General features: G+C 43.1%; 1 protein-coding gene across 1 annotated transcript; it reads left to right on the top strand.

The window, feature by feature from the left end:
- Window positions 1-24,170: 24,170 nt before the first annotated feature.
- On the top strand, window positions 24,171-128,589 carry EPHA4 (EPH receptor A4). Its single transcript, XM_014879547.2, has 18 exons — window positions 24,171-24,301; window positions 25,215-25,282; window positions 29,613-30,276; window positions 65,085-65,240; window positions 80,383-80,721; window positions 101,338-101,462; window positions 102,624-102,783; window positions 103,787-103,898; window positions 108,964-109,022; window positions 109,786-109,899; window positions 110,080-110,265; window positions 114,120-114,181; window positions 114,721-114,930; window positions 117,426-117,575; window positions 119,965-120,158; window positions 122,703-122,858; window positions 123,135-124,009; window positions 126,228-128,589. Exons 1-17 carry the CDS (start codon window positions 24,211-24,213, stop codon window positions 123,247-123,249), a joined length of 2,961 nt encoding a protein of 986 aa, XP_014735033.1. The 5' UTR covers window positions 24,171-24,210; the 3' UTR covers window positions 123,250-124,009; window positions 126,228-128,589.
- Window positions 128,590-144,179: the final 15,590 nt, after the last annotated feature.

The raw sequence follows: 144,179 nt of genomic DNA, 5'->3' as shown, positions 1-144,179 counted from the left end.
CACTAAGAGGGGAAAGCCAAAAAATATTTCAGCAGTTAGCAGATGAAACCTGTACCCTACCAATCTGGTTATCATTCCAGGAGCACACAGTACAAATATCCAAAAGTTTTTGACATATCTTGGCTCCATCACTTCTTTCCTGGCTGAAATATTCTGTACAGTTTAATCCCAGCTCTTGTCCCAGCCTCCCTCCCTCTGTTCCCTGGGACTCTGTGCCACTCCTGGTGCCCGAAGCCACCTTCTGCAGGTACATTCCTGCAGCCACACAGCAATCCAAATGTAGAGGTGTGGGGAAGGCAGGAAGGAAGAGTGACTGGGCTAGGTGCTGGAAGAGCCTAGGGAGGTGCTGGTGCTTATTGGGATGTGCTGGAGAGGGACTTGGGGGATGTGGGGATCTGCAGAGGGTGGATGAGATGGGCACAGGGTGTAGGACAGCGTTACCTGCTGCTGGGGGACTTGTGGTGTTTGGTCTGCTGGGGTGCAGGTGACACACTGGGAGAGGCCATCAGAGAGGCCAGCAACAGCCCCCCAGTTAATCAAGGGGTTTGGGAAGCTGAGGCTCAGCTCCCAGCCGTGTCCCAGGCTACCTGGGGGAGCTTGAGCAGGTAACCTGATTCCACTGTACCTCGGTATGCTGTCTGTAAAATACAGAAAGTAGAGCAAATGTGCTTTCCACTGCCCGAGGGGCTTTGTGGGGATGAAGGCTTTGGGGTGCAGGGATGTGAGGGGCAGGACAGCCTGGGGAGTGAGGAAGAGGGGCTGCCTTTGGCAGGGGGCTGTCCAGTGCCGGGGCTGTGGCTGCTCAGCCAGACACGGGGCCGTCTGACCTGTCTCTATTGAGCCTGCAGCTCATTGTGGTGAAGCTTTCTCCTCTGCCTACCATAAAAAAAAGATGTAAATTGGAAGGGTACAGCACTTCTCATAAAAACTCTGTGCATTTATATTTAAACACTGAAGTCACACCACTCCCTATTGAAAAGCCCTCGGCTCCATTGTTGCACATGACTAGCGCAGAAAGAGGCCATTATACTCAGCAAAAATGTATTTTCCTTGCTCATTTTCCTGGAAACAAAACCTCCTGAGCTCTGGTGGCACAAGCCTCACCAAATGGTATTGATAAAGAAGGAGAAATTGCACATGGCACCGAATCACTGGCTCCGTCTGAGAGGGAAGGGAAAAAGCCCCGAAATATGGCAGCAGATGCCTGTGAGATTGCCTTTGTGGCAAAGCAGAACAGTTTACCAATAAAGCTCTCTCTGGCTGTTATAGTTGTGTTCAATAGCAATGACAGCTGTCAAGGAGCTCAGGGACTTGCTGGGATGCCTTCAACATTTTAATCACTCCAGCAAAGGCATGGAAAAACTGTTTGTGTTTGGAGCATTGTTATTGTCATATGATGTTTAAAAAGAATTGGTGATTATTATTTACCTGGAAATGAGAGGGAGCTTTTAATTGTTGCAATACAACTCTTGTTTCTGTAAACAGAAAGGACAAGTCCTCTCTCATTTTAATTTTGAGCAGTTAATTGGGGAAATACATGGCCCCTTTCAGTACCACACTCTCAGTCTTCACAAGATGAACTATTTTTCCCTGTGAAGCTCAACTGACAGATTTTAATATTCCATTAACTTTACAGTTTTACTATAACATCGCATCTTGAGACACTGGGGCACTTTGATTCAAACTGCAGGAAATTAATTTTTTCTCTTTTATTATACCACCAGTAACTACCTTAAAAAAAAGAAACTTTAAAACTCCTGGTGACATGAGTATAATATGTAAAAATGACAGGAAGAATTATGAATTTTATTTCCATAAGAGAAGGGAAAAAAGGGGGGGGGGGGGGCTGTAATTATAGTGCTGAACCATTGTATTCAATCTGAAATTAAGATACTTTTCTAATACATGAAATTCACATAGTCAAGAAATGATCATGATGGAAATCTTTGCAGTTGACAGGTATTAACAGTTGTTAACCCCTTTCCTTGCAGCCAAAATGTTTTGACTGAATAACTCTGCAAAAGAGAAAGAAAAATCACAAAATTGGGTGTTGGGGGGGGCTGAACTTTTTAATCTTGTCTAAAATGACCACAACTCTTCCTGGGAAAGAAAAATAATATAGTTGCTTGGCTTGAATTTTAACTCCCATCTGAATGAGAGTTCAGTTTCTTGGTAATATTCTATTAGGACAAGAGTCTGAAAATATGTTGAAACACTTGGTAGTTATGTCAGTGTCTTAGCTTTTGTTTTATAGGCAAATATAGAATATATATATGAATATAAAATATTGTTTCAACTATATTAAGCAGGAATATATATTTTAATATATGAGTATTTATATATTCCTTGAACACAGGCAAAAAATGGTTAAAAGTTAAAATACCTTCAACTGGAATAGTGCATTGTTCTTCACATCAAAAAAGTAACAATGAAAATTAAAATTAAAACGTGTTTTATGCAATTTCCCCAGATGGTAGAAATGCTATGAAGTCAAGAGACTTCCTGGCAGTTTTCCACACTGCTGGTCACACTCGGATCTCTGTCCCCTCCATTCCCTGCCCCAAGCTGGGAATTCCTGGCTGCAGGCAGGGATGCAGTGGGATGCTGCTCCCAGAGCTGGGCTCACTGCATCCCTGCTCCCCCGGTGCTGCTGCCCGCAGGAGCTGTTCTCACTGCAGCCTGATCACCCTGTCCAAGCCCTCCCTCCAGCCAGGGCTGTTGGAATGCCAAAGGCAGATTAAAGAAGGTTTTAGGCTCAGCACCCCAGGCTGAAGGAGGGACCCTGCCCTGCTCAGCCTGGGGGTCAGGGGCACCCCCAAACTGGGCACCTGCCTGGGTGCCTCTGTTACACCAAAGCAGTAAAGCAGCAGGGTCTGCAGGAAGGCGAGGGAAGCTTGTGTGGAGCTGGGGGATGTTTTGGCATCAGGAGAGGAGATGTGGGACAGAGGCTGGATGGAGAACAGGGAGCAGGATCGAGGGGAGAGGAAAAGGCAGTGGTGTTAGGACAGCACTTCACTGGGGTGATGCACAGCTTCCAGAGCAAAGGAGAGCAAATACCTGCTGGGAACAGCACCCTGCTTTGGGGCAGGGTCTCAGTAGAGAACTCTTGATTTGTCTTCTTTATTTTTAACAATGCAGTGATTAAAATGACACAAGATGTTTGGATTTAAGGAAACCAGTCTGGCAAGCTACGGATGAGAAAATGAAAGTTTCTGAAATGCAGTAGTGTAACCCGTATTACTGGGATCATGGAAGAACACATATGGGAGGATTTAAAACGTCTTGGTTCTGTTTGCTTTTTAATTTCAGCTCAAATGGGGATTTCCAGGCTCTCATGCCATAGAATTATTTTTAAATGGGATTACACACATGAAGGTTTATTTCCATTTACCTTCAATTTACACAGAAAGGACTTTCCCAAGGAGTATTGTGTTGGGTTGCACAAGGCTGGGATGTCTGCACATCATCAAAGACAGCAAGTGACATGATTGCTGCACAATTTGTGGCTCAGGTTGAGAAGGCACTTCAGTTGCAGGGGGAGGGATCCTGCCAGCAGAGATGTTTGGTTGCAAAGTATTCACTGGTTCTGCTTTAAAATCAGAGTAGCTTGGGGAAACGCTCATCCACAGTAAGGAAGTGAGATTTCTGCTATGTTTTTGGAAAGCAGGAGAAAATATGAGCATAGCTTCTGAGGAGATTCCAAAGAAACACTTGCTCTGTCTTGCTGGAATTAAGGCAAATAGAGACTAAATAATTTGCAGGTTCTGTCTACTCTTTTTCAAAATAGTAATATCCTAATAATACTGTGTTCTCTTAGCTCTATTGTAATGAAAAGTTTGTTCACCGTCTTAATTGCTTAATGAATTCTTGTTTACACATAATTAAAAGAACTGAAGAACATGTTTTGCTCGTACTTTCTGTGACACTTAGTCCATTGGATTAGGGATGACCTGGGAGTTACAGCTTCTGTCTGCTATTTTCACACAGCTTTTAGCAACCAATCCCTGCACCTTTATATCCATGGGTGAAGGATTAGTCATGTGGACAGGAACCAGTGCAAAGTAAGCAATGTGACACTAATATTCCCTGCTGAGATAATAACTCCACTTTCACAACAGGATGAGTGGAGAGGTAATTGAGATCTCAGAGAAATTAGTTACACACACATTGCAGGCAGTGACTCTGGCACTAATATGTTACCATACCATGGTAGCTTTAGCATCACTTCCACATGTTTCATAGGAAGACAAAGAGGGATTTACGAGCTTCTCAGTGCTACAACATAGTATGAACATACTGGCTGCTTGAGAATTCCACTGAGATCTGACAGATAAACTTGGGCATTTAGAAACAATTGGCCCAATGAAGTCTTTTGCCCCTAATCTGCATGCTTTCTATTGTTTGAGAAATTCTAGTGTGAAAGTGTTGATTAATCTATATAAATTCTCAGATAGAAACTGTCATACACCCTTAACGAGCCTGGTAGCTTTCTGTGATGACTCTGTGTTTATTACTGATATGAAATATTGTCTCTGTGGCAATAAAGGACAGCAGAGGATTCTTCCATGGCTGTGTCACAACACAGATCTGCTGTCAGCTCTCTCCTGTTTCAGCCAAGCCAGCACAGTGGAGGGGAATGATAAATGCAACTGTTTCACAGTGAAGAAGTGGGTTTAAGTTTTGGCTGAATTTGGGGTTTGAGACAGTTGTTTTAAGTAGCTCTGACCTGTCCATGCGTTTTCTTTCATAATTGGAGGTCCAGCTACTCTTTCAGCTTAACCCCCATGAAATGCTGCAGTAAATTCAGGTCATCTTACTGTGGCAATTCTGAGCCCTGGAAATGTTACTCCTCTGTTCAGCTTTGATAACTAGTGAAGAACCAGCTTTCGTGAAAGTGTATTGCATTTTTACTCTCAACCATAAGTCCAGAGCCTGTTGACCTTAAATGCTAGAGCTGTCACATGCTTGTGTGACCACGAAGGAGCTCCTTGCTCAGCACCAGAGGCACCACTGTGCAGGATGGTAGCAGGACAGCTATGCTTTCACTTTTTTAGTATCAACAGTACAACACCTGAAAAGATACAACTATTTATTGCTTCCTTTGATTTATTTGTAAATGCCTGTTGTGAGGGAAGTCTGCTGCCAGGCTGCTTTGGAGCTTCCAGCCCTGGCACAGCTGCAGAGCCTGGCCAGGGCATGGGGGCAGTGGGACAGTGTGTCCCTGCTCCACGTGGGGCTCCTGCCAGCCTGTCCCCTGCTATGCTGTCCCCTGCCACTTGCCTGTTGCCATGGAGAGCAAATTTGGTCCTGCACACTCAAGGGTCCCGTGTGGCTCTTCTCTGCCAGGGTAATCTGCTGTCACTGTGGTCATCACAATAACTGAGCTTTTTCTTTTTATTTTTTTTTCTTTTAATACACTTTTCTCTGTACCTCATCTCGTTTTCAGCTGCCTAGATACACTCTTGGTGTCAGCAGCATGATGTGATACTGCTCATTTAAACTGGGAGACAAAACCCTGATGTGCTCTGCTCACAAAATTGCTGGGTACTCCTGTATATTCTGCAAGGTTACTTAGGATACATACGGCACTGTTTCACCTTTTGTCTTTAAAGTGATGTAGGATGAATATCTTTCAAATGGAAAGACAGGCGACTGGAAAAAAAGGGGGAAAAACAAGTAACAAGATCAAAGACATAAATAGAACAAAATATGCACAAGAGATCTCATCTGAGATCAAAGATGTGAACGTAATTACCATGAATAAGACGTGCAGAGCTCACCAGAACAGAATGGTTTGTGTGCCTGGAGAATTCTGCAGAATAAACCGTTCTGTGGGAAATTGAGCGCTCCACAGAGTGACGGGAGGACATTTATTCTGCACTGGAGGGGGAATTGCAGCAAACCCACCATTACAGCAGGGCTGCTCACTGCTGCCTGACCCTGCACAGGGCTGCGGCTACCCAAGTAGCTCAAAAGAAATCTCTGAACATTTTATGTTAAAAGATTCTGATCTGGGGCAAAAATAAACCCCAAACCCCAGCTCTTTAACCCTGGGAGGTGTGTTGTTCTTAGGCAGACATTTTTTCAAGGGCAAATGTAGTGATTGTGTTACGAGTGCAGTTGGAAGAAAAACAATTGCTTCTGTTAAGCTTAACGCATAGAGGAATTGTGCAGAGCATAAATCATTTCTTTTCACTAACCCTGTTTGGTCAGGGATTGTGATTGTATTTTTGATTTTTATGGCTGTTACGTACACGTGTCCACAGGCCCTAACAGAAAATCTTTAGAAATGCAATAAATAAGAGAAATCTAGGAGAGAGTGTAAGAAAAGTTACAGTGACTGAGTTGAAATTGCAAACTGCTGATTCTTCTTTATGAGCTATATGCTAATCATCGATGCAAGAATATTTTTTGATTTTTAGTGAAGTTACTAAATAAATGCCACTAAAAATAGAAAAGGAAAAATAAATCTTTCTTCTTTTTCTGATAATGCAGATCTGGACACTGTTCACTCTTTCCTATGTTTCCAGATAAGATGTGCCTTTGCCATGAATATCTCAAAACTGATGAGAGCATGGAAACTCACAAAGTTTTAGGAGGGAATTTTGGTTTACTACCTCTCTCTTTCTGTTGTCATGAAACAGAAATTCAGACACAGGTCTACATATCAGGCTTATTTTCACTGGGGAGAGAGGCCAAAAAGGAAATCCTGTGTGCTGAGCCTACTGTCAAGACTTATTTTCATGGAAACATTACTAGAACTGTGTTTAACATGTAGATGATTTCAACAGTAACCCAGCTCATCTTTGTGCAGAGATACCTCCTGTAGGGAACTTGAAAAGCATATGCAGTCTCTAGAAATGAGTATTTCCACTCCAGTCTTCTGACTGCTTTGTTTTTGGGAAGAGCCCATTGCTGTCCATAGGTTCTGCTGGCTGTGACTTTGAGTCAAAAAGTGGAATTGCAGCCATTTTCTGTGTCAGATCTCATGTGGATCTGTGGACTGTACAACCTCTGATGGAGACCCTACTTTTCCATGGCAATTATTCCTGTCTCCATTGCAAAATCCCTATCAGCAGTCATGGTGTGGCACTGTGCCAGCTAATGCCTTCAAAGGGTCATTTCTGCACAAGGCACATTTCCTCCTCCCATGCAAAAATGTGGGTTATTCTGCTATGGGTACATTTTGCAGGTAGTGTAGAATTTTTATGGCCTAACAATAAATGTAAAACTGTATCGTTTTCATCGGGCAAAAATTAGTTTCCTTAGTAAAAAATGTACGGCTTCTCCTATTTTCTTTGGAAGAACAGACCCAATTCTGCCCTCAGTCATATCCTAAAGTTCTTTATGAAATAGAGGGATACCGACTAGAGGTGTAGAGATTGAATTGAGAGAGCGTTCTGTCCTTTTGCAGGGGATGTTACTTCACAAAAAGAGGCTCTTTCTGTCTTTAGGACAAAATTATGAATGATGTATTACCTTAAGATCATCAGTTACTGTCGTGTTGGAGACTGAGGGAAGTTTATTTTGTGATGCTCATGACTGTTTCTGTTCTCCTGCAAGCTTTTGCTTTGGCTTTGCTTTGACTTGCTTTGCTTGACTCAGTTCTCTCAGGAATCTGTAAACTTACTCATACTGTGATTTTTAATTTTTTTTTTCTCGGAGGTGTTTCTGGAATTCATATGCTTTCAAAATAACAAGTATGCCCATGGTTGCAGGAAGCCTGTAGTATATGACTCTGCTTGAGAAAGGGGTTGGATAAAATATAAAATGACCTCCACAGGTCCCTGCCAATCTCTGCCAGGCTGTGTCTCTCTATTTGTAGCTCCTCAGTCTTCTCATTTGGATTCAGGTGACAGAGCAATAGAAACCTCTGTCCTGTTTTATTCTTATTATAAGTGTTATCCATTCTACAGAACGGGCTCCCCACAGCAATGGTGCTCACAAAATCTGTAACTGTTTTAGTCTAGTATGTTTAGTTATTTTCTTTAGATAATACTATGGATTTTGGTTCAACTTAGTGCTTAAATGCCAAGGGCAAGCACACAAATAATCTTGAGGAGGACAAGAGAAATGCTTTTATACTCAATACTTAAGCTTAAGTGCTTGACTGCATAAAATTCATCCTCCTGATTTTCAGTTAAAAGTACTGAGAGAAGCACAGTTTGTGCAGCAGAGAGATGGGTGCCTGTGAATCTCTACCTTTTACACAGCCTTTGAAATTCTGATTTCTGATGCTTAACTCTGCATTGATGCAGAGTTATCTCTCAAAACAAAATTTACTGCTTAGCAATGAAGTAAAGTAGATTTTGGACAAACACCATCTTGCCCAATGACCAAATAGTGGTTTGTTTGTTTGTTTGTTTGGGTTTTTTGTTTGTTTGGGTTTTTTTGTTGTTGGTTTAGTTTTGTTTTAGACTGAGCTGTCTAACCTATTTTCTGGGCCAATATCGACTGAAGAGAAGCTCTCCTTCCCATGCAAGTATTCAGTCAGTTCAAATATTTTATTCTTACTTGATAACTGCTGCAGCTCATGGCAACTGTGAGCAGCCATCAGGGGATCACAAGGCAGCTTAAAGGCAGTATGGCAAAAGAAAGCCATAGATATGCTCTCAACTTTCCAAATATATATCCCTTTTAATTTTTTTTAATCATTACGTGCAGGTTATATTGAATATATCTAAATTGTAAGATTAAGATTACTGCCTCAAAGCAGTAAAAGCATGTTATGGGACACTGTGGGCTTGGGAACCAGGACTGGGACCACTCACCATTGTCAGGGTATATGAGCTCATCTGCCCTCTTTCAAAAACACATTCACTGTCTTTTCTTGCATCTAAAAAGTTCTACACATCCACAGCATTTAAGTAAATAAAATCAGAGCTGGGTTTCAGAACAGGATCAATACAGGTCAGGCCTTTGTTTCATGGGTGGCAGTGCTGTCTCTGCAGCAATGGGACCTCCTGTTTGAACTGGCAGTGTCAAAATATTTTGATCTGCCCTCTCCCTAAAATTAAACCCTTCCTTGCAGTTCCAGCAGTGAAAACAGTTCTACAGAGGGTTTAAGGTAATGCAAAACTTAGTTTAAATGGGAATCAGACCTGGAGTGTGTGTATCAAGGACTATTTGAATTACATTCAGCACTGTTTATGGGTTCTCAGGAATTGCAGAGCCTGTTAAAAATGAAATAAAGCTTATGGAAAGGGGTCTGTGTTTTCTACTCTGCTGAAAAAGAAATACAGAGGAAAATATATTTGTGCCTGTTCAAAGGCTGCCCAAGGACAGCTTTCATTCTTTGTGACCCAGTTGCATTAAATTCTTTCACAGGAACTCCTCAGATACTTATTTAAAAAAAAAAAAAAAAAAAAAAAAAGAAAGGAAAACACAGATCAGTGCTTCTGATCTTGACTCTGAGGACATATCCAGGCTTGGAGCCATTGACAGATATCTTGCATCCCTTGTTACCTCTACAAAAATTAAACAAAGCAAGAGATGAGCAGCACTGGATGAGAAATTAACTCTGGCCATGAAACTATTAAATGCCATAGTTTAAGATAATTTTGTTTTTAAGAAAAGTGTAATCAGTTGTAACTTTGGCAGCACAAGCTGACTTATTGCTCTTACCCTCTTTCTTTGGTATTTTTTCCCCCCTTTTGGCAAAATGTGAGTCTTTTGAGTATTTTGTCTGGTATTACCAGACCTCCCCAGTCCAGCTGAAAGTTTTTGCTGGCTTTTGACAGAAGGTAGGAAATTCTGCATTGGACATACAGTGGCAGTGGTGTTTGTCAGACAGGAGCCCAATCCCTTCTGAAACTGATGGGCTTCAGTGTGCCCTGTGCCTTGAATCCTGTAGATGTATGCAGGAGCTGATCCCTCTAAGATATTGTTGATAAATGAAGTGCTTTATAGAGACTTGGTTACATCCTAACTAAGGCCCAAATTAGTCTGTGCTTTGAGGGACAAAAAGTAAAGCTCTTTCTGCTACTTCTTGGCATTGTATCAGACTAATGGTGTTCGGTGCTATTTGAGGAACATGAAGCTGGAAGGATTTCTTGGGAGTTGTGGTATATCCCTTTCTGTGTGCCAGGACTTCCAGAAGTGAGAGTACACAGAGCTCCAGAGAGCACTGGACAGCAGTACTGCATGTACACAGTGACAGAAAAAGCCTTCTGTGGAAACCTGAAGTTCTTTTGGATATCTTCTTGTCAGCAATTGAAGTAGTTGCAAATATTTTTTTTGGTGGTATTGCTTCCTAACAAAGGAGAAAATACAAATTAATAAAGTCTGTTGTAATTGCTTGCTGTGATTTGAAGAAGGTATTTGTTATTCACGATACTAATTCCCCTGACACTGTGCCCTATTAGATTTGCCAAAATTAAAAAGACTTTTAAAAATTCAATGTTTTCTTGATACACTGGATTATTGTGTTTTTCTGTCATATGAATATTGAGTCATTGATATTTTATGTGTCACACAGAACGCTTGAGATATCAGAGAAAACTAATGATTTGCATAAGCATCCCAGAGGCATTTTTGGCTTCCCGGCATGCAGAAGCTTTAGCCTGTTGTCTTCACACAGAGTCTGCTGTAATGCTGCATGCCAGAGATGATAATTCACTTTGTGAAACATGATCAGAAGAACCTTTATGGAGGTGTGACAGATGCAGCTGTAGCCATCACTTGAAGCACTTTTCCATAACCTTAAAAATGTGTCTCCTTCTGATTTTCTTTCTTGATGACTTTTTTAGGTATTGTCAAGTTGCAGCTGTCATGGGCAATGAAATTCCTAAGAGAGCAAGGAAATAAAAAGGTTAAAGTGCCCACAGCCACAGTTTCAGGACTTAATTGGACACTAGCTACTCAACTCTGAGCATTCCCCCAAAGAATGGTGGAGTTCTTGCAGGCTTCAAACAATGGAGATGCGTGGGTTGATGCCATCTGCAGCCTAGGGCTGGTGGAACAAAAAGATGTTTGAAGAAGAGGGAAATTCTCAGAGATATGGTAGAATGGGAATGATCTGAAAGTAATCAATCATTAGGGTGACATAAATCACAGCACACAAGAGCCCAGAGCCAGGAGATGTCAAACACCGCCCGCAGCGCATCAGTCCCTCTGGCATCATCACTTTTGTGTGCTGTGCCACTGCTCTTTTGTGGGCCATCAATTTTGTGGGGCGATGAAGGCCGGGAATGCCGGGCTGGCCCTCTCTGGCTAGCTCAGCTCTATGGTTGCGCGCCCTAACGCGCGCTTGGGGCGCATTCATGCCGTGACCCCGGCGAACAATCGACCCTGAGCCGGGTCCAAACCCGCCAGATGTTGCTTGATCTCATAATTACGTTAGTCCTGTTGCTCCAGTGCAGCAGCATCAAAACAATACCAGCCAGTCTGGGGCACAAAGAGAGGCTGCAGCTCTCATGTGGTCATCTGGTCCACGCTTGACATTTTTGCCTAAAGCTCTCAGACGTTAAACTTAATTTCTCTTCCTTGATTATAAGCAAAATGATCTGTGTACAGTATTAAAAAAACATTTATCAGCTGGAAAACAGCAGAAGGCATGGCATAAACTCATATAAATGTTAATGAAAGGCAGACAAAATTGAGCAATAGTATTGTATTCTTTAGGCATTTGTACACTTTTATTTAAGAGACTTTAGGAGAGGAGGTCAGAACAGGATTGAAGGATAAGCACAAAAAATATTGTTTCGAAATTTACACCAACTCTTCTTATTGTTTAAAACACTGATCTGGAGGTTCTGTTAAATGGAACAAGCATAATCGTCCTTTAACTTATTTTGATATTGATCATCAGATCAATGTAAATCATAAATCCGTTTATTTCAATAGAAAGGCTCCATCTTTCTACTGTTGCCCATAAAAACTCATGAATTTTTGGCTGCCTCTCTCCTTCCAAGAAACTGTACCAAGTGGTGAAACACAGACGTGGTGGTTGTCTAATGAGGTCTGTTCCTCTGAGTTAGGGTGATGCTATTGGGATGGTCTACAGAGCAGTCTGAGCACGAGGCTCCAGGCCCCAGTACAAAAATACTTGAATGCATAGGACTCAAATTATCCTCTCTTTTGTCATATTGATCTTTAGTTTGCTAATGTAGAACTGAAATACAGCAAGGGTGTTTTCATCCTAATTTTGTCAGCCCTCAGCTCAACAGCTCACTAATGGGCACATTGCCCTTTTCCTTCCTTTCCTCCTGCTTTCCTCCAGGACCTGTGCTTGAGTTGGTCAGCACTGGTGCTGTACATGAGAGCAGTAGGGCTCTGCACAGCCCCCTGTAATTTCCTGCTTTTTCAAATGAATGTGGTGAGTTCTCATCAGCAGCAACTGTTAAATTACAGCATTTTCCTTCCCTCTCAGTTGTGAGCTACAACACATATCTCAGACTAGGCACAAGGAAAATTGTAGCAGAGGACAGAAACTATCAGCTAAAAAGGTTTTCTGAACAATGCAAATTGGCCTCAGTGTGCCCCACTAATAATCTCCATCTTGCAGTATTTTCATTTCAACTAAGAATAAAAAGTCATACCACATATAAGAGAAATTTTATTTCCTGTACTACTACAGTTTTTTAGCATAATGGCCCATGTATATCAGTGGGCAAATATTACATCCTAAAGTTTCAAATAATTGCCATCTTTACATTTCATATCTGATCTTTAATAAATGTTATTTTACACAGTGCAATTAGACTTCAGGATGTAAAACTCAGAGTAATCTAGAATCTTTTTGCAGAGCTGGGTATTTTCAGGGTGCATTGACATCTAGATTCTGATCTAACTAATGGCACAAATCTGAAGCAATTTCCTAGAAATCAGTACAATTACATCAGCACAATCCCTATAAAACTAGGATGAGAGTCAGACCTTTATTTCTTTTCCAGCCTGCTCCAGAGATATAGTATTTTCCATTTAGTCAACTGAAGAGAACTGTAAAGGTATAGAAAGAAATGATAGAACTAAATTTTACTATTTAACATATGGGAAAGTTGGTTATTATTTTACCATAAGCTTACGCAGGAAAAAGATCATGCTGCAGTAAAATGGAAAAAATTCACCTCAGGTGTTGTGTCATGAAATCCAAGGAAGTGACATCAAAGATTAAACCTGGCCCATTTACTTTTAAGCTGTTTTGTTTAAGTATCAGATTTTACGTCTGGAGATTTTCTCTACTCTGTGAATTTTATTCCTTTTTGTAAGCATAAAACTGAATAAGGCTCAAGAAGAATTTATTTTGTTGCCTCAGTACCAACATAAGACGCTCATGTTAGCCCCTGAAATTCTTTTGACAGTTTTGGGTGTCGGGTATGGAGCAGCTGCACACTGGGGTCAGCGTGCACAGCAAATGTGGTGCAGGATGGTTTTAGCCAAGCAGGAGACAGTTGTTTGCCTATGGGGAACGCTGGCTCTCCTACTGCCAGAGCAGCCTTTTTGTTCCAATCTCCCTGGTCACATTGGGACAGTAATTTTGTGTGGGATAACGTTGTCTCTTGGTCATGGCTGTGTCTGGAAAGGAGAAGTGGGAGTGCCAGTGCTGTCTGGGCAGGCAGGGGTGCCATGGTGTCTCCTCACACCCCGTGAAGCCACAGCTCTGCTGCCTTCCTGGGCTGAGAATTGTTTTCTTTGATTCATCTCACTAATTTAGGAGAGTGACAGAAGATGCTTGGGAAACTACGGGAAAACTTCCAAACTCTTGTGGGAGAGGACCCAAAATGCCTTGTTTTGGTTAATGGGAGCCGAAGGGGAGAGCACATCAGGGGTGGGTGAGGTGGGACAGGGGGCAGCTGGCTCTGGGCTGGCCATTGCCTGCAGGCAGCAAGGTGCCCTGCAAGTCCTTGGTACTGGAGCTCTCCTTTGGGACTCTGCACGGGCCAGTCCTCACCCCTGTCCTGGTGCTCTCTGGAGCATCTACCTGGACTTTCAGGAGCTGGAGAAATTCAGAGGAGTGTGGAAAGTTTGGGACAAGTAAGATGTGAATCTGCCATGCTAAATTTTGTTCCCAGTCCAAAACTGAAAACTTTTTTTTTGTGGGAAGAAGTTAACTGGAACTGATGAAGTTTCTTTTCATGGATTATTTAAGCAGTACAAGATGTTGTTAATGCTGAGTTTCTTCCATGTTATTTGGGAAAGTATGTCTGATTATGTAAATTAAAAGTTGCTGCTTAAAAATATTTTGCTTGAGAGATTGCAAAGGCAACACAGTAAATGAATTAAGATCAGAGAGTCTTGCTCAAGTGAGAAGATTGCATAAGTAACCGCATGTGTTATTGAAAAATACATACTGTTTACAACGTATTCTTGCAAGATCCTTAAATATTTCACTTTGAGGTTTGCTTGATATAAAATATTGCATTTGTTCAAGCTGTCTCACAGGCTGGGACCTAAGCTGATTTGCAGCTACATGCGGATTAAAGCCACTATGCTGTCCCCTTGCAATTTTGGATTTAATTTGGTTAGTTTCCGTCTTTTTAAGAGAAACAAGAGAGTTTTCAAACCAACAGGCATTGACTGCTTACCTAATTAAAAATGTATCCATCTGCTGGTGGCTGACTTGTTATTCAAAGCATGCAGATCTAAGTAGGTTGATTTATTTATGAAGACCTTATGACACTGAGAGATATGCACTCAAAAACATGCAAAAATAAATGTGGCTGCAGATGGGTAGACACACAGAGATCTTTATGGGGTTTCTAAATAACAGATAGAGAGAATTTGGAAAATGTGCTTTAAAGGGAAGATCCTTTTATGTTGCTTTCACGTGTTTAACATTTAGAGCTCAAATAACAGAGCAGCCAGAGAACATGTTGTGAGATAACTCCAGTCTAAATATCCTATAGTGCCTTTTAAGTTGCCACAATTTTTTTCTGAAAGCTTAGTGTGAGTGATAGACTCTGGAGCAGATGCATTTTAAGCGATGTTTTATTTAGAGAACACTTTAAAGGGAATTTTAATTAAAGGAGACAAAAATCATTAGCACTCACAAACACCATGCATTGGAATCAGGCTAAATGCTGTCTTCTTATATTTGATTTTATTGGTATATTGGTAAATGTCTCTCAAATTAAGTTTCTATGCCCAAGCTTTGGAAACTTCAGGTTCCAATGGACTCATTCTCAATGCTATAAATATTGTTGCAATCCTTAGGTAAGGTTCATTCATGAGTTTATGAGCTGCAGGAAATTCCCAGTGTGATGAAGCCATTGGGTGTTTCCACTTGGGGTGTGGAGCTGCTGGCGTCACACCTCACATCATTGCTGGTGCAATTCCACTGCTGTGGGACTCGTGACACTGGCACAGAGGGAGGGATGTCCCAGCTCGCTCAGAGCTCTCTCCAGAGGCTCAGTGTCTAGGTGGTCTGCATCTGCCACCTGAGAGGTTTGAGGAGAATGGAGAACCCCGTGTCTGGGACAGCTCTGGAGTAGCTTTATGGCCTCTGGTTCTGTTTACAGCACAGTTTCTAGCCAGTCCTTTTGGTTTTTGCCTTCCATCCCCGTGCTTGGCAGCATGTTTATTCAGGTTTTGCCCATTTGCATGCTTGTTTGTGTTCATTGTTAAAAGAAAAATATCAAAAATACACTGAAAATATTTCTTTACAGACCACCTTGTCATGCTGGTATCCTCTTAAATTGAAACTGTCTTGCACTAGTTGATAAAGTTGTTTTCAGAAGAAATGTATTTCTTACCAAATCATGCGTTGACAATTGTGCTCAGCTTCACAAAAAGATAATTCTCTAATCCCAAGGTCAGTTTAAGCTGATTCCCCAGTACATACACTTTCAGATTCCCTTGGAATGCTTTTTGTTTCCATGTCAAGACAAACATGTGGGTTTTCTAGTGCCAACAAAATATAGAAATATGGTTTGTATGTAGATTAGCTAAGGAGGATATTAGACCGAGTTGCCTTTTGGTAGGAATCCATCCTGGCATTTCTTTGGAAAAACTTGAGAGCTGTTTGGATAATCCTTATACTAACAGATGTCACCACTGGGAATCTGTTTTACTTTTGCAGTTCTTTGTTTGAGTATCTTGCTGGCATTTTTTGATATTTTGGAATGGGGCGTGGATGTGTGTGAAACTCAAATATATCTGTATTTTCTTTTACTTGATTTCTCCCAAAGATATATTTTGATGAAAGCTTCAGATAGCAATCAAGGGAAGAAAACCTATAAATTTTGCTATGGGTGTTCCTTTTGTATAGAAGGGAGAGGACAAAAAAATGACCAAGAATCCTTTCCTTTTGTTTCCAACACACTGCAAAATAACTGTTTGCTGTTTTCCTGGTCCCGTGCAAGCTCTGGAAATGGGGGACAAGGGATCACAATGGGTCAAGGCAAATAGTTAGTCACACTCTCTCTTAGAATTGAACCCATTGTTTAAGCAAGGCAAGCAAGTTTTCCACTACTAATTTTGGTCTGCACTGGAAACTGTGGCCAGTGTGGTTGTGTGAATAAGGATTAGTAATGGTGAGTGGGCACGGGAGGTAGCTGAAGGGGTGGCATTTTTGTGCCTGTAAAAGCTGCAGTGGCTCCACATTTCTGCCCAAACTTAATATTTTTGCTATTTTCCTCAGAAAACTGTAGCACTACTTCATTGGGAAAAAAAATATCACTGGAAATGTCAACTGCATACATGTTAGGGAAGTCTTACAATCGACTGTCTCAGTAAAACAACACCAGTGAGTAATTTCTAATGGAAATTTGGCCTTAAGGTAGAACTCGGGGAGATGTGTCGCTTCCCTTTATTGTTGTTACCAATCTGTGTACAAGAAAATACGTTCAGGGTTTGGGTCTGACTTCCATTAAAGGAGTGAGATGGTTATTGCTGAAGGGAAACTCAGAGGGAAAGGGGACACACAAAGAGTGTTTGCAGCTGGAGAAAAATTGTTTGTGTTGCCTTTGGTGTAAGAAATGGGAGGAACTAATTTACATGTCAGAAATTTAAAAATTCTTAAAATGAGGTTCATGACGTGAAATGTGTAATGCAGGTGTAGGACCTGTGAACATCTTTTGTTCTAATGCAACAGTGATGTTCAGCTCCTTGAGAGTGGATTTGAGGTCTGGTTGTGCTAAAAGCTGTACAAGAATATCTCAGTGCATGACAAGACCCAGCAGATGGGTATAAATAAAAAGAGAACAAGGAAATACTCTGGCAGCATTGCCCAGCACAACAAACAACATTATTCTCGGAACTCTTCCAATATCAGTGACAGCACTGAGGAAAATTATGGCTGCCACTTTTCTAATATAAAAGTGAGGGATTTCTGTTTTCCATTGTCCTTGCAGTTTTTCATCTCTGTGCCTACTGTTTTGCTTACATGAAGTTAATCCATAATTTGCAGTATTCTGCTATAAAATTAGTGCAAATAGTGAACTAGAGCACATACATGTACATATACTCACTTCTTCCAGTTAGTGGCTCCCTAAAATAGGACAAGTGGTTTCTTAGCTAATAAACAACCATTCTTTGGGATCTACAGGTAATCTGAAATCAGAACAGAGAAACACAGGCAATGCTTCAGATCCTGAGTAAACTCACCATTACTTAAAGGCTGGCCAGCCTCTGGACCACAAGTTCCACACTTCCTTACAGATGCTACCACAAGGAACTGCACATCTCCATATTCTTGGCAACAATGGCACAACAGGCACTAGATGCCTACAGATCTCTCTGACTTTATATTTATTTAGCATCACTGTTTTAATGTGGGCAATCACATACATGCAGCTTCAAAAGTGTTGCTGCCAGTGGCTGTTTCAGGAGATCTTCAGGAGAGCAGAATCCTTCTGTCAAAAAAGTCACAAAATTATTCTTTCTCCTGTGCTGTGAATGTATCAGTCATGCCTGCATGCACAGAAAAATATTGTACAAATACTTTCCACTTTTTGGAACAAAAAGCAATGTTTTTTTATTTAATTGTAAAGAAGGACAAAGAGTCTGTCCTAGTATTAAAAATAGCACATATTAAAAGAGAAGGAGGGGTTGGTAATTTTTTTACTTTACACAGTTTTCTCCTATATGGTTGCTAATATTTTGTTCATAATAATGGGTGGACGATCTCAGATAGGATGGTTTAATCTGAGTTAATTAGGATTTACACTCTATTAGAAGTGCCAGAAAGCTTCAGTGCTCTGTAGGGAACCTGTCTCTGGTGCAGTTTGATTGGTACCATCGTTGCATAAATAATCTCTGAAAAGATTGCTGTCACTGAACACAGAATAAAAATGAATTAGAGCTCTGACACTCCATTCTTTTGACAGTTTTACAAAAAAGACAATTCAAAGATTTTTGCACAAAAATTATCTTTATTTATACTGAACTTTTACTGGTGCAATTAAAGTGATGCTTTATTATTTTTAATAATACCTGCAGTAAATTATGACAGGAAATTCCAGTATGAAAAAAAATCTGGGAAACACTTTGTTTTAATTTATATTCATTTTTAGATTTATTCTGTTTTCACATGGAGGGCCCAATTCTGCCTACATATTACTCTGTTAGTAAAATTTGGCTTTACTTTAGAACAGGCCAGAATCTGGTTCAGAATCTTAAACCACGACCCTATTCTTGACAGAGAAAATCCAAGTCTGACTGACTGATTGTTTTTCCCGGCGCAGAAAAACGGGTGGGTGTTTTCAAGGAAGCCTGGATGCAGTTTGTGGTTTCAGCTGTACCTTCCCAAGGCAGCTGAGGCTCCCGTGGAGCTGCTGCAGGCAGATTCCCTGTGCTTTGTGGCAGAGCTCCCTGGCTGACGTGTGTTCCATTACTGATGGCTCACCCTGCCTGCCAGGAGCCCTTTGGAGGAGCTGCCCGTGCCCACCTCTGGCTGGTGGCCCTGGCCACCTGTGGCTGGTGGCCCTGGCCCTGCCTGAGCTCTCTCACCAGTGGCACCACTCCTGTGCCAGGCCCACATCTGCATCCACCAACTTCTGATTTCTGGGAGCTGACGCCACTCCCAAATGATCCCGATCCTGTCCTGACAGCTGCTGAGGACAGGCAGCGCAGAGCCAGAGATATTCGAAAGCAGTTTGTAATAATTAAGGTGTCTGTTAACCTGCACAGCTTTAAATAACCTTTCAGTGAATCGTGGGCAGGCACATTCCTCTCCAGGTTGCCAAGCATCCGTGCACTGCAAACAACCTGCAGCCTTATACAGTTATTTGCTCTGCTTTATTGGTCACACTTTCACAGGAAAAACCTGCAGGTCTCTGCTTGCCCCCGGCCTTGCTGAGGGTGAGAGCTGTGGTGAGCTAAGCCAACACCTCTGCTGCAGAAGTGGGAGCTTGTACTGGTCACATTTGATGGGCTTATTCAGTGAAAAGCAGTAATACCTGTTCTGGCATTTTGGTGCATTTATTTCTCCCCTTCATCCCTACTGATTTTACCTTTTCCCAGTGGCCTTTTATGTTTATTTATTTTAGGAAACATAATCTGCATTGTAAAGACTCCTGGATTTGTAAATAGCTTTGCTGATAGGATTTCCTTTCATGGACCTGGTAATGGCATATTATAAATTTTAGACTAACCATGAGATTTGAGTTGTGTTGCCAGGACCGGTGCAATAAAAGATACTACTTCAATTGTCATTAAAATCCTGTTACATTTCACTTACGCTTCTCTCGTTTCCCTTAGCACTGCTGGTTAGAAAAGGCAAAACAATCTATGCATCTGTCTGTCTGCATATTGTCAAGTCACGCCGTGTGCCTACTCTGAATAAAGACACTGTCACAGGTCCTGTAATCAGCATCAAGGCAGTAATGAATAGGAAAATCTTGTGATGATGATCATGATTAACAAAAGGAAATGTAAATAATCTACAGTGCCTAAAGCTCACTTTTTTTTTGCAGAGTGGATTTGCAAGTGAGCTATAAACCTGATCCTTTTCTTATTGAGGTCAGCAGCAAAACTCCTGCTAATCCCAGCTGAAACAAAATCATTCTGCCAGCTTGATGTTTATAGAAATGCATATTGCCTTCATGGAGATGTTCTCCCGCTACGGCTTTTTGTATTATAGCCTGCAACTTCATCTAAAGCAAACACGACCTGAGGAATGAAATCTTACTCATATCGAATAAAAAGCTGTTATTCTGAAATAGCTAGCAATAAATTTTGTCAAGTAATCTACTGGCAAACGTTTAATACTCACAGATCCAAAAGAATCAGTATATCCAGGGAGGCAAAGGCTGGGCACATCTGAGCACTTGTACAGGGAAGGAGCCGGCAGTGACTCTCTGGTGCCAAGCCTGATAAAGGTGCACCTTTGGGGCATTATTTCCTTTGACAATGAGACTCAGTGTGAGAGTCTTACACTTCCTGGGGTTATTTGACACTCTTTTGCAAATAGCTAAGTAGTGTGGAAGTTGTGTGGGAGTGGAGTAAATAGGTTCAAATTTTTGTAGGAAAAGGCTTTTCAGAGGAAACGGGTGAGTTTTTCCTGCAGGCTGTGGAATTGCATACTAAAGGAAGAGCTTGTGCTTCCTCCCCCCTTCTTTCTTATTTTTTTTTTTCTTTTTTTTTTTCTTTCTCCTTTCCCCCTTCTAAATGTAGTGCTGGGCCTCAGGAGACCCATGAACACACAGAGCTTCCTACTGAGGTTGTCACTTGACTGACAGCAAAAAGCTTCTGGGGAGATGGACGAGCCTGAGTAGGTGGACATAGAAAAATGGAGAATGCAAAGATAAAGTAAAAATAGAACCAAATGTTCATCCAAAATCACAGCCCTTTCAGGAGCCTAATGTAATGTATAAACGTTGTGATTGGAAAAAACATAAAGCAACTCTGCATGGATAAGCATACATGTATGTGAGACATTTAATAGCCATTCAGTGTTCTGTTAGAAATTATGTTAACCACAGAGATACATCCAAGACAACGCCCTTGTGTCAATGCCCAATTATTTATACACTAATATATTCCCTCAGTCCTTTAAAATATGAGAAGGACAAATTATGAGGGAGTGGGAAATACAACAATATTTCAGTCCTTACATTTCAAGATGATTTACAGTTTCTCAGAGGCTCTATGTTTGTGTGTTCATGTGCCTGTTTGTCTGTTCCACTCAAGTCCTGATCTCTAAATAATTCGGCTGGGGTTGACCTCTCTGAAGTAAATAGGATCAAACATTTAACACACTGTCATAATTATTACATTGTCTGCTGCAAGTGAATACAGTTTCACTGAGGAACTGAGACAAATACCAGAGACACTGGCTGTGCTTTATTGAGCTGCATTAAATTGACCGTTTAAATGGTGTAAACTTGATGATGGTGCAAACATGATTAGTTCCCATCAAAGCCAAATCACTCCTGATAGTGAGTTACAATAACATAAGTTGTCAGGCCGGCAGCTGCGCAAGCTGCTCAGGTAATAGGAATTTAAGACAAATGTAACAGACCCAATGGCAGTAACAAAATTTTAAGGAATAAATTTTGATGTCAGATACTTTGTTGAAGGGTGGAGTTACTGGCTGAAGCCGAGAACAGGATTTAGTCCAAGTATCAATGACATCTGTTAAAACCAAGCTGGGCTTTTACGATTCGTTGAAATGACACAAAGTAAGGAAATTGTGATGATTTTGGCAAGAGTTCTTAAAAAAACCCCACATACTGGAGCCAAAATATAGTAGATTTGGTAGGACTGCAAACATTTTATTTTATGACATTTGCAGGCCTTTTTTTACATTGTCTGTGTTTATTTTATATGACTTTTCTTAACAAATTAAAATTGCATTAAATTACAGAAAAAAATTTAAAGTTTCAAAGCATTTTATATATTTTTAATGACGACTGACTCTTCTGGCATTGCCACAAAAATAACTTTAATTAAAAAAAGAAGACGTTTTGATGCTTCACTCTTCCCATAAAGTTTATCCTGACTAGTAGTAGATCTGTCAGAGGCATCAAAGATGTGAAAAGAAGAACATTCAGATAGTTTTAATTGAGGACTGCCTATATTTCTGTGTAAATAATAAAAAAGGCACTAAACCTTTTCTTCCTTCTCATTAGGCCAAAAATTCTTGTAGATAATTAAAGTCAGGAAGTACAAGTTTTAACAGTTGCATTGACTGTGCTACACTGTTTTCTAACGCCCATTATCCAAGCAGCCGCTTAAAAGATTTATTTTCTACGGAAAGAGAAGAACACACCAGCGATCTTTGCAGGGTTATCTTTAAGCTTCTGCCAGTGGGAGCTCCAAAAGAAATGTTCAAGGCTAAGGAAAACAATCTGAGTCTCAGAAATAGGAACCTCATTGTAAATACTGTGTTAACAAAGCTTCTTAGCAGCGGTTTTAAGTGCCAAAAAACGCATCCTCCCTAGACCTTGACCTGAAATGAAACCAGATGAAAGATACGCTATGTTTTAAGAAAAAAGTGTCAGTAAGGGTGTGTTTGTGAGTATTGTGTTTCACAGATATTTGAATTTGGGGGAAAATAGAATGATTTAAAGAGAAAGCAGCAGATTCTGAGCAGGCGTGCTTTCCGATGCACAGAATGGTTAGTCAAACTTTAAGTCGCTTTCAAAGTGTTTTTTTAGCTAATCGAGCCTGCAAAGGGCTTCTGTGCGGAAGCTACAGCTAACTCTGGCAAGGATTCGTTCTATCCCAGACGGAGGAAAGATCCTCGGAGAGTCTGGGTGCGATTCTCCAGCGCGGGGCGCAGGGACGCAGCCGGGGGAAGGAGCTGTGTCCCGCACGGAGCGACGGGAGTGCCGGAGGGCGCTGCGGGAGCCAGGGCGCTGCCCGCAGGGAGAAGGGAGGATGTCATCCCTCCGAATCTGCGGGAAACTGAGGCACCCGCAGCCAAGAGCGCGGGTGGGAGCGCGGGGGGAGTCGAAGAGGGAGGCGCTGCGGGCACCGCCGGTTCTGGAGCTTCCCGAGGCTCAGGCAGCGGTACCGACAGCGGCGGAGGGACGGAGCATCGCGGGGCGGGCGGCGGCCGTGCTGCTCGGTTTGCCCCTGTCCCGCAGCGCTGTCCCGGACCGACAGACAGACAGGTCCGGGGACAGCTCTGTGAGTATGGATTGTTCAAGGGCGGTGCTCAGCCCACTGAGCTGCCTGACCCACACGAGGCTTAGCGGGCTTCTAAAAACTACGATTTTTTTTTGCCAAGGCGCGTTTAGAGAGTATTTTTTAAGAAGTCAGACGTTCGGAGCGTTCAAAGCAAAGCGGGGCTGTGGCTGCACAGCGCAGGTTCCCGGGGACAGCCGAAGGACATCAGCCAACACAGGTGTCCCCGGGCACGGCTCGGCTGGACGCGTGCTGTGTACGGCTGCGGACGAGGGGGAAGCGCACGAGCTTGAGCGTCCCGATGGATCTTAGCGTTCAGAGGGAATCGCTCCGAACCCGGCTTTCCCACCAGCCCGCCCCGCCCAGCCGCTGCCCCGGTGCATAAAGCGTGAACGACTGGCACCTTCGCGATGAGCGCCGGGGCCGCTCCTCCGCCGCTCACACGGGCTCAGAGCGGCCGCCGCACTGGCCGTTCCCGAACATCTCTGCCCGTCCCTGCATATCTCTGTCCGTCTCTGAACATCCCTGTCCGTCCCTGCATATCCCCGTCCGTGCCTGTTCATCCCTGCCCGTCCCTGCCCATCCCTATCCATCCTTGCACATCCCTGTCCATCCCTGCCCGTCCCGGTCCGGCCCTGGGAGCCGCAGCCGCGGGAGCCGCTGCTCCCGGCAGGTGGCGCTGTTGCTCAACGGTGGCGCCGGGCCGGGCGGGGCAGCGGCAGCTCCGGGACGCTCCCGGGACGCTCCCGGGACGCTGGGCCGCCGCGGGCTCGGCGCGGGGCACGTCCGTGTGCGCGCCACGGCCGCGGCTCCCCCGCCAGTCTGTCTCTCCTAACTTTGTCTTTTCGCCTTTTCCATCATCTTTCGGAGTTCGGACACTGATAAAGTCGCAGACCCCGCGGACCGGCCGCGGCCGCTCGCTGTAGCCGCCCGCTGGGGCAGCGCTCGCCGCACGGCCCCGCCGGAGCGCCCCGGAGAGCCCGGCCCGGCCCGGCCCGGCCCGGCTCGGCTCGGCTCCCCGCGCTGCGAGCCCGCGGGGGGCGGGGCGGGGCGGGGCGCGCGGCGCGGAGCGGGCGGCGATTGGCTGAGGCGCCTGACGGACGGGCTGGCCCCGCCCCCTTGGCAATGTCTAGCGCGCGCCGCGCGCCCCATGTAGGCAGTTATTCCGCTGGGATAGCGCGGCCGGAGCGCGGCGGCGGCATGGCCGGGGTCCCGATCTGCGCCCTCCTCCCGCTCCTCGTCGGCGTCTGCGGCGCCGTCACCGGCTCACGGGTCTATCCCGCCAACGAAGGTGAGGCTTGCCGGTGGCCGGGCTGCGCGTTCTCCCGGAGGGGTGCCGGGGCAAAGTTCGGTATCCCCGGAGCTGGCAGCGGTGCTGTCCCGTCCCCTCTCCGCCACGGCGCTCCGCTCGCCGCCGGTCCGGCGCTTGCCCCGCGCTGTCCCGGCCGGTCGCTGCCCGTCCGGTAGCTGCGGACCTGCCCGAGCGGCGCTGCCGGGGCCGCCCGCGGTGCCGGCACAGGTGTCGCGGGGCGGAGCGGTCGCCGCCTGCCCCGCGCGTCCCCCGCACCGCCGCTGCCCCGGCCGGGCCGCCCGGGTGCAGCGCTCCCGCGAGCGGCGCCGGGGCGGCCCCGGAACGGAGGGCGGCTCATCGAACCGGTTCTCCCGGGAGCGCTCGGCGGCTCCGCGCCGTTCCCCGGGGCCCCGGTTCATCCCGTTCTGCGGGACCATCCGGCGGCGGCTCCGCGGGGGAAGCCCGCGGCTGTCCCGCGGTGTGGGCGTAGGGCGCCGGTCGCCTCGGGAGGCCCTGGCTGATCTCTCGGTGCCCAGCCGTGCTCCCGGGCTCTCGGAAAGTATCGACTTTGGGCCCATGACCGACATGCGGGCGCGCTGTCCCCGGCGGCAGGAGGTGCGGTGCCGAGCGCTCGGAGCGGCGCTCCGCTGGCTGTCGCAGGTGTGCCGCGACTCCGCCGCTCCCTGCGCGCCCCTGAGCGGCTCCGCTGCGCCGGGAAACGAGCGTGGGATTCCTCAGAGAGAGTTTCGGAGTGTTTTTAAGATATTGGCGCGGTCGGAAATAACATTTCATTTCAAGTGGAAGGTGGATGCGATCGTGCTCCGCACATATGGAAACGTTCAGGTAAACCGTTTATTTAATATTGCCTTTTGGCAGCTGGAATTTAATCTCTTTTATTTGTACCTTTCTGCAGTTACCTTGCTGGATTCCAGATCAGTTCAGGGAGAACTGGGGTGGATAGCAAGTCCCCTGGAAGGAGGGGTAAGTTTTAAATCGCTATCTGATCAAAAGGGTAAAGGGGGTGATTAGTAACTTTCAGAGAGTCCTAATGGCTCGATTATTGTTGATTGTGGTGAGGAGGTCAGATTTCTTCCCCGGCTTACCAAGTGAATTACTCTTTGTTGGAGAAACTCTATACTCCCTTTGGATAGTTCTGTCATGGAATAAGTGGAAACCAAAAGGGCAGAAAAGAGGTTTCAGAATTAAGAGATTGGTTGAGGCATGGGCTTAGATGCCTATTTAAAACTGAAATACCAACAAGAAATGTGATCTGCCGACTGAATTGGCATTCTTGACTGCTATTATTTTATCTGTGGGCTGTCTTGGCTGGGAGATGTTCAGGGCAATTGCCGTTCTATTTCTGGATGAAAGAGTAGGGATCAATATACACGATAGACCTTTTGTTGTGATGGGACAGTTGTCCTGTTTCAGGATGTAAACATCGTGTGTTTTAGTTTCTGAACAGATAAACTGGAGCACCCAGTGTTTGACTGTGATTCCTTGGAGTTTGTTTTTATGTACTTTTACAATTATCTTATTGAACAGAAGGCTGCTTGAATGCACTGCCCAGTGGTGGTGTGATGATGTTAAGAGGTTCACTGTGGGCTTAGAGTTCCTTTGATTAGACAGCTGCACACAAGGTAGCTTTATTTTTTGGTTTAGCTTTATACGATTGGATGCTCCTTGCTGCTCCTTCATCTGTGCCCCGACCTGCAGGGTGTCCTCTCTGGGAAACTCCTTCGAATGTTGGACTCTGGAGTTGCTGGATCTGGAGGAGACCATACTTCATGGGACTTTCTTTTAATAAGCAATTAGAAAAGCTTTTTCTTTCTTCATATGAACAATTTAAACAAAAAATGCCAGCAATGCACACTAAACCTGCATGTAAAAAAAAAAATCCCAAATCCTTTTAATATTAAACGAGTATAAGCAGCTTCAACTCCTTAAGCAGAAGTAAATAAGTCAAAGTGTTTGAAAAAGGAAAGTGCTCAAAGATCAGGACAACATAGCACTGGATTCTTCAGAAAACCTACAAATTTACTTTTTTTGTGTGTGCGTTCCCACTCGTAATTAGAAGAAGCAGAGCTAAGGAAACAGCAGTGAGCGGAAGGAATCCGGGGCTGCGTTGGCTGGTGATGCATTATGCATAAGCTCTGAATAACCATAACATGGGAGAATGGGGGATTGTTTTGCTCCCCCATTGTTGTTCTGGGTGAACTTGACTACAGTCCTGGCTTGTGCTCCGCCTGAGCACACTGTGCTGTCCCCGAAACTCGGTTTTTCAGAGAGTGAGGATGTGATTGGCAGGCCTCTGGCAGCGCCCACGGTGCACATTCAGTGCTGATTGCAGGCAATTGCCCTCATCTTTTGACAGCGTGGAAAGGTACAGCTCTATCTCGGTGAGAGTCGGGGCTGCCTGGTTAATCCTGCACCCTGGAAATGCTGGTTAATGAGACGGGGTCTTTCGGACGGCTCTCCAAGGGATATCTACACTGTGCATTAAAACAGAACCTAAAATACAAGTTTTAATAAGTCAGCAGTGGAATCAATGATCAGAGGACAGCTGTATATTATTAATGGCTGTTGGATTCCCCCTTTCTCCACATGTTTTTTTCTGAAAGCGCCATGCAAGCTTGAGAAGGAGAAATGTGTGCTCTTATTGTGGACGTGACTCGTTTCACTAAACCTACATCCGTGTGTTCTATTTTTAAGCCTGTAGTGAAAAATTTAAGAGTACATGGTCTGTTTCTGAGCTACAGTGCTTGGAAAGCACTTACTTTGCTTCATATGCTGCAGATTTATTTCAAGCAGCAGAAACAAACTCCTTTATCTTCCTGGGAAGAATTTGTCCTTGTTTTTCTGTAACTGTGTGTACTTTATTGTCTGTTAAAAAAAGGTATTTTTCTACATCTGAACCGCACTGTTCCTGCGGTGTGAGGGTTATGTGGATAAGAAAGGCTGGAGATAAAGTCATTTAGCAGTGACTAGCTATATAGTAGCCCCGGAGGAATTAATGAGTTGCATTATAAATGTAATTAATGATTTACTCTTGTATTTCACAGTTGAAAAGCAGGTTTTGTGCTCAGAATGTTTTAATCGGCATCATTAAACTGTGGGAAGAGCTCAATTATAAAACTTAATTTCAGCTTGAAAGCAAAAAGTTACAGCTTTGACCACATACTTAGAATTGCAAGTCGTTTACAGTGGCTGGACGTTTTGGGCTGTAGATGTTTTCAGCTCTGTCAGAAAGATTCACTTGGGTTTGTTCTGTATTTGTGCGTTAATGAAATAAGCCCGGCTCTGTACATTTGTGTGTTGGTCAGCAGATGGGTGTGTTGAGAACATGATCCAAAAACTCGCTGAATTCAATTGCTGTGTGTCTGTTGACCTCAGTGGTCTCTCTATTGAATCCTGTAGCAGCATCCTCCATTGTGTAAATGCACTAAAGGAAATCCCATCAACAAGTATTATTTCCCTCTGCTTCTTCCTTTCTCTTGTACCACACACAATATTGGTAGCATAGGCAATCTGAAGATAAGCAGAATGGAAAGTGATGGATCATAAAGACAATATTGTAACAGTGCACTAGCTCTGTGGTGCTCTAAATTAAACAAGTCTGTCTTCTTACTAGCAACATGTTACACTTTACATTGATAGATGACTTTTTAAGATTTATTTCTTCCTTTTCTCTGGAAAGGAGTGACATGCTGAGTATTGATTTCCCCCCTTCTTCATTTTAATTTGCAGTTATCTCTAGGCAGCAAATAAAATATTATTCTTTCTGCTCCTAGTGACTCATGGTGCTAACTGCTGTCATTCTATAAACGGATTCAGCTAAGCTGGAAGCTCTATAAGTAAAAATCACTTGCATAAGAGCAATCCTTTGGAGAAGAATGCAGGATATTATACAAGAAGCCCCTTCATCTTAAGAAGGCTTCTGTTTATCAAAGCTATGGCTTCAGTAGTTCTGAAAAGCACTTCTGAGAAGTCTCTTTAAAGTTATTACTGTTTTCTAAGGATAATTTTATATGCTTCATTGTATTGCCTGCAAACCTAGTCAGCATATCATTATCTAATATTTTTATTGGGAAGGATAAATTGAATAATATAAATGGAAGTGCTATGGTTTTGCTGTCTTGCTTTTTTTTTGCTGAAATTATTCTTTTTCCTAATGCCCCTACTTTCCCCTCTCTCCCTTCCAGTAGAGCACTGTGATAAAATTTCTTCTCTATGATAATACTTGCACCATCTTTTTTCAGAACTGTTGAATATGTGTGCTTTCCTTTTCTGAGTTAATTATGCTGAACACCTGCATCTTGTCCTTCCTTACCGACCTTGGATTACACACGTTATTGTTGTTTCATAATCATGTTGCCTGGTTGGCACTTCTGAAGATGCCTGAACTTGATTTGAGGGGTGTAACAATTTTGAAGAATGCTGCTATCCTGATCTTTCAGCTCTTTCCCTCACTGCTAACCTTTCTGGGATTTTGATAATATGAATTTGGCAGTTCCCTGACTTTTCCTTCAGAAAAAAAAGATGTGTAGTATTTCTTCTTTTTTTTGCCTTCCCACTCGTAAGAAGCTTTGTTTGGATAATGAATTTATAGTGGTGATGCTAGTAGACAGAAGATATTGTCTCTTTACCTGTTTTTCATTCTCTTAAGAGCTACCCAAGTCAAGGACCCAGTTCTCTGTAGACAGCTATTTCTGCCCAGCTCCAAAGTAGAATTTACTGAGTCTGTCTGGGATATTGGTAGCCAGGAAAGTAGTTGGCAGCTAGAGAAATAATAAGAGATGGCTTAGGAGTTTTTAAAGTAAGTGGTAGTGATGCCTGAAATGTGGATGTCACTCTCTCTGTGTGACTAAGCCATCCCGTGTCACCTGTTGGATATTCCCAGGTGCAAGGCAGGGTCCATGAGATCTGCTGCAGAGAAAACACTGCAGAGCAGGTCAGTGCTGCTCTGTGAGTCTGTGAAGTTTTGTGTGTAGCCCTGCTCTAGGCAATGTTCTGTGGATTGAACTGTACTGCAAGTGAACCTAGTCAGTCAAGGGAGCGTTCTTGGATCGGTTCAGAGGGCCCTTAAAAAGCATGCTCGCTCCTCGAGGCATGAGGGACTTGGAATTTTTCTCCTGAACAGATGCTTCCTTTAATGTCCAAGTAGTTGAAGTCCTGGCTATGGCTTGGTCTGCTGGGTTGTTTTTTGCTCTGTTTGTTTCCCTGTAATGGAACAAGTGCTTATTGTTTGTTGTGAAGCTCTGTTGTTCCTTTTAATCCTGATGTATATTTCTCCCTGTTCTCCTCCCTGCAGTGGGAGGAAGTGAGCATCATGGACGAGAAGAACACTCCTATCCGCACCTACCAAGTCTGCAACGTGATGGAGCCCAGTCAGAATAATTGGTTACGAACTGACTGGATTCCCCGTGAGGGGGCTCAGAGGGTTTACATTGAAATCAAGTTCACGCTAAGAGACTGCAACAGCCTGCCTGGTGTCATGGGAACTTGCAAAGAGACTTTCAACCTTTATTACTACGAATCAAACAACGATAAAGAGCGTTTTATTCGCGAGAGCCAGTTTGCCAAGATCGACACCATTGCTGCCGATGAGAGCTTCACACAGGTGGACATTGGTGACAGGATCATGAAGCTGAATACAGAGATCCGGGATGTGGGCCCACTCAGCAAGAAGGGGTTTTATTTGGCTTTCCAGGACGTCGGTGCCTGCATTGCTTTGGTCTCGGTCCGTGTGTTCTACAAGAAGTGCCCGCTGACGGTTCGGAACCTGGCGCAGTTTCCAGACACCATCACTGGGGCTGACACCTCCTCTCTGGTGGAGGTTCGTGGCTCCTGTGTCAACAACTCCGAAGAGAAGGATGTGCCAAAAATGTACTGTGGGGCAGATGGCGAGTGGCTGGTGCCCATTGGCAACTGCCTGTGCAACGCTGGCTACGAGGAGCGCAATGGAGAATGCCAAGGTAGGAAGAGCCATATTGTACTGTTCATTAGGGCTTAGTGGAATGCATAATTGAATCCTAGACGAGAGCAAATGGACTAAAGCCAGTGATTAGCAGCCCTGTGGGATGTGGTGGGACAGAGGGGTTTAATGAAGAAGTCCAACAGCTCCAGGTGGCAAGGCTAAGAATTATATAATGCAAAACAAATGATACTGCTGTAATAGGCAGAAGGTGAAACACATTTTCTAGCAGACGCCTAAATTTGATTTGGCTTGTGATAGTCACCAAAATGTGGATGACTGCAGAGCAGTGCAGTTGAGCTATTGTTTGAAGAGAGAAATCTTCCAAGGGAACTTTGTTAAACACAGGAAATTCTGGCAAAGTTGACTTTGGATAATGCAGTAGGTTAAGAACCAGTCTGGGAGGCAGGACAGGAATCTTAGCTGGATTACTTTCCTACTTTAGGAAGTGGAAATCTTTAGTGTTTTACTTGTTGCAAATTTCTAGCACTAAATACCCTTTGATATTTGACACTGCTGCCTTTGTTAAATATTTTCATTTCTGAGAGAGTCTCTATTGTCAGTTAAATAATAGAGGTGCTAGGATACTCTTAGAAATGCTAAAAGTCTCCACCCCACCCTCCCACACACACACCATTCTGTGTGCTGCAGAATTAGGGATTAAAGTTTGTATAAAAGACAGATTTCGCCTAAAAGAAAGAGCCTCAATACCTATATTATCTTTGCCTCCCTTTTCTGGATAAAGAAGCTGTAGAAGGTTAGGGAAGGAGAGAAGAGTTTATAAATAAAATATCTTTAGCCTCTGCTTTGAAAGTCTTGCTCATGTAAGCATAAATTAAGATCAAACTTAAATGGAATCTTGCACAGGTCAGTGAACTTAATATTGCTGGGTGCTGAATTGAAGGTGTTCAGCTCCTTCAGGGATTTGGAACCATGTTTATAGAAAAGCTTCTTTGGAGTCGGTTGCCTCATCTACTTGGTGTGTTTTTATCATCTTGAGACTGAGAACAAGTTGGCAAAGCAAGTAACTGGCTGCTTTTGTGGTGGACTCCTAAGAGAATGGTGTCTTTTGAATGTCTTACTTGATTTCTTTTAAATGGTAATTTACAGTCAATATGAAGTTCATCATTATGCATAGAAATTAAATTTTGGTAGGAAAGAACTGCTTTGTGTGAACTTCAGCCTTAATTTCCTGAGCTTTTGCTCCATGACAGAAGCCTGATGTGGCATAGTGGCAACAAAATTTCCATGGGATGAAATTAGAAAGGACTGAAAGATGAGCTGCACAATGACAGGGCATCCTGTCTGGGGTAAAAGACTCTGGGTTTTTTGTTGGTTTTTTCCATCCTGTGAGATGCAAACTTGAAAGCCTGTTTGCCACAAAGTGTGTGAGCCTGTGGCTGTGGTACTGCCTGGGTGCTGCCGGGGGAGCCATTGGTGGCTGGGAAGATGCTGTTACACTCCTACAGCTCAATAACTTCAGAGCAAAGCTTCCTGACCCCTTACCAGCCTGGGCTGTGAGAGGAGGAAGTGAAGTGGGGAGGCATTTATTGGTTTATTGCACAGAGATGATTCCACCTTCTCCTAAAGGCCTGTTATGTCAGCACTGCATCACTCTGATTGACACAGATCATCCATTTCTCAGTGTCAGTGGCCCAGGTGTGGTGAGCTAATTGTCCAACAAATCCTGTGCTGTTCAGGGGAAATCTCTTGAGGTTTTGCTGATGGGCAGTGGTTATAGGGGCATGCTTTTTAAGCTTATTTTTGTAGTGTTGGACTAGACCTTGGGGATGATTGTCAGCTTACCTAAAGGCTCTCAGCTGCATCTGGGGACGTTTGGGCTCAGGAAACCTAATTTTCTGTTTCCCAATTAAAAGGAAGATCAGGTGATGCCATATTGACAAAGGTGTTAGGAATGTTCTGTCTCTTGGGCTCTCCACAATGAAGTTGGCCTGTGCTAGTCATTTTCAGAGCATTCGAGCCAGCGTGTAATTGAAAGTGCTAAACCCATTTCATCAGCTGTTACTTGTGGTTTCCTCTTCTCACATTTGCCATTCTCCAGCCAGAACAGTTAACTGGAAAGCTCCTCCTGATGAATTCATGAAGCTCACCAGAACTGTGCAGCTTCTCTCTGGTTTCCAGTGAGGCTGTTAAAGCAGTTTGGCCTTTGACACTACTGAATGAGGTTTCCTCTTTTCTTTCCACTCTTAACTTAATCGTTTAGCTAATGTTCTGCTCTGACAGGTTTTTGGAAGGGAGGAGGAGGATGAAGTGAGGAGGATTCCTGTGGTTTTGATACAGAGGACTGGGGGCAGGGGAAGAGACTTTGAGTTTGGGAAAGGCTGTGAAAGGGCTCTGGTGTGGGATGGGAGCTGGTGAGCAGGTTCCACCTCAATTGTTTTTCAATAGGTTGACTGTGGCAGGACAAATACAACGAAAGGTCAGAGGTTGTCCATTTCCTCATCCATCTTCCCCTGTGATCCTAGGGTCAGACTTAGGATTGATTAAGATCTTCAATGTTTAACAAAAGCTCAGTGGGCAGGAATAGTTAGAGCCAGTGGACTGGGGCATTGCACTTGTTGGGAGATCTCCAGTCTGTGTTGGAGCTCCTTGTCCTCTCCTGGGACCTGTTCCGTGTCACACAGTGCTGGGACAGACCAGCTGGCCCTGGGCTTGTCCTGAAAGCTGCTTCAAGTTCACTCACCCTCCCAATTCTTAAATAATGTTTTCCTTGAGATTCTTTTGCCTAATTTCTGATATGTGTGTGGGAAGCGTAATGGAAAGCCTTTTCACATCTAAAGTTCTTGTAGTAGGAGTTAATGACTTTCTGACCTCAAATGGGATTTTTTAAAAATTGTGTTGGTGGTATGGAGGTGTTTGAATATGATGGCAAAAAACTTTCTCTGCCTGCTGCTTTTTTTCAGTTGACTTTATTGATGACGATTGTCTTACTGAGCATACATGTGTGTGTATATATGCAAAAACCTGGGACAGGAAGGAAAAGGATCTAAGCACTTAATCCATATTTATTTGGGAAGCTTCACAGGTGTCATGGCAGTGGTTCTGCAAAATTGGTCCTAATAAGTAGAAATTTTAGGTGAGCTCTGATTCTTTGTGTGCACATGAACTTGTAGCTGTGAATTAGATGCCAAAAAAATTCCGATTTGCTATTTCTGCTACTGTTGGTTTTCCCTCAAATCTTCTGTGTTAGTGGCTGTCCATTTAGGAGAATACCAATGTGGAATATTGTTGAGGGAAGATGACTATCCCAAATAGTGGCACATCTCAAGGCTGAGGCAATTAGTGCTTTAGGGCAAAGCTGAGACAGAGTAATTTTAAACTTCACTTGTACTCATCATTGTTATGTAAATTGCTTTGTTACACATTAATAAAATGTGGTTTGGATTTAGTTATTATTTCCTTATGATAAAACACATATCTTTCTAACTCAAAGGAGGAGGGGGAAAACAAGCAGGAAGGCAGAAAAGACGGATTAAAGAAGCAATAGACTGTAGCCATCTGTGATGATTTTGATGCTGTGAAATTACAAATCTCAATTTTAGACCTGCCATTTAGTATAAATATGTGAGACAGTTGAGATTTTTACTGTGATATTGTAAAGGTTATGAGAGCCAACAGCTTTGTCTTCATCTACACTTGCTTTTTCTGAGTTGTGAATTGGCCAATTGGCAGAAAATCCAGTGTCATTTAAAATATGGCTCAGTCCTGGTTTCATATCACTGCTGTTTTTAGAATTTTCCTTCGAACTTTGATAAGAGCATCCCTAAGAAGTAATAATTTGAATGATAAGATTCTTTTTATCTTTGAGGCTTTGAAGAGTGGCTGTGATCATTGAAGGCAGCAGTTCAGTTTACATCACAAGTGTACAGTCTAATTATATGTTTTTCTGTGATAAGGTTCTTGGATGGTGGGTTTTTTAAGGGTGGGGAAGTAAAATAATTTGTGTGTACTTTCCCATTTTAGTCATAGATAACTTCTTTGTCAAAATAGCACTGATGTACAGTCTGTCTGCACAAAAGGGTGATCAGAAGGGTGACTAAGACTGTGCAGATTTGAGCTTTCAGAAGGATTTTTTTTCAGGTTGATTATTTTTGGCAGGGGAAAAAATGCACAGACTCAACATGTTACGTTTTAAAAGGAGCTGAGAAGACTACAGGAAGCTCCAGGCGGGGCCTGGGAGCGATACTGAAACACAGTCTGTCTGAACCAAATTTAGTTGGTTCTCTTCTCTGCTGATTTGGTTATGTTATGTTCTCATGTAGCTCAATAGATCTTCCGAGGGTTACTCCCTCTGTGATTTTCTTGTACCACCTGGTGCATTTCAAAATCTGCATTTAAATGTCATTGCAGGAGCTCTATTGCTTTTCTCCTGCCTGGCCTCCTCAGAAGTCAAGTTACAGTTGTCAAACAATTGTCCCTCCATGTATTGCTTGGAGATAGGCTGTGATTGCTTCATTTTGAATTTCTGACAAGACTTCTGCTAGTACACAGGGGGGCAATATCTGGTCCTTATTCTGTGTGTTACTGGTGAAAAGCACAGTCCTCAGAATCAAAGCCAGATGAGCTTTGTGGTGGTAATGAATTTCATGGTAGGTCTGGGTACTCTTTTATGGGACTTCCAGCCCATCTTCGGGGTTGTGTTTTCTTTTAGGATAGAAAAAAAAGGCAACCCAAAACTTTCTAGACAACTCATCCAGTGTGTGATGCGTTCAGTGTTTAGATCTTGGCTGGGTAAGGGTTATTATCTGTCTAATAATATGCTCCACTGAGCTTGGTCTTTATTGTGCTTGTGAGTAGTGATTAAAGAAATGCCCAGCAGTACTCTAAGGTCTTTTGAGACTGCATCAAAAAGCCCCCCAAACTTGTGAGATAAATATCTTATCTCGTTTTGTCCCATTATGGGACATCCTTTTCACATGTTGCAGGGAGCAGGTGAGGTCACACAGTTTTGTGAATCAGAGACAATTAACACTCCCATGACTAAACGGCCATTTTATGAATATTCAGAGCCTCCTTCACCTCCCTGGGAAGCAAACATGTTGGTTCCCTTCTCCTTCCTCCTGCTGGAGACTAGGGAAGCTCTCCCTGTGAATGGGGATTGGCAGCTGTCGGCAGCTTTGCCTTTTGCATGCAGCAAATTCCTCATTTACATCATTTGTATACACCCTCATGCAAAGTAGCACACCCATTTCCCCATTTCACAAAGGAGATAAGAGCTTCCTTTGGAAACGCCAGGCAAAATCTTCTGTTTATGCAGAGCTCAAAAGATTTGGATTTAATGCAAATGAATTCTGTTTTGATTTTTTTTTTTTTCTCTTTGTTTGAGAGACAGTGTAGTATTTGTCAGCGTTCTCCTCATGTCTTGACCATGGCTGGTTGTCCCCATCTCTTGCCCCATGTGCTGCTCCCTCCCAGCTGGTGTGTGGGACAGGGCTGTGCCTGTCATGCCTTGGGTGTCGTGTCCAGATGTTCACCAGAGATGACCCAGCTCTTCTGCAGCTGCAGCCCCAGCTGGGGTGATGGGGTTCAGGAGCTGGGATCCCCTCTGGGCTGTCAGCGTGCACTTAGGGCACCAAAAGCAGCATCGCGTTTTGACATTTGCTGTGCTTTGTGCCGAGTACCTGCTCAGGCCTGGGCGAGTGCTCTTCCCTTTGCTGTCTGGGCTGGCCTTGGCCCTTGGTTGTAGTGTGGTGAAAAGGGGCTCCCAGAGCTCGGGTAAGTAAACATGCAGAAATGCTCTGCTGTCTTTATTTATTGAATGAAAATAATCTGTGAGAAAAGTTCTGCTTTCTTAAGCCTCATGATTATACAAGAACCCATATTTTATTTTATTTTTGGTTTTAGTGGCTTTCTTTTCTTTTTAACTTTTCTTTATTTCAACTTTATTTAAAATTGCCTTTGGCTTGAAATAAAGCTGAGGCTCATTAAATGCTCCCAAAACACAGGCTTGTTCAGAATGGGTTTGTTGAAAGGTTTATTGATATAAGTTAGAACACATGGTGCATGAATGTACTGTATTTCTTTAAAGGACTGGTTTTCATTTTGTGTCTTTATAAATCAGTGGTATGAAATTGGGACCCCGATCGTGTTGGGGCTACATCCTATAAGAAACTAGAAGGAAAAACATGGTTGTGGGGGGTTTTCGTTTTTGTTGGATGTCCAATTAGTGTTTAACTTGAAGGTAATTTCACAGGGGTAGTAAACTGCGCAGTGTGAAACCTGGTGGCATAATTAAATGGAGGAAAGGCTCTTTAAAACAACAAAGGAACGTGCAAAAACTTTGCTTTTGTCCTAACAGTCACCCAGAAGGGGAGGTCATGCTGTTCAAAGTACAATATGGATGGGCTATTAAGGTTTGGAGGGGGGAAAAAAGAAAAAAAAAACACCAAGAAACTGTACAGTTGGTATTTGCTTTGGCTCATTTAGTCATGGATGCCTAGAAAAACCCCATTTGCTGGTCTGCTTTTTATATTTCCCTTAGATGAGGGAGTTTAAATCTCACCAACGTTGAGTTAATCTGTACAAACCCACTGAAAGAGGTGTGCTGGCAGACAGGTTTTATATTCACTGGGGCTTGGTGCTGCCCAGCTCAGGCTGTGCAGAGGCAGCAGTTTCAGCAGCCTGGGCAAAGGCAGGGTCCTGGGCAGGAGGAGGAGGAGGAGGAAGGATGCTCAGCAGCCAGGGGACGGAGGGATGAAGCCTGGTAACTTTCCCAGAGGCACACAGGATGTCTGTGACCGAGATAGGACCAGAGGGAAGGCTGAATGTAGCTGCAGATAGCTTCTGCCCCTCCTCACTTGTCAAAAGTTTTTGCTCACCTTTTCCTAATGAGGGACCCATCTTACACATCCTTAAAACATCATCTGAGCTAAGGTAATCAATACCTATTGCTTCTGCTTGTATATGTGAAAGCTTTGTGCAGCCACACTACAAAGCTGCAGTACAGTGTCTTAATTACCCAGATAATCCTGTTTGCTTGTATTTTTAAACTATGGAGCGCTGGGTAATTATTCAATTCTTAATAGAAGGCAAATGGCAATGTAAACAATAATTAGGATGTTAGACTAATGTGCTTCAAAGCAAATTGGATTTTTTTTCCTACCGTTCAGCATGAAGTCCCATAAAGCTGACAATTTAGTGGCAAGGAAGCGAGTTCCATTTTGCTTGTGTTTTCGGATGTTATCTCCTCATGCCTTGTTTCTGTGAATGAGTTTGCTGTGATGCTGCTGCAGAGCAAAGGTCGGGGCTGACAGTCGGTTCTGCCGTCCCCCGTACCCAGGGGCTGGGGGTCAGAGCATCCCAAATTCCCTCCCTTGCCAGGCGTGTGAGCGCCCAGGGGAGGCTGGAGCCGGCCTCAGTGAGCCAGGGTCCGGAGGAGAGGGATCAGCCAGCCCGAGCTTGGTGACTTAAACTCATTTCCTGCATTTGGAAATAAAGATATATTGCAAGGGAAATTCAAGTTTTTGGCTCTTTGCAAACAGGGTAACGCGCTGTGGGTCAGAACTGCAGCTCGTTATCTCCTCTTGGTTTTCACAGTTCATATCAGGTTTTCCTAGGAGCATGATGCGAGCTACAAACACTGATACAAAATACTGAATAGATTTCTGTTCTGCCTGCGAAACTTGTGTAATGTAACACATTTCAGTACTTGCTCAGGCCGTTAATTAAACCCTGCCATTTTATCCGTTCCTCTCATTGTATTTAGCCCGTGATTGAAAGGCCAGTGTTGGTAGCAAAGGCGTCAGTCAATAACGCTGCTGCTTCCCGAAATTCTTTAATAATGTCTCTGTCACACCAAGGGTTTTGTCTGCCCTTTGCTGTGTGTTCCCAGCAGCCTGAAGGGATTGAACAATTGCCTTTATTTTCCCCATTATCAATGCTAAGAAAGGCCAAAATGTTCTCCAGTGTTGATGCTGAATTACAGAAATTGAATTTCAGAAATTTAATTTTAAATACATTTTATTCTTCTCCTAAGAAGTGCGTGTGTGGGGGAATCAATGGAACACTTCCAGAGGTTATGGCTGAATATTTTTGATACAAGTACAGGCTATCTTTATAGTAAACTGTGCACTTAGAGGGTGTGGATTTTCTTATTTTAAACCCCAGAAGGTTTTTGCCAGGCCACATTTTAATAACCCTAATTAACAAGTCTGTCTTTCCATACATCAAACATCTCTGTCTGGGGAGCTGAAGAATACCTGCGAGTGCTACTGTGAACTTGAATTCATTTGTTTTCAGTTTAAGTTTTTCTGCTGCTGAAAAAGACATCGCTGCTTTGAAAACAGTTTCCTTTTGAAGTGTCCAGCCTGGCAATGACTGAAGCAGCAAATTAGCATGTTAAAAGCAGTGGATCAATACCTTCTCTTCTCCTGATCTCTGCTGGGGCTGGGTCTTGGCAGCCCTTGCTCGGGGTGGGGCCGGCTGCACCCCAGCATTTCGGGGGAGCCGTCAATAGTGGGGTGGCTAGTGTCAAGCTGAGACTGCTTGATCTGCTGCCCAGGCTCTTTCAAGGATGGCCATTTGAAAATGGATTCGAGGGGATTGATAGCTTCGGGAAGATCAGACAGCTTGTGTAATTATAAACAGGATTAGAAGGAAAGTGGAGGGAGAAGTAGGAGATCAGTTGCAGGGCACAAGTTGGCTGAACTCCTTCTCTGATGCTTGAGTTTTGTTGTACTTAGCTGCTGCGTGTAGAAGATTTCTTTGGGCTTTTTGAAGAGACAAGTAAACACAAATTAAAAAGAGGGTGTGTGGGCAGTCCCTACTGTTTCACAGAAATGCTTGGGGGCAGTGTAGCAGGAGATGCTTAGATCCAGCTGTGTTTGCTGACAAACTGCAGAAGGTGGTTCTGCCTTCCCCGTGGGAGCCCAGCCCGTGTGCCTGCACACCTGCAGGGGCACTCTGCAGCAGCTGCTGTGGGATGGATGCTCTCTGCCGTGCTTTGCCAGACTCCTGCCCACTGATACCAGCTCCCTGCCTGGGCCTCGGGCAGAGCCCACATCTGTTCCCTGAGGAGGGACAGCCCCTGCCTTGGCAGTGCAGGGAGCACCAGAGGTTCCTCCTGTCCTCCACTGTTAAAACGATGAACAGATTATTGCAGTAATCAAAATGGCTTTGGAGCTCTTCTGAAATGGAGACTGTTTCTTGAGAGGCTTCCTGTGGTCTCACTCACCAGAGATACCAGAAGATAGCAGAGTTCTGTTGCTGTTTCTTTTCAGTGGCTTCAGTATTGGCATCTTGCACATCTGCCAGCCTTCCCTTAATCTCTGAAGTATCCTAACACAGTTATTAGCTTGACACATTTTGTCCACTCATAATTAGTTCTTGGATTTCCTAATTTATTTTTGTGGTGATCAGTAGTGTCCAGGGTAGAGCTAATAAGACAGCTGAAATCAGGACCAGGTCCCTGTGCACACTCCACCTGCTCATTAATCAAGGACTCTGCAGTTAATGAGTGTAATTTCCAGGTAATATTTAATCTTAGAGTAGCAATAGTTACACTTAATGTGAAAGAACTTTTTTTGTGGTTTGTTACTGAAGTCATTCCCATGGCACGTTAGAAACCTCTGCTACTCCCAGGTGCAGCTCTGTCAGGCTGGCCCGAATTTGGACTGCTTCCAAAAATACATACAAGGTGAAAATGCTGGATCCAGTTATTTAGGCTGGACATGACATTTCGGTGGGTGCTGAGTGCAGCACACATTCCAATAGATGTGGCTGATAATGTACAGTTTTGTGATGCTTTGAGGTTCAAAGGCCTCTCTGTGTGGGGAAGAAAGTTGAAAGCAATCAGCTGAAGGGTTGAAGTCAGTGTATATAACTGAAGGTGCATTACTAATTACCTGCAAGACTGTTTCCATCCTTTTTGTCTGAATCTACCCCTGTGCAGATCCTTTATCCATTTAGTTGATTCACCTTAAAGTTCTCAGTGGCTCTTTGAAGACATGCTCTCAGTGCCCAGTTTTAATGTGCCCAGAATTAATGCACTTGGTAACCTTGAATTCAACACACCCAATAGCTTGGGAAAGTGAGCTCAAAGGGTTGTGGGCACTGTGAAAGCACCCATTTGTAGCTTTTGGATTCTTTAATTTGGGAAAGAAAGGAGAACCGAATCCACCTACAGTCCCATCAGCAGAAGGGAAAGGAGCCAAGGAGCGTGGCTGGCCAGCTGCAGCAAGGGGCAGGAGCCCTTGTCCCCGGTGGAGGAGCAGCACTGGCTGTGACAGAGGCTGGTGGAGGTGCCCTGTGGGTTGGCCCAGCTCTGCAGGGACCTGCCCTTGTCTTAACAGGAGTGGTGCAGTCCCAAGAGCAGTATGTGGCCTTATTATCTCATCTCCTTCCCATTAGGCTGCGCTGAGGTGGTGTTTTTAGTTCAAGATGAGCTGTAATGGGGATATGAGAGTGTGCTAAAGGACATCTCCCTCTTTCCTGTTTGGTTGGGCATTGGTTTGTCGGTGTGCAATCAGAGTACCCTGCTGCTCGAACTTGTGCTGAGTTTTTAGTAGCTCCCAGCTCACTGTGGGGATATGAGGGGCAGGAGTTCTGCCCTCCATATTCCTCTGCTTCTTTAAAGATTGCCACTAACTCCTCTTTCTTGTGGCTGGGTGTTTAGCTAGCCTTTTGCAGTAATGCTAATTTGACCTCTCTATACACCTGTATTAAAGTTTGAGTCAAAAATGTAGTGTAGCAAAGGAGAGACTTTTTTCCATGGGATTGTTGAGCTCTTTGAGAATGCCGAATGACAAAGTTAACTCTTGTGCAAACACTGCCTTTTATTTGACTTTGTAGTTTGCCCTTTGAAATACAAACATATTTGTGTCAATCAGCGAGTCTCCTTTCCGGAGTTCTGGTTGACCCTGTGGAAAGAAATGTGAGTGTGCAATTATTAAAGGTGAGGCCTTCTCTTTAACAAATGCTGAGTAATTGCTATTCACTCCTCTCTGTGCCTGTGCCATAAATGACAGTGAACTGCCCTTCAGCTTGGGTAAATAACAAGGAAGATACTTGTTTGGAAGGAATAATTCTTCAGAAATTTGCAATGTGTCAGAAGTATTGTGTCACAGGGACTTGTGGGTAGAAAAAAGTTGTCTGTCTCAGAGTGCAAGAGCCTTAGTTAGGCTTTAAAATGCAATCAGGTTAAATACTGTGTCTGTGTCACTCAGAGCTCTAGTAGGGGTTGTCAGAGTATAGAAGAGGGCAGAATTTGACCATTATAAAAGAAAATCCGAAGTGTATATGGAGGTGTGATACTCTGATAATTGACTAACAACTCTTTACGATTAAAAGGATGAAAGCCCCTCCTGTCCCCAGCCAGAGTGTTGGCAGGAATTGGAAAAAGGCTCCTAATGTATCCTGGGAGTACTTCCACAGTCTGGAGACTTGGCCCTGCTTGGTGCCACTGCTGTGATTGATTTTGTCCAGGGAGGTTGTCAGCCAGATAGTGAGGCTATGGATGAGTTGTGCCAATGAAATAGAAAATTAGACCTCATTACTATTTTTGGAAAATAGCCCTTGTCCTCTGCCAGGTATTTTTTTTTTCTTGCTTTTTTTTTTTTTTATGTAAAAGCCTTCTGAAGAGCCAGAAGTATGGCATAAATTTAAGTTTATTAATCATTACTGATGCTTTATAGAGATACTATCAATAATTGCTGATTTGACCTGTCTTCTTTCTGTATTAGGTTCAAATTCCTGTATCTTCATTCAGTCGATCTGTGATTTCTCAAAACAAGTTGTTTATTGCCCTGAATTTAGCATCATGAGTCTTGCAGGCAGACTTTCAGTAACAAATAAGTCCTCCTGGTAAGGTAAGGGGAAATAAATTTTTGAGAGCACTTCTCAATTTGTTTCTCAGAGAGATTTTTCAGAAAGTAGTAGATTGTGTTTTACCTATTCATATCAACAAGCTTATTTTGGCCTTTCTCCAGAAGGAAGTAATTGAAGCATTGTGCATTGGCTTTCTAAGTAGTCCAGAGCTTGATTGATGGATTTGTAGCCCTTAAGCAGGCTTAAGAGACTAAAGCATCCCTTCTGCCTATGTTAGGGCTTACTGTCCAGTTCACTTTTAGTAGTTCAAAGGTTGGAATTGCTTAAAATTGAAGATATCTTGAAATGTCTCTCACCTTTCTTCTTTAACTACAGGTGCACAGAATTTGCCTGTAAAGATGGAGCTGATAAACAGGGCAAGAAAAAATGGGCTTAAATTGTAAAAACAAAAGATTAGGCTAAACCCAAAGGAAAAAAAACCCTCATAATTACTGAGATCTCTAGTGCCAGTGCAGATTGCTCACGAAGGTGGGGGAATCTCAGTATCAGAGGGTTTTTGGAATAATTTAGACATCCAGTATCATGGTTTAACTACAGGTTATCCTCCTGTGGGGCTGGGAATAGGCTGAGTGGGATCATCTCTATCTGTGTCTCTTGTGGTAAGTGCTCTTGTACAGTTATTATGGGATCACCATTGTCTTAGAGGTGAAAAGCAGCTCTTGAGGTGTGACCTAGAAAGAAAGACTTGATCATGCTGTCTCCTGACTTCTTTCCCTCAAAAGAAACTTTTTCAGTCTGAAGAGGTCTCTTGGCTGCTAGAGCTCTTGCTGTGCTGTTCAGCTTTCCAGTTTAACCAGCTACTTCCAGCTAAACAGAACCTTCTTTAGGTGTCTTGGATAACCCCCTCTGTTTGTTCCAGTCCTTCATGGAGCCAGAGGGATCCTGGACAGGCCCTGGCTTTTCCAGTGAATCATGGCCCAACATATGAGATTCATAGTTTTATTTTACTGGCTTTAGTATCCCCTCTGAGCTGTGATAATAATAGAGAATGTCAGGGATGCTGTGGAGTAGCCATGAAGAGCTCAGCCTGTTACTGGCTCACCTGGAAAGATGAGCAGAAATGCTGCTGCTGCTGCCTGGCTCCTTCCCCTGTTGCAGCAGCACTGCTCTCCTGGCTCTGGAGCACTCCTGGACACTGAGACCAGCCCAGAGTAGATGGGTGCAGCAGAAGTGGTGCTGCACTCCTTGCTTTGTAGGTCTCTGCTGTATTTTGGCTTAATTTTGCATTCCCTCCTGTGCACCTGAGATACTTGGCAGACGTATCTCAGCTTGTTGGATGATGGTCCCCTTATGCCAAAGGAAGCCTTCTCTTTGCATCCAGGTTGGTTTTAATGTGGAGCACATGTGCTCACTTACAAGTTAAATAAACAAGTAACTCCTGAGGAGATATTGTCTGCTCAGGTGCAGTCCTATATCTGTGAGGATGTGGAGAAGGGATATTAAAATTGTTTACGAGGTCAGAGCTATAGTGAGCCTTGCACCACCTTTGAGTTATGATATCATTACCTGAGCTGCAGGAACCAAGAAATAAAACCTTTTATAGTGAAATATGAGGAGTGCTTATGATTTTGAAGTATAGAGAGGAAGAAAAATGTGCATCATGTCCTAGTACTTTTTTTTTTTTATTATTTTTTTTTTTTTTGCAGGGGTTTGTTTCTCCTTACTGGTGACACACTTAGAATAGACATGGCATTTGCTAATAATGTTTGTGCTAGAGAAATGCTCTTTTTACTAGTTCGTTTCTTTTTTGGGTCAGGCTAGGAAAAATGTTCCTTCCTAAAAGGAATAAATTATTCAAGTTTATGTAAATAAACATGCTATTATTTAATCTACCTGGTCCCTGCACTGTTCAAGTCCACTCACTTGTTTTCATTTAGCATGCTGTGCTTCCTGTCCTTTCTGTGAACAGGTTTTGTTCTGCCCTGGAGTAGGAGCCATTATGGCATTCATGCCATATGAAAAGTTGCAGCTAAAACATTGATGGAATAGAACAGAGATTGCTGAAGTAACATTGATTAGGCTGATTATTCTCAAACAGATGAGAGCAGCTAGCAGTTTACATCTTTGAGACCCACGAACTGTTTTTCAAGGACTGAAAGCACTTAATGATCTATAGGTAGTGAGCTATCAAAACATATTTTGACAGTTTTTTGTATTGTCCTGCCTAGATACTTGTCTAATAAATCAATTTGTGGAATTAAACAACACTATTATGAAGTTATGTATCTGAAGAGTGAGAAAGAAATGAAAAGCCATGAACAAGAGAGAAGAAAATGTAGATGTAGAAACAGAATGAATGTGATCTATCAAATAGAAAGATGTGCTGTGGACAGCAGGAGAGGCAGCAGAGGTTGTCCAGGGAGAAACTGAGAGACAACTACCATGTAGTAAAGCAGTATTTAGCGAAGTTAACTTTCAGTTTCTTTTAGAAAGTAGATTTTGTGGTCTTGCTGGTCTGCTGTTATGTCAATGACTTGCATCAAAACTTCCTCAAGTCAGAACATCTGTTGTGGCCAATGGAAAGATTCCTCTTGACTTTAATGTGCTTTGGATCAGGCCCAAAATGCAAATAGTTTTTCTCTCATCCTTTGAAGTCTTTAACATTTCATGGGCTCCCTTATGTTATTGGTAATTTGCACCAGAAGTATTTTGCATGCAAATGAAACTTTGGCAGTAACAATGACTGCATTAGTGAATATGCATGTAGGTGTATCAGTAAAGCAAATTTTACCTTTCGGTGTATCAAACTAAAAATTTCTTTGTAACAGTGAGTTGTTCACAGTATCTACAGCTGCAATCAAATGTATTGACAAATGCATGTAAAAGACTGTATAAAACTGTCAAAGTACATTTTGATACGTCTGTATAGAGCCAATTGATTTTTCCTTTTTTTTTGTGGCTTGTGCAGGTTAATACATGTTTTCTATATGAAACTGGCATTTGTCACTAACTTCATAAAGCACTGTGGATGTCATAAATTTGAATACTGTAATTGAACCTGAATTTACTATGGATTTATTTAGCAGATCAAAGAGTAGCTTCAACCTACAGCACTCATTTTGTTTGCTAGTTTAAACTCCTGAGCTGAGGGAAGTGCCAGAGAGGGACTGTTCCTTTGAATTATGTGAATGTGAGCAAATCACAGTGTTTCTAGTTTTTAATAAAATTGGAAGTGTATTTTTTAGCTGAGGGATCATGCTGATTTTAGCATAAACATTTTGAAGTTTCTTAGAGTCATAAAGACTGTTGCAGTGTTCTCATGAGTGAGTACAATACCAAGGCAATAAAATATAACAAGTTTAACGTGCCCCTGTTTACTTTTTATCAGGAGCTCACTTTCTCATGTGAGGTGGGTGCTTTGCTCCCGAGTACCTGTGAACCTTGTCTGAAAAACACTGAGCCTTAATGAGGGCAGCATCTTCTCATCGTGGCTTGTCACCTGCCCTGGCCACTGGGATGCTCTTCCCCATTTAAAAGTCATCCTTCCTTGCTCATCTGCTTGGTTTCATCTGGTCCTGGCCCAAGTTTCTGCCTGAGCCCTCATTTGCAGAGCAGTCCTGCTGAGGTCTCATCCCCTGGGGCCTCAGCCCTTGCTGCTCCCTGCAGCAGCTGGCCCTACCTGTCCTGGCTGGGCTGCCTCTGCTTCACTGGCACAGCCAGCCTGTGCCTGGGAGGAGAAAGGGAAAACAATTTGTGTTTCTAATTGCTCCAAGATATGATTACGGGCATCTTTCCATAGAAAAGAAAATGTCTGCTAAATAGAGTATTGCAGGAAGGGCTTGTCAGTGCTGTTGGGAGATCACCGTGTATGACTGGAAATGTAAAGAGTTAGTCACTCTTGTACCCCAGGCTGTTATTTAAAGGTTTTGCTGGGAATGCCATTGCAACAGGGAGGGAGTAGCAGGAAATAAGGGCTGGGGTCAACAGTGACGTTTTGGAGCAGAGAGAAAGGATGTGTCAGCTGAGCAGTGCCCAGAGTCCTCACCTGAGCTGCCGGGATGGTGCTCACAACAGGGCTTGGCTGTGGGAGCTTCTGCCTGGTTTTGTGTAAGAAAGAAGCACATAAATCCTCAGTGGGGTCTTTTGTAGAATTGTATCAGATGGCCCAGCTCATAAAAACCACCAGTCACCAAAAATACTTGTCTGTTGTCAATGAAAGCCTTTAAATGAAAGAAGGGACTTTCTGGTTCTGTTTTCTGGTGTTTAATTTTGCTTTGATTTAGCCAAGTTTTATTTTGAGAAAGAGGAAAGGCAATGTAAAGGTGCCTTAAGGAAGCATAAAGGGAGAATTGCAAGTCTCTGTATGTGGCTGGTGGCTTTACTGGGACCGAGTACCTTTGGTAAACTGATGTGCCTGAAGTGCCAAGGACAGCAAGGGTTTGACTAACACCAGTCCTGGTGGAGATGATACTAGTGGGAATGGAAGGAGTGGGGCTATGGAGCAGGCTTTGCTGTAGAGTAGATCTGGAGGTGCTGTAAAGCCATGCCTTTCCCACGGGGCTGCTCTCAGCCTGGAGCACCCCAGCCTTGCTGAGTCAGTCCCAGGGCTAGTAGAGGGGCTGGGCAGGCTGGGTGGCCCCGAGGAGCCAGTGCCAGCAGCAGCAGGAGCAGCCCCGGGCTGCCCGGTTCCACGCTGCAATCTCCAGCTTCAGAGGGCACCGCTCTGCTGCCTGCACTGCTCGGACTGCAGGGCGGTGCCTGGGCTCAGCCTTCCCTCCCCAGCCTGGCTCCAGGCTCCTCTCAGGGCACAGCCTCAGGAATGGCTTCAGGAGACCGGGGGAGAGGTGCGGTGCCATCCATGCAAATCTCAGCTGCTTTGAGCTCCTCTCTTCCAGCCCAGGCTGGGAGGTTTGTGCTTCATGGGCCGTTCCATTTGTTTGAACACGCTGCTTGTGTTTTCTGCAGGCAGGCAGTGTCCCAAATTATTATGTAGCATGGACTCTTTAATATTATGTATTTGAGGGCTAACTTTGATATGGGCTGCATAAGCAGAGATTAAGAGCTGCTTAATTCCTGGCAGAGGCTTGGTGGTGGATACTGGCAGGGGTTATCTAGTTAATTTTTGAACTCTTACTCCATCCAAAGTTAAAAGCTGATCCCAAACTGCTGATGACATCTACCACCTAAAACTAGGTGGTTAAATCTCAACCATCAGCTTTGGTGGTTCAGGGGCACTGCTCAAGCCCTGCGGTGACACCCAAGCATGTTTGAAATTCACCTCACAAATGTGCTGTTGTGTTCCTGATTCACTGCCACCCCTCTAAAGAGTCAGCAAGTGACAGTGGGTGCAGTGAGAGCTAGGATCTGTCCGAATTAGCATTCCAAAATAAGTGTGAGGTATTGCCCAATTAATATACTCTGCATTACCTAAGACCATGAACAGCCTCTTTTGTGAGGACCAAAGTTGTCTTTATAAAGAAGTAATACAAAGATGTGTTTAAATATGCATGGAATGTGTATTGGTTATTTTAAACACTAAAAAAGCCTGGTTATCTGGGAGACCAAGGACACTTGTTTTATTGTATTGAGTCTTACAACATCTTTGAAACTTTTCAGCTGGGTACAAGTCTAGAATGAAAATGTTCTCTTAAGGCTGAATCACATCAAGTTGTAAGCAGTATTTTATTGGCAGTGCAGAGGGCAGGATGGAAAGAGGAGGGTTGTCCACCCAATAATAAGACAGGTTTTAAAATGCAGAAATTAGGGGTTTACATGGTGTTTGTTCTCCTCTGTTGTTTAGGGTGGGGGTTGTTTGGTTAGTATAATTTTTTTCTATTTTTTTAAAATATTTTTTAAACCCACTGGAGAATCATTCCAGGCTTTTTTTTTTTTTTTTCACTGCCAGGAGGGATGTGCTTTGCCTCTAGGATGTGAGTGACAGTGCTCACTTAATTGCCTTTAGAGGGTGGGACTGATAAAGCAGCACAGAGTGTGCAGACAGTGCAGTGCTGATAGCTGGCCTCTGGCTGGTACCTGATGGAGCCAAACTCGGACATCCTGTGGTGCACAGATCTGCTTTCTGTGAGGCTGCTCAGTGCATAGCCCTTGGCTCTGCTTCTCCTGCCTTACAGCTTTTCTCTCAGTGAAACCCCACTGATAGATGATGAGAATTTCAATTTGCTGCTTAATTTTATGGTGATAAAATTAAGCAAGGTGAGGAGACTCAGGCCGTGCATTATGAGGGTGGTTTTATGAGAGCAGTGATCAGGCTGTTGAGTCATTACATCTACTTTACACTTTGGATTTTAATTGCTTTATGGAGCTTGTTAATTTTTTGTTTAGTTTGCTTGTAACTTATGAGAGGTAGTTGTATTTTTCAAAAACTTCGACCAGCTCTTTCATCACTACTTCCCTGTGGTACCACAGTTCTTAGAAACACTCAGGCTTTTATCCTAGGTGCCTATTACATTGTAGCTTCAAAAATACCATTGTGGTTTATTTTGGCTTGTTTTCCTCTCTCGGTTGCTAGGAACAGATATAACACTTAGAACAGTGTGAGTAATAATCAGAACTTCTTAAATATCAACTAATGTGGGAGATAAAACTACCTCGGTGACATATTTGTAAGTGCAAGCAGTAGTAAAGCCATATGAGAAGTCATTATCTTCACATTTTTAAAATCACTTGTTGAGATATATTGCTGTTTATTTAAAATACCCTTAGTACAAAGCTCCTGGGAATAGCAGTTAGAATGTGGCATGCGAGTCTCTCTGTGTGGGGGTTTCCATGGGCAGCTGTTCTTTGACCTTGCCCTTGCCCTACATGAGGAGTTTCAGGCTTTCATTTCTGAATTACTGGCCATTTTCTCTCAGTATCACACATTCACCTGAGCTTTCTCAAAATGCAGTGGCAAATCAGATTGCATTAATGGAAAATGCCGTGGCCTAGAAAACAGCTTTTACTGCTGACAGAATGGGCTGATGAAATCTGGGCTGGTAAGGTATGCTATTTTTGACTGTGAAAAGTAGCATTTTCTGAAGGTTTGCTGAATGCAGTAATGTGATTTCATGTTCCTCTTTGTTAGTTATCTCTAGCTGCTGGTGATGGTAATGGATGTTGTTAATGTTCAACATTTAATCAGCTAAGGTATGTGTCTGTCTGCTTTTCATTCTTGAAATTTGCAAGGATTGTTATCAGCTCCGTGTATTTTCTAATAAGTCAAAAGCAGCTCAGAGAAGATGAACAGAGGTCTGCCAAATCTATTTCAGAAGCCCGTGAGTACAAATGAATTATTATGTGAAAAAAATTCAGTCTTCCCTCTGACTAAAGAGGTGCTGGCAGTAACTGCTGGCTTGCACTGTCTTCCTCCAACCTTGCCATGACCATTTAGTGAGGTCTGATTTCGAAAAAAATTCCCACTGTCTCTAGGTTTTATTCTCCACTGAGGCGGAATCTTTGGATGTCTGCTCTGACACAGTTTACTTTCTAATTAGCACATCAAGTGCTTGTTGGTTTTTTTGTTTTTTTTTTTTTTCTCTGAAGGCCACAACCTCTAGTCCCAATCCGGGCAGGTGGAATTTCACAAGCACTTTGTCATGGCTCATGCCTCAAGCATCCGGACACACCTTTCTGATTGTCATTCATATCCTGCCTGCCATTGCCTCTGGCATTTGCTGAGTTCACGTTTCCATGTGATTTACTGCAAAACATTTTGTTTGACGAGTCACTAACGCACACTGACAGGGAAGTCCCCCTCAAGAAGCTGAACTAATGATAGCCTTCATCTTTGCTTTCCTCAGGTAGACGCTAAAAAAAAAAAATCAATCTGTCGGTATCTGTGCTTTAGACTTTGCACTTACAGAGAATTCTTGAGACTTGGAAACTCTGACCTTGAATGTGTGAGTGCAGTGAGTTGCAAATGCTCTTTGTCACGGGCTCTGTGTGTGTACCAAGGTGGAGGAGCTCTGAGGCTGCCCTGTGCTCCCCAGTTGCAGAATTTCCCGTGCAATTGGGATATGAGTCAGCAGCAGCTCTGAGTTCAGGTAAGCGCTGAGGTGTTTGGGTGCTGAGGCTGCTCCTTGGCAGCATTTCTGGGAAACCTTTTAATATACCAGAGCAGCTGCCCTGTCTTCGGGCCTTGGCTTCTTTGGTGCATGCCTGAATAAAGTCACTAAGTGTTTGCAATACCAAAATCCACTTAATGTTGACAAAAGTGATTCATATGGGTCTTATAAAAGATTACTTATCTCCCATGATGAGTTGGGTACAACCGCAAAAATAGCTCTGTCACATTCACAAAACACAAGCAAATGCATAAGAATAAAATATAGCAAAAAACCCCATCTCCTCTCTTCCCCCAGTTGGTTGCTGATCTCATGTATTTGGGGCTTTGCCTGGCACAGTGAAGATTTACTGATCCATTAGTGGCTGCTGTTTGGCTGCACCTTCACATAGGAAAAATATGTCTAGAAAATAAACTTGGCACATCAGACACACCATAACTAAATCATTGCAGCCAGCACATTTCCTCCTGTTCTGCTTAACTGCCTCAAGTTTTGATTATGTACAAATTTAATGGTTTGGTTCTGCTAGAAAATCTGGGGTTTGTTTATTTAAATTTATATTTCTTAATGAATGCATGCAAGAGAAAGCACTAAGTAATTACAAGTAAGGAACATGGAAAACTAGTATGCTGAACTGAGCATTAATTTTTGAAAGTACAGGCTCGTATAGTATTTTTAATAGTCTAATAAAAATTTTGGTAAATGAGTGAGGAAGTGCTTGCAAATTCAAGCAGATGGTGGTCCCTGAAGGGCTCCTTGCTGGAGCAACCTAACAAATCCTCTGGGAACTCAGTTTTGGTGGTTAAAGCAGAGTGCAAGTAACCCTTCTGTGGGGTGGGCACAGGGAAAAGGCTCTGGTGGCCATAGGTGGATGCTCTAGAGGATTATCCACCTGTAGCTGTAAGGTGCCTCAGTGTATGGAACTCTGCAGTCAGAGGAACACCAGGAAGACAATGAAGTTTCGCAGGGTAATTTTTTCTATTTTGGAAAGACCCTACTGGTAGTTGACACAGGCATAGAGAAAAAGAGGAAAAAAAATCCATTTCTGCCTCAGGTCTTCTGTCTTGGCTGAAGGTGGGAGTGGAAGTTACTCTATGTGACTTTGGGATCTCTTGAAAAGTGAGAAATATATGCTGAAAACATTGTCTTGCATACCCAAGCAAACTTGTTTAGCTTCTGTAAGATTACCGTGTGGATAGCATTTTAAAACCTCGCTCTCCTAAGCTGTCTTAGATACAATTGGGATGTTGGTGATAGCATTTTGTTAATTGTTGAGGCAAAATGAAGTCTCGATATGGTTTAGTGAGATAAAGTAGATAAAGTAGTGCTCATAAGAACTGTGAGCTGATAGCTTATCACTTCAGGAAGAGCATGAGGTGATCAGGGCGGGCGTGAGTCACACGCCAGCTCCAGCCTTGCCACCAGATTTCTTTGCTGCAGTGAATTTTTGTGGCCTGGACTGAAGTCAGTGATGCTTTTGGCCTTTTCTGAATAGCTCCATGGTCACCACAATTAATTTCTTTATTATCGTTCACTAATTTACGTATCGTGTAGGTATTTGAATAAATAGCTCTATTGTGCCAACCATGGGGGCCTCTGAGCCAAAATGGAATGTTTTTGTTGAGTTTTGCCAGTAGTTTTGTTGGAGACAGATGCTTTTCCAGATTAAGAAGCAAAACTGTGTTTGTTTTGTCACTTTCTCCTAATTAGCAGCTGTACGACATCTGGCAGGAATTCGAAGGGAACCTTTCCTTCTTGTGTGTCACCATTGCTGGAGTGAAGGCTCTGAGGGCTGGGCAATGTCCTGACCTATATCCCAGCCTGGGGACAATCTGTGCCCTCTGGGTACCTGCTGGGGTGACCAGGGCTGCAGGAGGCTCGGGGCAATGTGACAAAGCCCCACTGAGAATGGCTCATGCTGGGCTCTGTATGGAGAGGAAGAAGAAAACCCCTCATGAGCACATGCTGCCCATTAACCCAGCCACCTGAGAAGTCTCCTTTTGCTATAGGAGTTGCCTCAGCTGGGGCTCATTCCTCCTGCTGAAGCTGGTCCTGAAACTGTGCTATCATGCCGTGGTCTGTGCCTCCTGCAGTGGCCAGAGTGTGAGTTCATCTCCCACAGGAGCAGCAGCTGCCTCCACCATGTAGGTTTTGCTCTGGTACAGGTGGAGTCACACTGTGGCTGCTTCCCCTGGAGCAAGTCAGAGGGCCCTGCCATCCTCTTGTAATTCATCATTTCTGCTGCTCACTGGTGTGTCTGCTGAGAGCCTCCCTGGAGCTGTCTGGCAAATACTAACCTGGGAGAGAAGAGACCTATCACAGCTGGTTTTGGTCATACCTGACCATGGGCTTCTTTTCCCCAGGACTTTATTTTATTTACCTTCTCTTAAAAAGGGAGACTTTCTGCAGGACCCTTGAGGAGTTCTTAAAGCATTCATTAAATGTCTGCCTCTGTAAAAAACCCTACTTTAAAGTTTTACCAGGTGCTATGCCCATTGCACAACTGGGCCAAATCCTGTACTCCTGGAGCAGCAGCTGTGTTGTAAATCTCTGGGTTGGCTGGACCTGGAAGATGGATGGGCAGAGCTCTAATTTAAAAATATCATACATCTTACGAATTCAGGATAGTAGAGGATTTAAAAGCTGAGTCCAGCTCAAATTGTACTTCTTGTCCAGAACCCCCAGCAGCCACTCTTAAAACTGGTCTCTCTTTGGCTGTTATTCTTCTGAACTTACTTGCTGGGGCTGTGACAGCAGGTCCTCCAAAGCAGCCTCTTTACATCAAGTGCCTTTCCCTCACTCTGCAGGGATGTGCAAGGATAAAAGGAGACACTGAATGCAGGCTGGGGGGAGACATCTGCTCTCTGCGGAGCAAGTGCTGATGAACCAGAGTGGTGGAAAGCATTCTGAATGCATTCTGAATGGGGTCAGCAGCAAGAGCTGCTTTCCTCCTCCTGGATTGGTGCAGTGCCACTCCTGGCACATCCTTCAGAATGTCATGATGCACAGCTTGTCAGGGGTTCTGCTGTGCTGGTGTTTCTCTTGGTGACCTAACAGACTCTGCTCCAGAGCTATTTTCTCCTGAGGTAATTCCTTGTCTTGCTTTTATTTATTAGTGATAAAAGACTATCACAGATAAATAGGCATGTTCTCACTTGACTTGATAACTTACATGGCATTGCTGAAGGTGATTTACAATTTATACATGGAAAGGATTTGCTGATCTCATTAATAACTTTCCAAACATCTAGATAAACACGCTATTGCTCTGAATCAAATGAGCATGAAACAGCCAAGGTATTCACCTGCAAGGGCTTCTGGCACTCTGCTCTTTCCCAGACAACAGAACTTTGACAAAAGAATGTGGGAACTGCCAAAACGCGTTTCTCCTCACAGCCACCAGATCACCCTAAGGTGGGAGATTTCAGCTATTCTTGCTAAATTATTCTTCTCTATTGGAAGGCTTGTTGACAGAAGATTCCCAGCTCTTTGATTTTTAAGTAGGGGCTGTATTTCACATCTCTGCGACTGCAGCCCATGCTGGCATTTTGCTGCATCCTCTTGAATGTCCTGCCAAAGCCTGAGATGGAAAAGAGCAGGTAAACAATCTCTACACGCTTCTTCCATCAAGGCTGTAAAAGGAGAGTTGAGACAGCTCTGACTATTCCCTGCTGAGCAAGGTTGTTGCCATGATTTGTTTCATCAGAAATAATCACCTCCTCTTGTTTTATGGGCATCTTGTTATCTGGAGATCTCCAAGTGCTGTATTGCTTAATTAAAACTCACAACAGCTTTTAGGTGTATCTATTGTGAATCTTATTGCCTCTTCCTAAGTGGATAAACTGAGGCAGGGATATTGAAGCATACACTCTGGGTGTCTGTGTAGTTACATTTTTCCATTTGGGGGCTCAAAGGAACAGCCCTGCTTTCTCTTCTGCTCCCTCCTTCTTTCATGCCATTAACTCCTGTGAGAGGATATCTATAACAGGGGGATCTCCCATGGTCTGTAGAGAGGTGAGCTGGAAGTTAGTGAGCAGACAGTGAGGCCAGCTGGGAGGAAAATGAATGATCTTTCCTCTCTACTAAGACAGTGACACACACAGAGTTGTGTCCATGAATGCCAGAGGCAGGTCAGGCAAGCTGTGCTCAGCCTCTGTGGCAGAGCCAGGAATTACACCTGTCTTGGTCTCCTATGTGGCAGTGAGATTGCACCTCACTGTGAAGCTTCAGGCTGTAAGGGGGAACAAGAGTGGATGAACAGCTTCCAGATGGCTCCCGGCATTTTTGGGAGTTTGTAGGTTAGCCCAGTGAGGGGCACATCTCTTTCCCTGGAGATACTCAGAAGTGGTCGGGACACAATCCTCAGTAATGTGCTCTGCAGAACCCTGCTTGAGCTGAGAGGTTGGAGTAGAGAACCTCCAGTGGTCCTTCCAACCTTACCCATTCTGTGAAACTTCAGCTTGATTTTCACATCTGGGAGAGAGTTGGGGTGAAAAAAAGGCATCTAGGGAAATCCTGGGTGGTTTGAGTCTTCCTCTTTCAGAACCTCTTTGGTAGCGAGTGTCACGTTTAAACAAGGGTGCACCTGCATGTGCCTCAAGTCCAACACTTCTGAAAAGGTGGCATCTGTGTAGGAGAGAGAAACATGCAGCTCGAGCAGATTTAGGGAGAAAAGGACAAACAATTGAGCTGCTGCTTTCCTCTTGCTGAAGCTGAGCTTTGTGCTAAATTTTGCATTGGTAATGAACTAAAAGTGCTCATGTGCTCCAAATAGCAAAGGGCAAAGAAGAGAGAAGCAACTCATCAATGTATGACCCTCTCTAAAGTGTCGTGGGTAATCAAGTGTGCAGTTCTTAATGGATCATGATTTGCATGCCACTATTTTGATTGATGTACTACTTAGTAGAGGTTTGATAGTTTTTTACAGTGGTGTTGATGGGAGTCTCTCAGAAGCAAAGGTATTTAAAAGATGTGAAGATGTGGCACCTGGGGACGTGGTTTGGTGGTGGACTTGGCAGTGCAGAGTTAGCAGTTGGACTCGGTTTTTTTCCTAACTAAATGACTCTGTAAGCACCTCGTCTATTTTCTTTAGTGCTGGAGGGAGCCAAAGCAGTGATGTTTTGAAGTCATTGTGTTCCCAGCATCTTTGTTAAACAGTCAAAAATAGTGCAGAGTTGTTATCTTGAATAGACCCGGATCTCACCAGAACTGCCTATATTTAGGCATCTTCCAAAACCTTTGTGTCAAGCAATTCTCTGGGGAGACCAAAATAGCTTTTTTTTTTCTGTTGTTTATATATAATGTTGTACAGCCATCTAGAGAGGATGTGATGATTAAACCATATTAAGACATCTTGGTATAGCTCTGGAGATAGGAGATTAAATTGTATTCCAGGCTGCTCACAGTTAAAGCAAGAATAAAAAACTCCAGGAAAACACAGTAGTTTTTAGTTTGCTGGCATGATGTGGCCCCATCACACTCATGATACAAGTTCAAACAGTAGCAGAAAACATTACAGCTATGCTGGGTTCTGTTGTGGAATGAAATTCCATTTGCACAAAAGAGACAGCATTAAGGGATTTAATTGCAGGATCAATCCTCAAATTCTTAATAGACAATTTGTTAAGGGGTATTAATGTAATAATTATTTCAGCCAACTTGCAGTGTCTTATTAGCCTGTATAAAATACAGGCACTTTTAAAATAACTGGGAATAACGTGTTGGATGCTCTATAACACGTTACAAGTACAACCTTTGCAAATTCCAGGACCCTGAGCTGATGCTTGTGTTAGGAGCAAATAGACATTTTAAACAGCAATGTCAGAACTCTGTGTAGGGCCTTTCTGTCTTCAAGTGCTCAAGCTGATACTGTGCTCTATCACAGGCTTCTCTAACTTTGGAGGTTTAATTGCCTTTCTGCAGAGCTGTTAAGATTTAGGAGATGAGAGATAATCCCAGGCTGGCTGGACAGTGCTTTTGAGATACAGATCTCTGTTCTCATCAGTGCTTTTACACCACTGGGGAGAGAAGCTTGTAAGCAGGTCTCCTGACAAGAGGATTAGGGCTTGTTAATGTGGAGATTCAGGCCAATTAATCAGCTTTCACTGGAGTATATCATAAAACTACAGTAGGGATTTTTTTTTTTCTCCTGTAAAATGTAGTTGCTAAAGAACAAAAATCGCGATTTCCTCTTTTTATGTATAAAACCCCCCCACCTTATTATCTTAGCTTAGCTTGAAAATCTGTCAGTTTCGTGATTCTCCTTGTGCTGCCTCTGTTCAAGGGAATCCATCAACTTGTTTTTCTAATTGAGTAATTATTTGAAACTGATTAGTTGACTCATCCCTTAAATCTCACAGCTTGTATAAAGGTGATTAAACTTTGAAAGTTAGATGAAGTCTGTGATAGAACAGAGTGACAGCCTGAGCCCTCTGAAGAGCAGAACATGCACCACTTGGCAGCAGTGATTTAAGGATGCCCGTGGCACTGGGTCAGTGTGCTGGCAGTGCTGGTGCTCTCTGCTCCCCAAAAGGACACGGCTGCTCCAGCTCCCAGCACGGGGAGCTTTATCATACCAGGGCATCTGTTCATTGCGTAAATGCTTTTTAAAAGCAGAAATGCAGACAGTGATCTGCCAAGTCCCCAGTTCAGCAGCACATTCCTCCTCGTTAAAGCACTTAAAGTGAAGCTGTGTGTGCTTTTAGTGCCCTGTGCCTGGAAGAAGGGACATGTCCCTGTGCACTGTGCAGGCACAGTGTCCCCAATGCTTCCTGCTGGTGGCCATCAGCTTCGCTTGCCACTGCCAGTCCTAGCAAATATCTTCCTGTAGAGAGCAGAGCAGGTTGGGATTTTCACTCCTCGTGGAAAATGCTGACTTCTCACTGAGAAAAGCTGGTGGTTTTTTTGGTGTTTTTTTTTTTTTTTTTTTTTTTTTTTTTTTTTGTGGTTATTTTTAGTCACGATTTTTTTCACCTAGTCCTTGAATTTTTAGCTTTCTACTTTTATTTTAATTTCAGACAAAACCCCAATGCAGCAAGTGTTCTATCCAGGGGCTGATTTTTCTTGGTGAGATTTTCCAGCTGTTCCCCCTCTGGTGCAGGGCTGGAAGCTTTGTGTGCTGGCGGGGTTGACAGAGCTAACGTGAGATCAGGGTGCTGTCAAAGACCAGGAGTGAGCATGATGTACAAAATGTCAAGTTTATCCCCAGCTATTCCCCCCGCAGCTACCACAGCTGTAACAGAGGGTTACATAGATAAGCTATTATTATTATTAATACACAAAAATGTGAGATTTTCAAATTTGTGTATTTTTAAGAAGAGACTTCTTTTAGCAGTTGTGACCTATTAGCTATGTAGCAAAATTCAGAATAATTCTTATTAATTTTTAAGAATAAAAGCTAATTTTTCATTTTTTACTTTTCTATGTATGTACCTATTAAACTTAATATATGAATTGTATATGTATTTAATTTTTTAGTTTATGATTTTGACTATCTAATTTCTTTAGAAAAAGGGGACCGATGAAGCAGATTTCAGCTTTTGAAGTGATTGCGTTACCAGCATAATTGCATTTCTTTTGCATGAGGTACAAGTCGATTTGTAATATTTCTGTAGGAGACAAGCCAAGTGTTTCTCTGTGTAGAGCACAGGGGAGCTGATGCTGCTTAGGAGTGGCACTCCAAACCCACAGGCTCAGTCCCTGCAGGGAGGATTTGGCAGCGTGGCCGTGCCAGCGGTGCCGTGGGTCTGTGCCCACACTGGGCAGTGCCCAAGTGCATGGCAAAAACATCTGGCAGTCGACTCTGGAGGCTGTGCACAGAAAATGATAGCCAGGTGAACAGGACCTCCTTGGCTGGGATTAATAGGCCATTCTGGTTCTTGTATCATACACCTGGGAGTTGTGTTAGTGCCTGTAGCTCTCTCTTGAGCAGCCTGCCGTGTCAGATGTCCTGTCCTGTTGTGCTTGTGCCCTTTGCTGAGCTGGAGACTTCATTTTTCGTGTTTTGTTTCCCTGGATTTCACGTATATTAAAAATAAATAAATAAAGCTTTGGAATTCAGGTCAGAAGATTGTGGCTTGCTCAGGAATTTTATCAGGAGGACAGTGAAGAAGCCCACATGGGCTGGTGGGATTTCAAGGACAAGCTGCTGCAAGGTCATGCACAGCAGCTGCAGAAGCTAAAGGGGGTGTTGCAGAAGGCCAAGGTGGATGGGCAGGGGGCCCTTGGCACAGCTCAGACACACAAGAGAAGTACCCAGGAGGATTCTAGAGTCTAGCCATTGCCTGAGGATGCAGAGGAGGTGTTAGGAAAGCCAAAGCTTGGCTAGAGTTTGGTGTGGGATATGAAGGACACCAAGGACACCTGCTCCTGCAGGCACAGTAAGGAAGGCTGAGGAAAACACAGTCCCGGTGCTCAGTGGGGCAGGAGACCCAGTGACCAAGGCCATGGCAGAGGTACTGAGTGCTTTTTGTCTTGGCTTTCACTGGCCCTCTTGGCTGCTGGCCCTCCAGATCAACCAGAGTCTGGGACAGTGAAGTGTTACAGGAGAGGACTGAGTACAGAGGAGCTTGAGCGAAGTGGAGCTGATGGGATGTGCCTGATGGTGCAGAAGGATTTGGCTGATGGCAGGGCACTGCCATTCCCTGCTGTCTTTGACAGGCTGTGGCAATGGGCACCTTGCAGTTTGCAGTGAGTGCCTCATCCTTTTCCCTCCTGAGGACTCAGTAAGAGACCTTGGATGGCGATGGTGATTTGTTCACACACCAGAGATCTCTCTAGCTCCTCACTTCTTAAACTGAAGCATGCAATTGACTTTCTAGTCTCTCATGAGCCAAATAAAAATCTGGCCACCTATCAACAAGGTGATCATCGTGACTCCATGGATGCATATCAGGCAAGATACTTTTAGATTAGCCAAAGATGTTTGAGTCCTGCAGTGACTGGCTGGCATCATGGGATCAGTCCCTAGCCTTAAATCAGCAAACCACAGCACTAGCAGCAGACCTGTAGCTGAGGAAGGTATACTATATATATATAGTATATATACTATATATAACCAAAGATTTTTGATTTTTTTTTTGGTGGTTCAGATTGGGTGTGTGAAAGGCTCCTCCACTTGGTTTATGCTGCAGCTTTGCAAAAGAGGTCTGAGTGCTTAATCTGCCACAGTATCTGCATGTACAGGTCCAGTGGCTTGGATACTCAGAGTTTGGATTTCAAATCATACTACATTTATGTTCCAAGGTCCCTTTATTTCTGTTTTGAACTTCCTGAGTTTTCACCCAGTCATGGAGTGAAAGTGCTCTGCAGCCAAACAGTCTAGACTCTTCCCCAATGGGATTGTGTTTGTTTCCTTGTGTCACTCATGCATCAAAAGTACATGCTTAGTGTGTAGAAATACTGGTTTTCTCATCAGAGATACGAGTTAAAGATGGGGAGCTCCTTTTTATGTGTAGAAATAGTACAGTCATTATTAACAGGAGGCAAAGATCTTAGAGTGTGAACATCAAAGGAATCTGACGTTATTTGGAAAGAGCATTTGGTACATCACATCACATTCTACAACTTGACTTTTAAGAAATGCTCAAGAGAAAGCTTTTTTTTTTTTTTTTTTTTTTTCTCCCCCCTCCTGCTTGGCTTCTAAGGATCTTTATTTATCACCCTCAGGGGCATTACAGTGAGTAATTAGATTGGACGAGGAGAATGACTTAATTTTACAAGAAACTCATTAATTCATCCTATTTTAAATCTTCTCATTTCACCCAAAACCCAATTATGCTTGTAGTGGCAATGATCTGGAAAGGCATTGTCTTGTAGGTATCGGGGGGGCCACTGGGACTGCTGGGATATTCATGTCGGGGAGACAAGAGTGACTCCCTTTCTTTGACTTGTAGGTCAAAAGACCTAGTTGCTGGGACAGCTTGACAATTGGAAAACCCTGATGAGCATTTGGAAGTAAAACAGCTGTACAATAACGGAGGGGTTCATGGTGCAGGGCAGAAAGCTCATCAAAAGAGACTATCCAAACAATTGAGTTCTATAATTAACACACAAAAATCTGTTCAGAAATAGTAAAAGTAAGCTGAGAAGATGCTGCCTTCTTATGTGGCAGATGTAGTTTTGTTACGAATCGAGAGAGAAGATCCATCCTCTTAAAGATTAAGAACAACATTCAAGGGGAAAATTAAAAGTAACTTTTTGTTCCTAAGGGTGCAGATAAAACATGAGCTCAAAATATTTCCAGAGAGAAGAGCTGTGGAAAAAGTAACCAGTGATGAAACACATCAAATGTACTATCAAAGTATTTTTTCTAGTCTTTAAACAAAATATTATTTTCTCACTGTAATGTATAAACATGACATTGAAATATATCTTATTAAATTATTTACCTTGTCCTTCATTTCACCAAGAGTACTATTTTGGAGTCTTTCTTTAAAGCTGGCTACAATCATTGACTTAAAAGTAATTTTTTCTCTTCTATTGTATGTGGAGAGAAATTTGATTCAAAATTTCTTCTCAAGGAATTTTGAAGTTTTCTTGAGTATGTAGCTAACATATTTTTCTGCTTCAAGAAATGGAAACTGGAATGCATAGCTTCTGACAGTTGAGCTGATTGCACTGGTTGTAGTGGCATTGCTGGCTTGCCTGTGATAGTGAATGTTCTTGGGGGTGCAGAGGGTTCCTTTTGGGCAGGAGGTGCAGCAGGAGCATGGTTTGGTTGTGGTCCTGTCCACCTGGGGGCCTTTTCCTTGTGGTGCTTGTGTGGAGAGCTCAGCCTTTGGCACAGGGACCTATCTCATGGCCATGGCTGTGCAGGACTGCATCCCACTGGGCTTTTGTGAATGAGCACTTCAGAGCATCTCTGTTTGCTTCTAATATCAGTTTGTTGACTTAACCAGATTTACCTGAGCAAAACCATGTTTCTGTGCTTGTTTTTCTCCCTGTTTGCTTTATTAGGTCCTAATCAGAAATCAGTATTTATTTCAGGAAGTCCTCCTCTTCAGCAGAGGCTGAGGCTCCAGGCAGGATTTCTCCTGGCTTTGGTCCCTGGTGTCCAGGGCTGGTGCCAGAGCTCCTGCCCAGCAGTTTCCAGCTCTCTTGGGCCATCCCATCCCATCACTGCTCAGATCCCAGCCGGGCTCAGGGCTGGCTCCCATCCCTGCCTCAGTCCTGCTCAGCCTCCAGGCACTGCCACAGCCTGGAGCTCCCTGAGATGTCTTTCAGATAGGCACTGCGTTTTTAATGGTTTAGGAACTCGTCAGCAAAGAGGCTGGGATGATTTCTTCATCCAACCCTTTGCGGACATTACACAATTTTTTATCTTTTTTAAAGAACTATTTAGGTATGTCAAGCCTTTTCCAAACTCAGATTGAAGGAATAATTGCCACTTCACAAGGATAAAGGAACAATTTAAGAGCAAGTACTGGGGAATTTTTTTTAAACAACTCTAAATTTGAAAAAAATAATTTTCTTAAATATTTCTCCCACCCCCAAATAAAAAACCCCAACAACATATCTTATTTAAAAATAGTTAAAACCAATTTAATAAATGTATTTGTTATAGCAGTGTTTAGAAAGAATGTGATTAGAGTCCTATCCACTATGAGATGAGGTTTTTAAATTCTAAAATTGCTGTCTGAAATTTTCTAGTAGAAAATTCAGCATTTGGAGAGACTAAGCAAGCAGACTTTTCAGCCCACACAAGTATTCTTTCTCTTTTTTTAAGGAAACTTTAAGTCTGAAAATCATGTGAAAATGGAGTTGGAAAAACAGCTTGAGAAAATTTACATCTAGATTTGACTGAAGTTCCATAATTCTTCAGAGCCATTTTTGCAGTTTTGACATGTATCACTCTGATATATTTGGAAAAAAGAAGGAAAAAGGCATGTAATAATGACCAGCAATGTTTGTCAGATCTTATCCTGCTTTAAGGAAAGTAGAAATCAAATGGATTTTAATAATATAAATCAAAGACATCAGCATGATTATTTCAAGCTGATGTCCATTTAAATCAATGTGATTTGTTCTGAGGAAAAACTGTGAACTGAAAATATTTTTGTTTGAGAATTTCCATTGAGTGTGTTGCAGTCGATTGTAACTATGTTACCCTTGTGGGTGACCTGAATGTGAGAAAAGGTTTTTCTCCTTAAAAAAAAAAAAAAAAAGAAAAGAAACCTAACAGAAAGAACTAATTAAGGCAAAGCTAAGAAATTGAACTCAAAGTTTGCATTGCACATGTGAACTAATCTTTTTACAAAGGCATCTTTCGAAAACTGTGTAAGAGCCCCATTCATGCTGGGTCTCACCCAGCAAATCCTTCCTAGAAAAGCAGCTGCGTGAAGATTTGTCATGAGCAAGCAATAAAGACTTCCAGGGAATGAGTTCTGTACAGGCTTCTTGTTTGCCTACTAAATCATTACCCTTCAAAAAACAGTCCATCCATAGTTGTAATAGGTGTGTCAGCAGCACTCCATGCTAAGAACAGCTTTTACAGGATTAGGTTTGAGTTTTTAAGTGGCGGTACCATGGAGCTCTTGGGGGCAAAGAACTCCTGGTTTAATGCAGCACATCCTCTCATGCCCTTTTGTGGCTGTTAGGAAATGTGGTGAATCTCTGAGCACACTAAAATGAAGAAAACTCTCTTCAGGAGTAGTCGATTTTTGAAGCAAAATGGCTGTGTGTGCTTTAGGAGCAGCCACTGTGCTTGGAGAGCTTTCTTCAGGTCTTGAAATATTAAACATCTCAGCTTAATATAGTTGAAAACAAAATATAGTGCATGAAATGAGGAGGAAAAAAATCCTTGAGTTACAGAGTGTTGACCTTGCAGTACCCACTGAATACATCTATTCCCTTTTAAACCACAGAGTATGAAAAGACAGGGAGGAATGGTCACAAAAATCTTTACCTGTGACATTTTCTTGTTCTTCTAGAAGCATGTTATAGCCCAAGTAGGATTTTCAGCCTTGAGCTAGATTGTTGAATAGATAAGTATTTTAATACCTCAAATATGCTAAAGATGGCTCACTGTTTAATGATTTCTGTGGGTTGTGGTGTTCATATTAAGAGTAATATTAGAGTTTACATGTTTAGTTTCTAAAACCATAAACAACAGAAAGAATTTTGTGGATGAAAGCAGTCAGCTTGGTTTCCTCTTGTATTCTGTTTTTCAATACCTTGTCTTTATATTTGGCAGCAAGATCCTTCCCATGGGTGTCTGTCCTGGTCATACACAGACTTAGGCATATTTCTTATCTGAGCTGTGACAGTGAAAACCAGGAGTAATACCCAAGACCAGTATCTGCCACTGACTGCTGCTCTTGTTAAACCCAGGACATGTAGTGATACAGCAACTTGCTCACCAGATAGTGCAAGTTTTATATATAAAAAAAGGGTTATTTTCCTTGTTTGTTTGTTTTGCTGGGCAATTCCCATCCCAGGCAGAATAAGCTGTTTTCCAGGTGTGTTGCCTTTGCATCCTGCTGGTGCCTGGCTGATGGGCCAGACATGGTGGGTTCGAATTTGTATTCAGGGACCAAAATAGTTTCTGACGTGGGCAGGCTGGGTTTAACCCCTGCGATTCTCCCTGCCAGAGCTGTGGCTGCTGATTTTAACTGAAACCCCGAGGCTGTTTGAAGCATGGCCAGAACACACGTAGCAAATCGAACCTTATCTAACACCACGATGCCTGTGAGCTCTGGAAGTGTAAATCTCAGTCACCTGAGCCGTGTGTTTTCACAAGGTCCTCTGGTCCCGGGACAGCCCCAGCGAGTGACAGCGGCTGATCTCCCAGCGCTCGCACACATGGAGTGCGCCACCTCGTAAAGACAGGGCTTGTTAAGGACATTTCATAAATGGCTTGGGCTAATCACAATGAAGTAACTTGCTCTTTTATAAACGTGTTACTAATATCCCTCTCCCATTTCCCACTGGAGGGCTTCGTAAGAGAAGCAGGGAAAGAGTGAGGGAGGACTAAGGGAAGGTAGAAACAGCAAGAGCGAGCCCTGGCTGTGCGGGGGCTAATGCCCTTCCAACAGGAGCCTGTGTGTAGCAGGGGAACCCTAAAGGTAGTGTAGGTGATAAACGACAAGATGTGGGAGTGAGTCACACAGTAAATACTGGGAACAGCCTTTCTTTTTCACTGGTTTGCATGCCTGGGAATTTTCTCTCTCCTTCTCAGTGCTAAAAGCCAGTGGTGATGATGGGCTTTTTTCTCTAGCCAAGGGAGAAATTTCTAGGATGACATACCTGTTAGCCACCATGAAAATGTGTTATTAATGATGCTAATGGATTTTTTCCAAATGATGTAAAAGTAGCCTTTTGTGTAAGTCCTGCTTTTATGAAGCTGATGTCACCGAGAGCTTGGCAACTGCACGTGGGCCCGGGTGGCAGTGGTGCAGTTACTGCTGAGCCCCAGCTTTGAGCAGGGGACAGCATGGCTCATCTCCTCCCTTGGGGAGACAGAGCCAAATGAGTTCTGCCTTGCCAGGAGGGAGATGTGCCATTTCCGGGCATGTTGGGTTCCTGTCCCACTCCCTCTTAAAAATTGGCAGTGTCTGACTGTCAGCTGCCATTCCTTAAGTGGTCATAGAATAAACCAATTGCACCCCTTTTGTCATGCTCTGTGTGTGTTGGGTGCAGGTGGACATGGGTTAAGCCACATGCAACTCTACAGTAAGCACAAAGAAGCAGCTGATTTTCTGGCAATGTCAACAGAAGAGTATTTTTTTTTTTACCATCCCTAAGCCAGCTTTTAAAATGGCTCTTGTTGGAATTAGAAATCAGTATCCCCTGACGTAGGGCTACTCATTAAGAGTGTGATGATTGTTAATTCTTCACCTGGGGCTAAGAGGACATCATTAGATCTCTTTGAAATGTCTCCTGCCTTGATTTTGAATGAGTAAGCTAGCAATTTATGATCACTGCCTGGGCCAGTAACACTCTCCCTTCCTGTTCCTCCATCTAGCCTGCAAAATCGGATACTACAAGGCTCTCTCGACAGACGTGGCCTGTGCCAAGTGCCCCCCTCACAGCTACTCCATCTGGGAAGGCTCCACGTCCTGCACCTGCGACCGGGGCTTCTTCCGAGCGGAAAACGATGCTGCCTCCATGCCCTGCACTCGTGAGTTGCTCTTTGAACCATCTCTTGCCCCTTTTATCACCCATTTCTTCCCTGTGTCTCTAAAAGGTGTTCTGCTTCTGGCAGCAGTGCTCAGTAGCTCCTGTGGCCCTTTGCAGATGCAGTTTTTGTTTTGGCTCACACTTCTGAATGACAGCGTTAGTTCTCAGCCCTCAGTTCCTAATGGTGGCATGGTTATGCTGACCCTTGTGAGCTTGCAGTATAAATAAATCAGGAGACACAGTTACAAAAGAGAGACTTGCACACCTTAGTAACGCAGGTAGAAATAAAATACAGGCCTCAGTTCCAGTCTGAGCACCTGGACAGTAGATCACATCACCTTTCATCTCTTAAAATATGGATATTTGTAGAAATCATGAAAGCTTTCCCTGTAATTGTATGACCTCAGGTAAACAGGTAATATTTATAATCCCATTGTATTTCTAATTTGCTTGAAATATATCTGATGACCATTGGGAACCTAAGTGTTCATCTGAAAGGGGTGGTAATAATAAATCTTAAACTTTAATGAAACAACCACCCAATGCATGGTTTATTTTATCCTGTGTAGGTAAATACATCATGTGCAGCAAATGGAATTTGCTTTAATTCCATCCAAATACTTTCACCAGGGAGAAGGAGAGGTGCATTGAGCACAGTCACAGGGTTGCTGGATGAACTCCTTGTCCTATGTGTTGGTTAATGGCTCATGCAGTCGAAACCTGGGATTCCAGGCATGTCCTGGTGTTAAATTGTGATCATCTAGTTCTTTGCTTTTCACTTTCTTAAGAACAGAGCAGTTTGAAACAATAAGTGAAAGGGCTGTATTTTACCAGGGGGATATCCATGTGTGGCATTCCCTGAAAGCTATTGGAAGTGTTTCCAGATTTTTGGAGTTCAGCTGTGTATTTATGTAGAGAGAGCCTGTGTGTGTCTGAGTGAGGGAGGGCCGAGATATTTCTTTTGTAACATTTTAATATATTGAGAATTAATTTTGTGAGAGATGACTCACATTTATTTAAACCTTAATTTCTCCCTTACAAGGCAGAAACAGAGTATGTCCATAACTAAGTTAGCACTCATCCTTTCCCCACACCCCTTGATTCCAGCTGTTCTCCAGTGATTTCCTTCTTTTCAGCAGTGAGTTTTGCTGGTGGTGGTTAAGGAGGCCAGAGCATAGCCAAGAACAGCTGCTTTTGCTTAGTAGGAAGCAGAGTAGTGCATATATCCTTTGCCAACTATTGACTGGGAAAGGAGTCTAACTGTATTGTGAAACCTTGTCTAAATGGGCAAGAACATGCTTTCTGTAATATAATTTACACTACTAGATCTAAAACGTGACCAGTTTGGTAGGAAAAATGTCTTTCTGCAACAACAAAACTATTGTTTGGAATATACACACTAAATAACATTATACCAACAAAAGTTTTTCAAAGCCCTGGTCCTTGTGAATATCTTGACCAAATTGAAATCAAATTAGTAATCAACTGGTTGAATTTAAATAAGCATGTGAAGTTAGTACTAAGTTTGAAGAGAGAGCAAAACATTTCCAGATGGGGAAATTGTAAGCAAATTATTTGTATGCTGGTATTGCAAAATGTACCCCTGCAAGCCTATCCCTTTTTTGTCAAGTCTCGGGCCTGATGGAGGCACTCTTCCCCATTCCTGTGTTGGGAGGTCAGACAAAGCTGAAGTTCCTGATCTTGGTCTTTTACCCCAAAAATACAAAGAGAGAAGGAGAAAAAGCAAAGGCTGTGGTGCTGGCCTCAGTCTTCATCTCTGCAGCAGCCCAGGATGTGGGGGCAAGCCAACACCTCAATCCTATGGGTACATACTCCTGGAAAACAGGCCTGTCCCTGGAGGTCTTGTTTGATAGCTTTGAATTTTCCTGTAGCTGAAGGGCTTCTTCTCCTGTGATCCAAGGTGCAGGATGAGGCAGGAGATGTTTCTGGGCTGGCTTGTGGGGCAGCTGTGCTTCCCCAGCCTGGGCTCTTCCTTTGCCCCTCCTGGAGCCCTGCCTTGACTGTGCTGGAAGGATGCTGCTGCTGCTGCTGCTGCTGCTGCTCAGGGCAAGCTGCAGCCCTGCTCTGGGGCTCCTCCTTTGCTGCTCCCCCTGTGAGTGCCCTTCTGCCCATGTACCTGAGGCAGGTGACAGCATTGCAAGGGCCTCTGCTGAAGGAAGACCCTTCAGAAGAAGGTCCCTGTTTGTCTGACTTTCCTGCTGAGATGTGTGGACAGAAGGGAGCATAAACATCAGAGGTGCTTTCAGGTGGATTCAGACTGTAATCAGTTCTTACCAGTTGGTTAAACCCGGTGACAAACCCAATTCCCTTGTGCTGACAGCCATAATAATCAGGCACCTTCTTTGTTCATTATCCTCTTTAACTCTGGTATTCTCATTCAGGCCTGCATTTAGTAATCGCTCAGTGTGACGGCACACTAATGAAGAAATAAAACACAGTATCTGGGATCCATTCTTCTAGCAAAATGATAGACTCTGCTCCACTGGCTTGTAAAATCAGGTTTCTGTTCACTTGGAGAACTATTAGACCAGGTGAATAAAAGTAACATTGGATAATTTGGAAAGAACACCTGGAATGGACTGTGGATTGATCCCTTCTTTATTATTCCTAAACACTTTTTACGATGAAGAACTTCAGCCTTCTTAAGATGTGTTTTTGTAAAGCTTTGACCCTTGGCTATTGATTTCCTTTAGTAGTAAACTGGCTGGCCTTGTCACTTATCTTGCCTTCTGAGTTGGGGGAGGAAGACTGTTAGGACTTTCCATTAGCCTGATTGTGCTAGTGGATGAAAGGGAATTAGAGAATTCCCCTTTCTTTTCCTTTGTTGCAATTCCCATGATAAGTAACAAAAGCAATAGCTACTTCCTGGTGTGCTGGTCAGGAGAGGTGCTCCAGAGTTTCACCCTTCCATAACACTACTCTGTGACATTGCCATCCCTTGTTGAGGTAAGCCAGGCACCAGGCTCCTAAACAAGTTCCTCAAACTCTGGTTTTAGTATTCTGCTCTATTTCAGCTCTGCCAGAGTGAGTAACTACGTGTGGTATAAAGTTTGTGCAAGTAAGGGCAGAATGTGGCAGGGTGGGTTTAGAGACAGTGGAGTGGGCTGTGTCAAAGGCCAGGCAGAGACCTTGACAGCCACGTGTTTGCTGGTGCATCTTTCCCCTCAAATTTGCCTCCTGAGGATAATCATCAGTGTGTCTGTCACCACAGAGGGCACAGCCACTTCGGCCAAACTTGGGAATTCAGACTTTGAGCTCTGTAGCACAGTGGGCTTGTCAGCTGTGTGCTTGGGTATGGAGATGGCATAATTGACTTGTAGTACACCTGAGCCCAAGCCATGGAAAACACGGATGCCTTTCCCTTTTGGAAGCATTGCAAAAGTAATGTTAAAGCAACTCTACACACCTTCATTATATTTCAGTACTTGAAGAGAGGAAGGGTCTTTCATAAGGTTAGCAATGTAATGGAGAATAAATTGCCTTACCCACACATTAATCCATGAGGCAGGAAAACAAATCAGTCTCAATCATGTCCCTTGCCCCTGAATTCCCATCTCTGTAAGGAGATATCCTGTGAATTTCAGTCTGGTGCAGGCAGGTGCAGTTTCCACCCAAATTAAAGGGCGTTGCTCCTGCGTCCCCACCATTAATGAGTTGGGTTTTCTAACTCTTAACAAACAATGCTCACATTATGAGTGAGAATGGGATGGTTTTGTATTGTTTATATTGTCTGTTCAATTCAAATTATTAATGACTTTTAATTGGGAGCCCTTCACAAAAGAGAGATTACCATCATGGACTGTCCAGCTTGAAATCTGACTCAGTAAATGACCCTGAATAATTTAGTCAGTTGTGTCACCCAAAGAGGGACTGGTGGATTGACTGATATGTTGTCATGACCTAAAATATTTCAAAAACGGTTGCATTTAAGACAGTTAATACTGGAGAAGCTTGGAGATAATACGAGCAGATGTAGTGAGATGCAAGAGAAGAGTGCCTGCTTTAAAAGGACTTTCTCCACTCTACGTTATCAAGAAACTGAACAGCCTGACTTCAAACAGCAAACATCACTTACTTGTCTTTACATTCCCCTCTTCTAATTGAATTTAGTGCACTGCTGTATTTCCTTCAGAAAGTATATTGTTTTTAAATTACCATTTCAGTGCTATTACTCAAGGCTCCTGCTTCTAATGCTTTCTGACAGTTATCAGCATAATGAACCATAATGAAATGATGAGCAATCTACAGTGGAAACTCAATGTGAATTCCACTAGAGCTGTGTGACTGTGTTGTTAAAATTTGAATGCACATTAAAATAACACTGTCCTTATTTGTTTCCAAGGTCAAGGCTTTAAAAAAGGTCTGAAAGGTCTAAACACTCAATTTTCTTAATGTTGCAGTCTAATATATACCCTTAATGCAATCTTGTGTTACATTTAACGTATCTCAGAGATAAATATTTGGCCCTCATCTTCAAAAAAGAGTGAATTTACCTCCCTAATAACTGTGGCTGCAAATGAGTAATTACATAGGAGCAGATTATTTGAGCGCATGTTTATAATGATTGCTTAGACTATAAACAATATAAATAAGCAAACGTGCTCTTTTTCCTTCAACTTAACTTGTTCCTTTTCTAAGTTTCCAGTTGGATGTGGGTTATCACCATTGTGGCTGCTAGGAAAAAGGAAAGCAGGATACATCACACAGTCTTCCTGGCTATTGCATTGTAGGTGGCTTTGCAACACTTCCACTTGTGCTGGCACTACTGCAGTCCTCTGCTCTCGGAGCCTGTTCTCTGTAGTGTGAGGTATATGCCAGTAGAGCCTCTGATCTTCAGAATTTAAATTTATGACATAATAACTCTTCCACATCTTTATATATATGTCCACACCTTCAGTAAATGATTTTGTTCTTAAAACATCCTGTGATATTGTTCATTATGTAAACAGTACATCAGGATGCCTTTTAAGCTGTAGTACAGCAGTTACAAGAGCAGGGGGAACAGGGTAGGCTGTAAGGAGAAAATTATTTTTCTTCTCCACGTAGGCTGGGAAAATAGACCATCCATGGGTGCATCGCTGCCAGATGGAGAGAAGGGGATTGTGAGTGATGGGAATCTGGAAGGAGAAAGCTGTCTCCCCTTGTGTGTGGTGACGGGCTGAAGGAATTGAATAAGATAGGGAGTGGTTATGGCTTGAAGGGAGGAGACTGGAGTTATTTGACAGTGTGTGTTTATAATCAGTAGACTTGAAATCATCACTCCTTTAAATACAGCAACTGTTTATTAGCTGTCTTCTGATTTTCTGGCCAGAGCCTTAAATTAACAGAGACATTTACTCAATTAAGTGGGGGCTTTGATTTGGTTAGTTCTGTAGAGTTGTTGAAGTAAATTAGAGGGCAAACAGAATAAGAAATTCAGCAGTTGGGCCAATTACAGAACAACTTATTTTTCTGGTTGGATTTCTTTCCTGTCAGACTGTCAGATAACTCTCTGGTTTCCACAGTGGAATTCTTTTTATCTCGAAAGAGTGAGTGAACACGGGTCATATTGTCTGCAGCACAGTGCATTAGAGTAGATGTGATAACATATCTTAGTATATGTGACAATGCAAAGTGTTCTTACATGGCAGTTCTTGGAAGAGAAGCCTAGAGCCCAAAGGAGTGGTACCTGCAAGCATCAGTTTTCCCACACCTCTGCCAGTGGTAGCTGGACCTCTTTGCTTAACTTCTTAGGCTCTCTAGGAGTGGAGCTATTAATTGGATTGTTCTCCGGGTGAAAGGAACAAAGCCTATTGTGAAGCTGGTAGCCAGGGTACTTTTGGCAAGTAAATAGGAAATCGTACATTCCAGTGGAATGGGCATTTTGTCACTGGCGCTGGTCCAGGATCCCTGGCTTGGCAGAACTCCCACTGAAGTCAAAGGAATCTTGCCCAAGTAAATAAATGAAGAATTGTTTACCAAATCATTTGCCTTATTATAACCTAGTTGTAAAGCTAACTATGCACAGAGAGGAGAGAGGGTGGAAATGGAGCAGATGACTGGTATTTTAAGTGACTGCTGCATCTTGTGGCCTGTTCACTTTGGTCTTGCCAATTGTAAAACACGTAATCTATAATGATAAATGGTCAGGAATAGCCAGGCAGACAAGAAGTGAGGTTTGTCCGAGCTGCCTCTGCTTGTGTAAATTAGCCCACAACAACAGGGGACCTGTCCACAGCCGCTGAAAGAAGCAATTAGTGGCAGCAACGTACACAGCTGTCAGGGGAAAGTGTGGGCTTTATTTGCAAGCTTAAAACGTACAGGACCCAGGTATTTACTCTGCGTTAGAACTTTTCTTTCAGGTGGTTAGAGATCAACAACAAAGGCATATCTGAAGGGCATCACAGCTCCCATGCTGAAACATCATTGACAGCTCCACTGCTGTACAGGTTCAATGAAGCCTCATGAGATGGAAAGAGGAGGCCAAAGTGCTTCCTCTTGAACACTGGTCCTGGCACCACTTCGTCAGACATTTTAGTCAGTGACTTAAGGCATTTAAAGACATTGATTATTTAATAATTACTTTCTTTGCATCCTCTCTGAAAATAGTAAACTCTCTGTTTCACGCTCAGCCCTGCCCCCAGGGAGATGATTCTAGAATCATGATCAAATTAAAGAGCATTGATTAGAGCTGTAAAAGGCCATCCATACAGTGTCATCGTGGTGAGACCTTGCTGAGAGAGCAGCAGTGTGACCCCATGGGTGAGGTGACAACACGACCAACAGCCCTAGCAGAGCCCTAGTGCTGCCTCTGTGCCTGAGCCAGCCCCTTCAGAGGCTGTACCCGATGTGCTTCCATTGGCATTTCATTGCTCTCTCAGATATGCTCCAAAGATCTTTGGAAGCCTTCATTGTATGGAGCCTTTTTTTTTTTTTTTTTTTTTTTTTTTTTTTTGCACACCTCTTTATTTGGTCTCTTTATTCTTGCTGCGTTACACACAAAAGCTGGCTTTCAGATCTCGTATAGCAGATGTGCTAAACTCTTCCCTGCTTCTGATAGTGCATTTCTAGTCGGGTTTTCTTGCTATTAGACAGTCGGATGCTTGCTCCCAGGTGCCTGCTGCTCCTTTAACTTATCAAAGACTTTGCTGCTCCTCTGTAGTGCAGCCAAGGCCAAGCTGCCGATTCAAAACAGGCCAGTTCATCCTGGGCTCCTTTTAAACGACCGTGAGTCATAGCAGCCTTCCCTGTTGTATGAATCTTGTTTATTATGTAGCAAATTAGCTCAAGATTTCTGAATACCCCGAGTTCCCTTTGAAACCACGGCAGATGAAGAGGGTCAGCGTCTCTGGAGCAGGCTCATAAAGAGGATCCTTTTGTCAGTGCTGGTGCAAAGCCCATTGAGCCCTGCTGGTCTGCCTGATTGACTTTGATTAGCAAACACCCATAGCTGGCACACAGCTGCATTTAACAGTATTTTAAATTGTGTATATAAGCGTATGTTTAACCGTTTTAGGGTGAATTTAGAAAGCTTCGAACTGTAGCAGGTTATTGTATTATTTTTAATATACAGTATTTTAATATTTTTTGCTTGTTCAAATAATTTTGAATCCTTATCAAGGTAAGGTCTGCTTTTTCTGCCTCAAAAAAGAAGTGGTATTTTCTTCAAGGAGAGTGGGGGAATGGTTAAAGAAGATTAAAGTCTTTTCTACATGCTTGAGGTTTTCTGATGTCTGGTGGGAATTGCCAATGAAGCTTCCTTCCGATTTCACACTGTCAGGCGAACGCAGGCTGAATGCAGTGTGACAACCCACTTGAAAATAATTATCCACTGCCCTGGCTGCAGAGACATCCGTTACCTGCTGGAGAAATGTGCTTTTACATATGTGCCCATGCAGATGGAGTAAATTATTTTTTAAATCATTTTCTCCTTCCAGGGCTCAGAAGTTTCACCCTGCTAGTTACTTAGTCACATACATACCTTTAGAGAGCATCTTTCTTTTAAAGAAGGTACATTTTAAATGCACTGATCTGGTGACTGACAAGGATGCTTCTAACAAAGACTTGCCTTCTGGAGGGTATATATTTGAAATATCTCCATTAGCACTTCCATGGAGAGTGTGGGTTTCAGTTTGCTGTTTTAATAGATCTCCTCCCACAGCCAGATCTTTCAAGGTAATAAATCTTAACTATAACATAGGCTAGTAGTAAACAGATGTGGTTACAGTCCTAATACTGATAATATCACTTCAGTCCTTAATGGGTAATGTTGCTGCCAGAATAATTCACTACCACTGCTGATGTCTGAAGACTAAAGTGGCATAAAAAAGAGAGCTCCTGAAGGAGCCCTCTGCCAGACTGTGACAGAAACGTGCAGACAGGCAGCTATTTGTGGCTAAGAGAGCTTTACTTTGGGTGCTACCTGAGTGGGTTTGTTGGAAGTGCTAAATTTACTTTAAAGGAATTAAGTGTCAGAACCCTGTGCTGAAATGCTTTTTGGTTTGTTTTATCATGTTTTTGTTTTTCACCATAAGAAAATAGTATATAAAGGCTACTTGTATGATAAAATTGGTCAAACCAAAGCCCTCGACTTTGCCTTCAGTCCTGTGGCTATGGGACCTCTGAGAAAAGGAAAGAGGAATTTTTTTACTCATGTCTGCCTTTGGTAAACGGAAGTTGTTTGCCCAAAATTTGGAGCTGCTGGTTGTCTAGAAGTGGGATTCTGGAGTTCTGTCAACCTGGGGCAGCAGAGAACCAAGCTGCAAGGTCTTTCTTATTTCTTCTCATTTTCTGGGACAATGACGTCACTCGGGAGCTGTTTTGCTGGGAATCATTTCTTTCTCATCTCCGTTCTCTGTGCTTTAATCCACGCCTCCTAACCATACACTGTTGCTGAACTAAATTAACTGGTTTAGTGAAGACAGTATTCTTGATGTCAAACAAGTCTGTCTGGTCTCCTTGCAGAAAACTGTAATTGAATTTACCGCATACACCCACAGAGACTTTTAGAGAAACATCTTGCTGGGCAGATCAGTAATAAAAAAGGAAGATGTAAAACCAGGGATATTAAAACCTCTGTCATAACCATTTAAATACAGTTCCTCAGCACAGTGCACTTACAAGTCTACCTTCAAATCCCAGGGTTAGTTTTCAGGGATATTTTTTGGTTGTGTGAATCTGTCGGGTTTGCAGCTGTAGTGAGGAAGGGAGGACTGACTTGGCTGGAGTCTTCCTGCATCCCCAACCACCCGTGCCAGCCTGCCTGTCTCCCTGCAGCCCCCCAGCTTCAGGAGCCCAGCCACAGCATGTCCTCTGCCATGGCTTTGGATGGGTTTGTGCTGCATGGCATCTGTCAGGGAAAGAGCTCTCTCCTCCCCACTTGTGCCTCTGTGGTGCTGCTGCACTTGCAGTCCTGGCCTGCCCTGGTTAGACCCTGTCCTTGGGCAGGCTGCAGTCCTGGTCTGCCCTGGTTAGACCCTGGCCTGCCCTGGTTAGACCCTGTCCTTGGGCAGGCTGCAGTCCTGGGCTCTGTGCTTTCCCTGTGGTGTTCATGAAGGGCCGGGCATGCTGATCCCCCAGGGCAGCAGGAATATTCACTCAATTGTAGCTAATCCCCTTTGTGCTATCTTTCTTTGAAATCGTTCATTTCGTTGGGGTAGACATTCTTTCTCCCTGGCAGAATGACTTTGCCAAACTCGTGAGGCTGAGCCTCCTGCATTTGTGCTGCTATCCTTTAGGGACAGGAAGAAAGGGGCTTTGGGATAACGTTCTCAGCTGGATGGCATCCAAACAACAGGCAAACAACCTGTTGATGTTTGACTCAACTATCTCTGATGCCCCTTAGTCTTTAGCGTAGCTGATTTAAATGGAAAATACTGTACTCCTTGCAAGTAAGCAGTTCACTGAGATGTTATTATGCCCAGCGTTAGTCTGCAGCCTGGTTCCCTTCCCAGCTGTGTCCCCTTGCCATCTGCACCCCTCAGGTGCTACTTAAGTCCTGGAGAGCAAGTTCATTACGGGTCTTCACTGCAGAAACTGTCTGTGAGTCACTCCAGTGCTTGGACCAGGCTTGATCCCTGGTATACAGCATCCAGGCTCCTTCAGTGTGCCCACAGAGAGCTGGCACACAGGGATCTCCTGTGGTCTGGAAGGGAGGAAGGAGACAGACAGGGGTTGGTATGAGCCCTTGTCGTGGTTTTCACCAGGTCCTTGTCAGTTGTACAGGCGTGTGTGGGAGGCTTCTGACTGGAGAGAGACGAGTGTAGGAAGGGAGGGAAGAGAAATGTTGATGGATGAAAAGTTAAAATACTGCCTGAAGTTGTAGAAGGAGTGCTAAAATACATCAGTTCTTTTAATACAAGTAGTGCTTATGCTATTAACACCTTAAAAACTCTCGTTTTGTGAATGTTTGTTTGGCATAGGGTACAACATTGTCCTTAAGACAGACAGATCTCTCTATCTGTGGATGAAAGACAGATAGCTGTAATGGCTATAGCCTATTGCAGCAACAGAAAGCCAAACAATCCACATTGCCCAATACATTTAAGGAAATCTAATAGGAGGGTTGAGGGAGATAGCAAGATTAGCCTGATGAAGATTATTTGTTGCTAAACAGACTCTTCAATGTTTCCCTCAGCCCTGACACACACAATGAACTGCTCCACCCAGGGCCTTCCCATTTGCTTCATGGCTCACTTGATTTTGATGGGTTTATTGTGAAGCAGGATTTATGGAGCCCCAGGAAGGAATAAAATTGAAAACTTCCGTTCCCTGTGTTCCCACAGAGGAGTCCCCCCTGTCCGTTCAGGGTGCTGGTTCAAGGGGCTGGACAGAGATCTGGCTTTCAGGCCCCATGATCAAACTGTGTCCCCTCTGCAGCCACTGACATGAGACTGAGTGATTGTGCACATCCATCTCTCAGATTCTGCTGTCCTGTGCAGGGAAAACAACAGCACCTGCCTTCCTAACATCATAAAATTAATTTTAAAATTAGTTTGTTTTCAGAATTAACATGTTTAGATTTAAATTTGATTTCCTGTAGGAACTGTCACATTTTCAAACTGTTCTAGGCAGTGTGACAGCATTAGCTCCATTCTTCCACAGTGCTAAATAGCAATAGCATACTTCCATTGGCAGGAGATTTATGAAAATCGCTGTAGATCATGGGACTTGTGACAAAATTACAGATGGTGGTGGTGATTCAGAGGCACAGGTCCCTGTCTCCTCTCTCATTTGCCCCGTAGCTAGATTTTTCTGCCAGAGGACACGGGTTTGTGAGAGGGCAATGGTGTGGCTGTCAGGATGCTGCTCCTGTGGGATCCTGCTAGGTGGGTTCATGCAGGTACTGTCCCGGCCTTTGCAGCCTGCCACAGCCCTGAAAGGGTTTGTCTCATCTGTCAGCAGGGGCTCTGTTGTCAGAAACGAAGCAAATCCTGATCACCATTGAAGGAGCAGATACACCCTGTGTTTCAACATCTGAAATCAGGCCCATCAATCTGAAACTAGTCCCCACTCCCTGTGCCAACAGCTCCATTGATGACTGTGCTCCAGGAAGAAAAGAAATTGCTTTTCCCCTCACTGTAATGTCAGCCCAGCACTTGGGAGACTCCCCCACATCTTTCTTTTCATGCTGGAGGTGGTGCACTCATCTCTGTGACCTGCAAGCATCTGCTTCCCTGGTTTTCCGCTTGGTCGCATCTCTGTTTAGACACTGCACTGCCCTGTCCCACATACTAATTACTGACTTTTTGCTTCTGAGGAGCTTGATTCATTCTGGCACATTTTCCCATGTGAAACTGGACCTAGAGCCTTGGAAAATATCTTAATGGACATCAGACTAAGTCTGAGTTTAACCCCGAACTGGCTGCTGTATCTGAGCTAAGAGGCACATCTTTCAGACCGCAGCTGTGGCACTATGAGCCCTCCTCCCATGGCGGTCTTTGCTTCAGGAATTCCCCACTGGCATGGGGAAATTCTTGGCCCTGGCAGAGCTGGTGCAGCTTGGGGAAGGTGTTTGCACTGGCACCACCTCAGCTCTCCTGGCTGCACTCCGGGTCGATGCTCGTGTGTGTGTGACTGCAGCGAGTGAACGCTCTCCAAGAAAACGCCTTTTGCTTTTTCTCACTATCAGGCTCTCAGTGTTTCCCACAGGAGCAGTTTTTATTCAGGGCACACAGCCTCAGCTCCCAGTGTCTGTGGCTGCTGCCCTGGCCAGGGCAGACCTTCACTGTGCAATGTGCACCTGGGCTTGCTGAGGCTGCTGTTCCCCCCAGAGGCTTTTGTTGGTTTTGCTGTTCCCTTGACAGTGCAGAGGGACAGGTGTTGTCACTTTGTGCACCTGCCTGCCCTGAAAAGAGCCCAGGTGTGAGGCAGTTTGGGGAAGTCTGAGCTGGAGAGAGTTTGGTTCAGTTCCTGCTCAGCAGTTCCTGTGCTGCTGCTTGAGTTCACGATTTCAGGAGTGTCTTCCACCTCATTGCACTCAGAGTTTGTTTCCGAAAAGAAAGCTCTGCAGGCTGAGCAGAGACCACTTTCTTGTACCCAGGGGAGCTGGCAAAGCCAGCCTTTGGGGGAAGGAGAGCTGGTTATGGGACAGAGGCGTTGGGCTGGGACTTGGGGCAGTTTTGACCACTGCCCAGATGTGCAAAGCATGTCTCGTGTGCCCTTGTCTCACCACATCTCTCTCTGCTTCCATTTTCACATGACAAATAGAGATTAAAACCAGTTTCTTTCCTTTTTCTTTCTCATCTAGTTTTTGGATCAGGAAAGGTCTCTTACTGTGTTCAGTAACTGATCTTTGAGTAGAAGGGTTTTGTCCTCAGGAGTCCGAAATGCTGCCAGTGCATAAATAAAAGCCGTGAATGGCAGCCTGGTGGTGCAGCAGGCAGGAGGGCTCCCTGGCTCAGGGGCTGGACTCAGCTCTCTCTTCTTGCAGTAATTCTACCTGTCAACCCCGATTAACTCAGAGACTGTTTCAAAGGTTTGGCAGGAAGGGAGGATTTCCCTCCTGTCAAAATAAATACATTAATTTTGTATTTTTGAAGTAAACACAGACAAACAATCTTTGCTTAGCTACTCCTGCAACAGAGACCTTTCATTTAGGTACTGAAGACCCATTTGACTTCTTTGTCATTTAGACTCTTTTCTTAACCTACTTACCTCTCTCAAAATAAAAGTCCTGTCTCCTGTTGAGCATGTTTACACCCTGGTGGATCTTCAAGCACAGACCTGAGGAGATTATGCACCTCTCAAAACCTTGTCCTATGCACCCCATTCAGGGCTCAGGCTTTCTTTGAGATGAACCTGATGAATTGAGGAAGGAGCCACAATTAATCTTCCCCATAGTCATCCCTTAACAGCTTAACTTTTTTGCTGTTACACTTCATGAGTCACTTTGTAATTTCAGTAGATTTCACTTTTTCAATGTATTTGGTTCCTGTCTTACCACAGTGACTGTTTTTGTACCTTTGGCATATGAGAGATTATGACTTACTTATTTATACACTTAATGAAACTGTTGGTGCTGGCTGATTCTTCTTTGCCAGGTTCATAGTTTCATAATGTTTGACTAATTTGCCAGAACTTTCTCCTTTCCTTCCTTTTCTGCAAGAAGATCTAGTTGAACTTCTTTTGAATTGCAGCCATCAAATGTATTTTAATGAAATCTACAAAGCTTTCATGGGCATTCTTGTGTCTTGAGTTTGTGACTTTCTACAGAATTATTTCCAGTATTTTTCTGCTAATAATATTTGTATGTAAAGCTCTAACTACCTGTAGTTAGTCAGTGCAGCTATTTTTACTGTGTTCTGGTTTGGACTGGTACATTTTGCAATCTTCATTCTCATCCAGTTTCATTTGTGTTTGATGCAGTGCTTACCTGTAGCCCTTTCCCAAAGCACTGTGTGTGTCAGAGTACCCGTGTGCTCTGTCCCAGAGCAGGCTGCCTGCTGATGGTCAGGGAAGCTTTTTGGGATGGATAAAATACCCGTCTCTTTCATGGGCTCAGTGAATCAGCCGTCTTAAATGTAAGGGTACAAAAAGCGTGTCTCAACTGTATTGAAATTAGATTAAGAGTTGCAGGATTAGCTCTGCTGCATTTTCAATTTGCCTGTGGGTTTGGGGCCCTGGGGATTGAAGCACATCAATAGGATTTGTGCCCGTGCGTGGTTTGGCAGGGCTGGCCACGCAGCTCTGCAGAGATGCAGGAGGTGCTGCTGGCCCTGGGCTCTGCCCAGCCTGCCCTCAGCTCTGTGCTCTGGTCCCATCGTCCCTGTGTTGGAACCAGCTGGGAGCTCTCTGGCAGCATTCTTATGAATCTTGAAGTCTCCCGTCCCCGAGGTGGAAAAGCTGACCTTGTGTCTCAAATCCTGCCTTATTGCCAAGCTTTTCGTCTGGTCTCTTGTTTCTGACCAGGTTTCTTTTATCAGTTCTTCCTTCAGGTGCTCACCATATTTTCCTCTCCAGTTCTTTCACTTTCTCCAGCTCCCCTGTTATAAACTTTATTTTTCATCCTTCAAAGCCTTAATTTTGTGTCTGGCTTTTTACTCAAATCTCCATCCTGCATGCTGAAGTGTCATGTTCAGGTCCCTGCTTGATAGGCTTCAGTATTCATTTAATGATTTGACATCGACTTGTCTGGAAAATATTGCACTTACATTTTTCAGAAAAATATATCATGAGCTATTTCTATAATAATTTCAATGAGAGTCTGCCTGTAGGTAATGGGGGACCTTGAAAATCTCAAGTGAAGCAGAAGTTTGTGCATTTGATGGTTTGCTGCTTAGGAGATCATGGAAAAAGTGAGTGTAAGATATGTTAATTTAACATTTTTCATAACGAGTATAAACAGTGAAAGGGAAAAAGTCCCACTCCTGTTTAATTGCAATACTGAGCTTTCAGGCTCATTTAGAGCTGGAAAATACTGTTAGCTCATCAGATGAAGAGATCAGAGTTTGACTTACCAGTTAAATTTTTTTGCCTTCATTATGAACATAGAGAAGGAAAATTCTGCTTGGTCTCTGCTGTCCTTAACTTAAATGGGAGTTGCACAGGGTAAGGGACCCTTAACTCCGATGTTTCTATGTAAGCTTTTTTTTTTTTTTTTTTTTTTTTTCCCTTAACTAAAAACGTGGATTTTGTCGTTTCAGGCCCTCCATCTGCTCCCCAGCACCTGATCTCCAATGTCAACGAGACCTCCGTGAACCTGGAGTGGAGCCCCCCGCAGAACAAGGGCGGTCGGGAGGACATCTCCTACAACGTGGTGTGCAAGCGGTGCGGGGCGGGCGAGCTGAGCCGCTGCCGCTCCTGCGGCAGTGGGGTGCACTTCAGCCCCCAGCAGAACGGCCTGAAAACCACCAAGGTCTCCATCACTGACCTCCTGGCACACACCAACTACACCTTCGAGGTCTGGGCGGTGAATGGAGTGTCCAAGCAAAACCCCAGCCAGGACCAGGCTGTGTCAGTCACTGTGACAACGAACCAAGCAGGTAGGGCCATCAACAGCAATTCCCTTCCATCTCTGCCGCCTGTTTTTTAGGAAAGCTGTGATTTCCATTACATTTAGCATTAGCAAATGAATGCGAGGAGCCCGAAGATGTGTAACTGGGTCAAACCCTTATTTTCTGGTGATTTATATGGATAGTTTAAATGCTTCAGAGGCAGGGAGAGAGAGCAGGGTTTGGGTGCTGTGTCTGGGAGCCGGCTGTGCTGCAGGACGCTGGGAGGCAGTCTGCAGAAGCACACCTGCCCTGTTCCCCCCCCCGGGCCACCAGCAGCTCTGCTCTTTGCAGGGGACACCCTGTACAGGGACACAAGGATGTCCTTGGTGTCTGCAGAGGGCAAAACACGTGCTGGGGGAGCACAGGGTTGTGCTCCTGCCCCTCTTGAAAAAGGGCTGTGTAAGATTGATTCAACGAGCGGAACGAGTGGGCGCCTGCTCGCTCTCCTCTCCTGGAAAGTCAATTAGATTCTGTCCCCTAGTTAAATAAATACCTCCTTAACCTGCTGCTGACAATGTTTCGATTGATCAGAGCTGGCATTGCTGTAGAAATCCTATATGAGCTTTCAACTTCATGCTGAATGATTTTTGCGTTTCATTCATCTGGGAGAGTGAAATGCTGTTTCTGTGTATACGAGATTATTTCAGATATCCCGGGCAGCTCTGCTTTTTTGGTACCCCATGCTTGACCTAGTAAGGGCAAAGGCTGCAGCAGCAGATTGCCATTTCGTTTCGATGCTAATTTGTTTGATCTTTTTCTTTAATTACCTGAAAACACTTCTTAGTTTGCAGCCAGCTAGGATTTAACGCACAGGGTTCCAGTTGAATTTTTAATTTAATGCACAAAATTATATACATTTGAATATGACACTCTTCTAAATGCAAATGAGATATCCAGACTGTCAGACTGGCTACGAGACCGTCAAACCTGTTATCTGATGGCTCAGAGTGCTGATTGCCTTCAGGTCCCACAGATGTTGCAGGCATTCAGCCCCTCGCAGCGTAGCTTACAGGGTATTATTTATTACCAGCCTTACGGGGTATGAGGCAATATTAATATTGCCTATTCTGATAGTACCAGACCATATAGATATTTTGAATTCTGTTTCCTAATAGATGTGTGTGAAAAATAGGTAGGCATAGTCTAAATCTGCAAGTTTTAGCTGTAGTCTAGGATGTGTCAGCATTGCCAGAGAGATACATTCAATTTTGCAGTGACAGTAACAAGCGAAATTGTCAAGTCCAGGCTGAAGCGCCTTTGAAAATCTGGTCCAGTGTTTTTTGTTCTTCATATACAGTTGACAGCATCCCTTTTAAATTATGATTCAAAAATTCAAACTACCACTTTGCCTAGTGAAAAGAAGACTAATAGAGAGCAGGGGCTATTAGGGAGTCTTGGGAGAAAGCCGTGGGAGAGTGCTGTCATACGCTGTACGAGAAGAGAAGGTTGAGAACAGCAGCAGGGACAGTGTTTTTGTGCTATGAATGCCTAGCAAAGAGAGTATTTCTGACTGACTTTGGCATGTGTAAGGATTAGTGGATGCATATATGCATGAATAAGCGAGCAGGATCCATCTACCGTGTGAAAATTCTACCATCTTATGCTTTTATATGCAAACCAAAATCTGATTGAATATGCAAATAAGAATTGATTTTGTTTATTATCCATGAGTAGTATTCTTCCCATCAGGAAATTTGTATTTTTGCCAACATATCCAATTTTGAAACATGCCGGTTTATCAAATGCGTCAGAGGGACGGAGAAAATTATACTGGTATAAATGAAAATTAACTCCAAGGTGCAGTGTTCTCTCGTTCTTCATACAACTTTGTGGTTTCTACTGCATAGAAGATCTAAATAGAAATGTGTGGCCTAAACCTACAGATCCCAGCTGAGATAAATAGCCTTACATATGCAAATTATCCCATTGATTTTGGTGAAACTGCTTGCTTGAGTAAAGGTTTGTAAAGTTAGACCCTTGGGTTTTACAAGTACTGATCTGTTTAATCATTGTAAATGTGTGTCTGGGGTGCATTAAAATCTTTGTGCCACTAATTTTCTTTCACTATATTTCATTATAAAGAAATCATGTCATGATGGAGCACTGCCACAGGCTTGGTTTTCATCTTGCACCTTTTTTACACTAATGTTAAGCTGCTTGGTTTCTTTAAGGCAATTCGAAGTTCAGATTAGAACCAAGCTCCTCCCTTAATAGCACTTCTTCCTTGTTTTACTAATAAAAATGAAGCCACCAACACTGAAAATTTGCTTCCCAACAACACTTGATAGGGAAAAAAAATGTTGTCAGTATAGGGAGGTTTTTTTAGTTCTTAACATATCAGCAGTGATTTTGGCTTGCCTTCTAGAGAATTTGCTAGAACTCTTTGCAGGATGTGCATCTTTGAGTTAAATTCAGTAGAAATTATAAGTATGCAAGATACCTGGAAATTCTTCCTCGTAACAACCTGACCTCCCAAAAGTGCAGCCATACAATCGGAAGAAAATAGGCAGAAATTTTCAAAGCAGTTTTTGATGTGAAATCAGGAATTGGGGTGCCTGTGTGTTTGCTTGCCTGGTGCCAGCCCCTCTGGAAGGTGTGCATTTGGAGACAGGCAGAAAGCAACGAGAAATCACTCGAGGTATATTCAGCACAAAATTGATGGAATGCATTGCAATGACATAAAAGGTGCAGTTGAAAAGCACAGGTGGGTTTTTGTTTGCTTTTGTCGTTTTACTCCTGAGATAATGAAATGAGGCAGTTTACTTTCCACTCTTCATTTAGAAACTCTTTTCAGTTTCCAGTACTATAGAAAAGTGTTTAAATGAAAATAAGATCTGCCATTCAAAGTAGGATCAAAAATCGTTTGAAAAAGTATTTTTTCTGCTTCTTTGGAAAAGGTATTGGTTTATATAGCTTGCTTTTTTTTTTCCAAAATAACAGCTAAACTTCAGGCTTTGAAGGAAGTTAAAATTTGTATCTCCTAGTGAAATACTTCAGTGTTGTGACACTAAGAATTTTGAATGAATCCAGCCCATTGTTCTGCATGTTTAGTATGATTTGTGGAGTTTTTTGGGGTTGTTTTTTTTTTTTTTTTTTTTTTTTTTTTTGGTGGGTTTTTTTTGTTTGTTTGTTCGTTTTTTTTTTTTTAGTTAGGAATTATTACTCTTTTCCCATATGAGATTAAAAAATATAGAAAAAGCAAGGATGGAGCACTGAGCTGCTGAAACTTGGAGCCAATGTCCTTAGCACAGTGAATACTGTAAATGCTGATACTGGGGGTCTCACCACCAGCAGTGATGGCTTTTGGGCTTTCAGTTTTCAGTGAAATGAAATCAGCACTTTGTCCATCTTAAAAAAAATGTGAAATGATTTGTGGAAGAGATGCAGACCAGCAATTCTCATGTGATGCTGCTTGGAGAAGCTGATTTCGGTGAGGGACTCAGGCTGTTGACTGAGTAGCTCAGAAATCTCCAGGCTTGGTTGTTGTTGTTTTTTTTCTGCTAAGGATAATGCTGCGAAGCTGTTCAAAATTAAAAGTAAAGCTCTCAGTAAAGAGATCTTGTTCACAGCATGCAAGAAGCTTGGGGTTTTTTTGAAGAGGTGCTGAACAGTTTATATTTTAATAAGGATTAAACAGCTGAGCAGTTTGGGTGTCCAGCCTGAGAGGCAGGTTCCCTGCCCAGTCCCTCTGTGTGTCTGAGGGGGCAGTGCCACAGGGACACAGGGGTTTTTGAGTGGATGCTAAAGGCATTCATAAGGCAGGAGAGCGGTGTAGGGGTCACAGCCTACACAGGCTTAAATGAGATTTAAAATCCAAACTTACTATCCTGCTTGCTTGGCTCCCTTTGTTATGTTTGCTTTTTTATGAAGGATGGGTGTCCTGCTTGCTCCTTTGCTTTTGTTGGAGTTAAAGCAGTTGATATTTCTGAATAAACAAACCAGCTGGTGATTTGTTACCTTGTTAGGTTACCTTGGGCTCTGTGTTTCCTTAAGTGGATCTAGCAGAGCTAGATGGATGCAGGATGAGCCAATTAGGGTGAAAATACAGTATAAATAAATAAACTCCTTTCCTGTTGCACCACCCTGGCTGTTTTCAAGCTGCCTGTGCTCAGGATCAAGAAATGATCTTTGTTGAGAATACCTGGGGCTCTGTGTCCTGGTTATTCCTCCTGCTGCAGTCACTGCTCTGCCCAGCCCCTTAGAGTGTGTGATGCCCCACTGCTGGCCAGTGCAGCTGTGTGTTCACAGAGCTGCCTCATCCCAGGGCTGGCTGGTGCTGCTGCAGTCCTTCCCCTCTTCTGTGTGCTCCCCCCGGCACTCAGAGCCCTGCAGTGCTTCAGCATCCCTTGACAGGCAGGAGATAAATTTAAATTGGGTCACGGTGCCACCAGGATTTCAGCAGCCCCGAGAAGATCCATGTGAATTGAGTGTTCTTCTGGGACAAGCTGCATTTGTGTGAACCCAAAAACTGACTTTCAGTGCAGGGGAAGGGAGATGTCAGCTGTTACTCAGTTTTATTTAACATTTAGGTTTACTTGTCGTTTATGTTCTTGATTCCTTTACTAAAAGGAAAAAAAATAATCCCAAACCTGAAAGATCCCAATCCTTTGAGGATGATGGTGTATTAAGTCAGAAATGTCAGGGGTAGGGGTGAAAGAAGTGGGAGTTATGACTCATAAGTTCCACTGGACTTTTTGGTAGGGGAATATATATTCCCATTTTGCATTTTGGTCTTCTTGAAAGCCCACGTTTCCTTTCAAATGCTGATTAGCATTCCTCACGTGTTGTACAGAACAGCACAGAAAATGCATATAAGGTCTTACATTATGCCAGTGTGGTTTAGCCTGTGCTGAGCTACATTTGCAGTCAGTAAAAATTCATGGACATACATTGCCCTTGGTCAGTGTGTGTTCCTCGTGTCAAAAAAATAATTGTAGCTCAGGCAGATCAAAACCAAGGCATGCCAAGGCCAGGAAAGCTAAGGATTTTAGTATTTTCTTTTTTATGTACTATTTTCCTGGATATTTATAACTTACCTGTGAAGAATTGCTCTGTAGTGAAACATCAAAAGACATTGTTAAGTAGATTTCGGTCACAGAGCTTTCTTTAGGTGACTGCATGAACACTCTTAAACTACTACTGGAAAATAAAATTAACACTTACTCTGAAGGTTGATTGATCCATCTGATTCTTTAAGCTCCCTCATGTTCTTAGAGTATAATCCTGATTACAATATAAGTAATAGTAAATAATTTCTGTTTCCTGAGAGTGAACATAACATTTTTTGATTTTGTGTGTGGTGATATTTATGTACGTATTAAGAATCTTATCGATAGGGAGGTGCTGAAGGAAGTTAATTTTGATTTTAAAAATCACAAGATGTGTAGTCACTCAGACTGCTCAGCTCTTGCAAAAAATGTTCCTTTTTTTAAATGCAGTCCTGTTGAAGAGCTATTTATTGTTGTGTTGAAATATAATTTTTGAAGGGCTGTATAACCCCAAGGAAGACGTAATCTCCAAATAGCCAGCAAAGGAACTTCGTGAATGTGAAGACAGAATTCATGGTGCACTCGTGTCACAGTTTCACAGACCCTATGAAACAGTGTACTCTGTCAAGATGAGTCATTCTCTGTGCTGGCATGCCGGTTCCCGGTGCCTGGTGGGGCTGTTGGGATGCTCGTGCACATCCGCTGCTGTCCCAGGGTGGGTGGGCTCTGCAGCCCAGCCCCTGCCCCGTGCCCCTGGCTGCTGTGAGGACTGGGCTGGAGGGCTTTGTGGAGGAAAGAGTTAAGGCTGTTCCTCAGGAATCTTTGGACCTTTGGAGAGTGTTGAGGTGACATCCAGCTGGATGGCCCAGCCTGGGAGAGAGGTGCAGGAGAGTGAGTGAGTTCGTGGCACTCCGGATGCTGGGCACAGCTGGTCTGGCTGTAGCCTTCCTTCACAGGCATCCAAGAGTCAATTTAGTTTTTTATTTTTATTCTAAGTACTTGCTACCAGCACAGTCCCACCCTTTCCAGTTACTTGTTCCCTGCAGCCAAAGGATACAAATAGCCTGTTCCAGTGGTCCTTTTTCAGGCACACAAACTCGTGAGGAAACTCATGCACGTAGCTGGGTGTGTACAGTCACAGCACCCTGGCCACCCAGTTCCCAACAAGCCTGATTTAAAATAATCTCTTGGCAAACATCTGGATGCATGCCAGCTGTTCAGAGCATGGGAAGTGTGTGTGATACTACTGGCTGCATTCTTTTTTCTGTAAAATAATGTAAATAATATAAATAATGTAAATAATGTTTTACCTTTCTGTAAAAGAGTAGTGGGAAAGGGGAGTTGCAAAGGGGTATTCTTACTTTGTTTTAAGGTGTTTGTACAAAGAATGATAAACCAGCAGTCTCCTTATTCAAATGGAGCTGTGACAAGCCTGAATTCGGTAGGAAAGAAAATCAAACCTCGTAAGCAAGGAGTTGGAAAAGGAGTGATCTGTGAGTATAACACTCTGAGTGATTTCTTATAGCATCTTGCAGAATTCCAGGGCAATTATAAGCAACTTTCTCATTTCAAATCTGAATCAGTGGGATTTCTAAGGCTTCATGTAGTTTTTGTGCTAGCCACGAGCAGCGATCCCCCTGCACACACGTGTTCAAGCAGGAGGGTTGGGACAAGCTGCCTGCTGCTGTTGGGTTTCACCTGCCCTGATGGGTGAGGTGACCTGCCAGGATGTGCAGGACAGCCACCTGCCTTTTCTTCCCCTGCTTTGGTTTTCAAAGGGACTTGTGTTTTGGCTTGGGACATCTAAAGGTTTACGTTGAAAGGAGTTAGTGTGAAGATTTCTGAAGCAAACCAAATGATGTCTTTTGGGAAACCACAGATCTTTCAAATAATAATGCAGTGGGAGATCCAGAAAGAAAAGTGATCTTAGCGCTAGAAATTTGGGAATTGTGTGGAACTGAGCAGTGGGGAATACTTTTGAATGGGTAAATTTCAGCACTGGGCATGAGATTTCTCAGAGACTTGAAGATACCATGTGTTGACTGCCTCAGGTTTCTTCTGCTGCACGTTTAATTACGTGTGTAAGTTTAAGTGTCTGAGTAAGGAGCTTCTCCAAGCTGGCAGATGCAAGTGGGAGTTTCTCCCTAACAACTCTGTGTTCTTGCAGAGGCTTTAACTGATGGTCTGTAATAAATGTGTAGTTATAGGCATACGTGCTCCCATCTTAAAAACAAAACTGGGAAAACTATTGTTGAGAAGGATTAAATTATTGTTTTAAGGTAACTGCAGCATTCCACAAAGAAATAATAATTAAAATAACAACTGCCTGCTTTCTGGCAAAGCTGTCTGCTCCACCCATTTCCATGAATTTGTATTCAAGGTGGGGGATACAAGTCTTGGTCGGAAGGAAAAAAAAAAGTGCTTTCTAAAGATTCTTAGTAAATAACCAGCTTCAGGGTTCAGTGAACAGCTTAGACAAGCTGCATGTCACATAGAGCCAAGATGTAATTGCAGCATTTAAATAAAAGTTTGGTCACATTTTTTAAAAGATCTCGTGGTTTGCTATGGAAAATAGAAGTTAGTTACACATCCTCGTAGGGAAAGAGATGCCTAATTTCAGCATTGGGTAGCATTGATCATATTTAAGTCGTATAAATTTGCTTCAAGGAGGCATAAAATTCTGGTCTCAGTGATGTTGGTACAGATGAATAGTTACCAAACTGACAGAGATGGAGATGCAGTCCTGCAGCTGTTATTTGCCCTGGACTATTTAACTGTGTGCTCACTTTCCCTGGCAGCAGACTGACATTTCCCTTTCATGGAGCTTGATGGTAGCTGTGAGCACTTCCCTGAAACAACTGGCACAGACATATTTTCATGTTGAAGGAGAATTTGGCCAAGAATGTTTGTGGCTACTAAATGTTTAGACAGACTTCTAAATTCTCTAGTTATTTTTGCAGCTGACTAAATAAATTGGAAAGCAGCCAGAGAGACAGCAGAGTCCACTCGGTAGTTCAGCAACCATAAAAGGCTTCGGAGGACTCTATCAAAGCTTCCATTAACCCCCTGCTGATGTCCTCAAACAGGATTTTTTTGAGGGAGTAGAAACACAAAAGCTAGGCTGCACAACTGCCCCTGTGTGTCCATTCACAGTTTTTAAATCCACACAGTTACTAATTAAAATGCCATGCAGCGTAGCACAAATAAACATCACTAGCCCCTGAAGCCCGAAAGTTTCTGCATCGGCTCATAGTTTGGAGGGCAGGATGCTGAACTGACCCCAAAGGGTGGTGAAGCAGCCCATTCTGGTCCAGATACTCGGTCCTTGTGAAATGTGTGTCAAGTCCATCCATATGCATGAAATCCCACTCCCAGAATGCCATCCCAAGGCAGCCCGTTATATTTTATTTATGTGTTGCATAGCATTGCGCTAAACCGCGAGGGCTAAATAGAGCTGTGGCATGCCTGCTGGCTCCCTATAATCACGTTTGCCAGATTCTGCTGGACATCAAAATGCTGAGCAGACGAGTGAATACTGCTTCTTTCATTGAGAAATGTCACTTCAGATTTAGCCCCACGTGTGAACTGGTGTGCAGGGAGTGCTTTATTGTCGTGGCAGGGCTGCAGTGGGCTTCCCCTCCCAAACAAAGTGGGCAAAGGCGTAGCCTCTCTCTGCATCCACTTGAAGGATTTCATGGCGTCTCCTTAGATTAAGGTAATCTGCCTTCATTACTAAATTCAAGAACCAGAGCCCCAGAACTTGGGAGTGCACTCCGAGAATGGATTCAGGGTCTCTGAAAGTTGTGGCTTGGAAATTGGTGATAACAAAAGTTGACCAGAGTTTTGTATTTATTTTTTTTAAACGCAGTCAAAAGAAATGTAGGAAGCTTAAGCATTTGTGTTTTATTCCTGTGGTTATTTGTATTTCAAACCATCCCTTATGGAAAAATCCTACTGTTAATTTAAAAGGAAATGATAGCTTTTGTCTCAGCCTTCTGAACTGTTCCTGCAGAGTTTATTAGGACTTTTATCCCTGCTATTGAATTCTATCACCTAGTCTTAAAAAGACAATTGACTGATTCTGATTTTTTTATTAAATTCTTCTACTGCTCCATAAAATATCTTTGGTTTTGTCTGTATTAAAATCCATTGAAAGTATCCATGCATTATTACAGTCAGCAAAACCCTTAAACTGTGAGTGCTTTGGATATAAATGTCTTCCAATTCCATGGATTACTAAAGGCTAAAAGGAAAGCACTGAAATTTTTAGTTAGCTTTTTTTTTTTTTTTTTAATTTTCTATGTTGCCGTTAAGTGGTCTTATCAAGAGATAATAGAACAAGACAGTTTTGACTAAGGAAAATAGAAAAGTATAGTGGGCTGGAAGAGGTGTCTCGTATATGAATTGAGTTTTGTGTGCTGTCCCATTTATTTTAGCAAACAAATCAAGGCATGATCTGGAGACAGCCCGTACAAGAGCTCCCTGGGAAGATTGTGCTTGTCTCGGTAACAGACTGCGTTCTTTAAATCTGTCCTCTGAATCAGCCCCAATTTATCTTCCCAGCATAAAAGGGAATGCAGATGGAGTAGCCTCAGCCTCCCTTATAGTTTATCAGGATATTGTGCATGCACATAAATAAGGCAGAAAGTGACTGGAATATGTAAGTGGCTGGGTGTTAATCCCATGTTTTTCCAGCTCCCTGGCACTCAGGGATGGAGCAGCCAAGGGGAGTCCTGGAGGAGCTGCAGGGATTTGTGGGCTCTCTGTGGCACTCCAGACCCAGTGGTGCCTTTGCAAGAGCCTCTTGCTTTCACTGCTGCCTGTGCTGAAGGTTAAAGCTGCAATTGTGGAAGAATTGGGAAAGAACGATGTGAAAAGGGTGGATTGGCTCAGAAGGAGGCTTCGCAGCACTGCTTGCACATGTGGCATTTTTCTTTAACCAAACAATATTTTTATTCATATTTCTTGCTCTGGCAAGCTGTAGGTTAGAAGGGCTCTGTAGCACAAGACTTCCCCAGTTTATTTTTGGTTCTAAGTGATCCTTAAATGGAAAGTACCAGTTTCAGCTTGATTAAATGAGAAGATGATAAAATATTTGGATCTTGATGACAAAAATGAATTAAAACCATAACAGTGAACCTTTCAGGGAGGAAAGAAATAACATTGAAAAATGCTTTTTGTGCTGTTGCAAGAAGAAATGATTGTTGAATTGCAGGTTTTGAAGGAAGATGGTTTTACCTTTCAGTCCATATCCTGTGCAGGTCTCAGTTGCACCCTCCAGTACCCTCAGGACCCTGGCAGCAGTGGGGAGGAAAGTCCTGCTGGAGAAATCATCCCAGGAGCTGGGGTGGGCTCCTGCCAGTGCCATCCCGTCTGCTGGAATATGGGACTGGAAATGAAGGTCCAAACTCAGAATACAGACCAGTCTGTTCGACTGCTGCACAAATTATTGTTTGCATGGGCTTTTATTTGCCCAGACTGCAGCTCGCTACTCTTCCAGGACATAAATCTGGCTGGTCTTTGTACAGCTCAACATCCTTATAACCTCACAAGGTTACTTTTTATTTATTTATTTATTTATTTTTAGGACTGAAATTTTTCAGACTTTGTAATGGCACTTGCATTGCACAGGAAACCAATTATTCTTTGCAGTGTTTTACACTGAGGCAGTCACCTTTAATATTTAATTGCTGATTCCACTTGGGGTTTTTCCAATTGACACAATTTTAAAACAAATAATGCACTGGTTTTCAGTATCCAACATAAAACTAAAATAACGAAACCCCTCTATAAGTTTAATTATGTGCCACCTATGATGTAATTGGCTACTGACATCATGAACTAAGATTTTAATTTTAAGGTTTATGTGTTTCAGGGAGCTTAGGACTCTTCCCCAGTTTGTACCTCATCAGTGTCTTTTTTTTTTTTTTTAATGAATGGCAAACATAGGTAATTTTGCTATTTGCAGCAACACTGTGTGCAGTTTTTTTTCTCTCTCATCGGGTCTATTAATGATTTTTAATTTCCTGAACAAATCTGCCTGTTGTGGGTGAAGGAAAGGGGGTTTAATTCAGTTTAATTTAGTTCCAGTGAAAGGACCTGGTGGGAGAGCTCCAAGTGTGAGTTAAGTGTGCTGCAGTCTGATTCTCGGTGGTACTTTCCAAAAGCACAGACTTTGGTTGTTCCCTGGAGAAGAGGTACTTTACTGGGGGAGTATGGCAGAGTGTCTTGCAGCATCGTGGAAGAATGAGGATCTCCAAATGCTGTAGGAGCAGTGTCTTTCTGCTGCTAAACTTGAGCCCAGAAAACCCAAACCTTGATTCAATCTCAAGCATTTCTCAACAGCACAGAGACAGAGATCGTATCATGTCAAATCCATCTGACCTTTGTACAGAGGTACTTCACTGGAGTTCCAGCTGAAAGCTCTGAATATCAGCTGTAGTTAAAGTTTATAGCTTGTTCAGCTGAAATGTACATAGGTAAATGCAAATCTTCTGCACCAGCCTCTGCTCTGTGATGGGGCTGAAACTAAATATGGGTGAAGTTCTACCTTTGGTGCCTTTGAAACAATTTATGCTGAATGAGTCCTGGGTTTGGATTCTCTTAGGTGCTGCAGGCTCAGGAGGGCATAGTTGAGACCCAGCCTGCAGTTGCTGTTGGAGCTGTGGATCCACAGTAGAAGTAAAATGTTTATAATTTTATTACTTTTTTTTCCCTCAAGAGTCTTGCCATTTCTGACTTTAGATGATTGATCTGAGAAACCCAAATGGCAAAGTCTAAGTTTCTGCTATTACTGAAGCACTTCAGAAGCCAGGATGAGGCAATGTGGCCAAATCTATTTATTAAAATAGCGAATGCTGCTTTAGCAGAATGAGTCATGCCATTTATTTATTTATTTATTTTGTTTAGAAGATACTTCAGTATTTCCAAGGCATCTAAGTGGCAAATAGGGCAGTGGCTTCTGTTTGTCTGGATTTTAAAAAGGCTTTTAAGCAGCACTTTTTACAAAATCTAATATTCTTAATGCTGAAGATAAGTGACAAAGGACGTTATTTAGCACATGTATATACATCATCTAGACATCCATGTTTCAAGTAAATAAAAAGTAACTGTGTGAGAGCCAAGGAGAGCAGTGTTAGGAGATGTGTTGTCTTGGGTGCCAAATCACACTTTGCCCCATAATGGATTAAGCTTTATGCCATGACTGTTGGGGTGACCACATGCTCGTGTGACTTGGTGGTAAGTGTAAGAAAGGACCAGGGAGCAGAAATGAGGCTTTCTGTTAATAGATACAGACATGGGGCATCAGGTGAGAGCTGTCCTGTGCCCTGTGAGACAAAGGGTTGTCCCTTTGGGCTATTACAACAGCAGGCTCAATGTTTTTTTTGTTGTTTTATGGATTATTGAAACACTGTTGTGAGGGGTTTGAAAACTGCACACAACAAGTTGTTTGCAGGGCACAGATACAGTAAGTTATTTACTTGGTTCTCTACAATTTAAGAACAGCTCTTCCCCTCTTGTGTGTTGATTCATGACGTGTGTGTAAACGTCTTAACCATGGGCAGGAGCATGGCAGAATGAAGGAGGAGTAGCTGGATGGTTGTTTGACTTGAGGAAAGGCTTAGAGAATGGGATGGGGGTCTCATTTGAGGGTAACTGGTGTTTCTTTAAGGATAGCTTTGATTTCCTGGTGGAAGGGGCTGGGGGGGAGTGGAGTTCATTTAGAAAAGGCAGCTCAGCAGATCCCCCTCCTGTGCAGCAGTGCAGGGGTGAAAGACAGGCTCTTTCTGGGGAGGAATTGACTCTGGTGGCTACTTCTGGCTCCCTGGGAGGAACAGCAGGATGTGTGGCTGAGGCAGAGTTGCCCTGAGGGAAAGAGGCTAAGTGGGGCATTTTGCTCCAGACAATTTATTTTGGTTTGAATTGTTGGGATTGCTCCATTTCCAACGTTATTATCTGCTTTAATAACTAGGGGTTATGGTCTCTAATTCCTCCTTTCAGCTCCCCCAGAGCCACTGTCCTCAGGGGTTCTGTACATTGTGTCACAGCATCAGAGGTTTCTGGTGGTCTGTGCTTGCTTGGACCAGCATCTGGGAAGTAAGAGGATGATTACATCCCACAAGTGTCCCACCCAAATTCAGTCCTGGGGCCTCACCTCTAAGTGTGACAGCTCTGGCCCACAGCAGTCTCTCTTTGTCTGGACTGCCTGGCCCATTTTTTCTGCTTCTCTCAAGCCAGTATAATGCAGTGGAGCATCAGTGTTGGCTTCTCTAGGCTACAAAATTTATGGTTGTTTATACTGGGTCAGATTCCAAGCTCAACTAGAGGGAAGAGTAACTGCAACGTGACCTGCTCTGTGACCAGCGGCTCCAAACCTGCTCGGGTCAGACAGCTGCTGACTAATTCCCCATCTTAACAAATTACTTATAGCTCTGGAGTTTCTAGAGCAACTCACAGCTCAAAGTATGTTCACCCTTCCATGTTAATCATCCTAGCATTTAGAAATGTTTCGGTGCTGGGTTTATTAAGTGGTTGTGATGTTCAGATAGATTTTATAAAATACATTCCATCTGAAAGGCTTGTTTTCCTGTTTGTTTTAAACTGGCATTGGTACATACAGGAAATACACAGTATTCTGCCATGTTTCTGTTGGCAACTATTAAGTTACCTTTGTCAGAACATGCCAACAGGATTTCTTAGCAAGCTAGCAGAAAGAAAACAAGCAGTTTTCAGACGAAACAGACCCCATGCTTGAGTTGCAATACAAATCTCTTGCTAAATGCTATGTAGATTCTATAATCTTTTGGTTTAAGGCAATCTTTGGGATTGTAGGTTGCAGATTCAGATCTTTGGAGTAATTCCAGGCCCGCATTGCATAAGCTGACATCATTATTTGGCCTTCAAAATTGGAGGAGCTAGTACCTGAAAATAATGTATTGCTGTCAAGAGCTGGCCCTCTTTGATCACCAGAACAAGCCATCTCCTGGGTTTATAAAATCTTCTTCATCCTCCCTTCGTTTCTGCTGTACACCACAGGGAACTGTGGTCACATCTTAGTTCCTATAATAGTTTTGATCTAAATTAGAGCAGTTCTGTATGTTGAAGTAGTCTGTGCTAAAAGTGACAGAACTGGATGTGCAGCCCAGAAAATACACAGACTCTTTGTGGATCCTCAGCAGCTGTTGCAGGTTGCCAAGAAATGAAGCTGGACTTAGGTGGTAAAAGTACAGCACTCTAATAATACTCAACTACTACTATTTGTTGCTGCTGAGAGCCTGGGTTTCCCTTCAAGCTTTGATTTGATGCAAGTCAGAGCCAGCTTTTGTGGTTTGGCAAGATTTGTAGCACAGGTTCTTTTGGGAGAGGCAAGAAATGAAAACTTTAAAACAGAGGAAATGTTTAAAACATAATAATACTGTGTTAACAGTCTTTAAAATCTCATTTTCTAGCCCCTTGCTTTATGAACACATCATTACAAATAACTATGTGAGCTGGTCCCTAGGTTTGAGAGCCTGTCACTTGTTTTTCTCAGAGGTCTGTGACTGGGCTGCAGAGCCTGGAAAGCGAGGCAAGATTCCTCGTGCCTGTTATTTTGGGATGAAGGTGTCCTGTGAGGTTATCCTGTGGCCAAGTTGGTGCTTTCCCTCAGCAGTGTAATTTCTAGCAACAAGGAGGGGAAGTTCAGTTCAACAGCATTAGGGCTGGTTAAAGGGATTGGGAGAGCGAGGCCAAGCTCAGCTGTCACCCTGCTTCTCACTGCTCTGGCCAGGATTTCCACGTGTGGGTGGATAACCTTGGGCACTTTACTCCACAGGTGGAGATTTAAAGTCTCTGCTTTAAACACTGCAGGCGTGAAAGTGCTGGCCTGAGTGCTGGTGTGTCTCACTCCCCAGGCTGGGAGGTGTTTCCTCGCCAGTCGTCATTCCTGGGGGAAGGAGAGGCAGACGGTGGGAAGACAGAGCACTCGGGAATGTCTTGGGAAGCTTCCAATGGCTTGGTTGAGCAATCAGACCTCTAGATCCTTGTCCAAGTCCTAACCTGGTCCAGTCATCACTAGTACAAATGTTTTCTCCGCTTTTACAGAGGGAATAATGAAAAAAGCCCCAAATATGCATGTGGTTAGTTTGTGAAGTGCTCAGGCAGCCCACAGCCTCTGGCAGGTCCCTCGGAGAAGGCGTAGCTGTCGTGCTGACAGTGAGCAATGGGAATGCCAGACTCCAGCTTGGCTCTTCAGACGTGCACAGGCATCGAATCTGGGAGTGCACATCGCCTCACACATCTGCAGGAGCCTTTCCTGAGCTTATCCTGATGGGCATACATGGCTTGTACATATGCTTTGCATATGTTTGGAAACTGTGGCCGTGCTAAAATGTTTTCTGGTCCTGATGAGGCCACATCTGGGGTGCTGTGTCCAGTTCCGGGCTCCTCAGTACAAGAATGAAAATGAGCTCCTGGACACGGTCCAGTGGATGCTGTAGAGGTGATGAGGGTTCTGGAGCATCTCTCTTATGAGAGACTGTGGGAGCTGAGCCTGGTTAGTCTGGAGAAGAGAAGGCTGAGGTGATCTCGTTAATGCATACAAATATCTCAAAGGGCTGTCAAGAGGATGGTGCCAGGCTCCTTTCATGGTGCCCAGTGATGGGACAAGAAGTAATGGCCAAAAACTAAAATACAAACAGTTCCTCAGCATGAGGAAGAACAGCAGTGGAACAGCTGCCCAGGGAGGTCATGGAGTCTCTCCTCCTGGTGACATTCCAAGCCCATTTGGATTAATTTCTGTGTAACCTGCCCAGGTGACCCTGCCTTGGCAGGGGATTGGACTGGATAATCTCCAGAGGTCCCTTCCAACTCTAACAAATCTGTGATTCTGTGAAAGAGAGCTGCCTTCTTTTTAATTTATTCTGGTACATGAAACTGAAGTGAGTTGGAAGTTTTTCTCTTCCCTCAATTTGAAGTCAGTGTGACAGCTAGTCAATTAAGATGCCCTCTTACATGAATAAAACGATCAGAATCTGATCAAAGCCCAGAGCACGGGCCTCTAAAATTATTAAAATCATATTTGATTCTTCGTGTTGAGTATCCTTTTCCTGCTGTGAGATTATTTACTAATATAATTTGCAAAATCTCATGTAAACATCCACAGTATTACAAGGTAAATAGTCAAAGAGAAAACCTGAAATGTGCCGGGTTCCCTTAAATATGTTATGTTCTAATCAAGACAAGATTTATTTAATGGAAGATCTTTTGTTTTCTTGTTTTGATTTCTAAGAGGACTCTTCTTCAGTGTTAGATTCTCAGAAATATATATATATATATATTTTTTTTTTTTTAAGTAATTAATAATGGAGCAGGCTTTTAGTATCTACCCTGGAAGGTAAAAACCCTTAATCACAGTAACATCATTAGTGCTTTCAAGCATTTAATTTTGATGCTTGACAAAGCGCATAGCCATTGATAAGAACAAATAAGTGTTGTGTGCAATTGAGAGAATAAAGAAAAGCATGAAAACCCCTAAGCTTCAAGTAATTAAATTTAAATATGTTATTTGAATTTAGCTGAGATAATGTACAAACTGTGGGTATATTTTTCAGTCAGTGAAAGACCCCTTGAGTAAACATGATCCATTTAAATTCAAATCATGGGGAGTGGAAAGTAAACCCTGCTGTGGGCAAGAAGGCATCTTCAATAAAACACTGGGCATTGTGTATCTTTGATATCTGAGTACTCATGTGCTGTAGTTTTATAAAGGGCTGTTTTCACTCATGGATGCCTACATGCCAGAGACTTTATTGCATCTATTTATTTCCTGTTTTTTTCCTCTTTCCATTCTCCCCCACCCCTCCTAATTTGAACCAGTAATGAAAAACTGACACTCTTGCCTCTGCCATCCTTTAAAGTGCCTCAAAACTGCTACAATTCAGCACTCGCTAGCCTTGGGATATGGCTTTATGGCATTTGGGTGAAGTTTTTGTAGTACATCTGTGCTCTTTCTCTCTCTCTAGGCTGCAAGCTCAGAACTGAGGTAATAAAACTACTAGTAGGTGTTTAATGGCAGGTTATTGAGGAAGTAGATGAAAGAAAATTGCAACATTCACATCAGTAGGGAGCAGGGTTCTTAAGGGAGAGGAACTGCTGAGCTTTGAACTCGGGAAAAGTTACACTTGGTGCTTTTGTTCAAGGAGAGACCCCTTTTTAGATACCAAAATACCTCATTTTGTGAGAAGGGCTGTTCTGGTAGAATTGGTGCTTGGTATGTGCAGTCTGTGCACGTGTGGCAGAAAGCTTGCTGCTGTAAGCAGTGATGGTTGAGAAATAAGTCATTGCTTACTGCTCCTTTCCAAACATAAGGGAGCAGGATGGAGGGAAGTGCAAAAAGTGAAAGAAAAAGTGATCTCCTGCTCCCTTCAATAAGTCACATGGGAAACTGTGAGCATCTTAATTGTGTACGTTATTCTTTTTGGTCAAGCTGTCCTCAATGTGTTTTATGTAGGAATGTGTGCATCTAATGAAGTTAGCCCACGCACATAGAGCAGAATATTCTGTCTTTTATTCTGCTTGTGATCAAAGCATCATTTTACAACCTGTTACATGTTTATCTTCACATCATCTCTAAGAGGCAATTTAAAGGCAAAAGGGAGAAGAACAAAGAATGTAAATATTTTGCACAAGCTCACTCAGAAGGCTATGTCTGCTGCCTGAAGTGCCCTGTTGAGCTGGCAGTGCTGATGTCCTCTTTGTCCTGGACAATGTTGACCAGACTCTTATGCCCTTTGGTAGTACATGTGCAAGGAGAAGCTGTTGTTCTTCCAGGAATCCAGTCTTTCAGGTCAGATGGTGGATCCTGAAAAACAAGGGAAAAAATACACCTGATTTGTAGGGCCACTTGCAGAAAGAAAAGGGAATTTGTAACTGAGGACTGTGTCTATGCGGTGGGATAGCTGTAGTACCCTGTGGGTACTGGGTCCAGTTCCTCAGGGTCCTCTGAGCTCACCATCCTGTTGCATAGACCACTGTAGGTCTGTGCTGCAGGGATGTCACTCCTGAAGAACTTCTTGCAGTCCTGTAGTTGGACTTTGGCATTCTTAGGATTTCTGTACAGCATATGGAGAGGCAGGATGTGCAGTCAGAACAAAGTCAGGAACAAATGGCTCATCTGAAGAATCCAGGACAAAAGAAGATACTGAAAGTTAAGGAGGATGAATTTGCATATAAAGGGCAAGAAGGAAAAAATAGAGCCATTCTTAAAAGTGTAAGTAGTAATGAAGGAATTGATGTACAAATCCTTTCTGTGTCCTGGGGGCCAGGAGCGTGTTGCTTATTCCAATATGGTATAGTGATCAGCTGTCCGTTTTTGGGAGATGTGAGAAAGCACTTGTTAAGCTCTATAAAGCTGAGAGTCTTTCACAAGAAGGCTTAGTTAATATAAATTCTTCTGCTGCAAATAGCCATTTTACAACAGAGAAGAAATGTGTTTTCATACTGCACTTACCAGCCCAATATTGAAGGACTCAGTAAATTCCAATATAGATGCCTGCTGAAATGAAATGGGAAACCAAGGAGGTTAAAGAGAGGATAAAGGAAAGAAAGTGAACTTTCTCTCTACAGTTCTTGAGGTCAGACCAGCATAAGTGATGGATTCTCAGTAAAAAGAATTGCTTGTCTGCCCTGCGTGAGGCAGCGATTAACTAAGCAGATTTCTGTCCGCTTGGTTTATCAGTAATGGCGTGTGCGTGCGTGCTTTAGGGTAACAAATCCGATTTCTAATTTATTAGCTGAGCAGTATTCTTATTGCAGAGGGGAATTAAAAAAAGGTTTGATCCTCTCTTGAGGAAGTGTGAGGTTATTAAGCAGGTTTGCAGTCATGCCACAGATATAATTTGATGGAGCACACCTGGATCCTCCCTGTTGGCTGTGTTTATAGTCTCCTCTGTCATTCAGTATTTGCCTTTGCCTGTGAGAGACAGACAAGGAAAAAAGAGATAAAGGTTTTGGAGGCAATTCTAACAGAGATGCCAAACTGTCAAATAGTAAATCGGGAAGCAGCTCCCTGATGGTTTCACATCAAGAGGAGACACCCTTTTGTGACTGCAGCATCTACCAGTTATTTTCACTTCCATCAGAGCTGTCTGATATGGTCAAGTAGGTTTGAGGCTTTCAACATTCAATTTTCCTTTCATTTATAGTGACTGTTTTATTTCTTTGCCTTTCTTGGTAGTTTTCAAGGATACCTCTTTCAAGGATACTTTTAGCTTTATTACATTTTCATGGATCGTCATCCCAAAGTTAAAGGTAGAAAAAGAAACAAAAAGAAAGGGAAATGGGGAAAAAAAGAGCAGCTACGGCATCAGGGGACAAAAGAAGAAATATATTCAATTTAGGAAGACCTCTAATCTCTGGTTATACAGGACAGCTTTGTTAGATAAGATTAAAAATTTCATGAATGTCCCTTTTTATCCCTGGAGACTCCGCCATTTATACCAGCTATTGTCAGCATCAAAAGGGCTTGATAACAGCTGGCTAGAGATGTGACCACACAGCAACACAACAGCAAGAAAGGGGCAGCCGGGTTCATAAATCTTCAGAAAACCCGTTCCCCACACAGCCATGAATCTGCTGCTATCACAGGCAGAGGGAGAAGGCATTGTCCTCCAGCCAGCCAGAAACCTGAACTTCAGCATTAGCAGGGGCTCTTTAGACAGTGCACGGTGCACAAAGAGATGCTTTCCATTATCTTCTTCATTGCAGCCTTTATGACTGACACAGATACAGTTTAAAAGGTCTTGGAGTTTCGCTTGTTGCTAGGTAGAGTTTTTCCAAAAATGCTGCAGCCCTTACCCTTGGTGGTGCAATCCTGCTCTTTCTGTTCATGGCATCGGTGCAGCCCCACACGGGACAGGGTCAGGAGATGCCATTTCGGGACACACTGGATCAGTCTCTGCTATCTGCTGGCTGGGAAGGAGCTACCAAAGCCAGAATCTGGCCCTTGGCTGCTCACAGATTTGGGTGTAAGCAGGGCAAGTTAGGAGGCACAAATTGGCTCAGACTCTTGAAGTACAAGTTTCCTGGTTTTAATGGGAGGGACCAAATTCATATGTAGTCAGCTTTACCTTGGCCTTACTTAATTCAGTGGAAATATTTTCTCAGCTTTAGAGAAAACCAGATTGAATCCTCAGGAACTTCATAATTCCTTTAAAGTAAATAGCTAATGGAATAGCATCAGCTAATTTTATGAGATGGAAGAAAAGAACGACTGTGGACCAAAATGACAAAGGACAAAAATAAAAGATCCTTTTAGTACATGATCTTTCATAAAGGTTTTTGCCTTCATGGGCAGGATGAACATTGCAGTGTTTAGACAACTGTGTTGTTACTTTCAAAACCCACCTATCTAGTACTGTCCAGCATCCAAATCCAATCTTTTTTAGAGATGATTAAATGTAATTTTGGTAGAGAAAACAGGAAAAATCTTTAATGCTTCTAATTTCCCCTCACCCCCACTCCCCAAGAAAAACACCGTTTCTGAAAGTGCTCATATTGTGAAAGTTACAACTAAAAATACACGTTCCTCGTTAAAACTAAATTATTGCTTATATATTTTTTTTTTTCCTTCTGGCAGCTCCGTCCCCGATTGCATTGATCCAGGCTAAGGAGATAACAAGGCACAGCGTTGCCTTGGCTTGGCTGGAGCCTGACAGGCCAAATGGAGTCATCCTGGAGTATGAGGTCAAATACTATGAAAAGGTACTGCTCCAAAATGGACAAGTAAGAAGTTCCCTTTGGGCTTGGGCAGAGCTTTTTTATTTCATTCCACTGCAGTTTATTTCCAGATAGGATTCCATCATTTGAAACCAAATAGATTCAGTTTAATAAAATCCAATTAAGGATTTCATGCACTTGAATGGTTGCTTGAAAGAGTAAGACTCAGAAGCTGTTCCCACTGTATGGCATGAGTTTATTTTGTTATTTCTTTCCTACCTAGAAATGGAGCTTTTATAGCAATCGCATTTATAATGAGAGTCAATAATGTTGGGCAGAAGTGAGACATTAGCTTTACTTCACAGACAGAAGTATAATAATGAAGTATATAACAGAGTCATAATAATAAGATCTGTTTGCCGACAGCCTCTGCTTCGAGTGATAGTGTGGACTGGCTGGCTTTTAATAGAGAATAAGGAGAGAAAATTAGATTCTTCATACTTTCCAAGTTAGAGGGAGATGTTATTCCTTCAAATAACTTCTCAAGTAGGGAATTATGAAAAGAGCTATTTTCTTTGAAGGCTCTCTGCGAAAATGAACAATTACCTGCTCTTGCTTGTGTTCGCTGTCTCTCACATGCACACGCATGCTTCTAAATTTTTTTATTAAAAAAAAATCACTTACTTGCTTTCCACATATAGAAAAAGGCATCTGATTTGCAGGGAAGCTGGATTATTACATTTTCTGATGGATTTTCCAGCCAAAAATAGGACAGTTTTTAATAATGGACTTTCTGGAAGACATTTTCTAAGTCTTTTCTTTTTAAAATATTTTTATAATTTTTTATATATCTTCTGGCTGGTAAGAATAAAAAGAAAGTGCCAGCATGTGTGAGTAAAATGTGCTTGTTCATCAAGAGGATCCTATTTGAATGCTTGGCCGTTTTCCAAAGGTTTTCATTGTGTGACTTCTTAAATAATCAGTGATATATGAGCATCATACCTACTGCATCATCCTCCTTTTTTGGCTGGCTCGGAGCCCCACGCAGCACACAGTGGTAGGGGGTTGAGCGAGGCCAGCAGCAGGAGCCCTGGGGATGCATTTAGAGAATTCCATTGCCGTTACTCACGGCGCAGTTTTGGCAAGGCAGCGGGGTGCCGGGTTCGTTTTCCCTCCATCAGCGCGGTGTCGTGTGTGTGCCGGCAGGACCAGAACGAGCGCAGCTATCGCATCGTGAAGACGGCCTCCAGGAACACGGACATCAAGGGCCTCAACCCGCTCACCTCCTACGTGTTCCACGTGCGCGCCAGGACGGCAGCGGGATACGGCGACTTCAGCGGGCCCTTCGAGTTCACCACCAACACAGGTAAGGGCTCTGCCACCGAGCTCTGCTGCTCCTCGCCCGGCACAGGCTGCACAGGTCACCGGGCTGGACGTCCCTGCTGCGTGCCTGGGCTGTGTGTGGAGGGATGCCGTGCAGCTGACCCCAGGCGGTGTTTGGATAGGCTGTGTTGTAGATTCTAGCAGTGACACTGTGGCATAAGGAAACAGGCACCCCATAAACACTTGGAAGCCATCGATTCTTGAGAGGTCTTGTTTTCTGTAAAAGTAGACATTTGCACATTTCTGGAATATCTTATTTCAAGGAGAGTAGAATCCTGTTTCTGCCTGCTGCAAGCTATTGACATAGATCAGTTGAGTGTCCTACATCAACTCCCATACTTGCCCTTTTCCTTAGACGGTTACATAAAGACAAGAATGTTCAAACTACATTGTCAGTAGGGCTTTTCACTTTGTTCAAGGAAACATGCAGATTTAGACCCCAAAATGTTTGCTTTTCAGTGGCAGAAAGGCACTGTGACCAAGCCTATTTTATTTTGGACATACAGGTCTCCTTAAATCAAGTTAAGGTCATGCCAGTTAGTGGCAATATCATTCAGGGTGTTAACAACTGAAAACAATCCATCAGGAGGAGAGTAGACATTTTAAAATAACTTACTCTCCTACTGTCAGTTGCAAAGTGATCATCCGGCCCCCCTGAGAGAAAAAGGAGGAGGAAAGAAGTGTGGAAAGCAATTGGAAAGGCAAAAAATGTAGTCATTATACCCTCTGAGCAGCGCTGGAGGGGAGAAGGAGAGGGAGTCCTTGTTCCTGGTGAACTGAAGTTCCCCAAATCATTATCAAATATCATGTCGTCAGCTCATTAGCACCCTGTTGGAAAATTGTGTCAAATGACTATATAATAAAGGCCTGAAAGTAGATTTGAGTGCTACTCTAAACTGCCTTCATAAGCCAAAAAGCTCATTGAGTGCTACCTAGGTTGATTTTTTGAATTTGTCTGACACAAATGCTCCCTTTTCTGTTTCCAGTTCCTTCCCCCATCATCGGCGATGGTACCAATCCCACAGTGCTTCTTGTTTCAGTGGCTGGCAGTGTTGTTCTTGTGGTCATTCTCATTGCAGCCTTTGTCATCAGCAGGAGGTAAGAACTTAAGCTTCTCTCTCCTTCTCTCTCTTTCATCAGGGAGCTTTTTGTCTCCTCCAAACAAAGCTAAATTCTTTGATTAGCATCATAAACAGTACATTTGCATTACAAGCCTTCTCCCATGTAGCTTTGATCTTCTCGACATTAGTACCAAGCAGCATGTGATGTAATGGCAATAGTTCCAGCTCTATTTGCCCTTCAAATGCAAAGCTGATTCCAATAACTGGCATTGAGAAGCAAGCCAGCTAGAGACTTGTGGTTAGTGTAATTTGAAGTTAAGTTTAATGGCTGTGGGTACAGTAGATTTTCTTGGGCTGACTCCTGATGGACAAGGAATAAACAAGGTCGGTTTTGTTAACTGAGCCATCAGACTGCTATACTGTGATGTTTGTGTTAGTCTGTACTAGTCCTTCCTGTGTGAGGGGATATGACTGTAAAATGGAAGCCACAGTCATTCAGCATCAGATGCAGTAACACAGCAGAACTGGATCGATGGCTATTTCATCAATGCAGCACCATAATCTACCAAGTGCTTGTTCATTCTCCCAAATTCAACCCAGGCATCAGGAGCAATCCTGTGAGTGGGAGGACAGTGTAGCAGAAACACAGTGTGAATGTTTCTGTCTTCATTTTTGTGTTCAATCTCATTTAAAAAGATCAGCATGATCTTGCCTCTGTAATTTTGAGATAAAACTGGTTGTATCATTACTGCATCTGAAGCCTGGGATCTGAGGGATGCACATTTTGTCGGTCTCTGTTGGTCAGTTTAATGGCATCAGCTGTAAATGTGTTCAAACTCCTCTTCATTTGCTCTCTTTAAATTGTCCTAGAGAGCCGTTAGGTGACTGTGATTGTAATATCTGGAAAGTAGACAAGCATTGTGATCGCTTTCTGTGGGTGTTCAGCTCAAAGCCTCCATGCTGGCAAGAGGAAAGAAGAGCAGAACATATGAAAATGTGTGGAGAGACAGGTTTATTAAAAGCCATTGCAACAGAAAATAGCATCACTGAGCTTGATGACTTAATCTCCTCTCTGCTTTTATTGATCACTTTATTATTTAAGGTAGGATTGATAGCAGGATACATTGGATTTCTAATTATGAGTCGCCACCTTGGAGAATTGAGCCTGTCGAGCTGCTTTGAGATGATTCCTTCCCCTTCTCCCCCTATAAAAAAATGTCTCTTCCCAAGGCTGATAAACACTGCTTGGTGATTGGCCCTCAATGGATCACTCTTTAGAAAATGAACTGTCAACCCCTTGCCCTCGTATTGATTCTCGTTAGGATGGGCCGTAAAGCTGTCAGAGGAGAGGCTGCCTGGAGCCAGGTACTGACAGACCTGCTGGGCTCACACAGGTCTGCCCAGGGCTGTCTGCCCACTCATCTCTGCCCACAAAGGCACCACGGAGCAGGTGGGCAGCAGGGACAAAAGCCTGGGCCAGGCACTGGTGGCAGTGGAGATAAAAGCATCCTGGTGGCCGTGGGCTGGGGATGTCCCGTGGCTCTGCCCTGGTGTCTCTCAGAGAGGCCAGGGAAGGGGAAAGGCAGAGCAAGATGAATGAAATATTAGGACAGTGAAACTACTCCGTGCATACTAATGCAAGGTGCCTTGCTAATTAATAGCTCTCAATACACAGCTCTGCAGTAGCTGGAAGTAGCTCTCAATAAACAGAATCTACTTTAACATTCAGTGTTACTCTAATGATTTCAACCACTATCACAATGTCATTTAGAGGTGTGGACTTTGGGGATATTTCACGATGTTCCAACGCCAGCAGAAGTTAATAGCAAAATAATTATACTTTGTTCCAAAATTACTTCAGATGAGAAAAAGATTTTCTGCCCCTGTGAGAAGGTTTTGTAATCTAGCCATGACCTAAAAGTCATATTTGTACAGTCAAACCTGTGCTTTGGCCTGCAGACATGGCCTCTCTGCATCCACGAGCCAAACGTGGGAGCTGGGCATATGCTGTGAGTGCTCACTTTGGAACTCTGGGTTATTACTGGTAATTTAGCCTCATGCTTTTTTCAAGACATCGTTCAAATCCCAAAATTCATCTTTAGAGCAGAATTAGGCAAAGGACTTTGCCTTCTTTGCCTTTAGGCAGCTCAAGCTGTTTGGCTCTGTCCTGCTATGTGAGAACCAATCTGCCTAATGCTGGTTTAAACTTCCCGAGGTTTGGATGGGGACATCCGTGGAGCAGCAGGCAGGACATGGCTGGGTGTTCCTAAAGCCTGCTCTGAAGGAATGCTGGGGGAAATTGCAGCATCTCAATATGAGTTGAAAAGGATTTGGGGAACCTTCTAAAAGGGCTTGTGAGATGGTCTTACCAAATCTCTGGTCATCTGAAAGTTTCTCTCAGAAATTCTTCCAGCCGATAAATTGATCTATCTTCACTCTGCTGACACATTTGCCCACCTTTTCCCGGTGGTGTTGGAGCAGGTGCTGTGCCAGCCTGGTGCTGAGCCCCCCCTGCCCCTCTTTGTGGGAAGGAGGAGGTGGGAGCAGGGCCATGCTGTTTCACCTCAGTGCCTGCTAATTCCCCCTGCTGTTAACTCCTCTTCATCACCAGCCCCACCTGTAGCTCTGCCTGTCTCTGACCCCTGCAGTTCCTGAAAGCTTCTGTGTTCTTTTCCTGAATGCCGGCTACTTAATCACCACTGCCCAAATCCCTGTAATTAGGGGATTCAGATCTGTGACAAAGGCTCCCTTCTGGCACTCAGGTGAGCTGCCCCAGAGGCAGCCCCAGCCCCTGTGCCCCGTGGCGTGGGGCTCCTGGGCTGCTCTGCAGGACAATGGCACTCAGCAGTGTCCTGCCCCAAGCCAGGCAGGAGAGGTCAGCAGGTGACGCGGCCAGAGGTGGAAGTAGGTAGTTAGTTTAGAAGGTATTATTTAAACTTAATAAGCTACAATTACATTGCTTGAACAATAATCCCTTTGTTTCCCTTCGCTTTTTGCTGTCTTGGAGTTTTAGTGGGGGAAGGTTATTTTTTAATCTGTTGTGAGGATGCTTGTACTTTTCAAAAATAAGATAAAGAGACTTTCTTCATACTTAAAATGCTTTCATGCGAAGTCTGTTTGCATTTTGCATTTCCCATCTGTGCCTGAACATTAATAAAATTAATTTGAAGAATCCTGATTAAAATGCAGAATCTTCTTTTTCCCTTTTTTCCTTTCTTCTGAGAGAAGTTGTATAGTACCTGAAACCATCTCTGCACTCCCCTTAGCTGGCCTGGTCTTTTGTGGCCTTGAGTGAGATTTGTGCTGCCTCTTCCTTCTTACTCAGTTCAGTAGCTGGGTGTAGAACATCATCCCATTATTTCACTCAACTCTATGATACCAGTGCTGTAAGTTCCGGGGCAAATAAACTGTTTAAATGGCTGTTTGGATCCAGTGTGGGTTTTAATAATGCTCTTCTTGTGCTTGGAGCCATTTGTGTTTCAGTTACTTGTGTCAAGAAGAGAAGCTCCCACTGGTTTATGTTTGTATGTGTACCTGCTTTTTCTGTGTGAACACAAGTCCTGTCAATGTTGGGAGCTGTGACGCTTGGTTCCAAGATCAGGTTGTATTCACATGTCAAACAGGATTTTTTCCCCTCTGTTTCATGGTTAATTTATTTTTTTTTTTTTTTATTCTTGGCGTAGTGTGTTGTATGATATGACCCAGCACGAGGAGTGCAAAGGCTGGGAGATGGGCTCCCAGCTGACAGCAGTGGGAAGCTGCCATTCCCCACAGGGCAGGTGCAGAGTGGGAAGCGAGATGCTTTTTGCTAAGGGGCAGAGGGGTTTTGCTGACAGGAGAGGTATGGTAAGACTCAGGGAGATTTGCTGCAAGTGAGGCTCCCAGTTAGGACTTTTCTGTTATCTGTGAGTTTTCTGACCCCTTTTAACTCACAGATTTTTGTTGTACCTGCTCCCATTTTCCTCTTCTCCGTACTCACCATTTCCAGCCTATCAATTAACCCAGTCTCACCCTGGTGTCCCTGGCAGGCCTGGTTGTCCCCTGCCCCACTCCAGGCAGCAGCTGCACAGTGCCAGTCTCATCTCCTGTTCTCCAGGCTTGGTTTCCCCTTCTGCCTTCCCTCTTCTCTCCACCCCAGCTCTCCTGGGAAACTTGGATTTCCCAGGAACAGGCAAACTGAGAGTAAGCAACAGTAAGCCCTTCTCTTCAGCAGTGTCTGTTCTCTGCTTGGTTCTGAGCATTCAAGGATGGATGAGTAAAAGCCCAAATCGTTTCTCTGCATCTACGTACCACTGGATGCAGGGCAACTTCAAATTCCTACACATTTGGCTGAGCAGACTCCTGAATATCCTCCCTAATGGACTAACTTCTGGTATTAGCTTTTCATAATGCTCCTTGTCCATTGAAGCTGAAAGCTGAACTAATTAAGTATGTAACTAGATTGCAGTATCACAGGTGTAGGTGTAGAAGTAGTAATCTATAGAATGAACATACTCTGCTATGTTATTGCCTCCAGCTCAGAGAGTGAGTAGAGGAGGTCTGCCATCAGGACTTCTTCAGCCTTTTCAATTAAGCAGTGATTAGAAGAATAAGCAAAATCCTTAGGATCTTAATTTTTGATGGTCAGAGTTGGTGGTTTTTCTTTTTTTTCTGATGAGATCCTGATTTTTGTGGTAAGAGACTTGTTTCCAGTTTTAAATTTGCAGTTAAGTAAGTGTATTGATGTTGGCATTTACCTAATGATGTTTGAAAGTCAATCTACCAAAACACTTCCGTTGTAGCATTTAAATCCCTGTGTGGTAGTGCTAAAAAGCAATTTGGCCCCTCAATTGCAAAAGCAAGTTTGAAGAAAAAGTAGCCGAAGCATGAACTTTTTTTTTTTTCTTTAAATGCTGAGATATAAATGGATCTGTGTTTCCATCGATGCTCTGTTGATGCCAGTAGCACGCAGAGGAGAGTGAGGATCCTCCTGCCCTGGCTGTGTGTTGTGTCATGGCTGTGGCAGGTGCCAGCAGCTCAAGTCTCTGCAGGTCAGGATGGCCGAGCTTGTTTCAGAGTGAGGTCCCTGTTCTGAGCTCACATGCTGTGTTTTGTTCTGACAGGCGCAGTAAGTACAGCAAGGCAAAGCAGGAGGCAGATGAGGAGAAACACTTGAACCAAGGTAAAGGGCCCTGGTGCTTGGGGTTTTTGGTTTGGGCTGTAAAACATGGCTCGTGTTCTGGTGCTCAGGAAATAAGGGATTGCATTCTTCTTTACAGCGAATAGGTTTCTGATTTCCCCTCTTGCAAACATTTATTTACTCTAGTACCAGGAAAAATAGAAGTATCTGGGTAAAATCTGGGTTTTGAGGGTACAGACAGGAGAAAGGTTTATCAAATTTTTCCGTTGTTCCTTGCTACTGAAAGATACCTGTTCTTAGCCACTTTCTAGGTGGGATTTTTCCTAACAATGCTCTGCTCAAGCAGTTTCTGAATGGGCCAGAGGCAATCCTGCAGGAAAGGGAATGTGAACTTTGCTGCCTTTTTTCCAGCACTGAATCCTATTGTTACTTTCATGAACCAAACCCAGGACCTGAGCTCAGAATTTCCTGGCTCCTATAGGAAAAAGGGATGTGCTTTAGTCTCACAGTCCGTGACAGGCTATGCTAGTGATGGCAGTGATTTGTGAAGCTCATTAATTGGCAATAACCGGACATATTCCTTACATAAATATTGGGAAATATTAAATGTTTACACTTTAAAATATTGTACTGGGGGGGAAAAATACTTAAGTCCTTCCTTCCTTATCAGTCATTCCTGGCTTACAGTACATTTTTATTGTACACTCTCTTTGCTGTTGTATATCATTAAGGCTTCAGTCTCATATGTTCTGTGTTCAGCAGCATGTAGATCAGTGACTTCAAATAAAACATTTCTGCCTTGCAGGTGTTAGAACATATGTGGATCCTTTTACATATGAGGATCCAAACCAAGCTGTGAGGGAATTTGCCAAAGAAATTGATGCCTCCTGCATAAAGATTGAAAAAGTTATTGGTGTGGGTAAGTGCCAGAACTTTTGCATTTTTTTCTGTAAATACACTTCTAAATTTGCTTTTAGGGAACGTGTGATCCTATGATTTTTGTATGACAATTTTCCCAAATGTACTGACATAATAGTTTGACAACACAAGTGCATGCTTCAGGCTCGTGACCATGGATTCTTGTGCCTTTTTCTTTAAGGGGAGTTTGGTGAAGTGTGCAGTGGACGCCTCAAAGTGCCAGGAAAAAGAGAGATCTGTGTTGCTATCAAGACTCTAAAAGCTGGTTACACTGATAAACAAAGGAGAGACTTTCTGAGTGAGGCCAGTATCATGGGACAATTTGACCACCCCAATATCATCCACTTGGAAGGTGTAGTTACTAAATGTAAGTAGGTAATTTTCATGACAAGTCCAATTTGGAAGTCACTGAGAAATTAAGTCTGTGTGGTGTGTACTGGCTTTTTTTTATTTTTTTCCTTCTTACCCTCTTTCCTGTAAAATGACAGATGGAACAGATCCACTGATAGCTAATAGGAGGAAATCAGTGCAGGACAAGTCATTAATCTTGTTGTCAGCTATAAATGGGTTTATGGTTTCAACTGATACTCTATCTGTAGGCAGCTTGTACAAGATTTTGTAGAGGGAATTAATACTGCAGGGGTTGGCTTTTTTTTTTATCCCTTCTTGCTATGCCAAGCAGGCATCTTTCACATCTTTGCTAGACTGAGATGATTGTTACAGGATAGGCAAAAGCAGATGGTGAGTGAAGAATTCAAAATGATGGGGGAAAAATACCAAAACAAAACTACACAGTCATATGTTTAAAGTACAAAGCACAGATGTAAGGAGCAAGCCTTTGAAATGAAGCAGGCTATTTTAGTGTGAAACTTGCTTATTTGTTTTCTCTGATTTACAGGTGTGCTAATTTCACTCTGCAGAATTTACCCGGATGATCTTTTCGTTTGCTTGTTTTGGGTTTTTTTAAGTGTGACAGTTTTCCCTGTGCTGTAGAGAGTGGCAGTGCTTGCTGGGTGCTGTCTGTAGGCTGGAGCTGAAAATGCACCTGTGAGACACCAGTGCTGGGGTCTGACCTGACAAGGTGCCACTGGCGAGGTGTGCTGTGGGTGTTGTCTCTGCTCCAACTGCTCTGGTAGCATGGTGGCAAAGCCTGGCTCTGATTGCTAATCCTAAAAGACCCTTTGGATGTTGGGGCTCAGGCAGTGATCTTGTGAGCTGCTGTCAGAGTGGACTTTGTGAAGCTCACCTTCTGCAGCACGAGGAACGTGAATGCAGAGTATTAATAGTGGGAGCAATTAAAATTCAAGATGGCTGAAAAGTTAAAAAGTAAAATATCACTAGAAGAACAAAGTACCTCTCATCGAGGGTTATCAAAACCATCAATTCCTCTGTAAAACTCTGTTCTTCTTGAATGTCAGTGAGAGCTGATACTTACTCTGCCACTTTTGTTTCTGGAAATCTTACCCCTGCTCGTTTGTGTTGTCATCTCCTGGTCTGCCTTCTCTCAGCACTTGAAAATGGCTCATACAGTGTGTGGCAGTTTGCTTTTAAAGGCAAAGAGCAGTTTGGACTAATTCTGGCCATCCTTTACTGAGAGCCTCCCTCAAAACTAAAATTAAAATACAGTACTCTGTTTAAATTTGGAAGGTCTGAGTGTCTCTCTCTGTGATTGTTATAACAAAGGGGAGTGATCAGGCCACAGTGCCTCAGCCAGTGATTCTTTTAGCACCTCAGTGAAAGAGAGACAACAGGGGAATCTTTGTGTTGAAATCCCACTGAGGCTGGAAGCCCCTGAGCTGCTGCAGCTCCAGCACTTATAAATGACCATGCTCATTTGCATAATGCAGTTGTCAGTGAATTAAAATGATTGGGAATTTTCACCGAGGAGGTGGCAGTGTGACCTGGCAGGGCTCTGTTCCTGGCTCCCAGTAAGTGATGCTCCAGCTCCGTTACCTCCAGGCTGCGCTCCTGGGGAAACAGGGCTACTTAAGAACACATTTATCTCCATTTCTCCATGGGCTTTCTGAATGCTGTGATAAATGAATGCATTTAATAAACTGAAAATTAAAATGTGAGATAAATAGTGGTATAGATGGGGGTTGAGAGAGGCAGCAAAAAACCATGAATAAATTATTGGCTGCTAGTCAAGTACTTTAATAATTGACTCGCTGATGGTTACTTCTCCCTCCTCTCTCTATCCCCCCTCCCCTGCAAAAGAAGTGCCTGAGTAATGAAATTACATGTTAATGCACTGAAAGAGTCTTCCTTTTTTTCCCTTCTACATTGACATAGTATCTTTTGATTGAAGAAGGTTAATTAATACTCATTTAGCTGTATTTGTTCAGTGGAAGGGTTGCTGCCGCAGTTGCAAAGAATAAATGAAACAGTGCCATATGCAGATTTGGTTGAAGTTTTTCACTCTTTCTACCAAAGAATGCTTTCAAAGGTGAATTAGAGGGAGGATGATGTTTTATCACACCCTTTTACTTAAGAATGTGCTCAGCCAAGGTCACTCAGCCCTTCATCCAGAGCAGTTTGCTTTATGCAGTACCATTGCTTCTCTTCGACATTCAATAATGGCATTTCACAGGCTTGCATGGGACCAAAACAGTAAGAATTTGGATACCAGCAGGGAAGTAAAAGCAGTAGTAAAAGGCCTGTAAAAGATAGGTTGGGGCCAGAAAGGTGAAATAAGCAATGATGAGTGAAGTAAGTTATGTATCGCACATAGGTGTTGGCCTAAGTGAAATGTGGTAAAATGTTTCTGCAGTCAGGTCTTACAGCATATGGTTTTCTAATTAAAAAAAGGTTACTTCAGAACCAGAAATCCCTGACAAATGAAGAGAAAAGAATCTTGGTGAAAGATGCACTGAGGTAGAAACTATTAGGGGAGCTTTAAATGCTGCAACATTTCACGGTAGGGTAATTTTTAGAGATGGTTGTTCTGAAGCAGATCTTTGCTGGTGACAGAAGCAAGGAAAAATTAGGTAGTTCTTATACCTCCTATGCCAAGATGCAGTTGAACTATCTACAGTCTAGGTGGCCTGAACTTTGAAGCCTTCTTTCCCTGTAATGTTCCCTTATTCAGACCAGCTCCAGGAAATAAAAGCTGAGTTTCTCTGGGACACCATCTTTTATTTAGGAAGAAAACTCTATAGTTCCTGTAGGTAAAGCATAAGAGAGAGGAAGGTTTGCCCTGCCAGACAGCACTGATTGTCAGGTGCTCGTCTTAACAGTGCTCATCTTGGGACTGGGCTTTTGCCATTCAACCTTTGATGAGTTACTTCTGTACTTCTACCACTGCTCTTTTGAGATCTTCTCAGACCTATTTCTACAAATTCCTTATGTCAAATATGCAATAGGATTTAACTCCATGAAATTATTAGTGTTCCTTGTATGCACCTAAATATTCTCGGTTTCAGCGCTGTGTGACCTTTATAAAACCCCTAAAGACAACATGAAGCATTATTTGTGTATTTGCTGTTGTTTTAGGCAAGAGAGTGCCTAGAAAGCATCCCCCTGTCAGTAACACTGCACTTCTCCTCTGCTTGCCCCGTTTGGCCTCTGTTGCAGCATGGGGAGCTGGGTGCTGCTGAGCTCTGTGCCCCACGTGTGACACAGGGCTCTGAATCATTTTGCCCCAGGCTGACTTCAGGAGGCAAATGACTTTGGCTCATTTATAAATAGCAGGAGACACAGAGTACAAATTTGGGACAGAGAAGGTTGAGGGGAACAGACTGTATTTTTCATTCTTAAATCCAGTTGTGTTGGAATACCTTGTAGCTCCTGGCAGCTTCCAACTTGCCTAAAGCATTGGTCGTTCACAAAAGACAGAGAGACCAAAGCATTCATAAATTCCATTTTCTGCTCTGCAAGCAATTTATTACACTAAAGATTTTTGTCAGGTTTGGACAGATCTTTGTTTCTTAGTTCTCAATTATCAATTCACATATTCCTTAGAGAACGGGAGCCACTTCAGTTAAAGACCTTGTCAATGAGTCAACCAAAGGGTTAACCTTCCAGATGGGCCCTTTAAATGCTTCTGTCCTATAATATTTCATCTCTTGCTCCCCACAGCTGAGGCATAAGCTTGGTGCTTTTCAAATTAAATTAGATTGTGTAAGCCAGGTGTCTTGGCAGTAAAATCACGTGCAAGCCATTTTTATCCCATTAACATTGGTGTTCATCAAGGAATTGTGTTTTTCTTTCTCCACATTCTAGGTAAACCAGTAATGATCATAACTGAGTACATGGAGAATGGCTCCTTGGATGCCTTCCTCAGGGTAGGTGATTTCTTCAAAAGCTAAAGAGATTTTATACTGGGAAACATTTTCTGGTTTTCTTTCTTTCTTCCTTATTTTTTTTTTTTCAGAACGATACTGAAAATTATGCAGTTTAAAAGAAATGTTTGTACTTGGGAAATTCTGTTTTCTGGTGTTGCTTCTATCAAAAACCAGAATAAATATAAAGTGGAAGAATATAAAATAAATTAATTTTTAAAATAGCAGGATCTTAAATAATCCATGTTTAATGTGAACAGTTCTGACTTGCTCCATTTTTGAAAGTGTTGCAGTGCTGTAGAGTCATTAAAATCAGATTCATTGCAAGCAGGGTACTGCATCACCGAAAGCTGTGACAGAACCTCTGGGTTTTTGCATTACTGGTGAATTATAGACCCTGGTGAGGAGAGTGAGGAAATAACATTGCATTTTATCTGAGAGAAGATGGCAATGCACCGCTTTGCTCCGTGCCGATTTCAGCCGTGGCAATAATGCAGTTTTTAGCTGAACGCTCTGTGATTTTCTCCTTTCTCCATATGCAGAAGAATGATGGCAGATTCACAGTGATCCAGCTGGTGGGGATGCTCCGTGGCATTGGCTCAGGGATGAAGTACCTGTCTGACATGAGCTACGTGCACCGGGACCTCGCTGCTCGCAACATTCTGGTCAACAGCAACCTGGTGTGCAAAGTGTCTGATTTCGGCATGTCCCGCGTCCTGGAGGACGACCCCGAGGCAGCTTACACCACACGGGTAGGGAGGGAAGGAAATGGCCATGTTGTCATGCCTGCATGTTGGTTTTGTCTGACTGCGTGGGAGGTGACAGTGGTTTGTTTTAAAATAGTCTCAGTCACAAGTGAAAACCTAAATCACAATCTAAAAGTAAACATTGGCCCAGGCTCCATAGCTCCTATAAATTGATGTGCTGTTGCTGCTACAGCAGTGGCCACTGCAGTATTTCTTTTCTGAGGATGTGACCCATGTATTCCTCTTGTTCCTTCATCATGATAGAGCACGTGACAGGAATCTGATGGCAGAAATTAGAGCCTGGACTTCTGTTCCTTCTGATATCTACAAACATGGTTTCCAAGTGGCTGATCCTACTCATATTTGATACAGCAGGTGTAGAGACACCAGAAAAAAATAAAAAATATACATCCACTTTTGCCCATGACAAAGCCAGTCATAAATTTGACCTAAATGATTGGGGTTGGGGAAAGCGTTAGACCCGCATTCCCATTTTTTGTTTTTTTCCCATTTTATCTTTTTTTCAGCATCCCACTGTTAGGTAATTTTGCTAAAGCCATTTTAATATGCTGCACATGGAATAGGGCTAATGCAAGTATTCTGGCCACAAAACAAGCCATTACCAGCTTTTGTACCAATACCTCTGATATCAACATACATGTAAAGAGAAAAATGTCGGTTTATAAAGTCTCCTTTTTTAATTGCTTATTTTCTTCGTTTTTAAATATCTGCCATTCTCCATCTGTTCTCCCCAGTGCTGAGTTTGTTTGCAGCACTCAGATCTTGCTGTTTAATCCCAACACTCATCCTTTAATGGATTCACAGCTCATTACAGGGAAGGATAGACTCCTGTAGTATTAAATGCTGGCCAGCCTTGGTATCTCTCTCTCATAAGGGTGGCAAGTGGAAGAAGCAGAAGCAGAGGTCTAAAAAGCTGTATTCAGGGAAATCAGGGTTTAGACAAGCACACAAGGGCAAGTCAGACATTACTGAAAAGCTCCTCTTTGAATTTAGCAAGTGGAAATATGGTATTGTTGGCTCTCAGGAGTAAACTAGAAAGAGCCAATGACATTTGCTTTACAGTCATTGTCTTCATTTGGTATCAGTAATGAAGGATCAGGAATATTTGGATTAGCTCCACTGTGCTCAAGCAGCTAAATAAAAAGAGCTTATTGACAATTTTTAGAATGACAACCATGTATAAACAGTGTCAGTGCATCTGTGTCTGAAAGGAGGAATAAAGCTTTTGCATTTCCAGAGAGGCTGCAATAGAATGCAATTTTTAAAGCAGTATTTTTTAAGAGGATGATGCGTTCTGCTCCTGTTAGTAACTCATTAAAGCAAGAGCATCTTACAGTCACCAAGGCACATATTGCCACAACCTGATTCACAAAGGGCCTGATGCAAAGGCTTAAACAGCCAGGAGAAGGACCCCTTTTGATTTCCCTTGGCTTTGGAACCAGTCCATATTAAACACTTGGGAGATATAGTAGAACAATATACTATTAAGTATGCACACACTGCACTCAGTTATGGATAAAAGCTATCTAGGAGATGGCTGGGAAAAAAACCACCAAAATAAACTTAATCAAAAAAGCATAAAAGCAAATGAAAAAAGCCTGAAAACCTTTGTTCAGCTTAAGTCATTCCCCAGATGGAACTGCAGGAAACCAAAGGCTCAATTAAAAACACCTTGCATATTAGCATAAACAAAAGGAGAAATCTCTGGCCTGGGATCACTCAGCTAAGGCAAAATCAGATAAACAGGATGGAGTGAGTTCCTTTTTAAACAGTGTTGGACCTCAGTGGCCCAAGTCAGATGACCAAGTATTTTTATTTGTTTAAAAAGATGTATTGTAAGAAGAGGCAGCTTTCTCCAACAGGTATCAAAAGCAGCCTTGTACCCTGGTTTGGTGTTGAGCTCCTCCCCCAGGGTCTGGGAGAGCCCAGAGGCTTGCTTGCCTTCTCACAATTCTGGTAGGAGTTGGGATATTGCCCATGGGAAACACCACTGTATTCATAAATCTTCCCAGTTTATCCTCTCTTTATTTTACCTTTTTGAAAAGCAAAATGTTTATAATCCCATTTTTCTGAAACAGGCCAAACAGGTCAGACGGGCAAGCAAGGAAATAGTAATTAACAGCATGTACTTATTTGTTTTGTCAACTAAATCTCTAATATATACTTTGTAAAACCCCTGGCTTGTTCTCAGGCTTCAGCATAGCCCTAAGCAGAGATCTCTTGGAGGGCTGATAAAAATACATGTAACAATTTACTGGTTTGCCTCCTCATGACTAAAGAAAACAGATGGGCAGCATTGCCTGCTGGTTGGATCTGACAGCTTTATGGCAAGCAGGAGAGAAAGTGGAAGCGATTTTAAGAAGGGGTCTGGAGTCGTACACAAAAAAACCATTTTGTGTTTGGAATATGTAGAACAGTGTCAGCCACACAGCCTGCTGCACCAGTGACTCACTGAGCTGTGGTTCTTTCCTTGGTGGCAGGGTGGCAAGATCCCCATCAGGTGGACAGCTCCCGAGGCCATCGCCTACCGCAAGTTCACCTCGGCCAGCGACGTCTGGAGCTACGGCATCGTCATGTGGGAGGTGATGTCCTACGGGGAGAGGCCCTACTGGGACATGTCCAACCAAGATGTGAGTGTCCTGCCCAGCTTCCCCTGCCTCTTCTATCCCTTCCCCTCCCCACACCTTTATCTTTGTCCTCAGATGTGCGCTGAGGTGTGTCTGTGGCAGTTGCTCTATGGCTGTGAGATGTTTATTCCTGGCTTTTAAAAGGTTGTCATTGGTGGTAGACTCCTGTTTTCTCAGGAAACCTCTCTGGAACTAAAGTTCCTTGAGTACTTCAAGATTTGTCTAAGGTCATGGAATAGGGGATTCTCGAGTTAGGGTCTATACCTTGTGCATGGGGTTTATTTGGTTTGGTCTTTTAAATTAAAAAAGAAAAATAGCAATTAAAGAAAAAGTAGGAAAGGGAAACAAATATATTTAAATTGTCAAATCGTAATGCTGTCAAGAGAAGGAAGATTTGAATGTTCACAGTATATCTTGAGTTTACTGAATGTCTTTAAGAGAAAAACACTTGGCTTCCTATTGGTAGTTCATTTTTGAAGCTCCACTACGCTTATAATTCTTCCAGGTGATTTTATTTCTTGTAGGATATCTAAATCAACACATAGGAAATCCAATTCTTATTATCAGTCAGAGCATCCTTGTGGCAATGGCATAGCTGCCCCCTGAGGGCATTAAAAAGCAGCTTTTGTAAATGACCATTCTTAAATTATGCATGTCCTGTTTAACCACACCATCTGGACTACTTCAGTGTGTTCCAAGAGGGACTGTGCACAATGGTTGCTGTTCCAGAAGAGTATTTAATAATAATGCTAATAAGAGCTTTTGCTAATAGAATTTTTATTAAATGAAAAATCCCAGTGAAAGTGAGGCCTAGATTATCCGTAATTCTTTTCCCAGGAGATTTACAAGCAAATAAAGGAAGAAGAAAACGGTAATCTGAATATACAGCCATGGGAGTGTTTAGGGCATTTTACAAGTCATCTGCTTTCTTCTGTAGAGCTGAACATTTTCAAAGAGTGTCTAGATGTGGATGGCATTTAATCTAAATGGAGGATATAATTTTAATTTCCTTCTGATGTGAAATGTCTCTTCTGGCACCCAATCTTGCCTTCCTTTTGCTAACAGGAAGTCATCAAGACGTAGCAAGAAAATAAAACACCAGATGTGTCTCGGTTATATCAGGCATGTCTGCACCGCACAGTGGAGCTCACTGCAACAAACAGAGCTGGTTTTATTAGAGCTGTTTATGTTAGGCTGGTGTTCACTGCGACTGTACACTGCTAGACCATGTTGAAAAGCTGGCTTGAACAAGACAGGGAAAGCCAATATTACTGTCTCTGCACACTCTTTACAGTCCATAGCACAGACGTGCCTTTTTTCCTCCTTAATGATGGCAAGAGCAGTGCTTCTCACAACAAAGCAGAAGAGGATTTCAAATTATAGTCAGTGTCTGTTGAATCAAGAGAAATCAAAAGGATCTTCATACTTTCTGGAGGAGTGAGAGCCACTTTGTTTGTGGTCACTGAATAGCTGCTAATAATGCAAGCATATCCCTCACCTTATCCTCCCAGTGGATTTTAGCCACTAATTGGACAAGTCCAGAAGGAGGGAATTTAGTGCAGCTCAGTCTCTGAGCAGTCCTGGTCTCCAGTCTCATGGTGAGTCCTGCCAGCAGTGTCATATTGATTAATTCAGATCTGAAGGCATCTGGGTCATGTCCCTGTCATGTCAGAATTGAGTTCTGGTCGTGTCCCATTCTCCCGAGAGACCTAAGAAGCCATTAGAGCCTCTGGAGTGCTTTTTAGAGGGTTTGAAGTGACTTCAGTCTCAGTTTCTGAGTTTCTCTGGTTGCTATTAAATATGAAATACATACTTAAGATGTGTTGGACTTTTGTAAAGCTGCACAAAAGGGTTCTCATCTCTGCATTTCTTGGCTCAGAGCATACAGCAGTGAAAGAACAGGTTCTCTGCAAGGCCTATATTGCAGACAGAGATGAGCTGGCCAGGGAGGACAGGGGGAGGGAGTGATCAGCTGTACCTTAAAAATGAGGGGAAAATACAATCTCAGCATATTACACCCAAAACTGACTGATAGTAAAGACTTGCTGTAGAGCTGTTGCTTCTCCAGCGCTCTCTCCAACGAGGCTACTTGCTTATTTCTAACCAGGGCTCTTCTGTCATCCCTGTGTCCCATGAGCTTTCTTGTGACAAATTGCCCTGCCATATCTGATGTCTGCTCTGGGTGCTGTACCCTTTTAGTTTTGAATTGCTGAGGAGAAATGACAGTTCTGAGACCACCAGCTGTCCAGTCCAAGTGCAATTCTCCATGTTGTATCACTTAACTGGGGATTTGTCACCGCAGTCTGCATGACCATAGGATAAACCCTTCACAGCTGGTAGGCTGAGCAGTGGCTGATGTTCTCTGATGTGTCCCTAATTGTGCCGTTTGCAGGTGATTAAAGCCATCGAGGAAGGGTACCGGCTGCCCCCACCCATGGACTGCCCCATCGCTCTGCACCAGCTGATGTTGGACTGCTGGCAGAAGGAGCGCAGCGACCGGCCCAAGTTCGGGCAGATCGTCAACATGCTGGACAAGCTCATCCGTAACCCCAACAGCCTGAAGAGGACAGGCAGCGAGAGCTCCAGGTCAGCCCTGCTCCCTGCTGGGGACACACAGCACAGGGGAGCTGCACACACACGGTGCGGGTGGCACACACAAAGTGCAGGTGGCAAACACAGAACGCAGGTGACACATACACACAGTGCAGGTGGCACACACACAGTGCAGGTGGCACACACAGAGTACAGGAGGCACACAGCTCTGCAGGGCCAGCCTGCACAGCAGCCACTGCTCTGCACGGGTGAGCACAGGGCTCTGCTGGCTCCATGTGGCCCCCGGGGCAGGTAGGTGTGCCAGCCCTGTCAGGCAGGAAGGGCAGTGAGCAGAGCTGCTGCTGGATCACACCAACGCTGAGCAAGTTTCCAGCACAGCATTAAGCACGTCCTGACGCAGGCAAGCTCTGTGAAAAGCCAAAATTTGCTGCTTCTTTCCCCTTCTCCCCCCTGTGAATGGGCTTGAATGGGTAGGGTCACCTCAATCACTGCAGCTAACAGGAGTGATGTGGTTTTGTGCAGGAAAAGCACATCATCAAGTTTTATAAACCCTAGATTTGTGTAGGATTTGCAAATGAGCGTTACAGCATTACAGCCAACGCCTCGCGGGCATTGGGAAGGTGTGGATTAATTTTTATGTGAATTTGAATTTAATTTTGTGGAAAGCCGGTTTCATGTCTCCACCGATCCCGCATTACATTTGTTTTGTTTGCTAAGCTTGGTGTACCTGGTACGTGCAAGAGAAGTGCAGCAGGAAGGAAAACTCCCAGAGTTGTAGGGTAAAACCAAAATATCTTTGTTGGGACAGATCAGCAGTTTGTTTAAGCTGGTGAAACACCGCTGAAGTAATAGGAGCTTTACTGATCTCTACCAGCTTTGGTCTCTTTTTTTCAAATGTCTCTGCTTTGTCAGGTAGTTTTGCTTACAGCAAATATGGAAAAAAAAAAGCATAAAAGAAGTGAGGAAGATAATAGGAAAATATTTTTAGAAGGGGGAAGTGCAAAAAATATGCATTAGACAATGCAAAATTAAGTTTCTTGAATCAGTGAGGGAGTAACAGAGATTCTGTCTCTGCCTCCAACAGAGCAACATTCTTTTTTAAACCTGTATGTCTCTTTGTGAGTCTTGCTTACAATGTATGTCACCAGAAGAGGGATCATTAACCCTGTGAGGCCACTATCACCATATCTTCCAGATTTCCCTAATTGCACTGGGAGCCTGGCAAAAATGTATCTTCCCTTGAGGCTTAAATAATTTACGTGATGAGAATCACAGTATGATCTGCTGTGATAATTTGATTGAAGAATCACAGTAGGAACGCCTCCATTTTGCTTTCTTTTCAATTTACAGGTGCTCTTTGAAAATATATAGGTTTTCCAATAGTTAATAACCTGTTCAAGGTCATTCTGTGTGTGTGTGTGTGTGTGTGTGTGTGTGTGTGTGTGTGTATGTAGGTAACAGCCTATTCAAGGTCATTTCACATTCATGGATGTTTATAAATATTTTTATTGTCTTCAGAGTGGGAATTTCAAATATGCATATAACATTATTAATACACGACTTTATGCATAAAGCATAATTATATATGAATAGGTTACCATTATTGGTCTTGTGTTAGATAATGCAGAAAAAGAGTTGAACCAAGTATTACCAGCATATACTCAATGCCTCAGGCAAGACCAAACCATGCTATTGCACACCTAGTCTTTGATGATGTGCATTTTCAAATAAATTGCTAAATGATAATTATTTTGATTAGATAGATAACAGTAATTTATAGTGCTTTAATGAAACCGTGACTTATATACATGAAATAAATACAATGTTAATAAGAGGAAAAAAATGTTGTAAAAATAATTATTAGCAAAACTATGCAAGGCAAAATGAGAAGCACATTCCACAGTGCAAACAAAGATCAAAGCTCGTGTGATTCCCACCACTCCTGGCACACACTTGGTCAGGAATGGATTGATTAAAGAGGGGATTAGCTCCCTGCTGTCCTCAGTTTGATTGAATGCACTGAGCAGACCTGGCTAGAAACCAGAGTTATCTGAACGCACCCTGAGTTTTACCCTCCAAACCAGTCTGGCAGGGTGTGAGCTCCCAGTTCTTTGCACACACTTCAGCAGTGTTTCTATAGCTGCTGAGCTGAAGTCTGACACATGCAGGGTTGGCAAGGTCTGGCATTGCTGCCCGTGAGATACAGACCCAGCAGGCTGAATGCCTTCCAGCATTGCCATCTTCTTTGTTTTGGGGAGTAAAAGCATTTTCTGTGAACTTGGTTGTATCTGAGATGGAAATCATAAGCTGTATTGTGGTTCAAATTAGATCTCAAACCAGAAACAGAAACCTCTGGTCAAATTCATTCTTAGCAAAAATGGGCCCATTACTTTGCATCTTGTTCAGTTTCTTGCATTGATCTGAGTTGATGTGCAGAGCCACCAGTTTCACTGGGCACAGCCTCTTGCCCTTGCTTTCCCTCATCATTGAGGTTAATTGTTGCAGGGAAAACTTTGGTTTGTGGTTCATGATCCAGCTGACACTATTTCTTCTGTCCTTTCACTGTTTGGCGTGCAGGCCTAGCACAGCCCTGCTGGATCCCAGCTCCCCTGAGTTCTCGGCGGTTGTTTCTGTCAGTGACTGGCTGCAAGCCATGAAAATGGAGCGATACAAGGATAACTTCACAGCTGCTGGCTATACCACCCTTGAGGCTGTGGTGCATATGAACCAGGAGTAAGTACTCAGCGATATAACAAAAAAACTGGTAAATCTGGATTTAATCAGCCTCTCTTGCTTTGTGCTGCATATCATTACACTCATTAAAGGAATGGAATGCCTTTCATTTGGATGGAGGATAACTTTAAAATGCCTCCACTTATTTAATTAAACATTTCTGTACATCTGCCTTGCTTTTGCTAGTGCTGCTTGCGGTTGACTCTCAATATTTTTTTCTGCCCCAGTATCTGATCCCTGGTTCTCAGCCCCTTGTTCTTCTCTTGCTTTCCACAGGGACCTGGCCAGGATTGGGATCACGGCCCTGGCACACCAGAACAAGATCCTGAGCAGCGTCCAAGCGATGCGCACCCAAATGCAACAGATGCACGGCAGGATGGTTCCCGTCTGAGCCAGCACTGAATAAACTCAAAACTCTTGAAATTAGTTTACCTCATCCATGCACTTTAATTGAAGAACTGCACTTTTTTTACTTCGTCTCCTCGCCCGTTGAAATAAAGATCTGCAGCATTGCTTGATGTACAGATTGCGGAACCCGAGCGTGTGTGTTGGGAGGGGGCCTCCAGAAATGACAGCCGTCATTTGAAACCAGACCTGGAACAAATTGTTTCTTGGAACACACTTCTCTGTTGATCAATGATATGTAAAATACATGTATCTATATAAATATAAAGTCACATTCAAGTTTTGATGCTATGTTTGCTGCCAGATACTGTGCTTAAAAAACAACAGCGTTACTTTCCTTCTCCCTGTGACCTGTAGGATTACAACCATAGTGTTTTATTTGTGGGTGAAACCACCGTTGTGTACCTTTCACTGGAATGAAGAACCTGCCCTAGGATATTCTTTGCAGACTTGATGCATCACTAACACCTTGCAAAATCCTCAGTGAGAATATCGTGTGGCTAATCAGTGCCTGCCAATTAGTGATCTACCCTTTCATGGGCTTGAGACATGAAGTGACCCACCTTGTGGATTAGTGGGCAAAACTGGACTTCTGGGGAGGTTCTTGGCTGTTGTGCTTTGCTGAAGCCTACCATTGAAAGACTTTTGTGACCATCTTGCCGGTAGTCAGCTGTGACAATCGTGGCTGTGGAGCTTTCAGACTTCTTTTCTCTTTCAAGGAACTTACTCCCTTTGCCTCACAGAAGGTCAGTGGAAGTATAATGTCCAACATGTTCATGGTGCTTCATTTTGTAAGCTGTGCTAGGACTTCACCACTGTTGGGGGAAAATAAAAACTGCTGTTCTGTGTGTTATTTGGGGTTCCTAACTGGTTTATAAGAATCTGTGCTGGTTTCCCAGACTAATTGCTGAGCCTTTCAATTGTTTGCTCTATTTGATGGCAGTGAAAATTGCATTATCTCAAATTGCTCTTAAGCTGTTGCCTGGTAGGGTGTGAAGACAAGGTGTTGGAGTGACTTGGGGCTCAGCTCAGTGCTGAGAGCTTGACCCCACTTCCCACTGAGAGCAGTAGGGATGCCCTTAACGCTGTGATTGGAAAAACAACACGAATGGATGCCATAGTGTAAAGTATAAATACTCATAAATACACCTAGAAGAACCAAAGACTTTTCCTGCACTCTCGTGAACAGCAGTAAAAGCAGTATTTGGGTTTTAGAAAGATGCTTTTCTGTTGTGATGTCAGTGGTTTTATGGGAAGAGAAGCAGGAAAAAAATAAGGATTGTGCATGCAGCCTTGCAGGTTTTGTGCAGTTTGGGTGTCAGAGCTCTGTGCAAAGCAGCAGTGTAACAGCTCGTGCACCATGATAGTGTTGGGTCGCTTGTGGGAACCAAAATCCACTTTGGAAACCAGCCCTGTAGGGTGGGAGCTGGGATTGTCAGGGCAGCTCTGGGTGTGCCAGGTGCAGACTGCACAGCTGGGGTCTGACACCCCTCTGCAGGCATGGCCAACAGGATGGATCATGGAAAAGCTGCCCTCTGCCTCCTCTCGGGAACAGATGGAAGTTGAGTGGCTGAAAGCATCCCCTGGCTTGCTAGGTGGAGGAGACTGCTATGGCACTGTGGTTGTCCTCAGTAGGTCACACAGGAAAAAGCTTTATCCACTAAAGCTCTGAACACACTGAGGCTTGAATTTATTTGTCATGAAGCTTTTATTACTCTTTTTCAACAGAGTATGTAAGTTAGATTCCTTTAAAGTCCTTCTGAGGACCAAAGTGATGAGATGACCTTAGAAAAAAGATGGGCCACTTACTCTGTGCTGAGTAGGAGGAGGATTTTCATGACATGTCCTTTAGAACTGACATTGCATTTCAGCTGTGCCAGGCACAATGTCAGAAAGGTGAGATTTATAGTTTAATGGCACTAAGTCTGGTTCTTTAGTCTATAATATTTTGGTCCTACTCCACACCTGACAGCAAATTCAGAAATGATTTAGTGGCTTTATATGTCAAACTTTCTTAATAATTGAGTTTATCCTAAATCCAAAACAGTTCACTCAGTTGGACAAATCACACATACTGTATTGTCACTCACATCACTTTTTGTCACATTTAACAATAACTTGCTGATTTTAACCACTAACTCTCCCTCACTCCCAACTCTCTCAGAGAACAACTTGTTCTGAATATGAGATGCTAAATTTGGATCCTGTCAAGTCATGACAGCTCAGTATAAACTGTTCTGCAGTATTACTTATAAAAGCTTTTCCATTTCAAGAAATTTAAGATTTCTTTAAAAAATCTACTTAAACCAGTATGCTTTAATGTCACTTTGCCAGGCAACATAAGATGTAGTTACTCATTTTAAAGACCTGACATTTGTACTTTCAGCAGGAAAAACTCTTCTGCCTCTCGAGTGCAGAGATACTTGAAGTTTCCTTGCTGTAAATCTGTTGCGTTCTGTTGAGATCATCTTTTTATCTAAAACCAAAATACACCCAATTTTCTGGCCAGTTTGTTAAATTGCTGTCTTGGAGTCTAGTAGTGGTAATTCAAAACAGTGCAATATTTTCCACACAAAATGGAAAACTGTGTCCCTATAGAATGAAAACTGTGAAGGCAGCTCAGATGCTGGGTTTTCAGCACTGCCACTGGTGGTTGTGTTTCCTGTGATAAAATATGGCAAATGAGGGGCATCCACTGGAATGTGATTTTAGCTTGAAGAGAGCAGATGGAAGAAAAAAAAGGTGGCCCATGTAAACATAGATAGAAAGATAGATTGGTTGATTACATATCTGTATGTAAGGTATGCCATGGAAGCAAGACTTTGAAATAGTGTGAGGGAAGGAAGAAGGACAAGGAAGGTAAAGGGTTCCCACCCTTTGAGTGCTGCCATTTTGGGAAGGTCTGGGTGTGTGTCGTGGGGCATGTGGTTCAATACATTTAATTTGGGTTCTCTTTTTGTGCAGGGAAATGGATTTTGCTTTCACAGCCTCGTAGCCCGTCCTGTTGATCACGTTGACCATGGAGGAACACAGACTGGACATGAAGCCTCCTGGACCCACAGTTGCGTCTTCCATAGCACTGATTCTGGAGAACACATGCTGAACAGTCATCAGTCCCTGAAGAGAGTGTGACTTTTACTTCTTCTTTTTTTTCCCTGGGCCATCCACTTCGTTGTTTTCTCCACTGAGCGATAACTGACTCGTTAAGACTCAGCACCCAGTTGTCACTTGAGGAATGTACTGTGTCAAGGCCCTGCAGACTTCTGGATTTTGTTTTTCCTCCTCTTCTGCTTTCTCTGCTTACCTTTGGTTTTATTTATATATTTTGTTGTTGTCTTTCCTCATTGCTCTGGCTGTCACCGCTGCATCCCGGACGAATGAAGGTGACAGAGCACTACACATCTTACCATGGACACCAGGCCAGGTGCCACAGCAAAGAACCCAGTTCCTGTGAGCTGCCTGTGTACATTGCTGAAGTGACATTTTACACAAAAGGTGCCATTGCAGTGATATAAATATATTTTTTTCCTTGAATGGATAATGGATTATTATCTCCTCCAAAAGGTGCGTACGTGTGCTTGTGTGCGTGTGTTGGTGTGCAAGTCACCTCCTGTGTAGAACTGCCTGTGAATGTGCCCCAACCACCTCTGGAAGAGCAGGAGCCCCCTGTCCTGTGACACCAGGCCAAAAACCATGTCTGAAATGATAGCAAGAACACACACATTAAGAAGTGTTGAAGTTTCTGTATCTGTAAGTGTATTTTTTAGCTGCCACACTAACGTTGTTGACTAGTTCTGCAGCCTGAAAACGGGCAATTTCGGGTTAGTTTTGGAATCATGGATTGCAGGATCTAAAGGGTGCTAAAGGTTTTTGTTAAGTGTTGTTTATTCGTACTAGTGCCCTGCTCATGGCCAAGAACAACTAGTTTCTCAGTGGCAAGGTGGTGGAGGCAACACCTGCATCTCCATCCACTGCTAATCCTGAACTGAATTCTTACGTAGCCTTTTTTATCTGCAAAAATAGGATTTTAAAGACTTGTTGAATGCTAACAAATATATGCAGTTCTTCCATTCACAGAAGCACCTTGCTCTGTGTGCAACGTAATAATCAGAACACTTCCCTGGTTCCCAGCACAGATAAGGAACAAAGATGCAACAAGACCTGTAAAGTTAACAGTTAGCAAGAGTTGTGAAGTGTGTCCTGTTCCTCGTGCAGTTGAAGAGCAGTTGAAGTGCAGTAGAAGACACTCTTTCTTCCATGGCCCAGGGAGCAGTGCTGCAGCATCCTGATTCTACCCGGAGAGCTTTCTGTGTCTGGAGAGTTCTCCCTAGGGTGGTGTGAGGCAGCTGGAGTGGAGCTGAGTGGGACCCAGGGCCACGAGGAGCGGGCAGGGGGCAGTGCTCTCCAGGTGCTCCCCAGGTGCTCCCCAGGTGCTGCCAGGGCTGCTCCTGCCGTGGCACAGGGCTGGCTCTGGCACATGGGGCACTCTGTGCTGTCCAAGGCTGCTGCTGTTTGCTCCTTTCCCTCCGTGGTAATTCTGGTCCCAAAGAGGGGCAGCAGCAGGGCTGGCACGGGAGGGAGGGCAGCTGAGGCTGGGCACGGCAGGGCAGCAGGATGTGCCAGCTGTGCCTGGCATAGTGGCCACGGGCTGGGCCACCACAGAGGGAGCTGGAGCGAGGGGAAGGCGAGTGCCACATGCCACACGTGCCACGGCACTGCTGCCCTTGGGGACAGGCCACTGCCAGCATGTCCCCACGACGAGTGTGTTCAATTGTCCTGCTCACACACCAATGGTTGATGTTTGTCCGGGTTTCTTGCTGTGCTAATTTTGTGATGGATCTTATGTATTAAAAATATATATGTATAAAATACGAAAAAAAGCTGGTAAGTAACCAGTAAACAGGACTTAAAAAGCAGTATTTTTCTTTTATGTGACATTTTCATAACCAGAAAAAAAAATCTGAAATACTAATCAGACAAATAAAAGAGAGTGCATTTATTTTTTTGTATCACTGCAAGTATGTTGGAATATGCAAGGACTGTGGTTAAAATTAGAATGTATGAGGCATATTATAATTTAGTTCATACTGAAAAATTCTAACAGCATTTCTTGGTTTGTGCATTTGAACGATCTCTGGGTTAGATATATAGATTTTTCTATTTTGTTTTAATTTGTAATTTTTTCTCCCTCTGTGAATTTTAGGTACACATAACTTATGTCATTTATTTATGGTCTTTTATACCTAGTTTGTAAAATTGTAAAATAGCAAACAATGCAAACATTTGCATTTGAAAATAATAAAGTAGTTGCTGTACAAACCTGAAATGGACTATTCCTAATTATTGCTTTTTTTTTTTTTTTCATTTAGAGTTTATCCACAACAGATGCATACAGATAATTCAGAGTAACAATCCTGATGTTTGCCCCAAAGGGATTTATTCTCTTCAGCAGATTTCACAGGAATGCACTGCCAGAGTTCATTTGAACTGTGTGGCTCCTGCAGCACATTAAAGTACCTTAAAATACCTTACAGCACATTGCTGTTCCTTGCTGCTGTCCTGAGCTGTGGTGTCTGTGGTGTGGGAAGGCTGCTGCAGCCAGCCTGACCTCGTCAATAATATCAGAGATGCTTCTTGGACCCCAGCTGCTATCCATGGGCACTGTGCTGAGAAAAACCTACAGGGCCCTCATTTTTCATATTCGTGGCTGAGATTGGCTAGGGATAGAGTTCCTGCCCTGCTCCCCAGCCTGGCCCTTGCCTGAGGTCAGCTGTCCTTGGCAGAATGCTGCAGTTGTCCCTGTCCCCTGTGCCAGGCTGTCACCTGTCCCGTGGAGCCATGGCTTGCTGCTGAGTTCCTGAGTGCTCTGCTCAGGGGCTGTGCCTGCCTCAGTGGGCTCGTGTGGGAGACCCGGGGCCAGGAAGGGAGGAGGGCACAGGTGTCAGGAGCAGCAGAAAATGGAGTTTCCCTGAGGAGCTGTCCAAGCCAGGAGCCAGAGCATGGATGAGTGTGAAGGATGTGCTGTGATGGGCACATGGCCAGGGTGTGTCCTGAGGGTGCAGTGGCCTCAGCCATCACCTCTGCAGGGCTGCTGCTCAGTTTGGGGGACACAGGCTTTGAACTACCCAAATTACACAGGTGCACCATTCATTAGAGGCAAAGAAACAACGGGGGCTCTTGTAGAATTTTCCTGAAGATTTTGAGCTATTTGAAGAAGATTTTGAACCAAACAAATTGGGAAAGACTGCAGTGATATCAGCAGAGCAGCATTGTGCAGTGCTGGTGCCCAAAAGCCCTGCTGCTAGCACTGGGTGGTTGTGTTTTAAAAGCAAGTTCACCTTCTGTGCTTTCTGAGTTGCCTGGATTCAGCCAGTGGGGTATGAGGAGAGAATGTGCCATGGGTGGAGAAAGTTTCCATTTCACACGCACAAAGATGTTTTACCAATTGTTCACTTTCGTTGTGAACTGAAAGAACCTTTACATCTTTTTAAAGAAGCAATTGTTTCAAAATGTTCATTGAGGATTGAACACTTGAGTCTTCCCCCTCCTTTTGCTGATTCTCTTTTCCCCTTTTAGCTCCCAAATATAAGAAATCATCCTCTAGGAACTTTTTACCCCAATGGTTTAATTTACTTCCAAGTACATGGATTTTACTGAAAGATTTCCTGGCCAAAAAGACATTTTTTCTCTCCCTGTCCCTCGTTCTTTTCACATATTTATACAGTAGCATAAGGCAAGTGAATCTATTTCCACATAAAGCCAATATATTTGCATTTCATTGATGGTGAACATCCCTGTCTCTGAGCTGAGCATGGGGCAGTGCAAAAAACAGACATGGGGGCCACATGTCAGGAAAAACAAAATGTTTTTTGACAATTGCAAAGGAAAAGAAAAAAAAGGCACGTTATGCTCTAAATCAGCAACATGATTAAAACTAGAGCTGCATTTGAGGCCTTGACCTCAGTTATTTTACCCTTTCCTTTGCAGGGAAGTACCCTTGGGCCATTGACTGATCCTCTATTGAATGGGTTACAGACCCCTGACACACCTTATTTCTGGCAGTGGCCCTGAACATAATTCTTTGTTTATAGGAGCCTCCAAGAAAGTTAAATGAATATGTAGGCTTTCAAAAATAAAATTAAAACTTAAAGCATTTCATTCCAATCAGTTTAGTAAAATGTATTCTCCATGGGTGGATGGAGAGAGTAGCCACAGGAATATGCTACATTAACTTAATTTCATACATATACATGTATTTATACATATGGGGCAATTATATCCCAGTAATCTGCTGTGCATTACTAGCCTTTAACCAGACTAACAAAAGATGATATAAATCCTTGTTTTTATAGTTCTCTGGAACTTACTCATTATTCTCTTCTGTAAAATCTAATTAATTTAATGGGCTGAGGAATTTTGAGACATTAATTTTTTGAAGATTGTTTTTAAAATGAAAAAAAAAAACCCACTGGTCAGCAGAACAAAGCCATCCTGAGGAACCCAGATTTGGAAATGCAGACAGCAGGAGGGGAGTGAGCATTGGAGGTGCCAGCTTTGAGTAGATTTAAACCCAAAAGCCCTTTAAGGATTCTGGCCTCAAGTTTTCAGAGTGCTGTGCCCTCTCATTGCCATGTGCCAGTGGAATCACCTGCAAACTCAGCAAGTAAGAACTCAGCACAGGAACCCCCCAGGGAGTGCCTGGTTCAGCTGCTGAGCACATTCACCTGTGCCTGAGACTTCACCCAGCCAGCAGGTTCACAAGGGATGACAAGCATAAAAGACCATTTACTTCCACCTTTTTGGAAAATCGTTAAAATTCTGTTCAAAAAAATGCTTCTAAAAAAAAGGGTTAAAATTGAATGTCGATATTCTTCCACAATTAAAGAGTCTGCAGGGTTGATTGAAGCAGCATAAATGAATGGCCTAGGAAAGGTGACACTGACAATTAAGGAAATAAGGATAAATGAGTTGATCTGAGCCTCCAGGTGGTATGAACTGATTTCACTGGGAGTGCCCTGACTTGCAACATCTTAAAAATGTAGTCCTTATCTATGTGCCACAGGAAACTTAGGTAATTTTGTTTGTATATTTCACCAGAAAAAGATTTTAAAGTGCGGTTTGGCAATGATTCAAGCAGTGATAGCACATTTAGGTTGGTCTTTTTGTCTGTTGTTTTTTTATGTGGCCATTACTCATACAAATATTTGAAGTACTTGTTGAACAAAACAAAATAATGGTATCCAACAACAGACAGGAGGGTTTCCGTGGAGTCCTGCAACTCCTGGCTTTGTCAGCTTCTGTTTCCAGGTTCGATGGCAGAGGGATTTTATTTGCTCAAATGGTTTGGATTGGAACAGAGACCAATTTTGTCATTTTTGCAGCCTCTCTCAGTGTTCCACTGTGGCTGCTGAAGAGGCAGGACATCTATGTGCCTGCAGGAGCCCTGGGAATGGCAGAGCCCGGACTGGGGGTCCTGGCAGCCCTCAATAAGCTGTGTGCTGTGTTTGCAGCAGCACCAGCAGGGCAGTGCTGTTCCAAGCTTTGGAGATTCACCCACTGTGTACGTGCAGGGTGGCTCTGGGGAAGGCAGGGAGGAGAGCCCAGGCAGTGGCAGCATTTGCAGGAAGCAACTCTGCTTTTCTTGTGCCCAGAGACACTGCTCTTTTTAGCATGGATTCAGAAAGTGATGTCTGTAAACATTTCTTCCACAGATGCTGCTTCACGTTTCACCTGCTTTTATCTTCAGACCAGGCTGCACCCTGTTAGGAGCTAGTTTTGACTTATGCAGGGTTTTGGAAATTATTAGTTTTGAAGCCAGTTTCTCACCCTGAACAGGTGGAAGAGATCATCAACAATTTTTAATCAGCTTTGAAAATGGGTGTAGTTGATCCAAGAACAAAAAAGCATTCACCAAGTACTAAATCCAATCAACCGTGGGTGACTGATTACTTTTAGCTTTCTTAATTGACTAACTGTGGCATTTCTATGAAGGAGCTATTCTGAAACCCAAGGAAGTCCACACAAGTGTTTCAATTCTTGGAATAACTTGTAAGGGATGTGTTAAACCTGTGTTTGACTCCAACAGTACTATGTGTTATAAGCCAAATATACAGATGGTTGTGCAACAACTCTGCTGGAATAATGGGGGATTTTTCCTCTTGCTTAGTAGCAAGTTAAATGGTGGAAGGCATAGCTTTATGGATCTTTTGAAAAAAGTTTGAGGAGTTTTTTCCCAGTTAAAAGCTCGTAGTAGATACCCAGCAATGAGTTTTCAAAAAGAGGTTCCTTTCACCCCAACAATGCACAAAACCTATCTGTACATGTCTGTGTGTAAGTGAAATTGCATTTTACATACACATGTGCACGAGAAGAGCTTTGTTCTGGCTGGCTGTCATGGTGCAGCTCTGAGCACTGCTCCTCAGCATCAGCTCCACCACGTCTCTGGGGCAGAGCTGTCCTGCTGAGGACACACCAGACACTGCAATGACACACCGGACACTGCAATGACACACCAGACACTGCAATGACACACCAGATACTGCACTGACACATTGGACACTGCACTGACACATTGGACACTGCACTGACACACCAGACACTGCACTGACACACGGACACTGCACTGACACATGGACACTGCATTGACACACGGACACTGCAATGACACACGGACACTGCAATGACACACTGGACACTGCAATGACACGTTGGACACTGCACTGACACACTGGACACTGCAATGACACACGGACACTGCAATGACACACCGGACACTGCAGTGACACATGGACACTGCAATGACACACGGACACTGCAATGACACACGGACACTGCAATGACACGCCAGACACTGCAATGACACGCCAGACACTGCAATGACACACTGGACACTGCACTGACACACGGACACTGCAATGACACGTTGGACACTGCAATGACACGTTGGACACTGCACTGACACACGGACACTGCAATGACACGCCGGACACTGCAATGACACTCTGAGTGTGTCAGTGGCCAGGGCCTGTGAGCTCACTGTGCATGGCTTTATCTGTCCCAGGGCTGCCCTTAGGACACAATGCAGGTAGGCTTCCTAACAGCAATGTCAGATTTTTCCTGCCATTTTACCTTACTGACAGCTAGTTTTACTCACACAACTGAAAATGAACCTGTCAAGTCCTGAAGTATGACTCCCCCAGCAATGTGTTCTAGGCCAAATCATTAATGTCATTATTCTTTTATTTTCAACACAGTAAGACAACTCCAGCTGGCAACAAATGTGCATAATACACAGTGATGCCTTTGGTATGATACAGAGCAACCTGTCAGAAGGTGACTCAGATCCAAATAAAGGTACAAGCCCTCATTGAACAGGGCTCAGTCATCACCCTCAGCTCTCAGACGTGTCTGCTGATGGGCTGGGACCAAGGCTCTTGTGGGTTGATTAAGAACTTTTTAAAAAATGTTTCTGAACCTGGGAATTTTAGCCACAAACAATCAGAGTCCCTGGGAGCAATCACCTTCCCTGTAAAGCACAGACATTCCTGGGTCAACCTGTTGTTTTTCTAATGACAGTAAGAAATTCATTGGGAGTATTTTAATAAAAAATAATATCTTGTCACAAAACAATGTAAATAAGTCACATCAATCTGTTGCTGCACTTGGCTTGAGAGTTGAGGTGGGACTGTTGATATATTAAAATGAAAGAAATTCAGCTGGTAAAGTACTTTCTCTGGGGACACTTTTTACTTGTGAACGGGGGTAGTTTGGCTAAAAAAAAAAAAAAGATAAATACACTTCTGACATTACATCTTTTTCTACCCTAACTTTCAGCTGCATTTTTTTTGTTTCCATCTGTGTAAAATACAACAGGTTTTCTTCAACATGCCCTTTCCAAGCTGTATAAAATCAGCAGTGGTCATTGTGTATCTAACTTTTGCCAGCTGTGGAAATTAGCCAAGGTGATTATCACAGCTGCTGGGCATCTTTTAATTGCAAGCCCCAATTACATTTCTCCCCTGTTCTTGGTTCCCCAGCCAGCAGCTGCTTGGAAGGGGAGAAAGAACTCACAAGGAGCTAGTTCCCTGAGGAAAAAATGTAATTTTTCCCTCTGTGGGCTGGGTAGCAGGTCTGGGAGTTGATTTGGTATCAGGACATGTAAATGTTGTTTCTGTGTGAATTAATAGCTGAGCTGACTCAAGTCCTTGCTGGCCACACTGTGCTGCCAGGTTCAGCCAGGGATGCACCTGAGTCCTGTGGGGCATCCCAAGGGATGATGTTCCTGGGCTCAGATGTTGGGGATCAACAGCCCTGGTGCTTTTGTGGAAGGCATGTTTTGTATCATAGCAAGCCTTTGGTTTGGCATTTGCTTGGGGAAAGCAGCAAGCAACAAACAAGTGTGGCTTAAATCAGAAACACCTGTGAAATTATGCAGGGTTTGTACGTGTGCTTTAAATGAAAGTGGGGGCAAATTTTTTCTTGGCTTACAGTTTTGCAGTTTGTTGAAAAATTACATGGTCTCCATTGCCTCCTTTCAAAGTAAATTGTTGTCAAGCCCTGAGCCAACTGAAATAAGCTTTTGTTACTCACAGTGGAGGAAGAAAAGCTGAGCAGGATCTGTTTGTGTTCTGAAAGCACACACAGCCAGTTCTGGGCCTGAGCTCTGGTTGGTGTTGCCTTGATCAAAGAAAGCAGAGAGAGCAGCAGACAAAGCCAGGGCCTGGGCTGGGCTGGCAGCACAGCCAGGGGTGCACTTGGCAGGTTCTACCTGACATTCTCCTCTCTCTAGAAACCTGCATGTTTTCATTACATCCACTGATAATCTCTCCCCAATACTGAGTTTCTTCACCTGTGCTTGGGTCTCCATTCCCTGCATGCACTTGTGATGAAGACAGCCTCAAGTCCAGCTTTGTCTGATGAAGTCCTGGTTTATTGGTTTTCTGGTTGCTTCCTTGCTGTGCTCATCCCAAATTAATCATATTTTCTGTTCTTCAGCTCCCATTTATGTTTGTTTTTTAAAATTTTTCCATCAATAAACCTCCTTCATCCTTCACTCTTGAGTCTCCACTGGTGAGGAGTTTCCCTTTTTCAATCACTGTGAGCACTGTGATTTCCTGGCTGGCCCCACCACAGCAGTCTCAGGGCTGGGGAGGCTTGTACTTGTCACCATGGCATGTGCAGAGAGCATCCCTACAGCATCTACTGCACATACAGAACATTTCAGGAGAAAAATGGAAAGCAGCTCTCCCTAAATTACTGAGGAAATAAAGACAATGTGCTGCTGGGCACTGGAATGCTTCCTCCCTGTGCTCCCTAACAAAGCATTTGTCAAACACCAGGCACGTTCTGCTGTGTGTGGTTTGTGTCCTGAGGAGGAATTTGCCCCCTGTGTGACTGAGGAGCATTATGTGGCATTGTCAACACACACGGGGCTGCCCAGGCAGTTCCAAGTGTTTGCATAACCCAAACAGCTCCCCAGCACACAAAAAGGCACCAGATTATTTTTGTAATTCTCTTATTTTCTTGCTGCAATAGAAATTTTTTTGTTCAATCATTCTTTTCCTTATTGGGTCTAATTTTATTGATTGTTGAACAAAATTGTACTAATGCTAAGCTCTTTCTGCTTGTATTAAAGAGGGATTTCCATGGACTTACAAGCTTACCTTTTTGAATCGGAATCCCATGTTGGTTTAGCTCATAATCTTTAATATCTCATTACCAGCAGGAACAGCATATGGAATCTTAAATTGAGCAACTGAAAGTCTTAGTTGTGAACAAACTCTTCCTTGTCAAGTCTGAATCTGTGCAGAAAATCCCTGTGCCTCTCCATAGGTGACTGCATGAACTGCATTCATCCTGTAGATGCAGTGGTTTGCAGTGCAGTGTTTACCAAGGACGGCATCAGACTGGTGGGATTGGAGCTGCCTTGCTTCATTTGTTTCATTTTGCAGCTTTTTCTCTCCTCTTTGGCACTAGTGTTGTGTCCTGGGGCTTTGGTTCAAGTGGATCCCAGCTAAAGCAGCTGCCTTTCAGCTGTGTGCTCATTTGTAGATGATATCTGATATCGATGGTGCTGCTCCTTTTGTTTATGTATCATTTTGTAAACTAAATGATATTGTTTTAATGGATTTGCTGAAGAGCACAGCCAAGCATTCAGCTCATGAACTGTCCTCTTTGATTCATTGCTATTTGAAATTCAGTGTGTGACTGATCAACCGAGTTGCATAGAATTTTTTTCTTTATGTTGACTGAATCAATCAAACTTTCTCAGTGAGAAACTGTAATTTAAAAGAAAAACACACAAAACTGAAAAAACCCATTTATATTCTAAGGCCTGGATTTTTAGGAGTGTGAAGCAGCATTAAAGATGGCTTAAGAAGTCAGCTGGAGTTTTCCTGGCATGAAATAGCACAGAGTTAGTGCAGTTTGTCTTACAGCACTTTAGTTCAGCCCCAGCATTGTAAGCAGGTATAAATCTGAGCAGCCCTGGTGAGTGAGGAGGTTGTCTCTGCTTCAGTCTGGTCTCCAGGCTGTGAAAAGTTGGTCTCAAAGTAGGAGGCAGCTGGGACAGAGCTGCAGCCAGGCTGAGAAACAAAAGGGAGGAGGAGAAAAAAGGCAGAGGAGAAACTTCTCACACAAAAATGTGGAATAAAACCATGTTCCAAACTTTTTCAAAGTAGGGAATTTTCTCATTTTTAGAGTTCTCACAATGAAAAAGGAAGGCAGAAATTAACAATATTCACTTTTCTCTGATGAATTAAAATCATATAACTAAGTTTACTAACTGTCAAAAGAAAAGATAATCTAAGAACATAAAGTTTGTTGTGTGTTAAGGAGTTCAGAACACAGACAATGGACCCAAGAAATCCCTGGATATGGCCTGAGGAGTGCATGTTTGTAATGCATTGCATATGTCTCTCCATGCACATCTGATCTGGGGCTGGCAGTCTGTGCTGTTATTTCACTTGATTTGTATATTTTAAAAGCCCCAGCTCCTTCCTCACTGAAGATGAGGAGATTATTTTTTATATTTGTTTTAATTGGACACAAGTAAAGCAGATTGCTGACAAAGCAAAAATCCAAACATTTTTCTTGCTGTTGCCTTTTAGAGAACAAATATTTTTAAGGGTTCAGAGGGCTCTGCAAGTCAAGTGTCAGAACTGGAAAATGAGAAAAGGTGGGAGATAGAGGGGAAACTGTGATGAAAAAGAATGGCAGAATTGTGGCTGGGGAAAACAATAATGGATATTATTGCCTTCTGGGTAGAATGAAAGGACTGAGCCCTTGGCTGGTGTTAATTGGTCCAACTCCTCTAAAGTTGGTAGAGGATTGATTCACAGCAGTTGTAATCCTCAAGTTAAACCCCAGCCCCACGGGGAGTTTTATCATTGTCTTCAAAAGAAGAAAGATTGTAACCTGTGTGTTATTTTATTCAGTTACCCACTGAATCTCTTAACAGCAAAAGAACTGGGCTCAGCTCTTCCCTGGGGGAGGAGTGGGGTCAGGCTGCTGTAGGAACCAGAAATGTGGAATTGGCTCTCTGGAGAAATTGTCAAAAACCTTCCGAACAAGCCTTTGTCCAATCTTAGTCGTTGGTGTTTTTTTTCACAGCTACTATTCAAAACTGCTGAACTGCAAAATTTTCAAATCCAAGCCAGGTGAAAACTTCAGCTTTTGGCTTGTTTCCTAGGAAGAGTTTGGGTCTGTGTCCAGCCCCAGCAATGAGTGCTGTGTTTTCCCAGGGCATGGCAGGCAGCTGAGCTCCTGCCTGCAGACACAAGAGCACATGCACGGATCTCATTTTCACTGTGTGCTCTGCATGGGAAACAGTTGTTGGTCCTGGCTTATCAGAGCATCAATTCAAGGAATATGAACACTACTGTGAGGTGTAAACCAGGCCAGGTGATGGGGCATGATGAGATTTCACGACAGGAGTGACAAAAAGTGCAGTCCTTGTCTGGATGCAATCTCTACCTGATGGAGTCAGCTTGGGACTGTCCTTGGCTGTCCCTGCGCAGCCCTGCTGAGACTTCAGAGGTGCCACAGGCCATACAAACCCTACGGGATGGAAAAATAGCATAAAGCTCCTATTTTACATATGTTGTGGGGTTTTTTCCCATGCCTTGTGACTATTGAACCATCAGAAAGCTGCTTTTATGTCACTATTCAGACTCGGTTTGGCAGTTTCAAGCTTAGCCTCCTAATTAACTACGTGGAGTTGCAACCTGTGTATGCAGAATATTGACACATTCCTAATTATCTTACTCATGTATGCTGAATTTTAGTATCTTAAATTCAACTTCCCTTAAGAATAAACTTGGCCCTGTTCCTCAGGCTCTGACTGAAACAGTGCAAGGAACATCAGAATCCCACTGTCAACACCACAGAGGTCCAACAAAGCCAAGACAAACTCCCTCAGAGCCCAGCACACATCTGCACACGACTGAATGGGAAACAGGCACAGAAAAGCAGCACATACATGGCTCAAAAATGAGGATATTCCTGGCTCTGAGTCTTCCTGAAAATTTGTTTCTTTTTCTGTTGTTGAAAAGAAATTACTGGATAAAAAAGCCAAACTCCCCTTTGTGGTAGAAATGTGGTATCTTAAGGTGGCATTGACAAAACATCTACTGTTTGGGGATGTTCTGTTCAAGAGCAGATTTAAAACTAGAATAAAAGTTTTTGGCAGGAATTCACTTGGTTTTTGTGTAACTGCTATGCCAGAATAGTGGTGTTTTAAGGGCTTTCATACGGCAAAAGATAAGAGATGGTGGGGTTTTTTTGTTTGGTTGGGGTTTTTTTGTCCTCTGGGTGTTTTCTTTGTATCTTTCCCTTTTCTGGTGAACATTTCCCCTGAAATTATTTCTCAGCTTATACTCCACACAGTTGTGGTCTTCTCAGCATTACCTTTAGTTTCTGTTTTATTTTCCTCTTGTTTCTGTGCTGACTTTGTGGCTAGATTTTCAATTCCTTTCTTGGTCGGATTGCTGCTGATCCCTGTAGTGTCTGAGAGCTGCAATATTTCATCCTGTGATTGTTTTCTGTAATTGTATACCAAACACAGGCTGCTGTTGTGTTTGATGGGAGTGAACAGTGGTGCACAGCCATCATTATCTGAGAGCTCACTGTAGACTTCCTGACATTGGCAGCATTCCTGCAGAAGTGCTGTTAGCAGAGGTGAGGGCAAGACTCTTGCTCCAGCTGTAGCTTCCCAGCTCTAGACACCTTTGTAGTAGGGGAAGAACAGGAAGAGTGTCTGGAAGGAGAGAAGGATAAATAATTATGGTGGGGAGAGCTGGTTTGAGGGTGTAGAAAGGGCAACTTTCCTTTTGGTCAGCTTGAAATGATGGCCTGCACTCTCTGCCAAGCCACATCCCTTCTCCTTAAAGCTCTTAGCTGTTTACTCTGCTCTCAAACAAGCAATTGTATTTTCTGTTTGAACAAGAAAACAAAACATCATCAGAGAGATCAGATTTATATATTCAGATTCCACATTTTATTTTCCTTTACATGCATGGTCGCAGCAACCCTAAGTTAGTGAATGGATGGGCTGGGACCCCAAAGGTGTTTTACTTGCAAATTGTATCTAGGAATTTCATTTGGGAGTTATCAGTGAAGGGCACTTTGGGGGGTTTGCCTGCCTACCAGAACTTCTAGGCACCAGATTAACTTTGTATGATGACAGGAGAGTTGAGGAGAGCACAGGCCCTTGTGACACCCTGTCCTTCCTCTGTCTCTTCTGTGGTTCCACCAGCCTACCCTGTGCTTGGGGCTGCCTGGAACCTGGTGGAGAAGCCATTGCTAAGAAGTCTTGTAATTCAGCATAGATCAGCACCATACCTCTGACAGCAGACAAAAAGTTCAGAATGCAGGTGTAGAGTGGAAGCCATTCATCATCAAATTGCCATGATTTTAATAAGGACAGGCCAAGAGCTGGAGTCCAGAATAGCCTGGCACACAGATCCTTCTCATGGCTCCTACTTAACTGGCTCTTGAGAAATGGGTCACCAAATTCTGCAACCCTGCTGCAGCTATCAATGCTGGTACATAGCTGAAGCCCCTTTAATTCTGTCCAGCTTAGGGGAGTTAAAAATTCCATCACATCACACCACAGCTTCCTCTTCGTGCTGCACAGGCACTCCATAAATCCACACAGCTCTCTCCCTCTTATCTGAATCGCAATGCAGTTATTAAACAAATTGTAAGTCTATTTCATATCCTTTTTACTACTTTGAAAACTGCACAATATAAGGCTTAATAAAAGCTGAATGCTCCAAAACTGCTCTTAGAACTGAAAATATGACTACATCAAAAGACTTTACAAGGGCAGGATTTTAATGGCTGAATAATACGCTGGAACAGAGCAGTAATTTCTTCTCGAATGCTGGGATGAATTATTTATGCTTTGACAACATTATGTGTCTCTAAAGCAGCTTTTAGTTATTCGCCTATTGGAGGACACAGCTGATCCTGCTGCCCACTCTTGTAATTACATTAACCTCTTGACACTACATGACAAGCTTTTCCTGTGAACTGCGATCAATAGCCCATAACTGCTACCTATTTAATAGGGCCATGGTTACACTTCAGTTCAGATATAATTAGCTCTTTTCCCCCTTCCTCTTTTAACAGAGTGTGGAAAAAGCCCATGTTGTTTAAATTAAAAAAAAAAAAAATACACACAACAAAATAAAAGCTGTTAAGAGAAAGAATAAAAGCATTCAAATCACTGAATAGGCAAGTAATATGTTCCTGAGTTTGGTTCAGAAATGTGCAGCCCTTTCATTAGTTCACATCTGCATTTAAAAGGAATGGGAGGCCATAGCACATGAGGACTTTTAGGAATCACTTACAGAAGTGTTGGAACAGGTGGGCAAGGCTGTGGTACAGCTGAAGCACACATTATAATGAGATAGAGGAGCTTCATTTCCCTTCTGTTTCACATGGCATTGCATACCTTCGGAGCTACCTTGTCTCAGGGATATATTTAGATTCAGATAAATACTTACAGGGTTTGAAATGAGTGTTGGACTAATTGTGTTAACGCTTTTAAACAAGTAATGCTTTCTTGAAGCTAATATTTTTGCTGTTACGGACTATTTGAACAGACTAGTGGATAAAATATGAAAGAAATTGATCCTCATCTTGATGTAATAAAAATTACCTGTCATGGGGACTTTAAAACACCTTTTCATTCCTTGGTCTGTGGGTAGGTGGCTGTGCTCATGCCATTGGCCCAGACAACAGTGTAATTTAAAAATTTATATTCTCTACTCCAAATAATTCTTTGTTTTCATATGCTCTTTTCAAAATGATCTTCAGGAACTAAAGAACTTCTGTGGGTTTTTTGTTTTTGTTTTTTGGTTGGTGGATTGATCAATTTATGCTGCTGCTCATTTTTGAAGAATGGGATAAATGCTTGCAATCAGGTTTTATAACTTTTTAAAAATAGGCAGTTTGCAAGAGTTGTATTCTTTCAATCAGGATCCAAAGAAAACAAGCTGATGAACTTATTTCCAGATCCTCCAAGAGAATTCCAACCAGGTTTTCACCAAGAACAGTTAATGCTATCAAAACATGACAAGGCGATATTGGTAGTGAAAGAACCTGACTGGTTTCTCTCATCAGAAACACATCTCTTTAGATCTGTGAACCCTTTCCATTGGGTGCCTCTATGCCTTTTAGGAACCTCTCTCGAATTCCATCCCTTTTGGAGTTAGATGCTTAAACTTATGTAACATCTGGATCTTAGGACTAGCTTGTCTTCTCTGAAGTTACTGAAAATGTTTCGTTACTTGCTTGACTTCACTGGCAGGAAATGTTTTTTTTGTAAGCATACCTGTTGTGACAAGTTTTTTTAAAATGCAAAAATTACAGACTCTAACTTCAGCTTGTAAGTAGTTATTCTCCAACCTTCAGCTTATAAGTAGCTATCCTCTAAAGAGAATACATTCGCTTGTATTAAAATTAAAAGCTTTTGTTTACTTCTGTTTGAACACTTTACTGACTTAGGTGGTGTTTAGAGCGTGGTTGTTGCTGAGGCCCTGGGAGGGCTCCTGACCCTGATCATGCCTTGCTGTCACTGAAACAGAACCTCAACTGCTCTGTGACATTGGTTCTCTGCAACAAGGGTGAGGTTTGATGATTAACAATATGTAGTCCCAGGAAGGCTTACCTTTGCTTAGTAAATATTATATTTCCTATTTCAAGACTATAACAAAGCCATGGTTTGCCCTGCCCTCAGAAGCTCATAATAGAATAATAGATATGAAAGCATATTTCTGCTATAAAAACTTCCTTATCAGTTGCTATCTGGACACATATTTTTTTTTCCAGCTTAGACAGATTAACAGAATTGTTAATACACTTCTAAATTAGAGTAATAGCCCTGTTTGACGTGGTAACTAGATGCTCCTGTGAATTACACTGCGGTAATCAACCATAAGGCAGAGATTCCAAGGAAACTGAAACACCTTCCCGTTTCTCCCAAGAGACAAAAGACGAGAAAGAGCTGAATAAGCAGTTAATAACATATAATGAGTTAGAATTTTCAAGTTTATGATGATTCATAATTATTATAAGAAACCAGTTTGTCAATTCATGAATTCAAGACAAGCTTGTTTTCCTGCACACTGCCTATTGCCACTCACTGTAGCTGTGAGGTGTTGTACTGCCTTTCAACACAACTTCATTTTTGGAGATGTTTTTTCTTTCCTTCAGCATGTCTGTCAAGTAAGCAAAGGGTTTGGCTAGGTTTTCTGTTCCTCCTCCTTAAATGAAAAAAAAGAAAAAGGATGCCAGTCAGATTTTCTGAGATATTTTTGGTAACAGAATTTCCCTCGCACAGATTTGTTGATCCCAGTAGCTGACAAGGTGTGTTAAAGCAAGTTCTTATAAAACTGCTGTCCTAAAAAAATGATAGATTATCTGCTTCTCTGCAGAAGGCAGACATCCCCTTTTCATGGCTTGAGTGTGTCAAAGGTTCACAAATGTGAATCTCTTGTAGCCTTGACAATCTTGAGAACAGGGTGAAGGAGACAGAGGTAAAGGACCCGAGGGGAGGGCAGGGAGAGGAGGAGGAGGAGGAGGAGGAAGGCGGGTTCTCAGAGCAGGGCAGGAGCAAACACCACAGCAGCTGCCTGAGACAGTGACATTTGGGAATGCATCAAATGAGAAAAGGGTCATTTAGCAGCTTACTAACTTCCACAATTAACAACCCCTCCAGCCCAGATGGAAACAGTGATAATTTTCTTACTGTTTTTGTAGGTTAGTTCTGATAAGATGGAAGATCTCAGTCTTTTTTGAGGCTTCCCTTGTGTTATTTAACACCTCAGTTACTGTTTGTCTATCAAAGAAACCCCCATATTTAGAAAAAAGGGAATGTTTCGTTATTCCCAGTTTACAAAGTAGGAATTGAGACTCACTGAGAGGTAGTTATTTTATTAAATAACTAAATAGCATGCAGACAGTATGTCACAAAGTCAGGAACAGAAGTCAGATCTTCAGGACCACAGACCTGTTCTTTAATGGCAAGGATATCTTTCCTTCTGCAATTTTACCGTTTGGAATAGGCTGAGAAGCTCTTGCTGACTGTAGATTTGTTTAATGGTATTACAGGATTAACGCTAGTCATCTGGCTGGAATTTTCACTAACAAGTCATATCACTATGTGTTTATTTAATATGAGATAACCTTTCATTTTCCTGCCGGCAAATATTTCATTTCAGAAATACTAAGCTGACTAAAGTTACAACTTGCATGAGTGATATGGAATTTGAAGTTAAACAGCAGAGTGTTTGTTATAAATATAACTGATAGCAAAAGGGGTTTCAGTTCATAATTAAAAATAAAAAAATCAGGAGCTTGTCAGCATTGATGTGAGGGAAGTCCTCATTGGGAAATGCACAACATAGCTAA

The sequence above is a fragment of the Sturnus vulgaris genome, chromosome 10 (genome assembly GCF_052056855.1).
Source record: "Sturnus vulgaris isolate bStuVul1 chromosome 10, bStuVul1.hap1, whole genome shotgun sequence".
Taxonomy (NCBI): domain Eukaryota; kingdom Metazoa; phylum Chordata; class Aves; order Passeriformes; family Sturnidae; genus Sturnus; species Sturnus vulgaris.
The sequence above is the reverse complement of the archived record's forward strand: the minus strand, read 5'-3'. Positions and strand labels throughout refer to the sequence as shown.

Coding starts and splice junctions, on each gene's coding strand:
- EPHA4 (XM_014879547.2), top strand. CDS start 24,211: ATGGCCGGGGTCCCGATCTGCGCCCTCCTCCCGCTCCTCGTCGGCGTC. Junction 103,899..108,963: donor GCCTTTGTCATCAGCAGGAG/GTAAGAACTTAA, acceptor TTGTTCTGACAG/GCGCAGTAAGTACAGCAAGG. Junction 117,576..119,964: donor GGGACATGTCCAACCAAGAT/GTGAGTGTCCTG, acceptor TGCCGTTTGCAG/GTGATTAAAGCCATCGAGGA.